This window comes from Dermacentor albipictus, chromosome 5, assembly GCF_038994185.2.
Source record: "Dermacentor albipictus isolate Rhodes 1998 colony chromosome 5, USDA_Dalb.pri_finalv2, whole genome shotgun sequence".
Taxonomy (NCBI): Eukaryota; Metazoa; Arthropoda; class Arachnida; order Ixodida; family Ixodidae; genus Dermacentor; species Dermacentor albipictus.
In genome coordinates this window covers 66820606-66964784 of record NC_091825.1, presented here as the reverse complement: position 1 = coordinate 66964784, position 144179 = coordinate 66820606, and the positions used below count along the sequence as shown (strand labels likewise).

The 144179-nt window shown below is 44.0% G+C and overlaps 1 pseudogene; it reads left to right on the top strand.

Moving 5' to 3' along the window:
* The first annotated feature begins 26734 nt into the window (after positions 1 to 26734).
* LOC135896411 (U2 spliceosomal RNA) lies at positions 26735 to 26905 on the top strand (annotated as a pseudogene).
* The last annotated feature ends 117274 nt before the right edge of the window (positions 26906 to 144179 follow it).

Sequence of the window (144179 nt, the reverse complement as noted above, 5' to 3'; positions counted from 1 at the left end):
GAAGGGTTCCAGTGAAGTGATCCAGTTCATGCCTGAGTGAGGATGCGAAGCTGGCAGAAGAAAAGTATGGAGGAAATATGGTGACGATTTGGCTCTAGAACACGCCAAGTAGGCGTGGACGACGTTTCCGTAGACCCCGCGCACTTAGCAGGATTGTTGGTCCAGTGTTCGTATTATTTCCACGTTAAACGTACCAAGCAAAAATCAAAGGTAACAATCAAACTGCAAAGTACCATTTATTGGTGTATATTCTGCTGCCCTTCCATCAACACTCTTTGTTCACGATTAAAATATCGATATCGGATCACCTACCGCAAAGTCTCAGTTCCTATGCCATACTGCTGCTGAGGTTTCGCGATATATTACTTGTGTTGCGGCAGTCATATTCCAATTGCTCGTAAAGTAAAAAAAAAGAAAACGTTAGTATACCACGCTTTCGTTGCAGGCTGAAAAAGTTTCCATTATTTTCCGCAGGCTCCTTTTCCAGGACACATCCCAATTAAGCGCTTTTATTTAGTATTCCTGTGTAATGGTAATTTTTATTGTCTTGATTTTCGCGAGCCTGTCCTCATCCACACTTATTAAGCAGCTATGTGCACCTGATGCCATTCATTTAATTTAGATTTTACGGGGCCCTCCTTTTGCCCATTCATAAAGCTATTGGCTGCACGTTGAATTCCAGCCACATGATAAATATCATCATCAGTGTTGATGGCCATTCCATTCGAGAAGCTACTAAGCTGGCGGCACGCTTCTTCTAATGAAAACTGTAATGGTTTCCTACCGAGACATTAAGCAGTGCCATAGGTAACGTCGGATGGGGACATCATGCAGGGTCCTTAGTTTGTTTCATGTAAAAGGAGCATGCCGGTGAAACCAAACCGCATTCTAAATCTATTGCATAGTTGTGGAGTGTAGCGCAGCTTTTCAGTCTTCATAACCATCGTAATGACGGTTATGATACCTTAAACTTGTATAAGCGTAAGCTCGACACCCAAGTAATGTGTGCAAGCGCCGACCAGGGTGATGTAATGTTTATTGCGTGTTGTGTGTCACTTCGAGCTGTACGCTTGCCAGATGCAGAACGTTGACGAATAATTCTGCAGATTTCATTTGTACCACTAACTAAATAAGAAAACACCACCACGTGTATCAATTTAGTCCGCCGCCTATCAAAGCTTTTACGAATACTGGCTCTATGTGAAGGCATTGAGCGGTGTGACAATAAAGACGACGTATTTTGAATACTGGAGAGTAACAGCTCTGCTGTGCACACCTACATCATGCGGCAACATGCAGACTGTCTTCGACCGAAAGTCTGCCATTTACTTAGCTGATTCCGGCACCTACTGCCAACAAGTACGAAGCCCCTGCGTAAGCTTTGCAAAAGGCTTCCGCTACTATTAGAATTGAAATTTTCAGCCCGAAGCCTCAATCTTTCATTACGACATGCATATACTTTTCTCCACAGTAGACCACATGAACAAGAGCCCACTCTGAAAACTAGATAGCTTGGACACTGACATAGACGGACATAAGCGCCAGCGGCTAGGAGATCACTGCTGCATTACTCCAGAAACACGGAATTATATAACACAATGTGAGTGTGTGACATTGTGCGTTGTGTGGAGTTCTGAGCCTGTGCCTGATGTTGTGTGTGACGGTGTCAAATCAGTACTATCTTACGAATAAATATTGTTAGAATAAATGGAATCGTACCCCCATAAAAAAAATGAAATTTGCCTTCAGAAGCAGATTGTACAACATCTACGTTAATACAGCTTCATTGGCAATGAAGATCACTGTGTCGCGCAAGGTGGCAAAGCTCATGCATCACCTTTCAGGAAGAAATGAAAAATATTTTCCTGGCTCTCGAAGAAATCGTCTGTAAGGCGAGACGTTTTGGAATGGGGAATGTGGAGAAACAGAACGGAGCACGTGCTCTGGGCATTTATCACGGCTAAGGTATACAGCTATTGTCATTGCCTGCTCTAAAGTCTCACTGCTTGCTTGGGAGTTTTAGACAGCGTCTGCACAAAAAGCTAATTTCAATATTACCGAGAAAACAGCATCACTTTGTTTTAAGCATGGCTCCTTACAAAGTGAAGGCTACTTTGTCATTTGCTTGTTGCTGTTATGACGCAAGACCTTGTTCGAAGAACGAGTTCAGATTTAAGCGGCGCCTTGGCGCCGCAGTGTTGTTACACGACCTCAGTAAATAGCTAATAACCCACGGCGCTCACTCTAGGGGGGACAAACCACAGGTTCTGGGCGACCGAACAACTGAAGATGTCAAAAAATATTGCGACAAAGCACCATCCACGACGGCCAAGCTCGTCAGTCGTAGCTGGCGCTCGTCACCATCACTTGAAAAACCTAGAACATTTTATTCAACTTTTAGTATAGTTCTTATCTATTAAGCCCGATTGCACGTGGTTATGAAAATGAAATGTTATTTTTAGATAAAAATTATATATTGGACTGCAGGAAAGACAGACGTGTTTTTTTTTTATCAGACAAGGTTTCAAAGAAGACACAATTGCCATCAGTAGAAATTCTTGTCAACTGAGGAGGTGCCAACGATTTCACTGCATGATACAAAAAAAAACTACAGATTTAGTACAGAAAACTTCCGCTATGGGGGGGGGGGGGTTGATATGCCTATGGTGGCACACTCTGAACGTAGAAAAAAACAAACGACTGTCTCTTTCGCTATTTCTCTGCACAAGTCCTTTTTCTTTAAACGAGCTTTTCAGCTCTACAATTTCTCGTGTCATTTGTTCTCAGTGCTGAGAGGGCAGCGATTCGGACGCTGACTCTGGTGGAGGCAAACGAGAATAAAGGCTTCTATAGATTCAATGGTACTCGCGAAATACACATGGCACATTAAACATCAAGTGTACAGCATGATTCCCAGAATGTCGTTTTAGACGCGCCAAAGAGCTCAGAAAACAAATGACCTCACTTCAAGGAATCAGACTAACAGATCACATTCGGCATTTATTTCACGCTCAACTGCATTTGCGAGCTATATATCGCTCTCACCAGCGGGCTGCGAAACATGCCGATGCAGCTCAAGAAAACACCGCATAAAGTCCTTGCGTTCAAACACGCAAACGGAAAAAGAGAACTATATGTATTTCTAAGTTCATCTAAAACTCCCAAGCAAGCAGGGACAATTTAGAGCAGGCAATGGCAATAGCTGTATACCTTAGCCGTGATAAATGCCCAGAGCACGTGCTCCGTTCTGTTCTTCCGCATTCCCCATTCCAAAACGTCTCGCCTTACTTTTTCCTGATATCCCAGGCACATTTTATTCCTTCGAAATGTTCAGGGTTGCTCAATGCGAGCTCTCTGCCCGCCTTTTTTGCTGAACTCATGCATGAATGAAATCTAGACTGGATCACAGTGCCACTGATTGAACAGTGTTACGGAGCAAACCTCGAAGATTTTTTCGTAGTCAAAATTCCGCACACAGCACACGCAGCAGTGTAAATGCGGAAGGTAAAGTTTCGAAATATGGTGTTTTCTAGCTCATGAAATGATTTTTTGTGCTCTCAACAAAAAAATGAGCCTATGGGAGTAATTTCCAGCAAATAAAAACATTCTGGTGCTGTCTTTTACTTTCTGGCGATGTAGATACTTAGTGTGCCAATGATATTGCGGATTGTTTCCAAAATATTATTAGAAACCTTTGCTTAATTTTTCAGCAGTGTTTCTGGCTTCTGTTCCTTTTTTCACCTGAAATTTTGATGCAGAAATATTTTTCATTGCTTCTTCCCCGTGACCCAGAGTAGGGTAGCCAACCTTAAGCACGTCCGGTTAACATCCCTGCATTACCTTTTTCATTCCTCCTCCCGGCTTGAAAATAGTTTATACAGGGAATCAATGGCACCGCGCAATTAAATAAAGACACTCTAAGTGCATTTATTCACTAGTGCGCTTTAGGTGATATATGCGATAGCACTTTATCTGAAAAGAAAGCTCTACGTCACAACAAAGAGCTAAAGGTACACGAAGGCAGTACGCTTATACGTACGCTAAGCTCTAAAGAGAGAATACTACAGCGCGCTACCAATGCACTCTATCACAGAGGTCTGCTACATTCCGCGTCGGTATGGCAAATCTCGCTGCAAATGCTCCAAGTTTGTTGTCGACAGTGTTGTGCAAGAATATATAAATACTTATTGGCGAAGAGTGTGCGCAATTAGGAGAAATTATGCTTCAACCTAATGTAGCTTCGATCAGCATGGCAGAACAAAGAGACCTAATTGCGGATAGAAAGGGGGTTATGAACCCACTAGCATGAAGTTAGAGCCCTGTCGAATTTATCATTTCGATGCATTTATGCTACCTAGACGCATAAGCTACAACACCACCAAAGAGGCACAGCGCATGCGATAAATATGAGAAATTAAGACGACACATGTAGTCAAGACAACTTCGTTTTCTGCAGCCTTCCAAGGAAAGCTGTTGAAAAGTTTTTAGATTAACGAAAGGCCTCGTAAGATGATTTGTGAGTACGTTGCTTGCTGCAATCTCATGCATGTAGTGAAATATCTTTATGTATAGTTACCGAAAGCAAATGAGACAGAGCATGACAAATACGTCCGAATAGCCGCATTGTTCGCGGCTGCCTATTGCACATTAGCAATCCCTGTGAGGTGTTTACTCTGCAGAGCTGTCACCATAGTGATGATGATGCTGGGCTATGTTGTGGCTCAAGGGCCTGATGCAGTCACTCAAAGCTGCAGACAATCGCACTACAATTCGTATGGAGACTATAACGCTAACGAGAGATGTACTACAGATAAGGAATACAAAGAAGGTAACGCAAGGACATTAAGCGGAAAAACGTCCAAATCGAATTATCGCATAGAATACGTGAAAGTGAGAATAGGAGAGAGAGAGAGAGACGGTCACCTGAACATACGCAGTGCACAATGAAAATGTATTGTGGTCAAATGCGACCACACATGAAAATTACGAGGGTCAGGACGAGCATACGTTGTTAATATGATGGAAAATAAGAGAAATATACTCAGCTTCACTTCGCGATTCATCGTACAATGTTTACCCAAACTCGCCATTGTGACTTACCGGCTAAGGGGTTGTGGTGCTAAGTGCGGCATCGCGGAATCGGATCCCGGCCGACATAGCCGCGTTTCAATCGGGGCGAACTGCAAGAACGCCGGTTTACCATGCATTGGATGCACATTAAAAAACGCCAGTTGGACAAACATAATATGGAGTCCTCCACTACGGCGTGCCTCGTAATCAGGTTGTGGTTTCGGCTCGTAAAACGGCCGCAATGATTAAATATTCAACCACAATTGCGGCAATGAAATCTCTGAGGATAGCGCATGTGTACCAGAAGCTCCGCACAAAATGACTCAAAATAAAGAAGCCTGTTTGCCTAAGTTGCTGATTTCCGTCTTTCGTGTACTAAAATTTACTGTACCCGCCGTGGTTGCTTAGTGGCTATTGTGTTGGGCTGCTAAGCACGAGGTTGCGGGATCAAATCCCGACCACGGCGGCCGCATGCGATGGGGGCGAAATACGAAAACACCCGTGTACTTAGATTCAGGTGCATGTTACAGAACACCAGCTGGTCGAAATCTATCGAGTCCTCCACTACGGCGTGCCTCATTATCAGGCAGTTTTTTTTTGCACGTAAAATACGATAATTTAATTTAACGTTACTCTTCTCTGTTTCTCACTATGGGAACAAATTTTGGTGTGTTTTTTAAGTTTCGTTTGACGTCTATGTTACAATATTGTATGAGGTGTTATTCTCGAAATTTCTATACCGTTCTGTTCAGATAATCTTATGACTGAACACAATGAGAGCGCAACTTGCGGGAGCAACGACTCGCATTTCATCATTAAAGAACCATACCTGCTGCTGAATGTATCAATCTAACTATTGCTTATCTTGCTCCGCCAGACATCTCTAGGAAGTACATAATCCCAGCTTACCCTTTATCAAGATTTCTAATCGAGTGCCAATCTAAAATTAGCGAATGAAAAGCTTGGCGTTTTATTTATTGCATTAGAAATGTATTTTGCTTTGCATCTTCAGAACTTGCCAGTACTTTTGCATGTGTATGTTGCTTCTATGCACTAAGGTAGGGCCGCCAAGCTATTCTAGGTGTTGGTACACGCTGATATATACGTAAACAATACGGGTGTCTATAAGTATGGGCAAGGCGCCTACCATCTTAGCCTATAGTAGTAGTTCAGGAGGAACTTTTAGAGAACTGTAGTTCCGTTTTTTCCGTTCTTTTTTGTGCGTGTGTTTTGATCAAGATCTAGCAATCTAGCCTATTATATGCATATGCCAAAAAGCGTATTTGCGGTTTGTCTGTTTATGACCCTGTTCGTTACAAACTTTCGATTTAATTGGACAAATAAAAGTGATGAGCCCAGCTTCTTTGTTTCAGGGAAGAAATGCTGACTGCTCTCATCCTTTCGTCAAGAAATTTTGCGAAATTTTTTACAGCCAGTACAAGCACTAGGGACCCGCACTAGTACCCGTACGCTCCGATATTGTGCCACTGACCGTCACCAGTTTAGTGAAGAAATCCCAGAGAGACCGGCATGCTTGGGGTCTATTTGTTTGCGAAAGTCGAAGAGAATAACGGCCGCCATTGTCAATCTTGTTACGGCCGACCTCCATCGCTGCACATCCGGGATTAGGATAAAATGAATACTTCAGGAGCTCTAGCTCCCGTTGAGAGTTCTTCTCAAAAGAGGAAGGCTGACACGATTAGTCTTTGAGACGGGGCATCCTAACTGGCTTGCGTGCTTTTATATACGGTAGTCCGGCCCCGCGACTAAAAGTGCCCTGCATTCTCTGGCATTCTTCTCTTCTACTTCTTCCCGTATGGATAGCAGCTTCAGATTTCACATACAGAAGACGCCCTCAACAACAAGCGGGGGCACAGAGATGGGTTGCTGGTGAGCAATCTTCGCGTCTTAGTATTCTGTAAAGAAGAATGAAACGTGAGTTAGATGCAACACAACATGGAACTGTCACCTTTCTTTCATTTGGTCTAGGAATATATGACTATCCCAAACCATTCTTACCCCCGTATTCAGCAATGCATCTTAACTTGAAGCCCACGCTTGATTTGATTTATATGACGCCTGTTGTGAACGCACCAAAGGAAACAGAGTGAGTGTCTTGGGCGCGTTCACACCGGGCGTCATGTGTATCAATTGAAGCATGGGCTTCAAGTTAAGATGCATTTCTGATTACGGGGGTTACCCGCCGTGGTTGCTCAGTGGCTATGGTGTTGGGCTGCTGAGCACGAGGTCGCGGGATCGAATCCCGGCCACGGCGGCCGCATTTCGATGGGGGCGAAATGCGAAAACACCCGTGTGCTTAGGTTTAGGTGCACGTTAAAGAACCCCAGGTGGTCAAAATTTCCGGAGTCCTCCACTACGGCGTGCCTCATAATCAGAAAGTGGTTTTGGCACGTAAAACCCCAAATATTATTATTATTACGGGGGTTAGTCATATTAAGCATCCACATAAAGCAGCATATGTTGGGTGCTTTCCACAAAGCTCCGAAGCTTTCTTCAGCAAGGTTGCAAGAGTGCTGAAACACAAACATGCAGAAACTGCTCTTCGAGTTGTCTTATTATGCATAAGCATTGTACCACTTGCTCATCTCCACGTAGCCCTGTGTCATTATCAATGTTATGAAACTTAGTACGACCGGTATAAATGACAGCGCTGCTGCAACACAAACTGCTGCAGATGGTGGCACACACTGAATTTGTGAGGCAAGGTGCAGGTGTAGTCATCAGGTGCGCTGATGACGTCCAGATCATTATAAGCAGGTATCATTCTTCAGCGCCTTGTCCATCAGCTTCGGCCCATTATGCACCGCGAGGACCATACCTTGAAATCGATCTGCGAAAAAGCCTGCGTACGACGTGTTCTGAGAGATTTGTGAGCACTGTGTTCTCGCTGCTTCGTTCGCGTGGAAGCGTCTTCTCTTCAAGTCTAGACCGCAGTGACTTCACTCCAAAGGGGGCTGTGTGATTATTATTGTTACGTGGAGTCAGACACAACAGGGAAACGTATTTCCAATATATCTACAAGGTGGGCGAGCCCTGATCACCCCCGAAATTATGTGGTATAACTACCTTCCCGGCTCCACCACTCTTCAAGCATATTCCTAAAGCGCTGCCAAATCAATCTTGAGACTTGACAGCTATTTGGCAGTCAACACCAGGCTGCTCTTACAGTACTAGTAGGGCCGAGCCGTGGAAGCGTTTGCTGACCTCTTTAAGGTAAACGATACTGAACTTAAGACGTGAAACATCGTGCCATTCTACCAGCTAAAAATGGCGGAATGTTTTCGCCTTTCTAATTATTTAGATCTTTGTTTCGAAATCTCAAGGTACTGCCGCTTAGAAAGGCCTCAGTCATGGGATCACGTTTTGCAGACATCCAAAAATTTCAAATTTTTAATAAAACCATGCCATTATCGTTCAAATCATAAGCAATATGAATGTGACCCATTATTTCGTCTGGTTTTTCCTTAATTGTGCAGCACTTCTCGTGTAAAATTGGCAAAGGGAAACAAGAGCCGCAAGGTCTTAATTAATTGAGTGATATACTAAGGGAGAGAGACGAGGCAACTACCAAAAAGGAATAAAAATAAAAAATTAGGAAGTTCTACCATTGTTTGTGAAAATAGTCAAGGATCAATATCTTTTATTTAACAGGGAAGTGGAAAAAACGACGCCGGAAGTGGGGAACAATTCCATGTGTTTTCAATGATGCGTCTACAGTTATCAGTCCAGCCGCCCGACGTAGGCATTTCTCTGCTCTGTTTATCTGGGTGTTTTTCAAACCTTCCGCGGTGGGCGCAGTACGCCTGGAACCGCAGCGTCCACGGGACAGGCGGCCGTTCATCGGTACGCATCTTCCCAAATAACAATCAGAGCCAGATTTGAACTTCGTACAGTAGTGAACGAGGGATCCAAAACAAGTATGACTGTTCCACAAACATAGCTTTCTCTGTAATTCTTGCAGAGATAATTCAAAAGACACTACTAGAAATCCTTATTTTACACTTTCACTTGTTTACTTGTTCTTTACAGCGTCGTTCTGCGTTTCTTTCCTACACAAGTCTGTGTTATGGGGTTCCTTGTGTGCCGAAATGAGAGGCGTATGTCACAGGCGTATCTGCGAGATACATATAATTTTATTTCTATTTTACGAGTTCACGCGCATTTATGGTGAACGGTGGGCATTACTGACATTTGTAATAGTAAAGATTTGAATGGAAAAGTCACCTTCCGCTGCCCCCCCCCCCCCCTCCCCGAAGAAAAAATCCTAGTCACGTGCGTGCTTAGAGTACCTTCACGAACGTTTTCATAGTGATGGCACAAAGTTTACTGTATACAAGTAAGCACAAAACCGTGAACAAAGTCATCTGGCATAGTATACAACAAGCATGATGTCAGCGCGCACAGGCAAACATAAACAAACCATACTCGATGACCACTGGCACTCGCTTTCAAAATTCTGGGGTGAAGAACTGCGGCAGTAGCAGAGAGCGAAGTGACCTTCGTGCTGTGCACCTCTAAATAGAAATGCAGCGGCGAGAACGCAGCACGCACAAAGGTATGGGCCACTATCGCACCTACTCAGCCTCCAGCGCAGATCGCTTTCAAGACACGGCCCGCGGGGCCCCGCACTACGCCGTGACTGCCGGAGTACAACGTCGCCCCCACTGCCTGCTTCCCCACCACTCGGGGCTTTTCACCTGGCGGAGGACGGCGCGTTTCCACGCTGCTTTCGTCCCTTGAGCGCGCGAGGTTGAGTCACCAATCACCGGCTCCCCTCGCGCGCTTTAACTCGCACCCGTAGCATGCGGCACGCGGCGACGGTGCTATCGCCCTCGAACTTTATACGTAACATCCCGTCGACGATGACGACGATGCCGTGAATGCGCCTGCAGTCGCCATATAATTGCTATCGCAATAATACTTCATCGTAGTCCATCCAAGTCTTTATTTTTTTCTTTTCAATGCATGTATCCTAATGATCAGCGTACAGTCCGCAATTCCGCATTTCTCGTATCATGCACAGTAGCGGAAATTGTGCAATTTATTGCACTCTCTACGTGCAAGCTAGCTACTTGAAGTGCAATTGCTCGTTTTCAGGCTGCCTGAAAATTGAAATTATCCTAACGACCTTACTCTGAAAGATGCAGATTAGAGTTGCATTGAAACCATCCTACAGTTTTACGACTCTTACGACAAAAGCTTTCTCTATAAACAAATGTCTTGTAATTCAACTGTTTCCCAGCATTTTCGAAATTGCCGGCAAGTTATCGGGGAATTATTGAAAGCTGCACCAGTGATCATCATGATCAGATTATTTTTATGCCCACTGCAGGACGAAGGCCTCTCCCAGAGATTTCCTATTACCCCTGTCTTGTGCTAGCCAATTCCATTCTACACTTGCCCAATTCCTAATTTCATCACCCCACCTAGTTTTTTGTAGTCCTTGAGTGCGCGTTCTTTCCCTTTCCACCCATTCTGTAACTCTAATGATCCAGAGGTTATCTGCCCAACACAGTACATGGCTTCCCAGCTCCATCTTATAGCGCAGGTCTTAGGCGCCCGTTCCTGTGTAGAGCGTCGGCCTGACTTCGGCGTCGCACCGCGGCGTAACCGAGCGAACGAACAGAGCGAAAATGAAAGCGAACGCGGAGCGCACCGATAGATGAAAAAAAAAAAGCGCGCGAGGAGGTAAGTAGAGCAATAGCGGAGCAGACACGGCCTGCGCATGCGTAGAGTTGCCGGTAGCCATGGTATCTACCGCCGCGTGGGCAATCGCATCTGCGCTTCCGAGTCGGGGCCAAGGTGGAGTGAAGTCGGGAGGGCTACGCTCGTCCGCGGCGTCGGCTGCGGAGGTCGGTCCGCGGTACCAGCGTGCGTGACGGGGATCACTGCTCCTGCGAGGGCAATGGCGAGCGGCTACGAGTAAGGCTTGATGTGACGCTCCCTTGGGTCTTGTTGCCGCGGACGCTGGTGGCAGTATTTCTCCGCAATGAAGGGCCCGCTTTCGTCGTTGGTGGAACGAAATCGTGAAATGAAAAGCATATATTGCCGAGCAGTATGGGCCGTGCGGTGACGCTGGCTTCAATATGGCGCCAGAGAAGCGCGTAGTCTGTATGGAAACACAGCGTGCTGCTCACAGCGTTCTCTTCCTAATATAAATCGTGTACCTATATATTCGCAATACAAAATATTAACATGCAAAATGAAAACGCATCGAGAGAAGCGCTCAAATTTCGTATTCTGGAGTGTCGTAATCGCCAGTGCATTTTTCCTCCTAATGTCAACTAGAACCTTGTCGAACCCCGTGTGCTCTCTGGTCCGCACCGCTTGTTTCAAGCCTCATGACGATTACGCCTAAAATTTCTTGTTCCCTAGCTTTTGTGCTAGTGAACTTGTTCTCTGATTTTTAGTTAACCTCCAAGTTTGTGCCCCATAAGCTAGCACCGTGAGAATGTAATGATTGGGCACATTTATTTTTGAACAATAGTAGCATGCTCGCAGTCAAGGTTTGGTAATACCTGCCGTATGTCCTCCAAATCATTTTTATTCTGCTGTAAAATTACTTCTCATGATCAGTATGCCCTGTGAGCAATTCACTTAGATAAACTTACTCCTGTACAGACTGTAGAGGCTATCGGGCGCTCCTCAGTTCTTGGTCCCTTGCAAGGCTGTTAAACACTACCTTTGTCATCGACAATAAGACTTCTTCCCTTCTCGTACACTTTCTCGCTTAAGGCCCCCAATATCTCGCCGCAATTCATCCCCATTGTTGCTGAGCAGGACAATGTCTTCTGCAAACTGAAAGTTGTTGAGACATTCACCGTTCATCCTTCTTACAAGGCCTTCCCAGTACAAGAGCTTAAGTACTTCTAAGGAAGCAGTGAATAGCATTGGAGAGATTGTGTCTGTTTCATCGCAAAAGAGCTCTTATTTTTTCGTTGTCATTCACAATTGGATAAATTTATGTTGTTGATGTTACTTCTATTCAGCGCGCCACACTGCTCCTGCATGTGGCTTGCTGTGTGTCACTTCTTCTTGTCATATTATAAGCCGCAGCGCGGGCTCTAGCGCACTCAGCCGGCTTGCTTTTTAGGAAAAGGCAATTTAGAAAAGGCTTTGCTTCTAAAAGCAGTAGCCACAGCAATGAAAAATAATACCAGTTTTCGGAACACGAACACCGTCAGGACAGGACGAATGGATCCCAAACTGCAGCAGACGCTGTAAATAATATTGCTCGGTTAGCATTAATATGCTCACAAGTAAAACACCCATTTCTGATTGTTTAATACCTTTTGTGACTTCCCATTTATTTATTAAAGTGCGGGTTGTTTATCTTTATTTCTACATGGATAATGGTTTGCCTGTGGACAAAAACGCATGCATAACAAAGGTGTAATGGGATACCTTTACATTTAGCAATGATTTAGCAAGCAACGACAGACCTGTCCATAGCACAAGATGACTATTGGACTATAGGGACTATTGACCTGTTCTCTCGTCTACGTATACCAGTTTGTATTAGGAAGTATTTAGCATGAATTCTGTCTCCGAAGTGGCTTTGTAAAAGAGTTTACTCTAACATTCTCTTACAGAAATTGACAGCAAGCGAAAATTAATAGGAAGCCAACCAAATAATTTTGTTGTATGTCTCAATATGTGGCTGGGTGTTTTGCACACCCTAACTTAGATCAAGGCTATACCTAACGTATAACGCAAGCTATGAATTTGTGTTTGTGCATAACATCTGTATAGAACACTTCGGTATGACATTATTTTACTATTATTAAATTATTATAAATTGCCCTGAGCATGGCTGCTTCTCACACGAGCAGCTGCAGCGTAGGGACTATGTAGTGTATGCACCCACATTTTTACTGTTTTTCCCGACTCCTTGAAATGATGTGCTACAAATGCGAACGCAGCCTTTTCAAAACATCGTCTATTGTCTGCTAACGCAAATTGTTCATTAGAGATATTTTCAATACAGTGAGTTCTCAAACATATAATTCTCTTTTGGGGAACTTTTCGTATATATTTCTCAAATCGTAGGCGTGATTACAATGAACGAAGCATCTAAACCTAGGACAACTACGCTGACGGCTAGCCTCGATTCAGCACAAGTCATTGTAAGCTTTCAACGTTGTCCGACAGCTGCAGTTGACTGCGAATGAGATGGAGACACGTGGCTACAGATATCTGCGTTTTCCTAATAATTTTGTTCTCGTACTTCTTTTGACGGAAGGGCCGTCAAAGCAGTTCATAAATGGAGGTTTCGCGAACATCCTCCCCGTCAAGCACAGCTTGTGGTGACACGCAGTCCGTGTTCGAGCAACGGCTTGAAATGCAAGCCGCTGGCTGACTGTCACGTGCGAATCCTTCTTGTCATGGATAACGTCATGTAGGTTGAGACGATGATTCCTAATAACGCTTTCTTCGACGCAGCTGGCCACGTTTTAAGTTTCTCTTGGATACATGTTATATGGAGTCCGGTAAAAGATTAAGCACCTCTCTAAAGGTTTAAAAGCGTGTGTGAGACAAGTGCAAGTAATGCGACTGTGAAATAGGTGCTTGAATAAAAAAAAACTGATAAGCCCAACGATGCGAAAGAAGCCGGAGTACAAATAGAATTTCGGAGGTTGGTAACGCTTTAAGAGAGATATATACTGTTGTTCGGTAACAGCCGTTGTCCTCTGTTAGACGAAACGATGCTATAGGTGTCGCCATGATATCCATGCATGTGGCAGTAGTGTTGCAATAATGCGGAACAAAAAAGTGATGTCTGAAGTTGGCGCACTCTTGCCCCACGTCTCGCTCTCTACCGCATACGCTTGAAATTTGCTTTTTCGTTGGTATTTTATCCTCAACTGCCTTCATTTATTTGCATTCTCTTAATGTCTTCCTTTTTGCCTACATGTGATTTCTTTATCATTCCTTTCTAATATGTTGTACATTTCTTTGTCTTTCAACCATCTTTCTATGTGTGTGTTTGTTACTTTCTAGCGCGACTTTTTTTTTCGCCTTTTCGTCATCTAAAAAGGCACTATTGCTTTTTCCGCGTAGTATTGGAGCTGCCTCACCGAAACATTCTGTTATGCAAGTTCTCAAATCTAGCACCCATACTTGATCGCAAAGGAATCGTTCGGTTTGGACTTCGCAAAATAACATGAGTCGCAGTACACGAGAAACAAATATCGCACGGACCGGTCCCTGAAACTTTCTTCCAGACGAGAAAGCGTCATTGCACATACGCGTTAGTTTCATTTTCTCAAGAAATCACCAATGCTAGGATTCCTACAAGGCACATCCTGATCCCTGACTGCTGCCTAATAAAGGCAGCAGTCAGGCATATCTATGTGGCTCTTACGTCTTATCACGGTCGCTCTAAAGACGAAATAAACATTTCGTCTCCTTTAAAGGGATACGGACACAAAAAATTGGTGGGTGGTTTTCTACGTCAGAACAAAAGTTGAACTGTTAAAAATAATGAATACAACAAGCTGCTTAGAAAAAAAGAACGAGAAACATCTTTCTTTTGCGATTTTCTGTTGCGCCTTGCCTCCAAGCGGCCGCCGGGAGAAGCTGAAACTTGACGTCATGACACCCCCGCGTGCCCGCGCGCGCGCGGCCAAGGTCAGCCACAGCCGGCGCAGTCTTTCCGGAGTGTCGGTCCCTTGCAGCGTTTGTTTATCGCCGTCGGCTATGTTCGCACGTGGTCTGTCTGAAACATTATCCCCGTCAGCGCTCCATGCAGATGGTGCATCTTACACGCGTGTTCGCACGGTCGTCGATCGGTATTGAAGCATTCTTCGTAGCGGAAGAAAATGCCCAGACATTACTGCGCCCACGGCTGTCATAACAGCATTATCGGTCGTGACACGCCGTCGCGCACGTTTCCCACAGACAAGAAGGTGCCTGAACTTTGCATACGTGCCTGTCAGCCACCACACCCAGCATGGAGACTTCTAAAAAATGACTTCATTTGCGTGGACCACTTCGTCAACAATGCTTATGCGACCAGCCCGGCTGTGCTCAAAAGACTTGGCATGCCACTCAAAAGGCTCTTGTTGAGGCAATACAATTCAAAGAGCGGGTGCTTAGTGATGCATTCGTAACTGTTAGCTGTGTTCGCCAACTTTTGTTGTTCTGGCAACAGACCCTCTCTCTTTCTGTATGCATGTAGCCGCAGCGGTGACCGCAGGAGAGCCTGTTGAAAGAAGGGAAATTACCCTTTCATTCTCGGTGCAAGAACAGATATTCTCGGCTTGCGACAGAAATTGTTTAGCCTGCGGATACATGTGTTTATCACAAAACAAAATAGTTATGTTGTGTACACGCTCGCTGCGTCTAATATTGAACGACAGCATACGAGCGCTCTTTTAATTGATCAAATATACAAAACACAGCCAGTGAATGAACGCCAGACAACAGCACACATGTGTAGTAATCTAAAATGCGTAGCATATTTATCTACATTGCCGTTTCACACGTTGCTTTTCAACCTCAAGCAAAAAAGTACGCATTTTCATAGGTCTCTGCATAATCATGCGTCGGGTTTCATGGCTTGGTTGTTCGCGCAGCATTTCCCTATTAAATGTCACAGCCAAAGACTTTCCTTTGTCTATGGCCACAGAATCTATGTAGCTAAGTGAGTGATCTGGTCGACGGGTCCCTAGCGCAGCCGCCCGTCTCAACGAGTTCAACCAGTAAATGGCTTCTAATGAATGTGAAAGTAGCCGTAAACACAGGGCTATGAAACGGCTGGAAAATTCTACACATGTCGTGCCTCGTCGCGTAAAAACGAAGTGTGCAGCGATCGAAAGCCGACAGCGTAGGTAAGCACAAAGCGACGAGCTACGCTACCCACGATTCAGCCGTAATAGCTCCCTTTCTGCCTCAACGCGGTCACGAAACTAGACATTTTGCACCCTACGTAACATAATTTTACGAACTGCTGCTGCTGCACTTCAAGGTTATAGAAAAAGAAATTACAATTTTGCTGGCCCGGACTGCCTGACCGGCACGTTCAAGACCGCTTGCTCTTCTTCGCCGCTTGACGCGGAAGGCTCGTAACCGTAAGCGGTTATATTTCTCGCTAAGTTGGAACGGTCCTCGTCTCCAGACGTGTACTCATCGCTGGTAGAGGCACCAGAACCCGAATCCATGCTCGCGATTGCGGCGGCGGCGCGCCTCGAATGACCGTGGCCGGCCGGCTGGCTATCCGACGGGGGTGTCGTGACGTCACGCCTTCCAACTCGCTTGGGCCGGGCGGCGTCGCGCGCGCTCACAAAAACGCCAAAAATAAAGCCATCCGCTGAAAAATGAGCGAAGTGACTATTTGTTTTCGGTGTACTCGCACACTGAGGACTCATTTCCTGTATTATCGTAAAATGTTCATATTTTGTGTCCGTATCCCTTTAACATTTGTAAAACGCGAGTGAATGACGACGCCACAAAATAAACTACCGAGAAAGCGTCATTCTATCCATCAGCCCCCCTAAACTGCAATAGATACAAAAGCAGTTCGACCTACAGTAAAAAGCAACCGTACAGATAGTTGGTAAAATAGAAAAAAAAATCAAGTACAGAAGAAACTCCAGAGTGAAATAGGCGAAGAAAACTCTGAACAATAAAAAGATAAACATAAGACATAAGGAAGCAAGTAAGAGGCAAACAACATAAGACGAACGAATTCACAGTGACCAAACCGAAAAAAGAAAACGGAAAATGGGAGGAAATGGACAGACAAAATGAAGAAACATGAGAAATTATCCTGTCGGAGCCTAATTACTCGGAAGCAGTACATGCAGGAAGTGAATGGCGGGCTTCTTTATCTTTTTCGTTTGGAACTGTTGTGCCACTAACCACAGTAGTTGTAGGTGCGCCTTAACTTGAAGTCCATGCTTAACTTGATCTAGATGACGCGCGGCATGAACGTCTAGAAGATGATAATTGTGTTTCCTTCGGAAAATTTGCAAGAGTAATCCAGATCAAGTCAAGCACGAGTTTCATGTTATGGCCTATTTCCGAATACGTGGCTAAATGTCCCTGATGATTTCTCCAGACCAGTGCTTGCCGTCTCATCTAATAGGACAAAACGGCCGCGGCCACAAAGAGGCCATTGTGGTCCACCTGTGGCGCATGCTGTGGCCTTAAACTTTGCAACCTCGTGCCAGTTCTCTCGTTACCGCTCAACTGTTTCATCAGCGATTTTGCTGTATGGGCTAGTTGATGATGCAGTATAGTAAAGTTATGGCACCAAGGGTAAAGCAGGACGTTTACAAGAAAAGGGACAAGCGCTTGACTTACAATTGAGACCTATTGGTTAGGCGAGGTTGGTTATACGAGGACTTACTATTGCAAACCCCGCGAACACGAAACTATGATTAAACGAACACGCGAGGCGGTTGCTGTGTTGTGCGTTCCCTTAGTTCTTGCCCCTGCACTAGCTGTATTTTGTAATATAATTCCCACCGATGCTTTGTACAATCAAGCCTTATTTGAAACTTTGCGCTTTATCCAGTCCTTTCTACGTCCTCGCTCAGATCCTTCGCGTTCTGATTTCATTATAGTAGTCTACCTCTTCGGTCTTTCTTTCTTAACGCACGCGTTATGCATCGTTCTCACAAGAATAACGATGACGTGTACTAGGCGACATTCAATTTGGTAGTGGATACGCAGCGTACAAGGAAAACCAGCCTTGAAGTATAAAGGCTGCTCACTGAGCTGCTCAAAAGAAAAAAAATATATACAGGTATCGCTGACCTGGCAATCTGTGAGACACACCGGTCCCTGTTTTTACCTTCGTCGAGAGAGACAGGCTATACCATAAACTTCACGGCGACCGCGAGGAACAATATCTTCAGTTGCTCGCTTCAAGGGCCCACAGAATGCGCTGTCGTCGCCCGAGTTATCCCTGACATATATTAGACGAAGACGTGATGAGTGACGCCAAGAAAGAAGTATTGCATCAACAATGACGAAAAAACTGTATCTTTCCCCACCTGTTCATCCCGGCTCATATTCCCGAAGAAAAGCACATGCTGTGCGACACGAGAAAGTGACACTTGTTCGTTGAGTTGAAGTCATCACTGATGTTTTCCACATTTTGCCTCTTTATATCAATGAATATAAAGTTGCTTATCTTGTACTAAAGCTGCAAGAGCCTATCCTTAACGTGACATCTCGCTTCGTGGAATGCTTGTGAAGTGCTTATGCGATTGCACTTGGAAGAAGAAACGGGCCGAGGCGACGCCTATTCAGGCGGATTTGCTTTTAAGGGACACGCATACCTCGTAAATAGTAGAAATATTCCTACTTCAATAAGTGGGGAATGCAATAGAATTTTTGAAGAATATAACGGGGCGATGCCTCGGGGCTACATTTTCTCAAAGGGGAATCGACACTGAATTGCGCTTCCGAAGTCGAATCGTTTGACGTCAGCCAAGTTTGTTCAGAAACGCAATAAAGGTTCTCGCGCTTTGAATAGGGCTCAATTTTCTGAGTCACAATTTCAGTTTGAAATACTTGATGGGCTGAAGCTAACACTAGGTAACGGTAGATTTGCTAGTCTCCCGATTGTGTTGGCATCGCAAACTGATCGAGAATGCTGCAGTATATTATCGGCAGATGTCCAGGTGCGGCCTAAATATGCGAGTTGCGCAGGTAGCGTGATTTCCATCGAGATTTGGAGTAAGCGGTGAGCCAGTCAGCATAAAGGATTTTGGGCAATACTGCGGGTCACATGCATATAGGTTGATTTTATGACGAACAGAACTTCCACGTCACATTTACCTTACAGTAACGTCCATTAATTAGTACCACAAGCGTTTCATTACCGCGCACCTATGTCGATGTGCAGGAGTGTTTACGCATTTTGCATAGGTCAAAATATGCCCGCTATGTTTAAACCCGAGACGTAAAGCTCAGCAGCGCAACACCATCTCTCCTATCACGTTATTTGGTCTTGCCTTACCTATATTATGGTTGCAGGATAGGCCGTCGCAAAAAGATAAGTCAAAAGTCGGTTTTACTGATTGTAAGCCTCCGGCAGGGTCAATGCATCGCGCACTGTTATTCTTTGTTTCTTTTCGTGTTATAGAAGACGGGCGAATATGATTCATAAATTTCCACCAAGCTGGCGTCAGTTTACACCACGATGCTTCAATAAGCAAGGTAACGCAGTGTACTACACGTCTCTGATTTACTTTTAGGATGATGGTTGTGAATTAGCGAGATATTTGTTTCAGCCCCACAGGCTTTCTCAGCTTTGTTGCCAAACAATGCGAAATGTGCGCGGCCATTGAGCTCGCTGCAGAATTTTAAACTTAAAATACCAGTGAAGACTTAGTGGATGTGGACCGCGCTGAGGTGCGATCCAACAGCCACGTTCGTTTAGCGATGCACGAACTTTTAGCGATGGACGATGCACGGCGCCGGTTCAGCATTGCAGACTGTTTTCGATAAGTGGTTGCCGTGATATGTAGTGAAACTACGTATTTCCTACTTTTGTGCATTTCTTTTAGTAATTACTGTTTGAACGGTGTATGTACAACCTGTTACTAGGAAACCCATGAATAAACTTGGCGAAGGACAATGTCAGGAAGTGATATAAGCGTCTCAAGTGTGACAGAGAAAGCTATCCTGGTGCTACGCATAAAGTCTAAATTTCCCGGTGGACTCGGCGGACACGCTCGTATGGATGAAGTAACAAGTTTTAAAAAGGGTCCCGCTTTATTATGTATGCTTCGGAGGAGCATATGTGCATTTTTTTCTCATTCCTCCTTTTTACTTGGAACACACCGTGATTGTTTAGTGGGTATGGTGTTGGGCTGCTAAGCACGAGGTCGCGCGATTGAATCCCGGCTACGGCGGCCGCATTTCGACGGCGGCGAAATGCCAAAACACCCGTGTGCTTAGATTGAGATGAACGCTAAGGAACCCAAGGAAGCCAAAATTTCCGGAGCCCCCCACTACGGCATGCCTCACAATCACATGGTCGTCTTGACACGTAAAGACCCATAATTTAATTAAAAATTTTACTTGGCCACTCATCATCATCATCAGCCTGATTACGCCCACTGCAGGGCAAAGGCCTCTCCCATACTTTTCCAACAACCCCAGTCATGTACAAATTGTGGCCATGTCGTCCCTCCAAGGTTCTTAATCTCATCCGCCCACCTAACTTTCTGCCACCCCCTGCTACGCTTCCCTTCCCTTTGAATCCAGTTCGATACCCTTAATGACCACCGGTTATCTTCCCTCCTCATTACATGTCCTGCCCATGCCCATTTCTTTCTCTTGATTTCAACTAAGATGTCATTAACTCGCGTTTGTTCCCTCACCCAATCTGCTCTTTTCTTACCCCTCAACATTACACCCATCATTCTTCTTTCCATAGCTCGTTGCGTCGTCGTCAACTTAAGTAGAACCTTTTCGTAAGCCTCCAGCTTTCTGCCCCCTAGGTGAGTACTGGTAAGACACAGCTATTATACACTTTTCTCTTGAGGGATAATGGCAACCTGCTGTTCATGATCTCAGAATGCCTGACAAATGCAACCCAGCCCATTCTTAATCTTCTGATTATTTCCGTATCATGATCCGGACGCGCCGTCACTACCTGCTCTAAGTAAATGCATTCCCTTACCACTTCCAGCGTCTCGCTACCTATTGTAAATTGCTGTTCTCTTCTGAGACTGTTAACCATTACTTTAGTTTTCTGCAGGTTAATTTTTAGACCTACTCTTCTGCTTGCCTCTCCAGGTCAGTAAGCATGCATTGCAATTGGTCCCCTGAGTTACTAAGCAAGGCAATATCATCAGCGAATCGCAAGTTGCTGAGGTATTCTCCATTAACGTTTATTCCCAATTCCTTGACCGCTATAACCCTCCAAACTCAGCTTCCCTGTTACTGACTGCTTCGTTCGCATGTATTTGCGTTTCGTTAACAAGCTCGTTTTACCTTTCCATTCATGAGAAGCATAATACGACAAAACATCGCATCAGCTGAGCGACACTGTCTGCGCACGTTGCTAGAATGTACATGGGTACCATGAATTTAAAAGTATAGAATTTCGCATACGTTCTGAGAGAAAAGGTATCGGCGCTGCCTATGGGCAGGCAGCTCAAGGAGAGCCTATGCAAGATACGAGTGTCAATACGAACAAACTTATATTTCATGCCGTTTTACTTTGAGAGCAGCAGAGGCAAGCGCACACTAAAACAGTTTCACATAGTTAAGCCTCTACATCTTGATAGTCTGCTGTTTCATCTGTGTGTGGCAAGTGCTAGTCAAGGATATGGCATGCAAAATACATGGTGACATTGTAGTGAAAATGAAGAAATGTGTAGTTGTAAAACGAGTAAACAGTCAGCATCTTTATTGGGAGAACTTACGAACCTAAATACAATTAAGAATAAAATCACTACGATGGCGGCGAGCATAGTCGCTGGTTATCAAAAATGACCTTCCGGAAACATTCCATGGTAATCACTGCTGCAGGCGTCAATTTACAAATGAAACCACTGATAGCGTTCTGCGCCGAATATCTTCAGAGAAGAAACTTTCGCAATATAATCGGTGGCAACATTGCCGGAGCAATAAATTGACAACAGTGATAATCCGGTGAACGCTGGTCACCACCATAAAGCAGGTGTGTATACTGGGGACAATATTGTTGGTATTGTTTTCTATATTCTTGCAAACACCATTCAAGAGCGTATAGCACAATTGTGCTGCTAAGAAGGCTGTTCTAACAAACACCCCGAGATCTCCAAGAAATTAGTTGCAGCTTCTTTTCGTAGTACTAACCAATTTTTTGTCTGAGTCGCCCATTCTCAGCCTAGGCATCTATGACACTTTAGTGGAAAGCGTAACGGCAGGAGTCCTTATTTATCAAGAGCAAAAGGCATGGGCTGATTGTGCGGGATTTTTCTGCACTATATGCATCTATATATGGAAGCATATCAGAGAGGAAAACTTCTTGAAATCTAAGTATACGCAGCTCAGCTTGTGTGAAATTTATCTAGAGGCAATATGTAGCCTCGGGAAATGAAGCTTTACGAACACGAAAAGCACAGCAGTATTTCTGAGCAGGAATTCGAACAAGTCTTCCAAGCATCGTGAAGAAAGGTCTGGCACTGAGAGGGAAAATGGCGGTAAAGATAGAAAACTTTCCACTGGGATCAAATCTCAAGAAGGCAATCATGGCGCATATTTTTTGCTCCGATCTCCTTGCGAGACAGCTTGACGTCTCATTTCGTGAAGTCATAGGATAACGAAATATGAGCTGTAAGGTTTTGACAAGATTTTCTTGAAGACAAAGACAGCCAGAATTTGAGTACAGAATAACGAAAAAAAAAGAGATAAAGTGCAAGTCACAAAACACGGTACTCGATTGAAGTGCATATTCGTTTTTCTGCCACTCTGATCTGCTGTGACGTTCTCTCCGGCAAGGACCAATTCCAATATCGAATGAGCATACGATTTATATTTTTGTTCAGCTCAAGTTTTGTTTCGTATTCGTGTTTGCAATGCTTGTTCAATTGAGTTCTCACTAAATACGCAAAGTTCAGCCTTCTTTTATGATTCCAGTAAGAATTCGATGCCAAAACGATCGATCGATTGGTTCGTAGAAATTCACCCCCACCGTCGGCGTCCGAGACGCACCGTCAGAGACGGTCTGCACAGGTGGCTTAATGGGTGACTTAGGTTCGAAAGACAAAGCCGCTGCAGTAACGAACGAACAACAACTTGTATTTACAGATAAAATTACAAAGTTCGGTTATAAGATTGCATAGTTTCAACAGTACATCGGTTACAAATAGCTACACTGGTTTGGACCACATAGGGCGACCCTATTTCGGCAGAGCCGATGGTGCTTAGCACCGAAGCCAGGTCCAGAACTCCCTTCGGAGCGCTGCGGCCGCATTTTCTAGACGCAACGCTCCGCCCACAATCTTTGCTGGCGAATTGCCGCCGGGTTGCGTCTCAACTGGACAATCCGTTCACCAATCACTACGTTCAGCAGAACTTGCGTGCGGGATTGGCCAGTCGAACAACCAAAAGTCAAAGATCATCTTTTTTTAGTGCAGTTCACAGTGCAGAATCCTCACCCGAAATACACAATATACAACAACGAAGGGGTGAGGGTCATGACAGCTGTACACATCGCAAGTTCCGAGCAACGGCTCTCGAGCACAGGCGGCGCAACAAGCACTGACCAACAAAATACATTCACAAAACCCAAAAGCCTGGGAACGTCGGGACCATGTTTTCCAGTGCTCGAACACGTGCGCGACGCGACCGGATTCCAAGAACCCGCAGGCCATGCGGCGCCATAAACGAGCAATTGTTTGCAAGCCAAACTGTCACAGAGGAGCCCGGGCTAATTGTCCACCCGCCGAGGTCGGCCTCGTGTCCGGGCCGTAAGCCGAAGAAGACGTTCCCACGGCGCCTCGGAACCGAGACAAAACCGCAGGCTCTTTTGCGGCTCAAAGAATCCCTACGCCGGTCAGCGCGCGGTGCAAAGCCATAAAAGGCAATGAGGCTGGCGCGCCTGCTTGAGGCCGCGCTATCTCCGTTGCCCGCAGCCAGACCCGAACCAAGCACTCTTCAAGGGCGCCGATGAGAGCACCGCGGAAGTCAGACGCGTCCGCCCGTTACGGCGTTTGACGCCCAGTCGGGGAGACCCCAGCTGGGAAGGAGTTTACCCCCGCCAGCCGGCCGCGCCCAAGGGAAACGCCTGTGGGGATTCCCAGGAAGCACAATGCGACGGGGGTCCGAAGCTCCCTTTTTTACTGTGATGCGCGACCGCTAGTGTGGCGCTGATGGTCTTCTCCGCTCCCCGAACTGTGCGGCAGCCCTGGGTGCCGACAGCGTGGTTACTCTGCTTGCTTGCAAGGCCCCGCTCTGGGTCAACCGTCGACAGCCATTACTCAAGTGTGGACAGAATCTCGTCAAGACGCATGCCCCCTGCCCAGATGGCCCGCGCCGTCCGTTTGGGTTTGTTTTGCAGCCGCCCGTAGCGGGGCTTACAATTCCCATAAAGCTTTATCATGCATGATATATATATATATATATATATATATATATATATATATATATACATAGGCAACTACCATCACGTTCAGTAGCAACATTTACCTAGCTTTCTGCCTCAGTGATTCACCAGTATGAAATCAGACGAGAACTCATTGTATTTACCCCTCAAGAAGTATTTGCTAGCAGTCGTCATGGTAAGCTTCGCGGTATACAGATGGTTTACAATATATATGTAAAGCCTTATACATACTGTACATACTTCGCTGAAAACATGAGGCAATAAAAACGTAGATCGAGTCATCTCTACACATTGAAGCTATAACCAAGCGTAATAAATGTGGCACCTCAAGGTAGCATTCGGTCAATAAGAATACCTGAGAACGCAAAACCTACAAACAAATGAGAAATACTACCAATTCTTACAATATTTCTTCAATGAGTATTCAAAGTAATGCAAAGTATGTTTAATATGATGGTCTTGTGAAAGTGTGCGACAATGTGAACAAAATGTGTGTGCCTCTGTGCATGTCTTCGCCAGTATGGGGGTGAAGGTCGCCCTAAAGCCATCCTTGAACTGCTTTTCCCTTCGCTTCCCATCCCATCTGTATGCGATAAAACAATAAAGAGTCAATCAATCAATCAATCATTAAACGTAATAGATCTGTAGTTAAAGCGAGCCTCTTGACTAAAATTGTAAATCAGACAAAACACAAAATGTGTATATTCCTAAAAAAAATCCTTAAGTGTGCGTGAGTCCTACAGTGACGGCAGTTGCCTATACATATCATTCATAATAAAACATTCTAGGAATCACAAAAGGAGGCTAACCTTTGCGTATTTAGTGAGAACTCATTTGAACAAGCATCGCAAAGAAAAATTGAACGTTGTGTTTGAATTGACTGCGCAAGGATTGCTTACAGAAATTGAAATGAATGTGTAGAGCCAAGCGCAAGGCATGAGGCCTGCCATGGCTACAAGAGTGTCAGCTATTTTCTTCAAGCAATATAGATGCGTTCTTCATGTCTGACTATTTTCTGTGGCGTCAAACATGCTTCAGTTCGGTCATAGAAACTCACATGCTAAAATGGTTGAGAAGGAAAACATGTTACATTATTATGGCTTATGTCATTGCAACCCTACTATCCCCGTGAATTCTTTGGTATCGTTCCCATGTCCCCTTCCCCCAGTGCAGGGTAGCAAACAGAACGTGCGTCTGGTTAACCCCCCTATCTTTCCTGTATTCTATTTATCTCTCTCTCTCTCTTGGTATCATTGTGCAGAGGAAAGAAGTCATTACTTCAACCTGTACGGGTCATGTGCTAACATGCCGCCGTTGGTAATGCGCGACGCATACCGTGATTTGAGCTACATTTAAGGTCTCGCATGGCGCTTATAGCGGTATATCCCGGCAGAGTAGTCGCATTTTGGACAGCTTGCTCAGCCATATTCGGTATGTTTCATTAAATTTAAACCTCTCCTTATCAGTAGTCATATGCCTACAAATCTGCAACGTTTTGCAGAAATTTCATGTTAGGTCGGTAACAGTGGCCCCTTAGTCACCACATCGAATCCAGAAATGGCCTGAATATATTTGAACAGCATGGCAAAGCTATGCCACTTAGCGCCATCTTCCATCGACCATGGCAGTGCGACTTTCATTAGGGTGTGAGCACGGTTTTAAATTTACATCGAAGGACCTGCAGACAAGTTGAGCATGTAGGGGTTTAAATGCTTGAATGATGTCTTGCGCGGCGTTGTGTCGTGGAAAGAAGCCATAACTCATGTATCTCTCGCGTGTTCAGATGGTTCCGTTGTGGCTCCACGTATGAAACAAGAAGAGCTAATTGAGCCTCTTGCGGAGAGTTTAGAGTGGTTTAGCTCAGCAGCACATTCATCTGTCTCTTGCCTACATATTTGTCATCGTCTATTTCTATATTGTACCCATACCTACTCCTTTAACGAGTCTAGTTTTATCGAACTTCCCTCCTTTTCTGTTGACCAATACTCTAAGCGTCTCCTGCTATCTCGATGGCTGGCTGGTTAATGATTCCACCCGCTGTTAATCCCAGTGCTTATGAAAGGTGGATATTGCCTACGCGCCTTGCAGGGTGGATATCCAGAATCTCATTAATATCTTGTCACAGAATGTAGGGTGCCGCCTCACAGACGCCTCTGGCACTATTCTAGCCAAATTACGTGCTGGCGTATTTGTCGGCGTATGCCCACCGCTGGTGTGTGATTATATCAGTACGAGGCCTGCGCACTTCCGGGAGTGATTGCGTGGCTGGATGCGTGGCTTTCAGATTACGAGTATAAAACGCTAGAGTAATGATAGTTTGATGAGCCCTGCTTCAGACTACAAAGAGCGACCTATAGCCATGAGGGCGAATAGGTTTTTAGATTTTATGATGAAAAAGGACACGAAATGATATCCAGTAATAAAAGGGCAGCAGGAAATAGCGTACGTTTTGCCCACTTGTTGTGTTGTTGTTGCTTCATAAGATTTAGATCGCCGTACATTTTGGTTAAATTATAAATATTTTTGAAGGAGTGCGCTGTTTTCACTCAAAAGGCCAGCACCGGGATATCAGGCAGTACATCCAGTTTTTCTGACAGGGATTTTTGCATTCAAAGTGTTGTATCTGTTCATATCACTTTAATAAGTGATAGGGATTCAATTTGGAACCAAGATATTGAACTTATTTTTGCAGGCTGGCGGCGTGCTTGTGGCCTTGCTTGCTGCGCTCTTGTAGCCTCTACCTTACGGGAATATGAGCCGTTGCATTATTACAGTTAAGCTGTATACCTCTACCGTCCAAGGAAATTTCCTTGTCATTGGTGAGGTATTGGTAGGTGAGTTCACCTCCCCCGCCCGACCCGCGGGGGAGGTGAAGCAGACGTTAAGCACTCCCCATAGTGAGCCGATCTCGACAATAGTGCGATGCCGTGTCGACCAGCGGTTCAGGCGGTAAGCACTCGCCGTACGTGGGCCGATCCCTAGGATTGTGCAATGCCGTGCCGATTCACGGCGGAGGTGAAGCAGGCATTAAGCACTCCCCATACGTGGACCGATCCCGAAGATAGTGCGAATGCTGCACCGACCCGCGGCGTTGGTGGTAAGCACTCTCCAACGTGGGCCGATCTCCAAGATAGCGCAATGCCGGGCCGATCCGCAGCGGAGGTGAAGCAGGCGTTAAGCACTCCCCATACGTGAGCCGATCCCGAAGATAGTGCAATGCCGGGCCGGTCTGTGGTGGAGACGGAGTTGGTAAGTACTCGCCATACCTGCGCCGATACCGAAGATAGTGCAATGCCGTGCCGGTCAACGGGGGAGGTGCAGCAGGCATTAAGCACTCCCCGTACGTGAGCCAATCCCGAAGATAGTGCAATGCCGGGCCGGTCTGCGGCGGAGGCGGTAAGTATTCGCCATACGTGCGCCGATACCGAAGATAGTGCGATGCCGGGCAGGTCAGCGGGGGAGGTGAAGCAGGCGTTAAGCACTCTCTATACGTGAGCCTATCCCGAAGATAGTGCAATGGCGGGCCGACCCGCGGCGGAGGTGGTAAGCACTCGCCATAAGGGGGCCAATCCCGAAGTTAGTGCAATGCCGTGCCAACCGGCGGCGGAGGTGAAGTAGGCGTTAAGTACCCTCCATACGGGAGCCGATCTCGAAGATAGTGCAATGCTGGGCCGACCCTTGGCTTAAGTGCAGTTTTCCATTAAGGGGCCAACGTACACAGCTTCGCTGTTCATCCTTCTTCACGGAGTGGGAGGGCACTGAGTGTTTTTGCTTGCTTAGGCGGTATGAGCGATTGCTGGTGACGATAAATGCATATCTTGAGCTTGTTCTTGAGTGAAACGTACGCTTTTTTGTACGTTGTATGCGTGATTCCAACTAATGTATGCTCAGTTCGCTTCACTTTTCTGAGTGCTTGGTGGCTCTGTATTACGAGGGGGATGAACCATTGCTGATATATTTTGTTCACGCACACGGAATATACATCAAACCCTAGCCATATACAGCTCCGCTGTAAAAAATAAACTACATTTGAGAGCGAACAAATTATTAGGTAGTGCACCATATGTACAAAAATTTACCGTTGTCATGGCGAGAAGAATGCAGAATAAATGACAAGGAGATGTTAAATTTAGCATTCCCCTGATGAATCGGCTAGATACATATCTTAGGTATACATAACTGGCTTCACGTAGCAAATAACTATCAATATATAAGAATTCTGCGACGCTGAATAAGAAGCTTCTACTCCTTATGACTGCAAGTGGCATGACAACGATGACAGGCAAAAGAAAATGGGTCTTTTCAGTTTGTTCTTCTTAAACGTACGCTATTTCGTAAGTTGTATGTGTGATTCCAATTATTGTATCCACTGTTTCCTTCACTTTTCTGAGGGCTTGTATTGTAAAATCAGTGCGCTGAGCCAGCGTATGTATTTTTGTTCTTTTATTAATCATTGGGTACCGTTGCTTAAAAGTTATTGCGCGACATAAAAAACGACACGGACGTGAAAGAAGACGACACACCAAGCGCAAACTTTCAACTAAGTTTATTGTGCCACTGCGTCATTTTATACATGGCATGCACGTAGATCGCGCATGCGCTTACACGGAAATGAAGTGCTAAATCATGTAACATGGTTACGTGTCGTGTGATGCCGCGTCCAGGTAACGTAATTCCTTTTCTGTGAGAGCTAGAGACGGGAAGCTGACACACGCATCACCAGGACAAACTGGGCGTTGCCTCAATGATCGGCTCCGTGAGCACAGTAACAATGTTAAAAACGGCTCTGGCGGTTTCTTGGCGATCCACTGTCGCGATCATGGGTGCAAACCTCTTGAGGATCAATGTACGTTTGTTTCCCGTGGCAGCACGCAGCTCATCCGTGAGATATCTGAAGCACAGATGATCGCAAAATTGGGTGATGCGTGTGTCAGCTTCCCTTCTCTAGCTCTCACAGAAAAGGAATTACGTTACTTGGACGCGGCATCACACGACACGTAACCATGTTACATGATTTCGCACTTCATTTCCGTGTAAGCGCATGCGCGATCTACGTGCATGCCATGTATAAAATGACGCAGTGGCACAATAAACTTAGTTGAAAGTTTGCGCTTGGTGTGTCGTCTTCTTTCACGTCCGTGTCGTTTTTTATGTCGCGCAATAACTTTTAAGCAATGGATTACGAACTTGCCCGGAATGCTGCTCTCATTGGATACCGCTTCGTGTTTCTGCTGCGCCATGTAAACGCGTTTGTTTCCGAGAATGAGCTTTTGCTTTTTTGTTTTGGTTGCTGATGCTGTTTGTTGCTCGCTGATACTGCTGGGTTTGTAAGGCTCTTCTTTTGTGTCTTCGTATTCTATGTTGTGTTCTTGTTTTATTTCTGCGTTTTGTCCACAAGCAAACTGTCAATACCGATGCGTGCGCTTATACTGGCAAAACAATTAACCGCTATGTGCAATGCGAAACCAAAAATAACGACTGAAACACATCACTGAATGCCGTTTTACGCACGTTGTAAGCTTTACAACTGTGCTTTCGCAAGTATGTACAAACTCCATTAGGAAGGAACTTACCTGGAATTCACGCACTCCTTCTTTCTGGAAATGTACTCATTAGGCGAGATCCCCCACGGTATACTGACACTATGCAAAAGCGGTAAAAAAATCTAACCTACAGCTCCATTCCCATTTCATCCAACTACCTAGCTCAATCATGGTTTTCCTATAGCAGTATTGTTCTTACCCTTAGTCTACATTTCCTTTTTAGTCTTTATCCTAATTGCCTGTATGTCAAGCATCTTTCACCACCCATTGAGACTCCCACGCACTGCGTAATGGAAGGGGGTGGGACCTAAATTAAATATACGGAAAAGCTGCCACAGTATGTTTTACCACCTTCTATAGAGGGAAAATGTGACAATGTGAAGTAAAACAATACTAGCATGAGTTAGAACTTATTAGTATGCATTATTATGAGTCCAGCTCCATTGCGCGACGAATACACTACGGTGAAAGGAGATAAGGGAGGAAGGAAAGGTAGGGAATTTGACCAGACTGAGCTCAGTTTGGTACTCTACACGTAGGGAGGGGATGGGGAAGGGATAGATAGAGGGAGCCGACTTTCACATGCACAAACTAAGTGCAGCGTGTCTCTACAGTCAGGCACTCAAGTCTGTTGCGTTCAGATACTGCTGAAGCACTCGAGTGTCTCTGTGGGCTGATGAGCTATAAGGCCAGGCTTCCAAGCCCTTTGCTTCTGTAAATGGCCTATCGTCCAGTTTGTTCAAGGCACTCTGGAGAGCCGGACGTTGATTGTCGAAGCAAGAACAGTGCCGCAGAAGATAATCAATGGCCTCCTCACACTTGCACTTAGCGCACATCGGTGAGTCCTCCATTCCAATATCATAGCTGTAAAAGTCAGTGAATGCTACTCGTACCCACCACCACCATATCAGTTTTGAGTGACGTAGTGAAAAGTTTGCTGGTACTTTCATTTCGAGGGATAGGTCGGAGCTGTATAAACGACAGTTAGAGTTCTGCGGTGTATGCCAGTAACTGAACGTGACGGAACGAGTGAAACGGCGAAGCTGTCGTGCATCGCCTGCTCTCGATAAAGGTATAAGGAGTATTGGTGCTCCAGGTTGGGCACGTCAGACAGCGTCATCGGCGAGGTGATTAGCACCGATTGAACAATGCCCCGATAGCCACTGAAAAATTATTTCATGTCCTCGTTCATAAGCGCAATGGCAAATTTCGGAGACCCAAGGGACACCCCCTGGTCGTAATTACCACGTCGTAAACATCGCAAATATTGGAGTGCTGCTTTCGAATCACAGTGTTGCCTGTTTTCTAGGCGTTCTTTTTCAACGTATTCCACAGCATCACGAAGAGCGACCAGCGTGGAGCCTGTACGTGTCGTGACGTGTGAAGTCTTAGGTTTAATGACGACCGTTTGAGAGTGTATAAAAATGGCGCCTGTCAAACTTTCCGAGACCAAATCGTCCGTCTAAACATGCATTCGGCTAGCGTAGGAACAATAGAAAAGCTCCAATGTAATCTGCATGAGAGCCTGGGTGGTCAGGCTAGCCTTATTTGCAATTCTTGGAAGAACGATGCACACAGGAAGCTTTTTCCAGCACCACAGAGGGTAGCGCGTTCTTGTTTCGGGCGAGTATCTCAATGCAAAGAGTGCTGGTTAGCCGCGATTTTTATTGAAAACGTTGCATTGGTTCTTTTCTCATGCAAGCGAGCGAGGAACTCTGATTATATGGCGGAAATGAGCCCGGAGTGCGTCCACAGCTATAGAAGTTGTTACTAGGTGGTCTCTCACGGAGGCAATTGTTGCTACGGCTGAAGCATGCCGACGTAGCCGGAGGTATGCTTGAAGGGCTTGGCCTTGAATGCTCTCTGGGACACAGATGTTAGTTCTTTTAACATCGTACAGCAGTACTGGCAAGTACACTACAAGCTTGAAAACGACCTCCTTCTTGAACATAAACAGTAGTGAAAAAATTCGCCCGGAAAGGCCTCTGAGAACTGTCTTAGTGTGCGTAAGCATTGTGTAATGTGGTCTTCTACACGCAGGCTCGTGTCATTATCAGTGTCATAAAACTTAATCCGTCCAGTATAAGCGACAGTACTACGGCTACACGAATTGGTGCGAATGGCGCCACAAGGAGCATTGATATCACGAGCAAAGTACTGCAGATGGCGGCCGCAGGTTCGCTGATGATGTTCCGATAATTCTGACCCGTTATCGATATTTAGCGCCTTATCTGTCGGCGTCGAACCATTATGAACCGTCATCAAGCGTTCACCGCAGGCGACTGTATATGACACGGCAGCGCGGACCGTATCTAGAAAACGACACCCGATGTAAATAGAGAGCGCCGAGTGCTGATAGCTTCGGGCGATGAGTTCTCGCCGCTTATTTAGCATTGGAAGCGCGCGGGCCGGCATATTGAAAGGGATCTGTGACACAGGCAGAGTGCCGCGTTTGGTGAGGGCTCCGTGAGCGCTGTGTTCTTGCCGCTTCGTTCGCGTTGAAGCAACGGGCAGAAGGAAGATAAATCGCTCATTTCTGCAGGGTTTATCTTGAAAGTGATCAGCTTACATGATGCCCGCAAGGACAGACGGTCAGTTCTCGCATTGTGAAAGTAAAAAAAAATGCGAACGCATTAAAAAAAATTCCGCGGATCCACGTGTCAGAAGGATGATGTGACTTTCAGGCGCGCACTAGTAGGGGGCTCCGGAGTACTTCTGACCACCTGGGCTTCCTCAGCTTGCAGTTATTGCTAGTACTAGAGTGTTTTTCATGAAGGACTTACCGAAATTTGACCACCATGGCCGGGATAGAATGCACGACATGGCGCTCGGCAGCGCACAGTCATAGGCTTTAGCATACTATAGTGGGAAATGCAAGGGAGATCTGAACATCTTTTTGGGTACAAATACTATTGGCTAATTTTTCAAGTTACGCTAGGATTGAATGAACTCAAACCGTGTACGAGGAACAGAAAATGTGCGCAATTTATTCACTGTTCTTCGTTCTATCAGGTGGTAAGAGTTACTGATCTCCGCGTTTTTTTAAGAAGAAAATATTGTGAAATGAAAGGCCGAAGTAACTCAAGGTTTATCGGTGCGTTGGTGACAGCGCAGACGCTCACTTCTGTGCTCGAGCGGCCGTTAATGCAAAATTTACTGGCCCTGATAAGCACGCATGTGCGTCAGAGCGCACACCACTCTGGTAAAAATTACCGCCCTCTGTGCAAACGCACTCGTTATCAATGCGCCACAACAGCAGCCCTTGTCTTCTCCTTCTTTTCAAGATAAATGGCACAAACCGACGACGCGAGAGGGAACTTCATTTTATCAGTTTTTGTCAAGTGTTCTAAACAATCCCTATATTTATTTAATCGTTTGCCTTATAAGGAAGAGAAGTCCTGCATATAAATCGTTAGTTTTTTTCTGTTTGAATGAATACTAGTCACTATTTATGTGCCTATATATAATTATAAAAATTGCGCGGAATTTTTCCTTCAAGAAAGAACTGCTCCAAGCGTTATAAGCGGTAACTTGAAAGTTCACGAAATCCCTGAGGCACGACAGTATAGACTTAGAAAAGCTATGGAATGAGTTCTGTGCATGTAAAGATTTCTACGAACTAGTTGGCAATAAATGAATTGTAGCGTTCCTAACTAGAACGGCAACAGAAATGACATCATCTAAGTGAGACGGGTGTCGTCCGCCATTTTATTCCAACTTCTTCCTTCTCACTTCTCCCCTAGCACCTTCCTTCGTCTTCTTTCATGCGTCCAGCGCAGACCGCTTCACTCTTCCGGATTTCTTTTAATTACACCTCCTGGGGTAATACTTGAATACGTTTCCAATAGCGGCGCACTCCGTTTGGCCCGAGGCTCCGGCGTACCAGACATTCTTCAATATTCCATGCTGGCATGCAGTCTTAATAACTTGAAATGGTCCACAATATTTTGAATTTGAGGGCACAGCTCCTTTCCTTACAAGGACATAGTCTCCAGGCTGTATGTCCGGTATCTCGCTACTGTGCCTTTTATCAAAGTTTCGCTTCATGCGGCGCCTGTAGATCTCCTGTTCTTTGACAGTTTTCCTTACTTCCGCAAGTTCGAGGTTCTCTAGGAGACCTAGCTCACGATCTGCAGGAAGTATGGGCGCTATACCTGAAGTTACAAAATGAGGGCTGCAGCCTAAACTCGTGGTGTATGATCTGTTGTGATGCTTCACAGCGGCCTCGAGACAGCACTTCCAGCCACCGGCAAAGTCTGGATACATCTTCAGATACTGTTTGATGTCTCGTATGGCACGTTGCGCTAGGCCGTTTGCTGCCGGGTGGTATGGAGAAGAATACTTTATCATGATGCCGTGCTCGTGGGCCCACTTTGATAATTTGGCACTCCGAAAAGCCGGCCCGTTGTCGCAGACGAGCGTCTTTGTGTGTTTAAAACACTCAGCTTTGAGGAGGTCTATTACGCTGTTTGCGTCTTCTTTGCCAGCTTTAGCCGCAATCGTCCGTGTGCACTCATCTATGGAGAGCAAGAAAGCTTGCGTTCGCTTGACTCCTTCCCCCTTCTTTTTGAGCTCCGCGAAGTCCAAATGAATTACTTCGAACGGGATGCTTGAATATTCAGGGTTTGTCATAACGTCTGTCGATTGCTTGAATTTAACTTTGTTCACCTGGCAGAGGTGGCATGTGCGGATGTAATGGCTGATGTCGTTTTTCATGCCCGGCCATGTGAATCTCATGAGCAATTTCTTATAAGTGCGCCAGAAGCCATCATGTCCACCCGATTCAGGGGTGTCGTGGTATAGATGAAGAATCCTTGGAATCATAGTTGGTGGTACGTGATACCTTCCATTGATAAACTGGAGCTCTTCTGTACCTTCCCATAGCTTAATATGATTGATTGTATCTGGATTATTGCTTGATTCCTGTACAAGTAATCTTGATAGTGCGTCAGCGTCAGTGAGGAGTGGGCCAGGACGGTGCGAAATTACGAAATCAAATTGTTGCAGATAGTTCACCCATCTAGCAATGCGGCCTCTTGGCTGGGCCATGCTCAGAAGTTGAGTCAATGCTTGATGGTCCGTGAAAAGTATGAATTTGGCACCTTCCAGGTAAGTACGAAAGTACTGCACAGCTTTTAAGACGGCCAGAGCTTCCTTTTCTGTGGTACAGTAATTGATTTCGGCGGGTTTCAGGGTATAGCTGTAGTACCCCACGACGTAGTGTTTGGTTTGATCAGCTTGTTTGGATGGCTTCTGGTATAGAACTGCACCGGTAGCATAATGTGATGCGTCCGTGTTCAGCACGAAAGGCAAGGAAAAATCCGGTATTCGCAAGATGGGGTCCGACGATATTAGTTTTACAAGCTCACGATAGACAGCTTCGCACTTCTCGTCCCAATGAAAAGGCACGTCTTTCTGAGTTAAACGTGTGAGGCACCTTGTTCTCAGTGCGTAGTCTTTGATAAACGCCCGGAAGTGTCCTGCAAGGCCAAGAAAAACGCGCAGGGAGTGCACATCATAAGGCTTTACCAGCTTGGAGATTCTCTCTACCGATTCTTGCTTGGTGCTTTTAGTCTGTCCATCAAACACCCTGCCAAGAAATACTACGGTATCTTGAAAGAACGCACTTTTCTTGAAGTTGACTTTGAGTTGGGCAAGACTGAGGGCATGAAGAACTTTTGAAAGATGACTACGGTGTTCGTCCTTTGTCTTTGAGGAGATGATGATGTCGTCGATGTACACATTGCGAAATGTGCCCAGGTAAGGTTTCAGAATGTCCGTCATAATCTTCTGAAACCACGCAGGGGAGTTTTTCCAACCAAATGGTAGGCGGTTGTACTCAAACAAGTCAAATGGGGTTATGAACGCGGTGTACTTCTTCGTTTCTTCACTTAGTGGAATCTGCCAAAAGCCCTTGCAGAGATCTATTCGTGAAAACCAATGGCAACCACCGGTTTCGTCAATGATGTCGTCGATTCTCGGCATTGGATAAGGTATCAATTCAGTTTGACGATTGAGAGCCCGGTAGTCTGTGCAGAGGCGGAATGTCCCGTCTTCTTTAGGTGCAATAGTGATAGGAGAAGCAAATGGGGATACAGAAGGCCGGATGATACCTGCGTCTAACATTTCTTGCAACTCCTTTTTCAGCCACACCTTTTTATCTCTGGACATATTATAGGGGGTTCTACGAACCACTGTTTTATCTGCGAGCTCGAAAGGAACGACATGGGATTTCATTGCTGGAGGGTAGCTTCCTATGCATATAAGCTCTGGGTACTTAGTCTTGATGTCTTCGTGGTGAAAAATTAGCCTTGATACACTAGGTTCTTCACCAGGGTCTTCTGTTCTTATCGTGTCTTCGGCCATTACCTTGTCATCCCAATAGAGGTTCATCTTAAGTTTTTTCATGTCTGGACGGGACAAAAGAAAATCGTAGGTGACATTGGGAATGGCCAATACGTCACTGGTAATAGCATTTCCTTGAAATTCAATAGCCAGGGTTACCCATTCGCTATGCATGGTCACTGACCCATCGTAGGCTTGGACACGCAATGTTCTACCAGCGTGCAGACGACTGGCATCCACTCGAGTCTTGTTGATAATAGATACCGAAGCTCCACTGTCAACGAGAGCCTTCACTTCAATGCCATCTACCTTAATGGGGGCGTACAATAAGCTTGACGACACCAAATATACTGTCTCACTGAAGCTCTTTTTCTGGGGCTTGTGATGCACGGTAGACAGATTATGTGGAAGTAGGTTGCCGTGAACTGCGGTAATTGGTTCTTCACCATCCTCACAGTCATGATTTACGCTTCCCAGAGATTTGTTTATGAAGCTGTGTTCACATTCAGTTGACGGCAACGACTCTAGATTGGAATCAAGTTGCTCTGTTCTACCATCTGGCTGTCTTCTCGATGTAATTCTTGGAACTGAGGTCTGTAGAAAGTTCAGAAGGTCATCAAACGTTCTTGGACCTTTGAGCTGGACATGACTACGGATCTCGATACACAACCCTTGCGTTATCAAAGCTACAACAGCAGAAGACGACAGCTTCGGTTCTGCAGAATACAACAGGCGACGCTTCTCAAGACAGTACTCAAGCAGAGAGCCACCTGTATAACTGAACCGCAGTGCCGCATCCCATCTTTCTACTGCGTTGCCTTCGAAAGCCCCTAAAAAGTTGCTTTTCCACAGTTCCCAACATGTTGTTCCATAATCCATGAGTTGCACGTCATACCATTTTCTGGCTATACCGCCCAAATAGCGGCGCATATGCAAAATCTTTGTGTCGTCGGAGTGCCACAGATTCTTGTCACAGGCGTACTCGAAAAAACACAGCCAGTAGTGTGCATTTTGCGATTTTCCTTCAAAAACATCTGGTTCAACAATACTTCGTGCTGACTGCTCTCGACTAAGCGCTTGGACAAAAGTTCTCATTATTTCGATCTGTTGTATAATGTTCCTTTGCAGTTCCATAACACTCAAGTCTAGGCTCACCTTCCCGGCAGGCGTTTCCTCTTTGAGGGTGCCACGTCGTATGGGTTCCAGAACGAGTTCGCTCAGTGTCTGCAGTTGTAGATTCACTGTCACCGATCCTGTTTGCACGAGGGCTTGGCGGCTGATTGCAGCTTGTTGCAGTACCACGTTGATCAGCGCGGTAGAACTAACTTCAAGAGGAAGGTCCGTCGCTGGCTCACCGTGCACTTGGTATCGGGTGAACACAACAGACTCTGATGACGCCTGGTCGACGAAAAACGTCACCCGCATCGCTGGTCTTCGAAAACTGTCGGCTGTGCCAAAATGTAGCGTTCCTAACTAGAACGGCAACAGAAATGACATCATCTAAGTGAGACGGGTGTCGTCCGCCATTTTATTCCAACTTCTTCCTTCTCACTTCTCCCCTAGCACCTTCCTTCGTCTTCTTTCATGCGTCCAGCGCAGACCGCTTCATGAATCACCATCGTTTTCATGTTATGAGCCGATGGGACAACCGCTCTTCGAGAAAGGCATCCGCAACGCAAAATTATTCCAATATATTTTCATTCTAATCTCCTGACGTGAAATTTACGTAACCGCCGACGCAAGCATCGGGCGGTCACCCACAGTGTTTTCTGAACAGACCAATCAAATGCTCCGCTCGTTCATAGGAGGTCACATTTGTTTGATTGAAAAACGAATATTATTGCCTGCACTGAGCGGCTTGTCTTATCTAATTGGCTTACAAGAAGCAAGGAGCATGCTCAAGTGGAGAGAGACTCGACAGGGCCGAGCCATTTCACTGAATATCGATAACCGGATGAAGAGGGTAGTGCCGGCGCCTGCGATTGGTCCGCTTTCTCTTACTTAGCATGCGGTGGCTCGTCGACAATCGCGGCGGCATGCAATGGAAGCTTAAGAACGACGCTAAAACTGATCCTCAGCAAAGAAGAGTCGGCAGAAAGAAGTCGTAAACGTGCCGAAAGTTCCAGAAAACGTTACAAGGCCACGCAAGAAGTTTTATTGCACGCAAATAAACCCATGCTCTCAGGCAGGCGCGAGTAGCCAGTGCCGGAGCGATCAGCGGCAGCCATCTTTTATTTCTTTCGGAACGGGGCAGCCTGCGGATAGTCCGAAGAAAACTCAGTTTTGTTCGGCATATTAATGCATTTTTAACGCGTCATTGACGCGTTAAAACTTACCGCGTCACTTTGACGCGGAAAGTTCTTGTGGTTTTGTGACGTCACGTGAGAGGCAGGTGAAGTGGGTGCAGCCCGAAAACTTTTGACCAATAGACGAGGGCTCATGGCAAAAAGGCGTCATATCAGATATAACTATTTTTGTATTGTTCGGTAAAATTATGCATAATCAGTGTATACACGTCATATCAAATGGGGAGCTATCGCGGTTTTCGTGACGTCGCGTGACAGACAAGTGAAATGAGGGTGGTCCAAAAAGTTTTCGTCCAATCGCGATGGGCTGATTGCAGAATTGGAATAGAAAAGTTTGGAATAGCCTTATGTTATAGCGACCCTACATGTTTGTATCCAGTTATTGAGCATAGCTTCCCCTTTGCACACACGAATGCATCACCTAAAATAAAAAGCAATGTTGAATATAATGGTACTTAAAATATGTCACCGCCACCTTCTGACACTTCCGGTCACACTCGGAGAGGCAGAAAAGGAGGCAGGAAAGTTCAATGAGAGCTAAGGCAGGATTGGATGGTTGGACTGTTGCTGCGGAATATATTATGTATTGTGTGCCTTAAACATAAAAATAATTGAAAGAGAAACAGGTATATTAAAGCCAACGTGAGCAGGTGTTTGTTTCGTCGCTGTTTTGGACAATTTGGATTTGTATCGAGCATAATTGCATTCTTTCGGCATTTTATGAATGGTGTGCACGCGAGATAGCCGATTTTGTCCCCCAACAGCAACTAACTCCTTAGTACAAGCGTTTAGTTTACATTTGACTGTGAAAAAAAAAAACCCACTGACCAATAAAAAGAAAATCATGATCGGTTGTGGTGCCGCATATTCTAAACTGTACTGAAGGTAAAAGACACGCATTTAAAGTACTTTTTGACAACTAGAATTATTCGGCGGCCAAAGAGGATGTTGTGCAGGGAACGGTACTTCTTATTTCTAGCACAACATAGCCTTGTCAATTTTGTCGTGCATTTAGTACTAGCATTTGAAAGCAATGACTCCTAGGCCGATGAAAAGTAAGTGAACTTTAGTCACTTCTTTGCGCATGCTCACAGCGCTTTAATTTGAAACTCAGCCACCTTAGCCGAGCGCCTTCAGCTGCCGAAATAGTTTATGCATGCTACTTGGAACATTTGCAACAAAGACAATAGCCACCAGAAGCATTCTTTGCATAATAAACGATCAATATGAATGGCCCCCTTACACAGGCATGGGAACATGAACATGTTCTTGCGTTAGTGAGATATCCTAGTGACAATGAGCATTTCGAATCACATCTCTCCCGGAAAGCCTGACCTTTACCCTCAGCTGTGAAGGATACTGTGAAGGAGTCTGAAAAAGAAGAGAAGGTAAGCGCGATTGTGTCGGCAGCGGAGTGAGGGCAATGACGACAGTGCAACAGTGCTAGGACAAGTTCCAGTATATCTGTGTTACCGAAGGGGTGATGAGATACGCATTAAACATTTTCCGTACCCGATCTATATTGTAATTATTGGATCCCGAAAAGTCATTCCACACGACCCAAGCATATTCGAGTTGAGGAAGACACGTAGTTATGTACAACATTTGGAACGGTGTAGCAGAGCACATAAATTCCCTTGGTAGTCTGCAAACAAAGCTACGAGAGCACTTACCCTTCATTGCAGCGCCTTTTGTATGAGTGGAAAAGTGTAAGTTTCTATAAAGAAGTACACGGAGATCATTGATCTCCCAGAACATACACAACGGGACAGAATCTACAGAAAAAGACAAGATATGCTTGCTCTTTTGCGTGTAAAAGTCATGACTTTGGTCTTAGCAGCATTCAAGGTAGTGTTATTATCTTCGCAACAATTAGAAAAAGGAAGCAGGTTGGACTACAGGGTGCGGCCGTCATCAGGAGCATGAATTTTCTTTTAGAATTTCTTATAAAATAATATCGCCTATAATATTGAGGTACCTTATCTTCAGCTCTAGATTTGCATAAAATTAAAACATTCGAACAATGCACACAATTATCCATGCCAAACATTTTCTACAAGCTCTCTAAAAACTCCTGCCCTAATTGTGCTTTAACTTCCCTCGTGTTTTTGCATTACTTTCCTTCATTTAATCAATACTAGTGCTTTCATTTAATAGTGAATTCAACAGCGATTGCACATAATGTCGTCGGCAATTTTTACACGTATCCTGTGTATACACTGCGCATAAAATACCGCTCATTTTGTCTTATTGAAATCATATTTGTGTTTTTTTTTAGTTCTTATAAGTCGTACTTTATTACTGTCATGTGTAGATAACAAAAAATATCGCAACGGTTTCACTGGGAATACTCATTGGTGTAATGAACTCATTTTTGCTCATTTCTTTGGTCCATGATCCGTGAAAGCTAATTTTAGTAAAATAAATGAATGATCGGCTTGTCTGCGCTCCTAGCTTCCACGAATCAAAATAGCATATCGTTACATAATATCTGATTTTGGATTCTCCTAGTTTGTGCTACACAAGTTTTCCTAGTTTAACATCACTTATATTTATGTGGTATAGTTGCGCACTGTACTTCGTATGTTCTTGGAAACATGAACAACATGGTTACTTCAAAACAGTATACCTTTACATACGATTCCTTAGTAAGCTCTAGTGGAACGTTCAAATGTGTCACAAAAAATGAAATCCCGGCCACGGGGGCCGCATTTTGATGGGGGCGAAATGCGAAAACACCCGTGCACTTAGATTTAGGTGCACGTTAAAGAACCCCAGGTGGTCGAAATTACCGGAGTCCTCCACTACGGCGTGCCTCATAATCAGAAAGTGGTTTAGGTGCGTAAAACCCCATAATTTATAAAAAGACGATCAATGTACTTACTGTCATACGAAATCAATGGCTTATGAGTGTCTATTTTATTGTGTATTACAGAAAGACCCAATGTTTGTTTGGGGCTTGTTGATCACTACACAAATTTCAACAAACCACCGCATTACTTTACATATTCACTATGAAGGTCAGTCACTGCTTGTTCATTACTACATATCATAATTACCAATTCCGTGTCATGGGAAACATTTTAGATCTTACATTTTAACTTTGTGCAAGTAAATCATTCATGTATAAGTTAAACAGAAACGGTCCCAAGGTTGAAACTCTCGGCCAATTCAGTTTGGTAAAAGTTAGGTCGTTATACTATCTGTACATTTTCCCTGTTTCTTCACGGTTCGTAATGTAGGTTCACAGTAATGCGGCGAATGGGTCCTCTAAGTGATGTGATTTCTTGTTTAATTTGGAGGACACCTAACCTAGCCTCTTAAATGCTCGCGTCAAATCAAGAAACAGCATAAATGCTCTTTTGTTTCGATCAAAAGTTTTCTTTGTTTGGGCGCTAAACTACTCCAATAACGTTGTCATGCTGTGGCCGTTTCGAAATACATAGTGAGTTTTTCATAGCAGGAAATCTATTAACCTGTATTTCTAAAATTTTCAAATGAGCGGAAATAGTGAGATCAACCTATTACTGTTATATCCATCTTTATTTTGATTTTTACACTATCGATATCTTCAGTTTCTTGGGTATGAGACCGCTAGTAAGTATAACAATAATTAACACCAGTGCAACTTCTTTCAGTTTAACAAGGTTATACAAAAACATATCCTGACCTAATGTTACCAATACGTCTGCTTTGCTGCTTGTAATTTGCAGTATCCTAAAGGAACCATTTCAGTTATAGGTGGCAAGAAAGCTGAGTGCAGTGATGAAGTAGCTTCGGTCCTATGATCTGTGCTCTCTTCTACCCCTTATCTGGTGTTCTATAGAATTAACAAAATGACTTCAACTTATGAACTAAATGTCCAGCCCCTAAATTCGCTCTTGAAGCCTGGTATAATTGTGTGCTAAATTGAAAGTTTTTTTTTTCTGCCCATCATATTCTCTTTACACCTGGCAAGTATTTTGCATTTCTTTTTCAGTCAGACAATATATTTGGGAAATAACATATTCAAAAATTGCCACTAATGATGGGTTTCTTGTTCTTCACATTCCTGTGCAGGGTACCTAGTTCTAGAAAACCAATAAACTTGTTTCCAGGGGGTCTCTACGTAGAACATATAAAGCAGATATCGGAATTCGCGTCCACTGCTGCCATAGCCGATTCTCAACTAATATTATAATCCAAGCTCGCCGACATATAGTTTTTATGTACGAACATCAATATACCTCCTACTTATCACCGTTCTCTGCAGAAATTTAATTTCTATTAATATTAAATATTGTAGAGACAGCATTCGGAACTTTCTAGAGTAGTTTGGCTTATCGCTTCTTCCCACTAAACAAAAAAAAGAAAAAAACAACTTTGGACAACAAGGTGGTCTTCATCTGACCTCTCCAAGGTCTGCCTCAGACTGTAATTACGGAAGCATGTGGCATGTGGCTGTCTAGGACTTTTTTGTTCTTGGTCAACGCATATTGGTTACTGTTATCGCTAACAGTTGTCCCAGTCATGGAAAACAGTTTCCTCATTCGCTGGGTAAAGCTTGTATTGATGGAAATTCATTCTGCACTTAACTGTGCTCTTTTTCGAACCCAGGAATGCTCCATAACTTTGTTCGAAAACCTTACAATTATAGCAGGGGTGTTTCCCTCGCGCAGTCTTACTTGGTGAACTGCTTTTATTTGTCGTTTTTCCTAAAATGGTGACCTTTGCCTTTCGGCCAGATCCTTTAGCACACTAAAGAGGCCCTCGTTTTGCTATTGAGGTAGGCCAACCATATTTCTCTATGTTTTGCGTCTTGAGTACTGTCATGTCAAATGTCTGTTGTAGCTCATATATGACCTTATCTTCTCTTGTATGAAAGCCTTCATAGTATCAGTTCGGTTCCGTAGTTATCCCCCTATCCTACCATGAGTTTTTAGCCTGCGTAGTTGTTTGTAATGTTTGTCGTCTTTTTAGTTTCCTCTGTGAGCTTTAAAAGGGAGTTTCAGCGAACACTTTCAAAACTATATAGAGGTTGCCCGTGGCAGATATCACAATTCTAGTTTACGAGATGGTGTGCTAGAAGAGGCGGACATTACTTGTGCCAGAATTCGTAATGCGAAATTGGCTAATTAACACGATTCAGTAATTATAATCTTGACTAATTACCACATTACCCACGTTGCAATTTACCACTTCTAACCATGGAGTTCACTAGGCGGATCCGCTTGCAGCGAATTTTCAGGACGACACCAGCTTCGGGATAATAATTTTCTAACTTTGCGGAGAAGTGCATTGTCGTTCTAGTTAATTTGTTACCAAGCGTCTTTTTATCTATTTAAGCACACATGTAACAAAGGGGGGGGGGGGGGAGCGTGCAGGCTGTTTTGTTGGAGCAAATAAATCATTCTAATATGTTTTTATAATTTTCCGTAAAGTATAACCTGTAGCGTAAGATTTAAAGCGCTGCGAATTTTGAATGAATATCTTGGGCCACCTGCGTAGAGGCAAATTTTATAAAAATCCATTGTAAGCAAAGTGGCTTTTCTTCATTATATTTTTTCAATACTATAATTTTACTAGCTAAGTCAATAGCACTTCTCATGTTTGCAGAAGCCACGTACATATAGGTTATTGTATTTGCAGTACCAGCAAGTACGCACTATGCCCATGTAGGCGAATTACTGCTTCCTGCAGGTTCCGTTCTCTCGCCGTTCCAAGTTGAGAGGGCCATTATTTTCAGTGCCGGAAGGGTTTCTAGAGTTTTCTAACCCTTCAAAAATAACCTGAAGCACTATCACAGCGAACTGATGTCGCCGAGAACTACGGCGACACATTCGCCGCGGTTTACTGCACAAACTTAAAAAACATTCATAAGTTTTGGAGTCAAAACCACCATATGATTATAACGCACGCAGTAGCAGGTCAATTTCGACCACCAAAGCTCATAACGTACGCTTAAATCCAAGTACACAAGCAAATTTACATGTATCCGCAGTTGGAATGTGGCCGCTGTAGCTGGGCATTGAGCGCTCACCTTCATGCTTAGCAGAGAAGGCTACAGTAACTTAGCGACTAAGCAACCACCACCGATAGTTGCGCAATCTCAATCTAGCTGAATGCGATTGTGCACTGGCAGAGCCTCTTAATTAGATACGAATCACAAATTCTTGCGAACACGCCACGTGCTACTACTTTCAGCGCTACAGCGCAGAAACAACAATTGAAAATGGATGAGAGTGTAACACATTCATATTTCCCACGCTTATTGTGGTGGGAGGTCGAGTTCATCTATGTATGAGAGTAAATATTATTGCTGGTGGATGTCAAGGGAAGTTTTTGGTAACAACACAATAAAAGCCAGGTTAATATACTTTAAGAAAGAGTATAGTTACCTATTTATGGATGAGGGTTCCCAGACAGGTCTCTTGCATAATACACAAATATATCTTAAAATGTGAAAACAAAAAGCAAATGGGAAAACGGGCGAAGCAGCATAGTGCAAGAATCATTATTTTTTCTATACCACAACAGTGCAGAAACAACTCAGCAGGCAAGCTGACAGCTAAATGTGCAAATATCATACCGCATGCTGTGTTGAAGTGCTAAAGCACGTGGTAGGAGACAACACATAAATGAAAGCTCTATACTAAAATCTGTGAAGTTTTAAGTAAGTTTTGTCATAGCCCAGCGAGGTTTTGTAGCTCTTCATTATAGCTTTAAAGGAACAGGCACTCACTGCCATAGTGAACTTGACACTAGACTAAATGTTATACAGTATGCGAGCAATGTGTGAAATAAATCAGTCATTTTTTTTTCAGCAGAACTCAGAATAACATACATTTTCACTAGGCCTAATTAGGCAGCATACCGAAGGTAACAGGGTTTGCGTCAGATACGCAGCGCTCATTTGCCTGCGGTATCTGATACAGGATCACGCCCGGCGGCAGAACAGAAAGTTGAATCATCTACGTTATTAAGCGCACTGGCACATCAATTCTTGGTATGTATTTTAGGAAGCGTGCAGCTCCTTCTTTATTCAAATATAAGTGCTGTTGTGTATGTATGCATTACTAAGGCGCACGTTGCAGTGTTAGAAATTGTGTTGCAACTCCCCACCCCTCTCAGTTTTCTAAAGTTGCCTTGCATCTTTGCGGCTTTATAAGGATTCGTATACCTTCCAATGCACGTCAAGTTCACTCACGAACCACTAGCGCCAAGCCTTTTCCCTTGACTAGGAGTTGAAATTTTTGCTACTTTTGCTTTCAAATAAAGCAAACTCTCCCAGATAACGTGAACGGGAAAGAGGAATCATGACTGGAAATATTTTAAGCAGTGATGGCGACACGCACCTGATGAAGCTTCGAAGCTTGGCCAGGCGCGTGAAAATTCAACCCACATTTTGAACACAGCTAGATCAATGCCACGGTGTGGGACCTGCCAATGCGATAAACTTCACTGATTACAGTTAAGGCAAAGCTTGATGAATTTCTTAAGGAAAACAATGTATGCCAGATATACTGTGTGCCGCTTTTATCATGTCTTACTTTCCGGATATGAGTTAATGAGTTCCTTTTGCAAGTGCTTGCTGTACATGTTTGAGGCGAAAGAGATCCATTCCTTAGTTTCTGAGAAAAAAGAATGTTCATTGTTCAGGGGTGTACCTTTGACGGTTTTGAGACAAATGCGCGGAAGAATTGTTGTATGCTCTTTTTTGTTAGACTCCTTACGCGTATAGTGGAGGTCTCGGAAGTCGTGCTCTAAGAAAGATAAACTTCTGATAATGGCATAGTTACATGCCTTGAGTGCACTAGTACTTGCTGAACACATAAAAAAACAAGAAGAAATGGTTGGTAGTAAAACTACGTCATACATATAAATTTCCTCAATTTCTTCAAATCAAATCAACTAGTCAACGCGTGCAGCGGTGTATCCCCAGGGCACGTACTGAGACGTGCGCTTCGCTACCCAAAGGAACCCGTAACCGCAAACTAGAACAAGCTCTTATGGTTCGTGTTGCAGTGTCTTAATGTGTGAAGAGCCATTCGCACAGCACGTGATGCGTAAAAACACCCGACATGATATGTGACCTAGCTTCTGACGTCATGCATCTGGTAGCCTTTTGTTCCAATCAACCCAAACGCGGCACATGCATACAACCGGCAGCTGTGATCCATCATACTTCATCACAATCAGTACCGCTATATAAGCTAAGGTAAGAAACTAACTGCACTCTACCTTCATCTTTTTCTTGTCATGAAGAATAATATCGTTAGACCTAAACTAAGATCACTTCTAATAAAGCTCGATTCCCGAGTTCTTGTGTAAGAAGACAAAAAAAAACAATTGATTGCATGGAATATTTCCGGCTACCAAGAATGCGATAAATGATGCTTGTGGAAGTTTATGAAATATATTAATGGTTAAGGTTTACAAAGTGTGGGCAGTTATCCGGCTCATTACCATCTGACACGAGCTTCCAAGTTCGCCAAGGAAGAACATTTGCATTTCTTCCTCAGGGGAAAGTAGTTTTCAGGAGTCCAAGAAGAGCCGCAGGAGGAAAAAGATAAACCCGAATGATTTATATGGCGAGATCGCTCGAGGCGTTAGTCTGGCGAGACGAACGCGAGAACGCAGTGGAACCCGTCTGGTAAAAAATATTTCAAGAAACAGGATGAGCCATTATCGCTAATACCTACCAACGTTAGCCACGGATTGCGCTATTTCTTTGCGAGGAACGTCTGGTAATATATGTACAGTAGATTTGACGTGGGAACACAAAATATTCAAGGCTCTATTTCCTTTTTATACCCTGGTATTTAACGTTCTGTTTTCTCTGTGTGCTTTATTTGCATTCAAGGGGAATTACTTTTTCCTGAATGTCTCCTTACGTCATCAATTTTTCCAATTTTTCCCGTGATGTGCAAAACAAACGGGCATTACCTATATAATTATTATACGGAATTGTGATTAGTGGTGAGGACTATAACAATGTACAAAGCACGGGAACGTGGGTCTTAAGCTACGGCGAAGGAAAAATGACAATGGCAGGAGATTGTCATGGTGTGAAATATTGGACGGATTACATTCTTTTCCGGCCGTGCGCAAACGTATGATACATTAATAAATGTACGATGTTCTTTCACATAAATGCTGAATTCAGCACTCGTCATTCACCCTTTTAGTTTTCTAGCGTCACTGGGCTTAGCTTGATAAAAGTGCTAAAAGCGAGTCCCACGCGGTATGCACAATTCTGCAAATCGCCTCTGTGTTCTCAAATATGAAGATACCCGGTGTAATGCTAACAATTAAATAAAAGAAAACATTTGCACGCTGTAGTGCATGGCCACAACAGTAAATCAGCCAATGAGGGGGTGCTACATCTCTTGGCACAAACAAACTCTTATATGATAACTGCGTGCTGGTGATGAATATGGTTTCCGTGTTATAGCACACACTCACAACGGGGTATCTGCCAAGAAGCTTGTCCGCTGGTTCATTATGATGATAATTTCCTCCTGTGGCACATACCCACAAAAGGGGATCGGCCAAGAAGTGGGTTCCTGTATTGATAATTATAACTATTCTTATTGAAAGGCACTCGCCCAAGGAGCGGGTGATACAGCGACAAGAGCACACAACGCTAGAACGGTTGAGAAATTGCTGGCGCATATTGTGCGAGCGCCATCTATTTATTTCTGAAGATCACAATGGGTCGACTGTCAATTCCACATTAGAGCACACACCCATGACGGAGGAACGGCCAAGAGGTGTGTCTGCTTGTTGATTGTTATCATTATGATTGCCTTACTATGACCCATACCAACAACACAGAAGCGATCATGAAGAAACGGCAAATTAAACATAATTGAGAAGAAATGAAGAAATACGAGTCATTGAAGGATCTGTCACGTCGCGTAGCATGGTTACATCAGATCCCATGCGCGTGGCGATTTCCTGTGAGCCAAATGCACAGGAACAAAATGTGATAATTTATAGCACTTTAATAACAGCTTCACGAAAACTTCACTTAACTTTGGTTCCGACATATGCATTGGATCTGCGTATTTCATTTTCTGAAGAGTATCACCTAGGTATCTCAGAATAATGTGACTAATGACCACCTTCCAGTTGCAGTTTACCGGGCATGTTATGGTGGACAAGAACTAAAGTATTTAATGCCAACTTCGATAAATTCTTGCTCAAACGCGATCTGTTTTACACACGTTAGGTGAACGAGTATGTTTAAATGTGCCATGCAAATGCACTAACCTTATTTTTCGGTGTGAGATTGTTCCGATACGTTTGCATTTTGGTTGACTTTTGTGTGCTTTATTACGATGAATTATTTCTTATGTGGAATTCATTTCGTGCTTGTATAGCTATGTAGATTATATATGCATATGCTACTGCAGTTGACCTAGAGCGTGTCTTATTTAGAAAATGAAAAACCCCATATTTTGTGTGTGCTATCTCAGGCTTCAGTCATGTATGAATGACAAGGCTTATGGAGTAGTCAAGGCCTAAGACCTGGACAGGGCTGAGGGTGTAGCCACGCGGGCGACTCTCTTGCTTTAGCTTTGTCATTCCAGTCCTTGTCACTCCTTTGTCAGCTCCAGTCCTGTGGAGTCTTACTCATTCAACCATTCAACACAGTGCGAATTTTCTCTATATCTATAAAGATTGTCTCTTATTTCGTTTTTCCTGCTCTGTTGCCCTTGGTGTATGGGTTTGTCATGTGAGTGCATATATAAAGAAAAAGAAGTAGTCCCATTCACCCTGTTAAACACAATATATTCCTCACTCGTTCCTTCGCGGGTGTCTTCGCCATATTTCTATTAGGGGTTCATACTTTTTTCTGTGTGACCAGAGTAAAAACCTGAATAAAGCAGATTGCAATAACGCAGAGGAGCAGTGAACAACGAACGCAGAAAGGAAGTTGTTTCCTCGTACAGCAAATATCTACCGTTTTTGACATAACGCCATTAACGATTTAAACATTTGATTCAAGCGGTGCTGTGTGAGCGTTTCAATAAGAGTTTTGGTCCTCAGACTAAATGCGCACTCTTTACAAGCAGCCGAGTCAGTCTCTTAAAAGACATCGGAATAATTTATTATCGAACATACCTTTTCAGCGGCGTATCGTATAGTATCAGTGTTTCTATTTTTGGTCCGTCCGCTCATTGTTGTCAAGATGAACAATGCAGGCTCGTTACTGTTATTGTTAAGCATGCCAACGCATGCTAGTTGGAATTCACACTACACCAAAAGTTTCCGTTAGCAGAACAGTCGACGTGTGATGGCAGTGCACAATAGTCCGCAGGCCTCCGCAATAACAATCATGGGACAGCTTCGCTCCTATATACATCTAACACCCTTAAAACTTTTGTTGCCTTACGTTATTTGCTAATTAATCTTGAGATGCAACCTTTATTAAGCGACTGCGAGCCATTACAGCAGCGCATTATATATTGCGTCTAAGGCTATAGCCTTTAAAGGTTTTCTACATGACGCAACACAATGCTAAAGATGGCATCTGGGTATTGTAAGAAAATAAAAGTGAGGCGATGTGTTTAGTCCGCCATTTTATTGAACTTTCTCTTCTTCTCTTTCGGCACTCCCAGTCTCGGTCGTCGTCTGTATCTTCACGGAAGTTCCGCTTTAGGCACTTAACAATCTCCGCGGCTTTTATTTTCGCCCTTCCTGACGTAATATGGAATCAGGTTGCCGATGGCGCTGGATTCAATCTTCTCCCCTAACCTTCGTAATATATGGCCTTCAGAACGCCAGCTTGCCTCACTGTTTATGTCACCATGTAGCGGCGGGTAAATGAAGACTTCGAGTAGTCTGTAGAGTCCTTTGAGCAAAAGGTCTAAGCGCCCTGGTTCGATGTCTTGAATTTTATACCGATGCTTGGAGTCGTAACATTTCTTCATTGATAGCATGTACTGATGCTGTTGTTCTTTTGTCTTGGCCCATTGCTGTAGAATTACCTTGCCTACTATTCCTAGGAGACGATCCGCCGGGAGCCATGGGCTGGTTCCACAGGAAGAAAAATGAGATGTGTAACCAAGGCCAATCATGTAGTAGTGGTTGTGATGCTGGACAGCAGCTTCCAGAGCGCATTTCCATCCGCCAGGGAAGTTCGCATATAATGTTGCGTATATCTTCAAATAGCGGATCAATAGATTGGCCAAAGCGTTACCCTCAGGATGGTATGGTGTAGTGAACCGCAGGGTGATCCCCTTTTCCTTAGCCGAAGCTCTTAGGCTTTCGCTTCAGAGTGGTGGACCGTTGTAAGTGCCAATAACTTCAGAATTCTTAAACGTTTCCCGTTGCATAACTGAAATGACAGCGTTGGAGTCTTCGTTTCCTGGTTTCGCAGCTGCCATTCGCGTACGTCGGCCAATAGCAACCAGAAAAGCTTACGTCTTACGTACTCCTTGCCTTTTCATGTTACGCTTGGCAAAGTCTAGGTGCATGACTTCACATGGCACATTGGAGTACGCAGATATGGTCATTTCTTTTTTTTAGCCCATTCAAGGGGAGTACGGTAGCGCGAATAAAAGACGCGACAAAAGAAGACAACAGTACCTATGTGTCTTCTTTTGTCCCGTCATTTAATCGCGCTACCGTACTCCCCTTGAAGATGCATTACCAACAAGCCCACATCGCAACCCGCGTGAACTTTAGCCTATATTTTGCTTTTCTTGCTTGACAATTATGAGAAGTATTTACGTAAAAGTGTACATTATTCTTTATATTTTACCTCGTCAACTGCTGCGGCACCTTCATATATGTTCTCCAAAAGCCGTCGTGCTCTCCCGAGTGGGGACTGTCGTGATAAAGCTTCAAAATCTTCTGGCCCCTTGTTTCTAGCTCGTACATCGAAATTTCCCTCTCTCAATACAATCTCTTCTGTGTCTTCCCAAATACTTGCGACATGCTGATTTTCAGTTATTTCGGTCTCCAGAATTTGCAAGCTTGATAAAGCGTCTGCGTCGGGTTGCTTCTTTCCAGGATGGTGCACGACGTCGAAGGCGAATTGCTGGATTTCGCTGACCCAGAGGAATCCTTCCCTTCGCATTTGTAATGTTCAGCAAATAAGTTAAAGCTTGGTCATCCTTAAACAAGTTGAGGTGCTGACCTTCGAAGTAAGGGCCAAATTACTGCAATGCCATGATCACGGCCAATACCTGTTTTTCCGTGGTACTGTAGTTTCTTTATAATTTGCTGAAGGTGTATGAGTAATATTCAATTATATTAAGCTGGCGTTCAGTTGGTTTACTGGCATCTCGTTGATGAAGGATTGCGCCGGTTCCATGGAGGAATGCCTCAGTACACAACTCGAAAGGCTTATTGAAATCTGGGAGTAATAAAACAAGATGCGACGATATTGCCTTCCCTAAGTTCTTGATAGATGTCTTCCCATTCCTTACTGCAAATGAACGGGGCGCCTTTTTTGGTTCGTTGCTGTGAAAGATTTTGCTTTCATGGCAAAGTCCTTGACGAAGGCCCTGAAATGTCCAGTTAGACCAAGGAAAACTTTCAAATAGTACAAGTAACGAGGTATCGTTCAAGTTTTATTCCTCCGCACTGACTCTGCCTTTGCACTTTTGTATGACCATGAAATGTTCGTCCTAGAAAAACCACTGATCCCGTGAGAAACTATCTTTCTCATATTTATCTTCAACTTTGCATTTGTCAAAGCATTCAAACCTTGCGGTAAATGCAGCTCATTCTCGTCTTTTGTTCGAGAGTAGACATTAGTGTCTTCGACGCACACATTGCAGCATCTACGAATCAGAGGTTCCAACACGATGTTCATGATTTTCTGGAACCATGCCCCTGAAATTTTCCAGCCAAATGGGACCCTGCTATAAATAACAAATGGGGTCACAAAAGCGGCGTATTTTTTGTACTCTCCTAGGAGTGGTATCTGCCAATACCCTTTACAAAGGTCAATTCTTGAAAACGACTATATCCCCCTGTTTCATTAATAATGTCATCAATGCGGGGCACAGGAAACGGGAACAGGTCTGCTTGTTTATTAATCATACGATAATTAGTACAAAGGCTGAGCGTTCTATCTTCCTTTGGCACTGTTGTGATGGGTATGCCTAAGTTGATGGTCTTATAAACCCCACTGCAAGCATCTGCTGCAATTCCTTCTTCGACCACACCTTTTTCTCGTGTGATAGACTGTAAGGTTTCGTGCGGACAACAGATGTGTCATTTGATATAAATGACACTTCAATAAACGACGTTGCCGGAGGGCAAAGCCCAATGCATACCAGTTCTGAGTAAGTACTGGGAACATACTCTGACGTTTTCAGAACTCGGAGATTTGCGCTTGTTCCACTGTTAGCGGCATCTTGCGCGTGATCGATAATCAACTTGTACTGCAAGAGATTTTGAAGCTCAAAAGCTTCATACCTGGTATTCACATTATGACCATGAACTCGACGTCATTCATTACTATTGCTTCAATTGGGATTGTTACACATTTAAATTCAACTCTAATTGTTACCCAATTCTCTATGAGCCTTGCTTTTCCATCATAACCACGCACTTCAACAATTTTTTTTCCGGATCTCACTTCTCGCTATCAAAGGTGAGTTTATCAAGCTCACGGATCGGCCTGTATCTACAAGGACATCTACCTCCTTTCTGTTCGATAGCTGTTTGGCTGTCTGTTTGATGTGTTTGATGTTGATATGTTTGGCTGTTTGGATGCGATAGCTGTTTGGCTGTCCGATGGCGATGCTTCCACGCTGACTACCGCATGATGTGGTTTTTACAACAATGTCTTTTAGACAGTAAAGAATGCCTGCTGCAGTCTTGATCTTCCGAACATGAAATTGCATTTGACGCTCTTTACTCATACCAAGCAAAAGAAGAGGCACGACTGATTTTTATGGTAAATTGGGATCGGCGAGTTGAAGTGGTCTCCTTTTTCAATATATTATTCATGCAGACTAGCACTCGTGTGCTTATATACAATTACCTTATCCCACGTTTGTGGTACATTTAAGAAAGAACAGGGCTCGAGGCTCTTCTGCCATTCAGTCCACTCGTTACTGATGTGTTTCACAAGCCCATTGTCCTACCACTTCCTTGAAGTGCTATGCAGAAAGAAGCGTAAGTTAAATATCTTGTCTTCGACAGTCAACGATTGGTTCTGCATACAAGCGTACTCGTAAATGTCCAGCCACGAAGTTGGAAGTGCTCATGTCCCATAGAACATGTCTAGTTTTATGGTGTCGCCTCACCGGTAGTTCTGTCGCTGCATCGCTTGTGCTATAGCAGACATAAGCTGTTTTTTTATTTTACAACTGCTCGCGTTGAGTCTGGATGAGCTGTATAATTACCGCGCGGAAATCTGGTTGATAATCTATAGCATCTTTTAGGTGAACTGGTTGGAAGAACTTTACAACCAGTTTTAATTTAAGTTTTATGTTTCCAGTACTCTTTGATGTTGACAGAAATCGGCACGGTACCTTGCTCAAGGAGTCGGGCAACAGTTGTACCGGACTTGGTCGTGACTCAGGTAAGGATCCCCGTTGTGCTGGCTCCAGGTTCCAAGCTGACTAGCTCTTCACCGTCGATCTGGTAACTCGGTACGCATCCGCGTCCATCATGGTGTCCGGCGGTTCGAATCTGGACCCACATTAGGTTCAGGTTGTGACGGTTGCGCCAAAAATGTTTGGAAGTAAAAGTGAGACGGTCTGTTTAGTCCGCCATTTTAATTAATTTTCTCTTCTCTTTCCTCACATGCAGTCTCGGTCGTCGCCTTTCTTATCTTCACCAAGGTTCCATCTCAGGCACTTCACAAGTATTATGGCGATAAATTTCGTTTCCTAATGTTTTGCGCTTACCTGCACCACACTACATAACACAGCTGCTGCATTTTTCGGATCAAGATAAATTTCCAATATTGTTTCTGAATAACCAACTGGATTCATTTTTGTATGAGCCACTCACGTTCTAGGGAACTTTGAAAGGAAAAGGTAAAAAAAGAAGCTAACCCTATGGGGCAGGTATGAAGAGCCCCAATGCTGGACAAACGTTTTCCTTTGTAGCGGACATACTGTGCTGCTTTAGACTATGAGACTCGAGGCGGCATTGCAGTATTTATTTTGTGTTGTTTCCACAGTTACACCCTCCAAAAAAGTCTAGGATATTATACCCTGAAGCACGCATGGTTGCGCAGTAAATTCATCGGCGTGGGTTTTAAAAGCCACTAGAAAAACCTCAGGTAAAATATTTTCAGCAAGCTTTAGGGCATGCTTGTGTTTATCCTTTTGACTAGAATATTTGGGTGAGATAATTAAAAAAGAGACAAGTGCGCAGACCTGCACATTAGCACAGCCGCGTTTTCGTACGCTCATATAATTTTAAATGGTTTTGGAGCCCCACCACAAGGCTCTGTAAAAAATAAACACTCATCCTTCTCTCTGCCGACAGGCCATGTTATGCAGTTGTTAAGATTTTAGAGCAGCTTTCTTTATCTTTCTTTTCCAACACCGAAAAGCATAAATTAAAGACTGAAGAATATGTTCTTCTGTGTGATCAGCCTGTTCGAGATCGCGGACCCCAGCGTTATCTGTGCTCGAATGAATAGCCCGAGAATGATAAATGAGCCTGCTAGTATTCTCTCTGTCGGACGCGAGTCAGTTATAATGGCCATCAAGCTGAACAAAACCACCATATCATTACTTGTTAATTTTATGATACTTCTCGAGAGCGACCTTAATGGTAAACGATAGCGCTGCTTTACGTCTGGAGAGACTGGGGTCATAATCCATTTTCCGATGGGTGGCCCGTTGATATTCATTATTAGAAGGCGCTCGTGCGTAGGCTGTTGAATGAGTGATATTTCATTTGTGGCAGAGGTTTTATGCCTTGGAGCACCGCTGTAATTATGAGAGAATTAGACTGGGTAACGTTTGGTTATCCCAAAATAGGCGCCATTTTGAAGACTTCTAAAGAAATTGCCGTGCATTAAGATGTGACCGCAGCCAAATTTGACATTTAGACCACTGCCCTTAAGGCACTGGCAAAAAGTTTAAGCAATATTTTTTTTTAATTATTCTTTTGAAGCTCGTGTCATTAGCGCCGAAATATGCCCACCTCAATTACGGTGGCCTTTGCATACTTTGCGCGTTTGCAGATCGCTAAATTTTTATTAATCTATATTTTAAAAGAGGCACCCTGTATATTAAATCTGCAGCAACGTGACAAATGATTTCATTCGGCTTACCCCACCACTTCTCATTAATATGTTTCGCACCAGCGCGCGCGTATTTTCGCTGTTGGTTGCGACATTACGGTTTCCTTAAAATACATTCTACAAATGCGCAAATTCTGTACATGGTGGGTGAGCAGCCATGGTGGCGTACGTAGTGACTTTGGCGTTGTGCTGCTAAGCGCGAGGGAGCGGGATCAAATCCCGGCCTGATTTTGTTGGAGGCGAAATGCAAAAGACACCGTACAGCCGGTGTGGGTAAGGAACGACATATACACGATCGAAATTATTCCGGAGTCACCCACAACAGCATGTCTTCGTGATCATATTGTGGTTTTAGCACGTAAAACCTAATACTATTGTGAGCTATGTACCGGGGCTATGTGGTGTGAATACAGTACGACGGCGGTGCTTGTTCAGTAGGCAGTTTCTCTAGGCTAGTGGTCTGGCTACACGCAGCAATGACGTTCTGAGCAGTTTCGCTCGCAGGCAGCACATGCAAAATATCATAACGTTCTTTCGTTTGCAACTGCACTGGGTGCTTTTTTCACGTTAACAATTTGTATGCGAAGCATATTACTAGAGCTCCACCCAGCTCCTCAGGCGCGGCGGTGTTGCCTTTAATACCACGTGACACCGTGACGTCACGACAGAGGAGAAATGGGGCTCCAACTCGCGCCGTCGCTCGCGGCGTCGCGGCGGTATATAAGCAGCTGCGCTTGCCTCTGCTAGACACTCACGAGGTGAAATGCCTCCTGGAGACAGAGCTGCTCGTTGGAATGAGAAGCGAAGGTTGCGGCGTGCTACAGAGACTGTTTCTAAGTGGCTTTGCTACGGCGCAGCGACTACGCGCCCCGCATCGGACGCGGTGAGCGTCGAGCAACGCAGCGTTCGGTGCGACAGTTTCTTCTGCAGATATTCTGCAGAAGAAACTGTGGTTAAGGTATGGCAGCTGAAAGAAGCCGATGTATTCTTCAATACATACGGCTCGAGCCACCCATACCCCAAGCATACATGACGGGAACGAGCGCGCGCGGCCGCCGAGCGAGCCAGAGCGAGCGGCGTCCTGGCCGTGACGTCACTCGCGAGAGGGCGCTACTCCTAATTCTCGCCGCTAATAGCCGTCATCTTATGGTCCCGCTATCGAAGGCGCATCCGCATCTAGTACGCGAAATATTAGAGAGTCTCCCGAGATGCGGAGTGCGTTTGGCTACAAAAAAGAAAAAAAAAAGCTATTAAGCTAATTGGACGCATAGTCAACGCGGCACTCAGTTGGCTCGGTGGCAGAGCGAAAACAGCGCTCTGCTTTCCACTGCTGACATGAGCGTTGCGCGCGCTCGCACTATTACACTCTAGGGTTTCTGTTGAGCTGCGTGTATGCTTTCTTGCGAGTAGTGGGCCTAAACATCGAGGTAATCTTAGCTAATATTTTACTAGGGGCTGACCAAAGCTTTGACTTCGGTCTTGATCTCGTTCGCCATCAAGCGGGGACGTCTCCGACACCATCGGCAACGCTCCTTAGTATTGTGAAACATGTGGTAGCTGCCAGGTCTCTGTTCCTTCAGCCAAGCACAGTTCCATTGCTTTTTGCGTCGTGTCACCACGTTACATCCGCTTACTGTTAAAATATTCGTGCGAGCACGTCTGGTTTGTACGAGCGACTTTGACTCTAGTACTGTCCTTGTAGTTCTCTGTACCCCTGTCTCTCCCTTCTCTCTCTTCCCCTCATCCCTTCTTCCAGCGAAGGGTAGCCAACCGGACTCTCGACTGGTTAACATCACTGCCTCCATCATATCTTTCTCTCTCTTTCTCTTTCTCTCTCTCTCTGTGCGTGTGTATGTGTGTATGTTATGTGTCTTTTGTCCTTCGAATTTTTTTTTAAAGAAGAAGCCTAGAACATACACCCCGCTTATGTGGCTCGACAAGTAATTTTCTGGCCAGGCGGACATATTTTGCAAGTGTAGCATTCATTAGGAAATAAACTAGTTACATTATTACTATCTTACTTACAAACTTAACAGCTCATGTATGTATTGGAATGTTTAAAGACGTTGTCATAAAAGTGTAGATGCGTGTGGATGAATTTTAAACTGGTCACGCAACTGATATACCTCGCATCAAATTGTTTTGTCAACTTTGCTGATTATGCACATGGCAACACGAAGCATGGCTCGACGTCCAGAGTTTCTGTGACGAAGAACAGTCGCGTAAAATGAAGCTGCTATCCAACTTCCCTCTTCCCATGTGTTTATGCCGATTTTTCGTTTTGCGCAGCTTTGTTTGGACATTTTAACAGCAACAGGTATGAGGCTGGCAGTTTTATATTGCCGTATAGTCAATTTTCTCTTTTACGGCATCCTTCTACGTCCCAGGGGTATGTCACTGTGAGCCAAGCTTTTAAGTTTTGCCTCTGTGGTGGGGCCAATACAACAGTAGTTGTATATTTTGTATTTTGATCTCCATGCCAGTCCTGAAACAAAAAATGCGCAGCACTAGACTTTTATGACGACACCCTTCAACTTTTCAATATAAACATGTGCCGTAATGTTTCTAGCTAGACGGTCAGTAATTGAAAATACTTTAATGAGTGAATAAATCCCTCTATTTGATATTTTTAAACGCAACCGGCATGGGCCAAGAATTCATCTGTAGTCACGTAATCAGAGTAGTTGTTGTAGGCTTTACAGTTAATACACGTCACAAAAAATTCAAAGCCCTTCCTCTATGTGAAGATGGAACGCCAGCGAAGCAGTATTGCTCAATAGATATACTAAGTTCCATATGGTGATTCTGCTATATTGGTTGAACAAAGGCCGAAGCACATAACTGGGTTGTGTTTCGTCTATTTTGATTTCTTTATTTTTTGTGTTTCTGTTTGATCACTCCAATTTTTTAATATTCATTTTTATTATGTTTTCGTTTTGATTTTCTTGTTTAATTTACAGATATGTACCGGCGTTTGGACACGCATCGCCGTAGACTGGTCATCGCCATAACCCACAGGGGTATGTGCCGTTGAGCTTGGACCCTTTCTGCGCCATCACCAGGATCGGCCCACATAATGATAAAGTTTTGGTCAAGATCTCTGGCGCATTTCTTTCCAGATCATAGAAATAGACAGTTTTGCTCCAAAAAAAATTAAAAATTGAGCTTTTGCGTTCCAGAATCATGCACAATGATGTAAGCCGCCCAGCCGTAGTTGGGCACACTGAAATAATTTTGACCTCGTGTGGTTATTTAGTATGCGCGTAAACATAGCTACATGGACGTCTTTTTTTTTCTTTTGAATTTCGCCCTCTGACCGCATAACGCACCAGGGAATTCAAATGAAAAAAATAAAAGAACGCCGTTTGAGAAAGTCAAAGCCCTTGGCCACCTAACTGGAGGAGAATGTCGAAGTGCCATGAGCCTATATTGTGCCTGAATAAAGCGCCAAGTTCCGCTAGTCAGCTTAGTTTTGCGGATGTTCTCAAACAGACTGAACAGAAGAAAAATTTAACTGTTTTGCGTGCGCTTAGCTGATCCTAGAGCTTAAAATATTCGCATATACGACGACGCGGGTCTGTGAGTGTTGCAGTGTGCCGCATTTTATCCTTCACTGTGATAGCGTGCGCACATCATTACCTGCTGTGATGGTGTATTCTTGCCCACTCTCTTTCTCTCCCTCATTCTCTTCCACTTTCTGCTTTTATTTCTACATCAATTCCCCAAAACGCTCGTGTATAGGAGGAGACCTAATTTCTCATGAACCTCCTTACCTCACTTTTCCTCATTTCTCTCTCCATCTATATCTCTTTTAGTCGCCGTGAGAGAAAAGAAGAAGTCAGAGATAACGGCATCGAATAAACGTCTCACGGAAGATTGATGTTAGAAATACGTGCATCGAGCACAGAAGTCAAATATTTACAAAAAAAGGAAATACGCCTCGGTTGCCATACATGCAGGAGCCATGTTTCGACCGCCCAAACCACTGATAAGCTCGTCTACTCGGGATTCTTGCTGCTTTTATTTAATCTTAAGGTCATTTATTTAGTCAGTGTCCATTTTTATTACAATACTCAACATGATCACTCTTGACCAGACAAGTGTTCGTCAAGCCCTAGTTTTCACAATGGGTTATGATGTTAGGCTGCTGAGCACGAGGTCGCGGGATCAAATCCCGGCCACGGCGGCTGCATTTCGATGAGGGAGAAATGCGAAAACGCCCGTGTGCTTAGATTTAGATACACGTTAAAGAACCCCACGTGTTCGAAATTTCCGGTGTCCTCCACTACGTCGTGTCTCGTAATCAGGAAGTGGTGTTGGCGCATAAAACCCCATAATATTTTTGAAGTTTTTCACAATGGGTGCATGTTTGTTTAGTCTTCTTTACAAATTCTTTCTTTTGTATCTAGTAATACCGAGTAGGGACATTCGGTCCTCAGAGAGAAAAAAAGAAGAAGAGCCTGCTGACAGAAAGAAATTATCACCGCTTCTCAGCGCAATAGGTTTCTCATTGGGGGACTAGTTCCAGCTAAATAGTAACATCGATATTTGGCATTATTGGGCAAATGCTTGAAGTGCAAAATAACTTTTTACTTTTAAAATAAGCTTTAGCATTCAAAGAACGTTCCCAATGAGTTCAAGCTTCGTGTTACGAGTTGTTCACTTAGAAAACTAGAGTTATTTTACGCGGTATACTACCGCGGTTCTCCACGTTTCAGTGCTTAGCGCATCAGTATATATGAAGTTTTCTGATGCGACGGCACAAATTTCTAGCTATCGCGTCACAGCTGTAGCAATTATGCTCGCATAGCATAGCACGCACACCTCCTCTCGTGTAGGCGTGTGCTTACACCAGTATAAGCACACGCTTACATTTTGCCAGTGCAAGCGTGTCGTCTGCATTCCTGTTTCTATTTTTTCCGTTTGTTGTTTCCCAGATGGCGAAGTAGCTTCTTTTTTAGGCCTCCCGTTTATTTTCCATAGTTATCGACCAGATCTTATAATCTAGGAAAACTAGCAACCGCCACTGTGATGGTGATGTCTACGAAGAATGTTCAGGCCAGCAATATCTTGCTTGCATCCTGTATCCTGTTTGTCGTAGTTTTCGGCATATAAGCAGCGTATGTTTCCGCCCGCGCACACGTACCAAGTAAAAGGAAACGAAACAATGACGCTTGCAAGCTTGCTACAGGCTTTTATGCGCGAGCTGACTATGGAAGGACAGTCATTTCGTTTAGCACTATGCATTTCTTTTGCCTGTGTTAGTGAATACCAAACGTACGTTTTTTTTCAGAACCAGTTATGTCTAGTTCTTTATTTTATGGTTCTAGGCCCGGTTTATGTTCTATACATGGTCCAAGATACAAATTAGTGAATATAGGTTCACGTTCAGTCCCATCGAAAATTGCGGTTCTTGTGAAATTTCGCTTGAGGTTTCCTCTCAAACTCGTTGAATGAAATGCGCCGGTTCTTGTTCACATATGAAGAAAATTGCCCAAGGTTATCATGTAGGGAAAAAAAAAATTGGCTGAAGGCTTAGCTTGGTTAAGCCTGGAAGATTGCGAAAGCCAAGCGCCGTCGCTTGGCCGCAGCAGATCATTCCAGCCTCGCCTTGTACACATCATCCGACATAGCGGAAGGCAGCGCGCCGACCACTGCGAGGAGCCGAGCTATAGCCCCATTTATCCTCCTAGCATGACGTCACACCAGCGAGCGCCCTCTCTCGGTAGCGCCGCAGCAGCGGCGCGGAAGGCTTCGCCTCCACCATCGATGCCGCGAGCTGGGGCGCCGTCTCTCGGTCTGGCGTGACCTCACATGGTCACGTGACGCGCAGCTATGTAAGGAGGCGCCACGACCACCGATGGGCCGAAAATGCGAGCAGTATTGCTTTCGCAATACAAACATTTAGGTATAGAGCACTGCAATTATTGCCGTGTCGTAACAAAACCCAAGAATAAAGTGGACGGGAATCCACATTAAAGAAGAAACGAACATGTAAAATAAATAAGCGTATACACATGAGAATGTGCTGATCAGTGCAGCAAACGAACACTCACAATTTATTACTTTCACAGAGTAATGGCCTAGAAATGCACCGATGCGCTTCATACGTGTACCGCAATATATATATATATATATATATATATATATATATATATATATATATATATATATATATATATATATATATATATATGTACTGATACGAAGAACTTTATTGAAAGGATCATGAGAAGCGCCGCCCCCACGTATCAAAATACAGTACACATACATGGCATTATCTTTTTAAACACGGAGGTCGGGGCTCACTTTTATAAGCCTTACTTTGGCTCGCGTAAGCAGATTTTCGCATACAACGCACGAACCAGCCGAGTGATCATCAGAACTTCTAAAAAAAAAAAAACGTTGTATAGGCGGAATGGTACGGCTGCCGTGCTGCAGTTTAGGTTACCTTCTACCGGGCAGCAAAGTTCAAACATGCTAAGCGCAGACACGCAAAAACTTGAGATGCATCGTAAATCAAATCTCAAATACCAAGGCATATTTCTCTCTTGACTCAGCACTAAATCTGATTTCAGGAATCGCTCTCAAGGGGCGGAGCGCGCCTGTTGCGAGAAGATTGACTCCATTCCAACTGGCACGCCCACAATTCAGTCAGTTCCGAGCGAGACAATCAAACGGCCCCCCTGGTGCTATAGCGAACATGCGTTTCTCGGCAGAAAGGCGGCAGCATATGCCAGAACGCAAATAGCACAAAGGAAGCGCAATGTCTTCACATGCAATTCAGTCTGACTAAAACTGGTCTGCTTCAGATGTCGTAGTCTAATAGGAATTCGAACATCATGCACTCGCAAAAAACGTATATAGGCTGTTTGAAGCATAGAAAGCGCATCAGACACGCGACAACCTATACGCCCATGATGTCGTACAATCAGAAAGACAACTGCACTCACCGCTGCATGGAAACAAGGCAATCACATGACGCAAGCACTGTGCGAAATAACAGGAACTTTACTCCGAGAAACCGTTCAGCTTTGAAAGAGGAAAAATGCCTATGTAGGAGCGGAGGAGTCAAGCGCCCGCCCCGTTTATTGCTGAGGGCCGACCAGATATGGCGTCAATGAAGTGGAGAGAGCCTACATGAAAGTTACTTTTCTTTTTCTCCGCAGGAATATCTGGTGTACATCGCAAATGTGAGTTTGGCTAGGCTTTTTTTCTTCTTTTTTACAATAATTGTTATATATAGCAGATGAGCAAAAAAAGAACCTATTTTTTTCAGGCCCTCACAGGCTATATCGGTAAAGAATTTTAATTATCGCTCAGTTATAGTAATTGCACTGAAAAACGTCACGTTTCTGTCTGCTCCAGATGATAACCATCAGCGGCTGCTTTGCAAGTGCGTCTATACGAGAATATACCTGTTGAGACTGCCACATAAATAGATGGAGAAAAAGAAACTAGCTTGAGACAGGAAACAGTAGTTTAATGCTTGACCAAGCAGACGTATGTATGAATAAAATATACAGATGGGAACAATATGCACAAAAGCGTACAGTTATTTCGGTAACCATTGGAGGAATGTCGAACTATTCACGAAAGAACTACTTGGGTTTTGCGGGCTAGAGCATGCTTCGGTAGAAACAAGAAGTGTGACTGAACCCGCCGTGGTGACGAACGAAAAATTCCTTTGGATTGCGAGTGCGCAATGGGGGCGCAAATGTGCTGAAGCATGCGGAAGCGCATGCAAATCTAAAGCGGTCCCAGAAAGCCTAATTCATCGTTTACAAGAACACTCTGAAGTGAGGGAAGCTCCCTCGATGTTCACATCCTACGTACTGCGGAAAAGAATGCTATGCGAAGTATCTGGCAGGTACCTGGCTATCCTGCATTGTTTGGGTTTCCACAAAACGACTCCAGGTCCACCAACGTGTTCCGGTAAATTAAGTACTTGTGTATGTAAAGGGGGGGGGGGGGGGGGGCAGAGGAGCGAGCATGCGTGTCTGTGACGACAGCCACATGATGAGAACCACGTTGCAGGCGAATGTATAACTGAAATACCCTAATTTCTGCGCCTGCCATTCGACTTAAGCATACGGCATGGCGTTCCTTGAATTCTTCATATTGGATAAGCGTAAGGGAGACAGACGGGGAGTTTGACGTCATCTGTCACAGCCTGTTACAGAATCGTACGTATATATGGCTTTTTCGTGTGGTGCGTGTTAGACCAATGGCATTGGTGCTTTGACAACGACCTCATAAAACTTAACTCTGGCGATCACGAAGTCTGTAAAACAGTTTCTACGCGCTGTGAGCTGCTACGGGCCAGTGCCAGGCAAACAGGGCTGGTGTTGGAGGTACTGCCGTCTAACCCGGCTGCTCAAATCACGAAGTCTTGTCGCGCTAAATTGCCAATCTTCTTTTCAAATGGCTGTGCGTCACTGGTAAAACACACTATGTAATTGGCTATGTTACGGTCGCTCCAGAACTCCCTGCTCATTGATAACACCTAACCGGTATCTAATCAGGTACGCACGTATGCACCAGAGCAAGCTGCATCCAAAGTTAAGTACAACCAACCCATACATAGTAGAGTAGTGGCGCGCATTGCCATTAATCCAGTGCCTATGTCTCTTGTGTCTAATATGGCTTTTTCCATAACACCACTCGGCTGCACGTCCTTCCCCACGTCTTAGCCCGACTGTCACTCTGTCGAGCGTCCACTGAATAAACACAGACTGGGAACACGTTCTCGACCGCCATCCACGCAGCAGACCGCAGGAGCACTGTTGCACTTTTTTGATGACGTCTGAGCTCTGCGACCGCCTTTGATTGCACAGTGAGCGTTGCTACGCATGCCCAGGCATCAGGTGTTCTTCATGTCCTTCTAACTTTCTTTTCTTTACTGGCCACTTCCGCCATCCCCGGGTATTGGGTATAAAATCAGGCGGAAGCTGGTTAAGCTCGCCGTTTTTTTTTTTCTCCCACTCTGTCGACGACGTTTTGCGTCATCTCCAGACTGGTGTTCGTTGTCCCTAATCAATACATGAAGGAGTAAAGTACTGCGCAAAATAAATAAAGAGGGGTGACACCAGACACAGGAAGCAGCTTTTTCCTGCCTCTCTTTCCGCCTTTCTTTATTTGCTTTGCCCAGTACGTTACTCGTTCACTGTACACCAAGAAGACTGGAACAAAGTGCCTCTGGATCGATACATATGTCAGTGCTGCAGACCACGTGATATCATTATATCTAGTAGTGCGATGAAATGTGAATTGCGTCAATAGTTAAATACGTCGCATACGGAAGATCCAACAAACTGTTCTACACTTAGAACCCTCCGTCACCGCCAAAAGAACGAACGTGCATCGATGAACTTCCCCCAGCAGCACAAATTTAACGCTGCTGTACTTGCATCTTTATACGAGAGGCGAGCTATATCCGTCGTCTCGTGGCTCTGCTCTGTTCAATCGTAAGAACTGTACTCCTTTAAAAAGAGCGCTACACGACCGATGTCACGTCTGCTATCATTTTCTGAATGCGCCTTATGTTTCAGGTTTCATTTCCTTCCCCATCGCAATGGCTCTTTTGACGTATTGTCGGCAGCCTGAAGTAATCTAAATGCGCACGAACGATGACACAAGGAAACAGTCGAGACAGCCTTGAGGGAAATGGTGCAAGGAAAGCAGCTGCCATTTGCGGAGGACATTTTATCCACCACGACAAAACTGTGAAAGAGGAGACGCTTTTCAATCATAGTGATTGCCGTTTCACAAACATCGGAGGCTTGTTTTCTTTGAATAGACGACGGTTCATTTGTGCGAAGGGACTTCGAAGAAAACTCCCGCTTGTGCATCCTATTTTCTGCACTAATGCATTACGCATCACTCTTTGTTTCTCTTTTTTTGTGCGGGTACAAAATTTTTTGGCCACAAAATAAAAAAAATAAGTTGCTGATATAGTGTTGGAATGTCTTCTGATGTATCAAAAACCGTTTGAGAAAAATAGACGCTATGTTTCACCAAAAATTATTTTTCTCTCCACAGTATATAGGAAGACACGGGAAATTTGTGGAGGAACAATTAGGATTGATGTGTGTTAGGTTGCTCTTTGCTCCCGCACCGAGAACGACTATATGGCAGCGTGCAAAAACTTTCCCCTTGCCTCTCCCCTCTCATTCATGAACGATATAAACAGACCAACCTCTCCCGTTGCCTTTCCCCGTCCATGCTGGGCCCTGTACCAATCTAACAACAATAGCTACCACGATCCCCTTTTCTCTGCTCCCCACATGTTTCAGTAGAACGCAAAGCTACGCCAAGCAAATCTACAGGAGAACTTGAAAGTTTCATTTAAGCTATAGATAGGAACCTAATTTTGCCAATGTTTTCAAGCTGCTATTCAGAACATTCCTGACATGAATTAGAAGCGAAAAAAATTATTTCAGGTGGAGAGGTTACTGAGTAAGTTAGCGCAGTATTCGGAATGACAGCAACCGGTGCAACTTTAATGGGTGCCAAGTTGCTTTGCTCTTACATAAAAGCTCTAGCGTGTTCAGTCATGACCTTTGGCCTATGCGCCGTCAGTGTGGTCTAGCCGTTGCGTATATCACGCGTCTCCCTGAACCCCAGCGGCAGCACACAAAGCCGCCTGCTAGCCAAACATCTTCAAGCGGTCATTAGGCTATTGATTTTTAAGCGCATCGCCTCATAATCATCATCAGCCTGGTTACGTCCACAGCAGGGCAAAAGAGTCTCCCTTACTTCTCCAACTACCCCGGTCACGTACTAATTGTGGCCCTGTCGTCCCTGCAAACTTCTTAATCTCATCCGCCCACCTAACTTTCTGCCGCCCCCGCTACGCTTCACTTCCCTTGGAATCCAGTCCGTAACCCTTAATGACCATCGGTTATCTTCCCTCCTCATTACATGTCCTGCCCATGCCGATTTGTCTTTAATGATTTGAACTAAGATGTCATTAACTCGCGTTTGTTCCCTCAACCAATCTGCTCTTTTCTTATTTAACGTTACACCCATCATTCTTTCAACGCCATTAATTTTTAAGGACATCGTCTCAGGTGTAGTTATATGCTGATCGGTGAAGTATTACATCATTAAAGTCCACAGGAATCAAACAGCGAAAATGGAATGTTTGTAATACATTTACAGTGCCAAAGTGGTTCAAACACCGGAACACCTGTACTTCATGATGCTTGAGTGGCATACTGGAGCTCAGGGTCCAAGGCAAAATATTAAAATAAAGCAGGTAGCCGGTGATTCTTTGTCACATCTCTTTGTCTCCCCTTTTTGCCATCAAGTGAACGAAAAGTAAGGTATGTTAGAATTTCCTGCCAGTATAACGAAGCGTAGGCTCTTCTTTAGCCTCTTATGATTTCATTTCCTTAGAACTATCCAATGTGTGCTATAGTTATATTGTACATGTCATGTCAGCTTTGGATGAAGGACCTAATGGAAGTGGTGGCCGATACTTTATTGTTCACTTGTTATTTGACACTACCGGCTATAAATGAGCTATATTTATTTTATGAATGCTGCCCATCCGAAGTGCAAGCAAAGAAGGCATAAAACTTGACTTTAAATAAAATGTATTTAGAGGCAAGTAAATGTATTTATTTATACCCAAGAGATGTGATATAGTCTGCAGGCTAAAGCGTTCGAATGAGTCAATCCTTTATAAATGCGGAGTTAGAGAGTGCTGAGGGTTGTGTGTAGTATGCCTGGCTAAAAGAGGTATCACGTAAGCTGGAGAGTTGAAGGATTGGTTTGTGTTTCTTTGTTGTAGAAATTCAAGGAGCATTGTCCCTTTGTACATTAAGGAAGGAAAGAATATCAGTTCACAGGTTCTTGTAAAATGAACATTTTGAATGTTTATTATATATTGATTTCATCTGTTCTGACCTTGGTCCGTTGCAATGACCAGGAAGTTGACACTCCTGATCCTTCTAATCTTTATTCGTCTCCGATGTTTCCTATTTTTGTTGATTCTGATGGCAACGCGAACATGGCTGATTTGTTAAGATTATCGTCATCCTGTGGGACCAATCACATCAACTCATCATTCCTAAATTAACAAAAGTTTACACCCCCTCTTTCCGGAAAAAAGTTTTCAGCAACCCTTGGACAACGGCGCTTTGCTCCAGCAATGGAAAACCGGGAAACTGGTTCCGATATATAAATCGGGTAACAGATTTTTCACACTAATCTACAGGCCCATTTCCCTAACTAGGATTCCCTGCAAAATAATGGCGCACATATTACACTCGCATCACATTGACTTTCTTGGAAGTAATGCCTTTTTCACATCCTCACACCACAGCTTCCTACGCTCGTTTTCCTGCGAAACGCAACTCCTTCTCATTTCTGGGCCTCGACTAGAATATGCTAACAACGTTGTCGTGGGCAGTTTTACTGGTTACTGCTACAGGCTGCTCGGGCATGAACGTTTTCGGAGATCCCGTGGTCCATTTTATTCTGTCCGCGACTCTACGTACATACACAGGCAGTTGGGAGGTCAGCAGAATACCCACATAAAGTTATTTGCCCATCTAAAGTGTGTTTACATATTTAAAAATAAAAAAAAACGGTCAAAATGACCAATATTGGCGATCCCCCCTGTTTGTGGGGCGCCAGCTTCCCCTTTGAAGGCGCCGCGGTGCGAACGCAGCGGTAGACCGGGTCCTTTTTCTGAACGAGTGCGTGCACACAAACAGCGTCGGTATCGTCACGTAGTAGTCACAGCAAAGACCACAGTAGCAATACTGTGAATGGCGAAACTAAGTTTTAACGGCCGAACCTGCGCCCACTAGAATAGGCTGCACTTAAAGCACGACAGCAGCGGCGAAAACAGCTCGTCGATAGTCGAAATCTGATCAGCGGGTCAAGCGCATCAGCTTTTAAACATGAACCATCGAACATTCCAGAGTGATCGCTGCCTGCATGTCTTCCGAAAAGTTTTACATCATTCGCGTCACCCATACGTGCAATCAGATTACTCAAGGTTCCGGGCGACAGACAGCTGATAGAACGATCGACAACATTCGAGAAACTTCCGATGCATGCGGGCGCGTCCCGCCCTGAGCAATAACATTTGTTTGACGGTGAAAAGCGGTCACCCGAAAAGGATAAACGAGTACACGTGTCAGTATGCAGTCCAGATGTCTGGGCGACAGCGAAGGCGCCCCTGAAGTGTGTCAGTTAGACAATAAGACGCGCAACTCGACTCCAGAAGATGCCGCACAGGAAAATGAGCCTTAGTACATACCGTAATACATTCCTTCAACCAGGTCGCGCGAGCTCAGAGATCGGTTCTTTCGCTAGCTCCAACCTACATTTGCCCCTTCAACGATATTATTCGTATGAACCAGTAATGAGATAAACAGAGGGATAAACTGCATATGCCAATGTACATACCTGTCACAAGGGGAGGGAGGGAAAGAGATAAGTAGAAGGCGGGGAGGATAACCAGAATAAAGACCGGTTGGCTACCCTACACCGTGGGAACGGGAAAGGGGGGAAACAAAGATAACAGGGAGAGAGAGGAGGGAAGGAAAGAAGGAAATTGCGGTGAGTTCGCTGACGTCTGTGGCCTTACAGAAATTGCAATAATAGTCACATATGGTCGCACAAGCCCGTCGTCTTTAAGAAGCACAAAATGCACAAAATGTCACAAAATGCAGCCCTAATCCAGGCTTCATGGAGCTGTCCATTGCATTTTACCGACGGAAATTGGAAAATCCGCATTGCCCTGCTGGGATGGTCAGGGGACGTGCAGCCGTAAACGAGACACGACATTGGCATCGCGGCAAATTTCGATGGCAATAAGGTTCGAAAGGAGTTCCGTGCGTGCGGCAGTGAGAATGGCAAGGCTGACAAGTGAGTGAAACAACTTTATTGGAGCTCCGGCGAGGACGCAAATGCGTCCCGCACCCGGCTAGTCCCACGTCGGGACTTGCAAGTCTAGCCCACCGGCCCGGTCACAGGCACGCCGGAGAGCCAGGATTCGCATGTATAGAGCGGGGCTACGCAAACGTGAGTGCCACTACTCTTTGCTGAGCTTGGAGAATCTCGACCCGCACTCCCGGAGCGTGTGTGTAAGAGTGGAGGCCTGCCCGCTGGTCTGACAGGTGTCGTCGCGATATACGTCGGGGTAAACCGCGTAGAACTGCAAGACAAAAATACGTGCCTGTCTGTAATAGCAAGAGAAATGGCCGCGCCATATTACACTGACAAGTGCAGCGCCTGCCACCTCCGTACTCCAGTCACTCGGAGGAGAGAATGATGCTTCAGTCCTCAGCCGCTAGGGCACTGCGCATGCGCAGTTCGGAGTCCCAGAAGGCGGATTCTCGGGTCAGTAGAAACTATACAATAACGCAAAAAAAACTTTAAAAGTTATGCGTAAGCACCCGATCTTGTCACCCGTTAAAATGGCACTCGTTGCTTTAATTTTCAATATTGCTCTTATTTAGACATCCCCTATGCGCCTCAATTAATTTTATTCATTTCGTATTCGTGTTTCGCATCTTCTGAAAAGCAGTCACAAAAGAATGCCAACTGAAGTTCCTGTAGCATCAATGAAACTATCCAATTCTCCAGACAATGTTTTACTGAGCAAGGACGAGTGCCTGTGAACGTTGACTGTTCTTACAGTTTACTTTGTGGATATATATTATGAGGCAATGTGCTCCGCAGTCTTAACAGCCTTTTTAGGTTAGAAAAGGCGACAAATTTTCTTTTACTTTGAGAAGTTCAGTCGCAACTAACAGGCTTCCTTAATCGCCATCGTGGCGTAGTGACTTTGGCAATGCATTGCTGCGCCAGACTGCGCGGGATAAAATCCCAGCCGTCCCTACCACGCCGGCCGTGGCGGACGCTTTTTGATACAGGTGAAATGAAATAACGGCCTTGTATCGCCCATTGCGTGCACATAAAAGAACCCCAGATGGTTAAACATTATCCAAGGTCCTTCGCTACAGCATGCCTCATTGGCATGTCGCAGTTTTCTCACAAGTGCGGATAGGAGGAGTCCGATAGTTAAGCCCTCGTTGATTTTTATATCTTAACAAAGAGGTGCCATTTCAGAGGCTTATGCCAAATAGGCAGTTTTTTTCTCCTTGCTTCTCGTATTTTTGCCAAAAAAGAATTTGTTGAATGCGTTTTCCTTGATTCCTGATCCCATTCCATATAGCGTAAGTACTTAATTTTTCAAAAATTGATTCTCCTTATGCACATTCATTCCATCCATATTCCGCGTAGTAATTTTTCTCTGATGCAGTGTATCACACTAAACTGCTTAATCATCGATCATAGTCGACAGTTGAAGTATTAGACTTAAGGCTCTCTATGGCCCACGACGCCTTTGTCCCAATTATTCTTATGATAGCTTCATCATCGGTGAGCTTTTAGGCTGCTTTCAGTAGCAAGTTAGACAATTTTTTCCTGTGGTCTCACGATATATTGTTTGTTCGTTCTTTATGACGAGGCTGGGGGGCTTGATTTTAAACCACGGAGGTCGAATTCCGTTGCTTGCTGAACACGAAAGCACCCGTGTACTATGCTATCTGCTGCACATTAAAGAACGTCGTGTGACTCAAATAAACAGGAGGCCCTCAACTACGGCGTCGGCCATGACCCATTGAGTAGTTGTGCGGCGTTAAACCACAACGTTTAGTTTTTATTGCAAGAATGTTCTTCTACTGCACGTCCCCACGACACAGCCTTTGAACAGCAGAGAAGCGCACATTGAGCGAACGCCCCGAAGGAACGTAATTACAGACTTTCCAAGCAGAGCGAGGAAAGCTTAATGGCAGTAGTGCGTTCCTCGTGCAATCACAGATTCAGCAAATGTCCAGTGGGTGTGCCGATGCCATTTGCAAGCAGTGCTAGGAACGATTACTGGTGGAACTGTCTTCCGGATTGAAGTCATCACAGGCCGTCTTTTTCCAAGCCATTACCGTTAGACAATTGTTCTAGGGCGGTATTGTCTACACAAATTCTTTTGAGGAACTATTGGTTCCGTGGACGAAGAGGAATGAACAAAGTTGGCAGTGCAATCTTTAAAGACTGTATTGCTACAATGGGCACATTTATACAAATGAGGTCGAAGTATGTCAAATGCAGCCTTGGTTTTAGTAGTGGACACTAAAATGCACGACTCCAACCGACAAATTTGGCTAATTACTGGTAGGACAACATTAGTTGCAGAGCAATCGACTGCTCAAGTTTAGTTGGTTGAATACCCAAAGTGTCTGAATTGTACGCTTGACTAAGTTTACCGGATGTTAGCCATAGCAGCAAAACAGGGGTTTGCCCACTAGAAATCTGGAACACCAATTTAGGGCCTTTTCTCCTGGCCAGTATACAACCTCTTGTAAAGCCATCTTACGATTCGAGAGGCACACTGGATAAGTGAATTGGAATGAGAGACATATCGCTTATGTATAATGTGAAACATCTAATTTGTAAATATTCTGAAAGTAACACCTATGTTATGGTAAATCAATACTTTATTTATTTTTATTACAATTTTCCGCTGCATTTGGAGACGTAGTAAATCTGTGAATACTCGAACATTATATCAAAGTCATTGCTGTTTATCACACTTATCGCGGAGGCACTGAGGAACGGCCAGTTTTGCATATTTTCGGTGAAACAGCTTTTTCGTTTGTCAGAATTAAATCACAGCAAAATAAAACTCATTCTAGCTTTTCCGCTTTTGATCCTCATTCTGACAGGTGCTTGCCTGCACGTGCATCACTTAAAAAAGTTTTTGTTCAAATGTGCGTTTGGAGCCTTCCGGATACAAATCTCACTGTATCCGTAGACTGTTATTTTAAAATCAGGGAAAGCGCTGGCTTGGCTGATGCTTTCCGAAGCTGCACTTCGACGCAGGTGGGGGCATTGTTGACAGCTGAACACGTATGGAAGAACGCAAAACGCAATCTTAAATACTTGTCAGTGTCTAGAAGCACATCATGGCAGCCTAATTGAGGGTGATGTCTCAGATTCGCGAGCGAAATGATCTCTCGCATGAACATTCACGGCATCAAAAGACTTTGCTCCTTGCCACCCTCGCATACATGGTTTATCAGAAAGAAAAATAGGGCAAACACATGGGACAAGGAAGAGAGATAGAGAGGCCCTCTTTTGCTTGTCCAGTTAGATTGTTTTTCTTCATTTCTTTTACAGCAAAGCTGTTCGCCTTTAGTAAGGCGGGATTTTCGTCGGCTCGTGCTCACACAGAAACACTACCGCCATCTAGCGGCCGCTATCACTCAGACCAACCTGAAACGGCAGCTGAAGAAAGGCTTTGTCCTTGAGTTTCCGCGTCACAGAGTTATGTTTTCTCGCATATTCGATTTACCACTCGGAGCTATCATGGCTGTTACTTGTTTGTAAGTCGTACCCTACAACCTTTCTGACGCCATTTACCTAAAATAACTAGATTAATTACATAGGGCACTAGCCCCAGGAAGAGGGCCTAGAAGATTGAGAATGTATGCTGCACTTACGCAGACGTGCGTGTGCGCGTAACGTAGGTCGCTGGTGCTGCTTGTCTGGCGTCCTCTAAGGTAAGTTGGGTTCGTGGCACTTGTCCAAAGTCGATAGTGCTTGTCTAACGTCGGCAACAGCTTCATTGTACACCCACTTTAACCGGACAGAATGGGGATGGTACCTTTTTTTCTCTACGCTGTGCTTTAGGTCGTGGATTGTGATAGTGTAAGTGAACACCGCCTTTGTAGCTTTCAGCTTGGGTCTCCATATGGGGCAGCGCATTGCAAAGGCGTAGGTAAGTCATAGCAATTACTTGCTCCGTGATTTGGGTCACTGAGTATGGGGCCATTGAGTGTGCGGCTAGCGAAGGGGCAATCCTCATCGTTCGCACGCACCGGTGCGCCACACCTGTTGTCTCGAAGGCCACGTCGCGGGACGGGTGTCTGAGCGTTCGCACGAGGTAGTGCACCATGCATATCGGAGGCCGCGAGCGGACTTCACATTTAGAGAGCTAGATGACACCGAATTTCCTTAGGGAAGCGCGAAAGAGGTACGCCCCCTGAACATTCCTCATACATGCCTCGTTTCGACGATGGCAATACGTTGTGTCGCCGTGTTTACTCAGTGCCAAACGCATTACCCTCTAATGTCATGAAATTGGTTTTGCCGGATTTTGTATAATGTTTGTTATTGCATGTGTCATCGGCGAATTATTAATCTTCAAAACAACGAAAGGGAGAACTTATACATTACTTAAGCTGCACGAGGGGCCTGTATATTAGGGCAAGGTTGTCAATAGAAGCCATTGATAAACTACAGATGTCTATTTATCAAAATGAAGAGGAACAAGTAGGAAATATAACGCAGATCTTGAGGTAGAGGTACCCTATATGCGCGCTGGTTCATGAACAACTTTCACTAAATTATTCTTAAGCATTATGTCAAAAACGGCACTTACATGAGTGACGTCACTCAATGGGTGTGAAAACCTTCCCACTACAAACCACATAAATTGAAATCAGTAATCAAAGCAACTTCATAATTCTGGTAAATAAATGTATGATGCTAATTTTAATGATCAACCAAGAATATAGTCACGTGATCTATACAGTTCATATGAAATTAAGCTATGATCCCGCAATGCCACATTACAGAAAAGCTAATTCAAATTAAATTATGGGGTTTTACGTGCCAAAACCACTTTCTGGTGAGGCATGCCGCAGTGGAGGACACCAGAAATTTCGACCACCTGGCGTTCTTTAACGTGACCTAAATCTAAGTACACGGGTGTTCTCGCATTTCTCCCCCATCGAAATGCGGCCGCTATGGCCGGGATTCAATCCCACGACCTCTTGCGAAAGCTCAATCAAGTGGTGGTGTATCCAAGCAAAACAGCATCGAACAGCATCAGGGCGGCTATACGTTGATGGTATGTCTTTATGGAACACCGTATATGACAGAAGGAAAAGGCCCTCGACGTTCACTGCATCATCCAAACATGGCTCAAATATTTTTTAAAAGACATTACTGTTGACTGCTTTATTAATAACACTTCAGCACTGAAATTAGGCAAGCGAAGTTGCTTTTCATTAGGATGCCTAGGGCATCAAGTTTTGGATTTCTTAGTGGAGGACACCTTGTAGTTCGCTGTTTTCAGGCGCTGATTTAACATGTTAATTGAAATGTAGGTTTCCTTATTCTATGGTAAATTAATGTTTGAGGGCTTCTTTTTATAGATATTTGTCGCCTTCTGCACTGTCCTACAGAATGTTTTTGTTTTTTAACGTAGATTGCGAGTAATCATTCTAAAATTAAATATGGGAGCCATGTGGGAGCCTATATTTAAGTATTTGTCGTTCCCATCTAAAAAGTTACAGATGACTAGAGGCAGCTTTCTTATTTGTTTTCCGAGTTGGCAAATGCGTCCAATATAATCACATTTACCTCGAGCTTTTCCTCAAAAATATCCCCGACAATCTTTTTTATCTCCAGCCCTGCTTCTTCAGGAAATTCAGGAATTCCATGGATGGTTATGTTTGGGAACGTGGCTATGATCCTCAAGATGTGTAACCTCTCTTGTTTGGAATACCATCACGTGCTCTAGAGATTTCCGAGAGGTCTGCCTTTTATTATAGCTACCGTAGGTTTTTGGCTGTTTAGAGTTCAAATTTTGCTGTGGTAAGCTTGAAGTCAAGCATCTGCGGTCATGAATTGACATCCCCGCAAAAGTAGCAATTTATAGGCAGCAAAGCGGCCACTTACCACCACAATATATATATATATATATATATATATATATATATATATATATATATATATATATATATATATATATATATATATATATATATATATATATATATATTGTGGTGTGTGTGTCTGCAGCTCAAATACATATACAGAAATTTATTACTTTCCCCAATTTAGGAAACATTCATAGTGCGTAAGTGGGTGCGGTACGTTCTTTTTTGTTTATTTCTTCTTCCTGCCGCCTTAGAGGGCCAAAACCGGATTGAAATAGAGGTCTTAAAGATTGACACTGACTTCGCCTGAGACTTTCGTAGCTAACAAAGGTCTCATTGCCGACGTTTCCCACATCGCACCGTTGACATATAATTGAACGCTACACGAAGCCATCGCTGCAAGCACTGCTAAGTGTAATGGAATAAATACCTCATAATATTGCTTTACCAGAGAGAGAGAGAAATAGAAGAGAGGAAAGCAGGGAGGTTAAGCAGACGCACGTCCGGGTTGCTTTACCAGAGAAAAGGAATAAGTATACCCTCCGTATTTACAAACGCATCTCGGCTTGACCCTCAACTGAAAATGCTCGTTGAAGGCGGTTTTTCATTTCTCAAATTGCCCTCCGCTTGAAGCGCACCTTGAATAAAGGAGAGGTCGAGTGTTTGACTCGAATATCTCAAGGTAGCCCCGCAGCTACCTTGAATCGCTCCCCTCAACTGAAGTTAGTGCGTAAACATGGCTGCGTTGTGATCTCTCGCTCGCCTCGTCAGCTTTTTCGGATGGACGCCAGTTGCCTCGGCAGCTTTTTTTTACTTAACGATGCTGCTCATTTTCAAGGGCTTCGTTTTCGGGACCGGTGCAACCCCCTGGAGCTATTTGGCAACGGAATTATTCCACTGCTCCGCCGAGACAGATCGGCCGTCCAGTCAAGAAGTCTGCGAGCTAGTGCAGGACCATCGTCTTACTCCATGCATGACCTGCATGCAGGTGTTCTTTGTGAGAGTGCTACAAAGGGACTGTCGGTGCCAGTGCATTCACGTGTTTCTCGTGGCTGATCGTACAAAGCCGCATGTGTTCAAGAGCGATGAGATACATAACTGTGGCGGACTTTGAACATGTGAAAAGAAAACAACTACGAATATTCCTGTCATTAGGGCCTGTATTGCCTGTGTGCGTGTATTGCTTGCGCGAGCACCGGCAGTCGCCCTGTCCGCGCCGTTTGTTCTCGGGTAGATCGTCACTGACTAATCCAAGGACAGCGAAGCACACCGCAGGAAAGCGAGCGTCTATATATAAACGAGCAGGTGCGCTCACTTTCATTTTTTTGCAACTCTCCTTAATTTTATGCAGGTGGTTGCTCTAGGAAAAATGAGAAATGTACTATAATTTTGCATGAACCGTGTGCAGCTGGTGTAATGTAAAGTCATAAGCAAAAATTACGTGATCCTTGCTTCAAAACGTTCAGTTTAGTTAGCTTATCCTCCCTATGAAGCTCCCAACCCAACGAGAAAGTCACCAACCATGAAATAGCATTCAGAACAACACCTGCATGTATGCACAGGTGAATTTCATGTTTTGTTTGAATAAAAGAGACAGAATAACAATACCACCGAGCAGAGTTTTTGTATATCATATTATTTTTGATTGCGATAAGAAAAGCTGTAGCAGTGCAGTATCAGCTCCTAATACAGATATTGCTAGCAAGTCGTAGCACATATATCTCACATATCATTGTTGCGAACATTCCAGCTTTCTAGAGGGTCCATTATGTAAGTGCGAGATCACTGTATGTCGGTCTGGCTCCGTAAGCGGCATACCAGGTGAAAAATGTTTCTTTGCAAATAAAAATAAATAAAAACCATATCAGCTCAATAATGAAAAAAAATTTGCTCTATAACAGAAAGCTCCTAAGCGAATGTTACTAGTACGACATGGAAACTAAAGAAAACGAATACAGTACCTAAGCTAGTTTTAATGGGCCTTTTTAACTTCATTGTATGTTTATTACTAACCGATTCCCGTATGCACGAACCAGGTTGCCCGCACAATCACGAAGAGCAACTGCCTTTTCAACTGTGCTGTGTGTGATGCGCTTGCAATGGTATACATGTGAAGGAGAGCTCCAGTTATTGTGTCCTGCCGCACTAGAATAGTTGTCACACTATCGTCACCTTTCTTACATCCAACCAGCTCAAAAATCACCACTAAAAGCAGTTTGACTGCATTCATTTGCCTTCATAGGCACGTTGTAGCTGAATTCATTGCATTTTTTCAGCTAGGATTCGATTCTGAATGCATATTCATTAAAACAGGATCTACCCCTTAATAAATTCTGGTCAATGCAAGAGCCAGTTTCTTTCTAAAAAAAATGAAAATGTATTTTTGTGTAGGATGTGCCCCAACAAACTTGAACCCAGACTCTGCTTTTTTTTCGTATAGTCGCTATAGAGCGGGCGGGTAATTTCGCGCGCTGTTGGTCCTAATTTGCTCCGGCATCTCGCAAACCCCGCCGCTTCTTCTACCTGGATAGGACTGCCTTTTGTTCGCACGTCTCCCACAGCTGCTACCCGGCGCCGCCGCGTCCGCAACGGCATACGATGGTGATCTTGGCTTCACTTTCTTTTAAGTACTTCATGTCTTGTACTTCTCCAGCCACCATAAACGGTGCCATAACCGACATCTGCCTATAGCATCCCGGATTAAACGCCCCAAGTATCGCTCACAAAGTTACTCCTACAGAAGGAAACACGTTGCGAAAACTAAAACGGAATTTTAGTTTACATATATATATATATATATATATATATATATATATATATATAGAGAGAGAGAGAGAGAGAGAGAGAGACAGAGAGAGAGAGAGCAGCAGATGGTGGTTCTCCTCCGGCAGTTATCAGCGGCGTTTGGTCCTCGAAGAGGCTGGACGTTTGTCGAGTGAGCAGCTGAACACAAGTGTGCAACGTGGTGAACATGGTTTAATTCATGGTCGCGGGACCTCAACGAGGTTTGACGCAGTGTGACCACACTTTTCTAGCATTTCTCACAGCCCTCGCGTTTACTTTGCGCAGCTCGCATAAGATCAAACTTCGCTGCCAAATCTTTCTTGAATTTCGTCGACAATTAATTGAATGTTGTTAGTAAGAAACTAAAAAAATTATGAAACTGGATTGCTGCTCGGATTTACGCCTGCATAGCATACTAGGCTAAAACGTGTGTTATTCTGGCCAGAGCAATGAGCTGAGCAATGAATATTTTACTTGTCATACTGCCCTAGACAAATGTTGAACTTCAGTGTGCACAAAAAGATTCTTATTTAATTAATTCTGGTTTTATGGCACAAAAGCACAATATGTATGGCTGTGTGAATAATAATTTTTGAGACCGAATCAAATACAAATTAAATAGGGCCAGAATCTAATGCAAAAGAACATTAAATATTTTTTCCAATAGTCATAGAGTAATGAAGGGCCATTATAACAATTAATAAATAAAGATGTTGACATCTCAGTAAACTTAAGGTTAGCAAGTTTGTGTCATTGCACAGTACGTTATGAAGGGTTGTTCATTAAAAGCAGAAAGGGAGCATCGGAAACAAACAGGTAGTTTCTTTGCATTCACAGGGCTTTTCAGAGGATGCGAATGACCGCTGTATAGGCTGGAAAGTATGGCTGCCTACGTCAGGTAGCCTGCATCCACTAGTGTAGTTCTCTTTCATTATGTCCATAGTGTACCCGCCTGGGTGAAAATTACCTTTCTTTTGGTGGAATCTTAAGTTTTCTTTGTCGCACGTGACATTTCGAAAAATAGAAACAGTTCTGCAAGAACATTCTCATTTACAAATAGTAACTATTTTATTCGAAGACCGAATGGAGTAATAAACTATGCGGCTTGTTATTCGACAGTTTCGAATATTGGCACACCCTTACAAAAACACAATGACAATAGCAGAGTTAACCAACAATTGCTGACATGTTAACTCTGTCTGCGTCATTCTTCTTTTACGGCCGCTGCAGTTCCACAATAAATAATTACCAACTCACCAAGCTTTCAACTCCATAGCCCTAGTCCATGGTCACTTTGAACGGAAATGTGCAATGTCCTGCCGACAAATACTGAGAGCGCTCAATAGCTAGGCAGAGAGGCATAGGCAAATAGGCGCACACGAGGGGAGATGTCATCCTATCGTTGATCACTGTGCTTTATATACGATTTGCGCACCTCACCCCCGACCTCCCACCCTACTATGCTTTATAGTAACCTTTTGTCCGTGGCGTACACTTATAGCCAGCTTTTGTGCTACTGATGGGCATTTGTACAAACCATTTTCGCAAACAGTGATCCATACAATAGTCCCTATACGCTGCGACAAAAATATATATGTCTCATACATGCCGTAGAAAGAATGTGTGGTAGCTCTTGGTTCGTGCAAGATGAGAGTGTTGGTAGGGCAACTAACACAAATACCGTTCAAAAAATTACCGACGATTACGTTACTTCCTAATGCGAAATTTGAGCGCAGCAAATAAGCTGTTTCACCTTTTCGATAGATTGAGGCAAAGAAATCGAGCAACACATGTATGCGCTATCACAGAATTTTTTTTTTAATTTTCACACGTATTCCTTTAACAAAGACTCCACTAACAGTTCTTGACAGTCATGAAGGAAGCTTAGTGGTCGGAGAAATAGACTGATATATGTTCGACTTGGTACACCATTGCTTGATTCTCAAAGACGAGATCTATACAAGTGCCTCGCGAGGTTGTCACAGCCGTGGGACGCGTTACGAGCGAGAGGAACGGGATGTTCTGCCGCATAAGTGTTAGGAAATTGCTGTCTGTCTTTATGTCAACATTAGAGTCCCCCACTACTAACATCGGTGTGGATCGATGGACGGTTAATGCGAGTTGCAGGAAGTGCACGACGTCTTTCGTGAGTGCGGTAGCGGACTCACGAAAGCGGTATCAGTCGGTCGCTGCTAGCGCTGGGGGGATGAAAGGGGGGCGGAGCTGGTTGCGAGGCCGACGACGACGCGAAACCCAGGAACGGACGCCAAAGAGCCATTTGTGTAGCCAGCCCTCCTCCACAGTCTCTCCTCCTCCCTTCCATCATCCTCCCTCGCCCGGAGAGCCGACAGCGCGCATGCGCGGCGGCGGCGGAGCAGATTCGTCGGCGAGCTGGTTACGAGGCCGACGCCAACAACGCCGACGACGACGCCGACGCGAAACCCAGGAACGGACGCCAAAGAGCTGCGCTCTAAAACACAAAAATTGCGATGTTCAGGAACTGTAAACGTGCCTATCTTCTGGGGGAATTGTCGAGTGAGGAGGTTTTCAAAGCGTGTTTGGAAGCGCGTTTCTACACTGCCATGTCACCACACACGCCTCTTGAACAATGAATAGACGAGATAACGAGGCTTTAACGTGCTTCTGTAAACGGGGGTGTAGCCTCAGATGCCCATAAAGATGGTCATTGGGGTCATTGATATATAGAATTCTAGAATGAGCACGCTTGAGAAAAAAGGCATATATACTTCCTAATTTTTCAGCTGCGGCATGGCCTTCGTCAGAGTAACGTATCTGACGAAGGTTCTATCACGGTTGATGACGTCCAATGTTTCGCGTCTGACGACGGCTCTAACAGCAGTTTGAAATCTCACGATGTTGGAAGGAAGCAAGGAAAGAAAAAAGCAGAAGGTAGGGAGGTTAACTATAATAACGTCCTCTTGGCTACCCTACACCAGGGGAATGGGAAAGGGGAAAACAAAGATGACAGGGAGAGAGAGGAAGGAAGGTTGAGATTCAACATTGTTAACATCTCAACATTGTTAACACATTAGCAAGTAAATACGCATGTTTCAAAAGTATGTTCCTATTTTGTAAAATACAGGTGCACCAGACGCACATGACATTTTGTTTTAAATTATATATGTACATACATGTATACTGAATGTATAGTTCGCTATCAGGCTTGTTTCTTGAGGACACATAACTACGACGCCTGGAAAACACGCGAAGGTCGCGCGTGCAACCATTTTCCATGCAATTTCTCAAAACTTGCCAGATGTGTAAGGCATCACCTTGCCCCAATCACTGGATTCAGACGCCTTGCCACGTACTTATGCAAGAAAAGTGCATCCTCGCAGGTGGTCCACGGTGATGACTAATTTATGACTGCGTTCCCCGTAGGATATACTGACGCAGAGCTGTTCTGAAATTTTAGGTGGAAGAATAGATGCACTTGAGAGATCGTCATCATAGGCGTTAATTTGGTTTAAATTGTGTCTAGCCTCTGCGAAGCAATGTTTGTATAAAAGTCTAAGCAAGAAATTATTTCACCGGGAGAAACATTAACGAGAACACTTTATGTGACAAGCATGCCTTGTTCATTACGTCAGTTTCATAGAATGATGGAAGCACCCTTCGCTATAGTCTCTGGAAACCGCGTTCTATGTCTCTAGTTCTATACATACAAGCCGCCATTTTTTTGCTTGTCACCCATGGTAAATCTTTCAATTCAAAACACAGATGTCCGGCCCCATGTGCATCTTGTCCCCTTTGGATGAGCACTCGCACTTCCGGCAGCAACGAGCTATATTTGCATTGGGGTTACATTGTTGACCATGGCCCTAAGAGGAATCGGAGAGATGGCTCTACCAGTAATCGCTATTGCGTTACGTACGCACCACTGCAGACTGATATACAAGACTTCGAGGAGGGTCTACCTTACGCTACACGGCTGCCTCTCGAGCTTGCAATTGAGCGGCCCACCAATTTTCGCAGGAGTGGCCGCATTTCGATGAGCACTTTTTCTGTCGATGCTGAGGTCACGGATGGTGTGTAACAGGAAGCGAGCGCTACATTGATTTTTCAGTGTGTTTTCACTTTTGCGGGACAGTCACCACGTCTGGCCGAGAAAACGGTGGAAAAGGAGTCTGCCAATCTGATGCCGTCAATCTCCCAATGGGTGGGTGCCTTTCCAAGCGTCTGGAACTTCCGTAGTTGCCGAGTACATGACCGGGAAGAAGGCCCTTGCACCTAACTTACCAGCAGGTATCCGGCCGCAGCACCCGTTTGCCTCCTGCAGGAGCGGCGAATACTATACTGTTTCACCAAAGGTGTGCTCATTTACCATGCTTTTATGGCACGTGAACTACTTTGAGGTGATGAACATTAACCCGGGATCTTCAAAGAAGATGTCCTTCAAACCCAACTTTGTACTTTGGACACCTTGCACTCGACGATTTACCAATCATTAATTTCTGTTCTTTAACCTCGAACTATACAGCCCTTATAATCACAATCAACAAAATTGTAATTTACTTCCTCTTCGGTAAAGGAAACTATGCACATTTTATTCGTAGTAAAGACACAGGACGTAGCCAATACTGCTGTAGCCGCATGCGTATCCATTTACATGTGCCCCCAAATTAGGTAACAAAGCTATAGAAAATGACGGCGCAAATGCTGTATAACACCTATTTTGTGTCCTTTTGAACCTTGAACTTCTTAGTCCCCTGTGTGAGCGTTGTGCTGCTTGTTCAGATAGATCTTCGAAAGAGGCGGATATTATTAGCGTGTCAAATAATCGTCCTTGTAAGTAATTAGAATTATTTACTCAATAACGGTGTTAACATTAACTGAAGAACGCATCAAACTTCCAAATCTAAAGCCGGAAAGTGCAGAACTAATGCCTTCTTAATAAAAATCCTGAGATTAACCGAACTTCCGAGATATCTGCCCCAAAAAGCTGCTAAAAATGAATTCCAGATGCATTTATTGACGTTGTCCAGAACCGCAAGAGGAAGGGAGGCTTTTCAGGAACTTTAATATTGAACGGAATTGCATTTGTAGTAATTTTTAAATACTGTGATGTTAGGTGTGTTCTTTCTTCCCCCATTGCTTTTGCAGGCAAGGCGCACCGCCGAGCCTCGAGCCACCGGCGCTCCAATATCCCGTGCTACCTTGTGGCTGCTGCTGACGATGAAGGTGCATTCCTGAGGAGGTCCACTGTGAACTGCTGCAGAAAAGTTCTCTCTATTTCCAGAGTAAGTTTTTTGTTTACTATTTACTTTTTAGCTACCATTTTAGGAGAGTGAACTCCTAAACTTCTTGCCGGACGTCCTAAGTTTATTTATTTATTTATTTATTTGTACATACTGCAGCCCCTATATGGGGCTACCGCAAAAGTGGGTTAGACAAAGAAAATCATACAAAAACCAAGTAAACAATAAGATTAAAAATTCACAAGAAATTCACAAGTTAGTGACCATAAATAAAAAAAACGACATGGAACAGAACCTCCTTATTATTTTTTTATAATTTTTTCACTGTTACAACACGCAATTGTAGCTAGTTGGCAATAACCTTCTAAAGGAGAGCATAGGGTAGTGGGTTCAACTTCCTTCACAGTGGACGCAATGAGGCAAGCACACAGCGCAAAACTCTAGTGCACGTGGATTTTAGAGCAGGATAAGAAGCCCCTCGCATGGCAACGGCACTGGACTGCCGCCTCCATCCCACCGACCACACACAAGACACTCTTGTAGGATATATCATGCGAGCATCAATACAGGCCTGGTGCGCACCTAACTGCTGTGCCCAAAATTGTGCCAGAAGCTGGACACACATGTAGGCATTTTGCTGACCTGACCTGGTACCGTAAGCGTATCTGTCTGAAGTTGCCGCCATACCAGCGGCGTTAAACTCATGTATGCGCTCCATTCAAATTGTGCATTATCCCGAGCTTATCATGGCACACATACCCCAAGCAAGCGATTCACGGCATGCGTCGTATAGACCGCTTCAGATCTCTATCATATGCCATCCACCATCTGGTACGAAATGATCGCCTTCCGATTCGTGTCCACTTGGTCCCACGTCCCGCTCTACCTGACCATTAAGAGGCAGATTTGGCCACTCGTTCATACACCATTTCTCACACATTACCGCAGTTTCCCGAAGATGCCTGCAAACAACTGCTACGCCAAAAGGAGAGTCTCTGGCGTACCACGCGAGTACTCATGTTTCTGTATGTTTTCGAATTCCCATGGTGGGCTCACTCGACGAGAGCAGCTGGCGCTTCGAAGATTCGAAGAAGTGCGCTCTCATATCCGCAGCAACCATCCACTGGCCACAACAGTAGTCCACTACGTAGTGATCCTTGCGCCAATTCTGTACCACCTCTGTCGATACAGTGACCGTGACATACTGGCTGTGGTCGTGCCCAAGGTTACAGCAAGCGCGTATAACACACCTCACAGCAGCCGGTATGGTCCGGGCCACCTTCCCGACATGCGAAGTTAGATATCTGGGCCGCTTTCTGTTCCTGGCATCATTTTATGCGCGAAGCAAACTTGTTTGCAAACGTGTGACGTGATATTTCGTAGCTTTTATAAATCCTATTTTGTCTAAAGAGCAACCTTCCGATGAAAAAAAAAAAGAAAACCTAGTGTTCAAACTGAATTCAAAGCTATATATTAAATCGTCTGAGACGGATGTAGTCTTTTTAAGATTGCCGACACTTGTTTTGCCCCAGCACCGCCTTTCAGCAGATGTTAAGAAGTGTAAAAAATATCTGTACGGCGTTCGTGCGCACTCATTCAAAGCGCATCGCGACAAAATGCAAATAAAAGACTGATTTCGTATCTACGAACCTTGACAAAATAAAAGCGCCGTCAGCTTGAAAATATCCTGCAGGTATTACATTAAGCAAAACAATCAAAACAGCCGTTATTCACAAGTAACAAATGTATTTGCATGAAAGGAAAAGCTTACGAAAGCGCACCCACTAAAGTAATAAAGTTCTAGAAGCCCTCGTATAGAACGAACATAAGTATATTACCAAGAATGTTAATAATGTAGGGCGCCAAAAGGCAATGGTGCAATCCACGACCTTCTTTTCAAGCATTTCGACAGGTGGCTCTACAGCATAGCGCAAATTTATACAGCAAAACGAACTTTTGTTTACAGCAAATCGGGACTCAAATATTGGCATCACCATTTTCATGACACTTCGTGGTATCGAGCTTTTAATGTGTGGTGAATAAAACAGCCACTAAAATCTTTGCCTAATGGGGCACTGAACGTTAAAGCATTGACATTGCTTACAACAGCAAAATAACTCTCGGCGGACATATTCCTTATATGTTCTATTAACATTGTCTGGAATTCAGCTTCACGTAAGGCCACCGACAGCAAGAGATTTGTACATATCTCAGGCACGTACTTCTCGACAGGGCATCACCTTTCAAGGAGCCCTATCACTTCAAAACGCTTTAGTCTACTGAGATTAAGTTTCCAGTTTCTATAGTATGTAGGTTACTGTGACAAATTTAAACAAGACCATTTCACACGATTTCTTACCATCCGTAACGCTTCTTTGCCGTGACGTGATTTCAGCCAATAACCTGCGGGTGAAGGCACGCGGGCTCAGGCGCTAGTACAGGTCACAAGGTCATTTATGCATTAGCGCAGCGTCATTGGAGCATACAGAAAAAAACTGCATTTGATCTCTTGTTGTAACATATATTTGCGTTCTTTTAATTGTTCCTTCTTTTCACCACTGTAAATGATATCTTCGAGTTAAAATGGATGTGGGAGGCACACTTTCCTGTGGGAAAAGGCGACGTAGCTCTACGATGGAATGAAGAGCTCAAGTAGCGGATATCTAAAAGAACTTTAGAAGGAAGCAAGTAAGGAGGAAAGGTAAATTCTCCGTTGGAAAGATGACGAACAAAGTGTGCTTTCCAGGTGTGGCGTGTTTGAGGAAGTTGGACATGTCTGGATCATAGCAGTTTCAGTAGGATGACCATATTCCTCACTGGATATAAGGGGCCTGTAGGTAAATGTAGCATCACGACAATAATTTAGCTATGAACACCAGCAAGTATTTGATCAGCGCAGAGACATTGGTTCTTAGCATAATTGTGTGTCCTTCTCTTCCCCAATTATTCACCTCCATTTTCTTCTATATGGAGTGATTTAAAAATTCCCAGTGGCACTTCTGTAGAGTAAATATGGTCAGGATACTTTTTAGCATTTTTGTCGTGTGTGATGTTAATAAACTATACCGCACATAACCGGCTCAAAGGTTGAACAAATCTAAAGACAGCCCTGCACTCAAAATGAAAAAAGTAGCCACAATAACTTTAATGAATTTTGATATCAGCATTTGTTATTTCCCTTTTTTTCTGCTTGAATATGTTTCCTCTTCTAGTGAGTCGTCGTGTCGAGAACGCAGCTAAAGGGAGCAATGACATAATGTTTTTGAGCCCTCCTTTCTTTTTGACTAAATGATGGTCCTGTACCGCTTAATCCAGCAATACATGTGGGCAAGCCCCAGAGTACCCTAAGCTGTTTGATATAATAGCTTTTCTGATGTTCATCTTCTTCGTTTTAGTTGTGCTCGCGTTTTTATACCTGCAGGAACCGTCATAACCTTACTATGCCACAATTCACCCAGGAAACCACCCTTCCTAAGTTCCTCTATATAGAGAAATTCATTGAGCTTATGACTAAGTATACACCCTAAGCCTTCTGAAAAGTAGCTCTCATGTCAGAAGAAACCGGCAATCGTGCTTTCGTCGGGTCAGCGCAATACGCCTGGCGCCTGCTTTAGACGAGAGAGGAAGCGCCTCCTGATGATCACTCCTGTCAAAGGAATGTTGCGTAAGATGCAAAATCAAGGCGAGTCAGAAAAGCTTGTGCACTTCTTGAACATCGCTGCATTAACGAAGATCGTATTGGGTGCACGCAACTCTTCAAGACTCTCAGTGCGCGCTGCTCAGTGCAGAGATAGAGAACCGCTGTTCTCTCTTTTCTCCCTCTGTGATCAGGAAACTCTTTCTGCCATGCAGGCCACGTTTCAGGAAATCGACGTGCGGCTGTGTGTTCCGTGTCAGATTTCATCAGTTGTTTCTTATTGTTTTTATGAGAAAAATAGGGAAGTTTGGATGTTCCTTGGGGATGTTCCAAAGGAATGTAAAGAACCGTATGATATTTTTTTCCATTATTGATGAGCGGCTCGAAAAGCACATATTCATGGAGATCAATAGTTTCTGCCGCATTTCTTTATACTAAGAAGCGTTTATCTCTATACTTGTTTCGCAAATTTGTCCAGATTATTCTTTTTTGTCATGTGAGGCGTTACGAACCCTTGGATTTTACGAAAGCAGCTTTAGTTACCTGCACTTTTCACGTGCAGTAATTTTAGACATTTCCTCTTCGAGAATATGTTGCACATCGCTAGATAACTCAGTGAAACTCACTCAATGGGTTACATTTTAAAAGATTGCACGTCAATGTGGTGGCCGAATTTCAATACGTTAGATAGTTAGACGTTCGACGTTAGATAGACGCGAGATAGTACTTCATTATAGTGTCAAGCGCACTAGTCTCACTTTACTGCTGCTTTATACGAGTGCTGTTGTTAGAATCAGAACACTCGTATAACGCAGCACTAAAGACCAGCTAAGTGAACTAAGTGCATTTGTTATCAGAAAGAACTATCTGTTATCAAAAGGGCAATGTTCTAAATTCCTGGATGTACGTTTACATAGGATGTCCATGTTTGTTTCTTCCATCACGCATATCTCCACTTGATTCATGCTAAACCAAGAGAAGGACTTCAGCAGCACCTTTGAATTCTTCGATTCGGCGTCCTCATAGCAAATATTTCTTCTTCTGTTACTGAACGGATTCCGACTAATATCTTTTCAGTTCTTATTTATTGACCTATTCACGCTGCAGAACAGATAGGTAGGCGCTCAGAGCTGCCATTGCAACAGCGCCTGGAAGCTACACAGAGATGGCCACATGGTACACGTTGTAAAAATGGCGGTGACGAGCAACGGATTGCAAACAGAAGCTATGCGCAGTGGTGTTTGCAGTACACTCGACGCTTCCTTCTTCTTTCAGGCCAATCACCAGCAGCGGATGAAAGCACCTCTTACTGTACTTCATCGAATATCATCAACTTTCCGTCAAAACTACGCCACCTCCCAAGGTTTCCCCATATGATTTCAGAATGTTTGTTTCCATTTACCACGCCTTTTACCATGCACGAGCTCGACGCTGCGATATCTTCTTCCCGCCGATCAACTTGTCCAGGACCAGACGGAATTACGTACTCCGCGATTTGTCATCTTGGAGTAGAAGCTCGAGAAATTCTCTTGGCGCTCTACAACTCTACGTGGGACACATCAACTGTGCCTAATCACTGGAAGTGCAGTCGTCTTGTGGCTTTGCTAAAACCTGGGAAATGCCCGCAGGATCTCTCACATTATCGGCCAATAGCCTTGGCAAGCTGTGTCGGTAAAGTGATGGAGCGAATGGTACTGAGCAGACTGGAATGGCTACTCGAGAAACGTGGTGGACTTCCTGATTTCATCAATGGATTCAGAAGAGGCCGATCATCCATTGACGGTGTGATCGACCTAGTATCTTCTGTTCAACAGGAAAAGAGACGCCGTCGTCTGGTATGCGCAATATTTCTGGACATCAAAAGTGCCTAAGACAACGTCTTCCACCATTCGATTCTTCAGGCGCTTGAGGATATTGGTGTTGGTGGCCGGATGTATGCGTTGCTGCAGAGTTACCTCAGTGGCCGCACCATTTTCATGTCCACTTCGGATGGCGAGACTGATAGACATGAAGTTCGCAGGGGTGTTCCGCAGGGGGGTGTCCTTAGCCCAGTACTGTTCAATATGATACTGGTGGGCCTTGCAGACGAGCTACCTGAAACAGCGCGTATCAGTACGTACGCGGATGATATCTGTATTTGGTCATCTGGGGTCACACGTCCACAAGTGCGTGCAAGGCTTCAACGTGCGGTTACCATAACGGCGAAGTACTTGCGCCGTAGAGGCCTGCAACTCTCAGCAACTAAGTGTGCAGTCATGGCATTTACGCGCAAATCGATGTCAAATTATCCAATCGTTGTCGAAGAAACGGCGCTCCCTTTAGTCACCCACCACAGATTTCTTGGCGTGATAATAGACCGCAGTCTTTCTTGGACCAAACATGTTACTGCGCTTAGGGCTAAACTGACCAACTTCATACACGTTCTTCGCGTAATATCAGGACTGAGATGGGGCCCCTCTGAGCGAAGTTTGCTCCAAGTGTACCAGGCACTTTTTGTGGGCTACATACGCTACAGCATGCCTGTGTTATCTAACATGGGGTCATCTTGTATACGCACGCTGGAGAGCCTTCAGGCTCAAGCACTACGGATATGTCTTGGCTTGCCACGCTGCACGTCAACTAAGGGCACAATAGCGGAAGCACGGGCTTTTCCTATCGACATATACAGGTCTTGTGAACCTGTGCGAACCTATCTTCGCCTGCTAACCAGACACTCACGCCATCCACTGTCAACGCTTCCAAGCATCAACCTTGACTGTGCTAAAGCTATTGCATATGTCACGCAAGCATTGTACCTGCAAGATTCCAGGTAACCGACATCCCCGCGACACCTCCATGGACATTGCCAAGACCACTAGTGAGGCTTCAGATACCCGGAATTAGGAAGAAATCTCACGTTTCCTCCATTGGCTTGAAGCAGCTCACCCTGTCCCATATATTTACTTTATATAGTGGGACTGTAGAAGTATATACCGATGGTTCGGTCACGCCATCTGCCACAACGGCCGCATTTGTCATCCCACAACTTGGAATTACTCAACGATTTCGATTAGACCACAAATCGACATCTACGGCAGCGGAACTCGCGGGAATACGGGAGGCTGTCCGTTTTATGAGAACGCAGACACCCCATAAATGGACAATATTGTGCGATGCCAAATCAGCGCTACAGGCGCTAAAATACTTTTTAAACAAAGGACCATACTATCTGCTCGTGCTGGAAATCGTCGAACTTTATCACAGTGCAGAGTTAAGTGGCCACGTGATCACCTTTCAATGGGTGTTTAGCCATTGTGGTATTTTTGGTAATGAACTCGCTGACAGGGAGGCGCTGTGTTGTCGCTCACGTGGTTCATATTTGAGCAAGAGGCAGCAGAAAGGGGAATTCGCTCACTGCTGCTGGTGTTTGGCTGTGCGCGCATGAAAACATACTTATCAACTTGGTTAATGAGGAAATCTTAATAGCAGTTTGCGCAGCTCATGAAAGGAGTAACCTAACTAAGTATAGCTATATCATATTCTGTGAAAGAGCCACTTTTTAGTCTTTTACTCCACTATTCAGATTCCGTGGTTAATACTTTGCTTACGCATACTTGATAGCAGCCTGACAACATGCGGTAGGATTACGAATGAATAAAAATGCATGCATTGAGTATAATACTTACACAGTCTCGAAAAAAAAAATAACCGACCATTACGATGCTCTCTAATGCGACATTTGAGCGCAGCTCTATACGTGCTTTCCTTTCGCAATATATTGGCTGGCTCAGACACTCTCTCTCGCGCGGCACGTCGCAAACGGAGTGAAGTGTGCCGCGACTGCGTCGGTAAGCGGGAGATAGCGAGAGGCAGCGTGCGGGTTACGCGTGGGCGCGATTCACAGCAGCCGCAGCAGACAGACTTCCGCTCATGGGGCGCTTTGTTTCAATACAGAAGACGCGAGCTACCCTAGCGCCGTCTCGTAGCCACCGACGCCGCAAAGCCCGTCTTACAGGGCACTATGCTTTCCTTGTCACCCTCGCACCATATCCTGCTCCTCAGCATTCGTCCTTGCCCTCACTTCACCAGCGTCGTATTTCGTACACCGCCTCGCTCCGCCTTTGTTTTCGTCCTTGGCTGTGCCCGTTCGCTCGGTTACAAGGGACAGTGCCGGTTCTCGCCGCAGGAACGGGCGCCTAAGAGCTGTGCTCTAAAAGTTTAAAGCATTTCATTCGTTATGATCATCATCATGCCACGCAGTATGATGAAGGCTTATTTTTGCAAAATATACAGTTGCCTTTATTCTGCTTCATCCAAATACAAGCTAGGCCTGGAAATTTACTTATAGCCATTCTCTGTGTGATGGTATTCATGAATTACTAAAAGGCATTTAGGTTATTAAAGACAGAAGCAGTTGCAAGAATATTCATTGTGAATGAGTTAAGAAAAACATACTATAATATCTGATGAAACGACAAGGATTTTGCAAATGGAATAATATTCTATAAGACGGGAAATTATTACTTTTAAACTGTCAAGAAATATTTAACATGCTGAGAACATGCAAATACCATTACTATGCGAGAACAATGTGCACTAGTGTACGAAGGCGATTGGCATGCATGGTGTTCACGGACGTTGGTTCCGTCGCGATGGCAATTTATCATTACATTGTATTGGTTGCTACTGTTTAAATAGAAAAATATAACAGACAATATTTTTCTTGTCTGCTATTTTTACTAAATTTGCCGAAAGACTTCCGATAGTGTAACTTCGCTTGCGTGGTAGCTGCGTGTATCAAGCGACCTACAAGAAAAATGAAGATGACGGAAAAGGCACTCAAGGCTTAACGGCGCTATTGTTTGGATCGGTGGATCAGTTTTTTTTAAATTCTGGGGTTTTCCCAACCAAACCCACGATCTGCTTCTTAGGTCCACCATATTGAGGGATTCCCGAACAATTTTGACCGTTTGGCGGTTCTTTATTGTGCAAATAAATGTAAGTACACAAGCTTTCATGACAGCTTTCTTAAAAGAGTGCTATGGATTGGGACAAAAAAGTACAGTAACGACAAGATAGGTGGATAGAGAACAGAATAAGCACCGGTCCTGTAGTTTATGTGCTTTTCGTTCTCGTCCATAGCGCCGTTTTAGGAGCGTGGTCAAGATGAACCAACTTGCCGCTATTGGAATGCGGCCACTGCGGCTGGGATCACACCAATGAGCTCAATCGCAGCCGTGCAATGACATAGGCACTGTGCTACCAGGTCGGCTAGAGGATCAGTATTACCACTCGGCGGCGGCAGAGAATTAGCAGCAGTGTTGACGTCGCGGGCGTGTTTTCTTGTTTTCATGGCCGAATTTCGATGTGGTGGGAAGACAAACACATCAGTGTGCATAAAAAAAACACAGATGGCCAAATAATTATAGAGGCATACCCTTTACGGCGCCTTTCATAGCTTGATAGTTTCATTACTAAGGCCTGTGAGTTGTTCTTGAACAACTGACCTAATGAAAGAATGAATCAATGAATTACTCACTGTGTCGCTTTAGGATGGTTAACCACACAACTTACCCACGCTATTGAAAACAGTTACAACCAGCACTTCATACAGAATTCCTGGAAACAGATTGCGCACCAGTTTACACATATCTTTCTAAAATAAATGAGCAATTTATGAAATCATCAAGCGCATCGTTCACAACGCAATAATTTGAGTTACATGCCGGTATTCTTAAAGAGTAGCATGCTTGGAATAACCACTTGCAATTGCACTGAGAAGTAATTTCCCTGAAAGCTATGAACACCTATTTATCGACAAGTATTCATTGACCAGTGTAACAAGAGACGCTAGTAGCAAAACACAAAAACACTGATTTTGCTCAAGGTGACTGTAATGCGACTAGCTCTTATATGCGAAGGAGGGTGAGCAAATATACTTCCGATTGAGGTCACTATACCGGGAGCCATTGGTGTTCGTCGAGTGGTCATTAGGCGAGTTGATCGATCGGAGAGCACCGCGCTAATGTTTCAGCCATCAACGCTTGGGTTCTTCACTATGGCCGGCCTCGGGCACTACTTCCCAGCTCAGCGCACACAAGTCTGCAGTAGGCGCAGTGTGGGGCGCATTTTTCCCGCTCGAGACTGATGTACACTCATGAGCCTGTAATGTCTAGTTTATTGCATGCGCTATACGCTGATTTCATACCCCTAAATTAGGATTTCGGCACACGAAACCTAACGAGTAGTCTATATCATAGCGTTTCTGATGTACTTCAGCTAGCTTTCATTCGGGAGTAGTTCATCAGACCAATTAATAAATAATTGAAAAATAAGTAAAGCATTTATAGGTCCTACGAGATATCGCTGTTTTTTTTTTCGTACAGATATACTCTACATTACCCGTGTTTGGGGTGAGGATGTTTTATTTTCGTAAAGTTCAAATGTAGGCGGTACAGGCTTAATTTTATTCCCATAAGTTTAACTGAGCATAAAACTATTCCAAGCATACTCCATCTAAAGGTGGCACCCATACGGAGCGACATTAGTATGTGCCGCTCAATGAAGAAGGTCAAGAAACCCAGCAAAAGTGATACATTATACACTCGTGTAAAGACCATATTTTTTTTTTGAGATTGGTGGATTCATCGGGCACTTTTCATTGAGGGACGTCCCTTGTATTGCGCCTCTCGCTGTCCGAGAACATTGTGCATAAATGCCAATGGCAAGCTCAAGCCATGCACCATCTCATCTATGTATATATGTCAAGATGAATGTAAGGTACAATGGCTACAATTCCAGTGCATGTGGCTTCGCAGAACAGTAAATAATATAGGAACGTGCCACAAATTAACCTCTCCAACACTTTGCGAACACTTGCGCGCAGAATCTCTACGTCGCACGTTTGTCCCTTCGCCGCGCTCGAGGTTACTTTTTTCCACTTCTATCCAAACAAGGGCATGTTTAGAGTAACTATAGTTGTTGGTTAACACTTTGGCGTATAACAGTGAGAATTCGGGCAGGTTGATACGCTGAACAAAAAAGGCAATTTTAGAAGCCTCTAAGGCTTGTGGGCCAGCCATCGTCAGAGTACCGTAACACATGACCAGTAACACAAAGACACAAAGACACACACACACGCACATCTTTCTCTCTCTCTCTCTCTCTCTCTCTCTATATATATATATATATATATATATATATATATATATGCTTAGAGCAATATTGTATTTTTATTATGTAAACGTGTGAAACGAGCTCTGTTATTGGCCTTTCCATGTCATCACTCCATGTAAGAACTATGCTATATCTCCTATATCTCCTTCCCTTATTTAGGGCCAGTAACCATAGCATAGTTCGAACGGAGACTTCGCACATGGCGGCATTTATGGAGGTCCCAACAAAACTGATGCAGTTATGCGTAACTTGAGCTTCGAAGCAAACGCTAGTGGAAATACTTTGCTTACATTCACTGTTCTTATCTCACATAGTTAAAGACCTAATTTGAATTTCACTTCGATAATTGGAGCCTATACAGGAATTGCTTAACTTTCTGGAGAAAAAATCCACGTGCGGAAGCATACACAGGTCTTCTTTCGTTCTTTTATTTACCAAAAGCCAAAATTCTTGAACTATACCGATATAGATGTCAAATAGGAGTATTACTTCAAGGCACATAGCGGCAATAATTATTTAGTGAGAACTTATCCCTACGTTCGATTTGTTTTTCTAGCAAGGCAGCATTCATAATGTTAAGGCCTTCTTCGAAAGACTAAGCAGCTTGGTGCACCTCTTGGATGAAGATCCGCATCGACCCTAAATTTGAAGACATCTTTCCTTCGCCAAAGAATGGCGAAGCGGGCGAATTTCAATATAACGAAACATCGGAGCGATCGTTTTCTTTTCTCGAGAGATGGAGAGCGAAAGGCGTGATCAGGAAATCGAAACTGGCATGCTCTACGACCATTCTTCCAGCAGAAATAACAGAAAAAGGTCCCACTGCCGTATTCTTCTAGGCTTCCACACAACGGGACATGGCCACCGAACTCATTTCCCTCGAGTGCTTTCTTGATGCCCCACGTCATCTTCCCTCGCATTGAATGCGTAAGCACGAGGGGCACTTCTATAGAAATGACGCCGTCAAACCGCGATGTCATTTGAGGCCCACATTTCGTTGGTCCTCCTTCCCCACCCCCGCCCCTCCGAACGTTTGTGAATTTTGTGTTTTGTTCTGCTTTCAGTAAATAGCTTACCACTTCATCGCCGAACGTTGCATGGGATACTTCCTTGATATTGCACAAATACTACGTGATTCGCGTCTTTTGACGTCGAAGTGCTGTTATGTGGTCACACTTGTGAAGCCTAAAGCCACTCATTTTCTTTTCCTTCAGCACTCTTAGCAGTTTGTTTTTATTGCATTTTATGATGTAATTTCGTTTGTTTCTCTTGCATATGTTCATTATCTCGATTACAAAGTTATTAAGTGCATCAATCAAGGTTCATTTGCATATTTAGGCACATTCTTGTCTTTGCTACGCACGAGGAATTTGCCGTGTTCTGAGCCATCATTGATTACGTAAGAAATAAACTTCAGTTTCACTCCAGTTAGTAGAAACGGTTGCAAGAACCGATGTGGGCTAACTACCAACAAAAGAGCCATAGCTATCCGCTCCCGCCAATAAGGATACGACTAAGTGAACAGCAGACAAAACCGTTTGTGCACATTGCTACAAGGTATTTTCTGCCTTGTCCTAAACATATGCTCTAATGAAGAAAACTCGCCATATATTTGTTTCATATATGTGAGAACCAGCAAAAAGCAATAAATGAACAGGTGATAGAAAGCGTGCAGTAAATGGCGGATAAGAAAAGCAAAAGTATACTAGAGAGCTTCTTTTTTTACTTTTTAGAGCATACACGGTGTAATGGTATTACCGGAAGAGGACTGATGTTTTCTCTAGCAGTTATGTTTCTACACAGGCCTCCGGCGACGGGTTTACGTCAGTTACAAGGCATTTGTCGCGATATAAAAGAGATATAAATGCTTGTCAATTGGCACACTTTCTTACATGAGTTTATTATTCATGACACGAGCAATATTGCTTTGCACACAAAGGAAATATCCTTTACCTATGGCGCATAGCATTCGTATCTTTGCAGCGTAATGTAGTAGTCCTGTAAAAACAAACAAAAAATACACTTCTAGTTAGCTCGCCGCGTGCACGTCGAGCTGCGAGAAATACGCCCACTCTACTGTCATTTCTAACGTCGCCGTCAAACAAGGGCCAGAACTCCTCTGTCGCAGCATGAAAGCAATGAGGTCGAGCTGCTTTCAAAGCAAACAATTTTGTTTTCAGCTGAGTGGACTTGTGTGATGACGGGCTGACCTGTTAGCATAAGAAAGGCGCTAAAGAAGGAACATTAGTGGTACATAGAATAGGCATAATTTGACGCACAGCCTAAACGTCTGACCCATATCGCATATTCAGTGCAAAAAAATCCAATGATTCTGATCACTGCAAACGGTAGGAACGCGGACGACGAAGTCAATAGAATAACATCTGCAATCCCTGCGTGAGGAAGATAGAGTAAGCAGAAACATAAACGCTTGTGCTAATGAATATAAATGTTTGTGTTGATAAATGCACACGGCGGGTGTCTGTGCTTGACATTTATGACGAGAGTTTAATGGCCTCAATCGTGATGGCGAATCGCAAGGGCAAGAGGATGGTCCATGAAGAGTTTGTTGAAGGGTCGTACCATGGATGACGTTTCACATTAATGTAGTTGGCACTCGATGCTTCGAGTTTGGATCCATCAAGTGTATCTGAGCACAACGCCCCCACACACTGTGCTAGACTCTGACTGGGAAAAAATGCTTTTTTTTACAGATCAATTCGTGCTTGTCAGCGCAAAACTCGGACTGCGGTAGACGCCGTAGTGGAGTTCTACAAAGCATTTTGACCGCTAGTACTTTCTTAGCTTGCATATAAAAATTGGGGCACACACGCGTCGTCTTTTATTTCTTTAATTTCACGCCAAACCATATTGGCCGCTGTTGCAGGAAACTGAACTTGTGACGACGCGTTTAGGTGGAGAACGCTGTAGTCACTTAGCGCAAGCGGTGTTTGTTTAAAAAAAAAGGTTTCTTTTTAAACCCTTGCCGACTTTGCTGCCGAGTGGTTGACACGCAGGGCAGCATTACCACTTTTGTAACCCTTGCAACTGTCCGGGCTGCTGGCATTGTTTTCTATGGAGCTGCTGAATGATAAAACAAACGATACGTAAATATCCTCACCGACAAGAGCACAATTACTTCAATAAAGCAAGCCTTTACATGCTTAATTTACCAGGGCTTGTGGTTTGGCACATCTGCTTGCTTTGTGTTTCGCTGAGTAAAGTACACTTTCATGTTGCACAGTCTCCCGGATATGTCCACCCTAGCCGGCACGGCGACCCTTGAAGTAGTGTCATTGCAACGGTAGCCAGTCCGCAAGACAGTGTAATGCATGGTCACGTCTTCTCGTGGCGGAGCTCAGCAAGTCTTCCTGTCTTAAGAGGCAGGCGATTGCTATGGTGCAAAGCAATGTGTAAAATATAATCATTTGCTCTATATTTACTTCAACGCCGCACGAAAGCTTCTCTTCTCAGATTCTAACACGTCAGTTACACTTTCATTTTTTTTTTGCAGTTTCGTTAAGACATGCTTACTCGTCATTTCAGCAGAACTTAACGCGTTCATAATCCATATGCAAGGCGAGCATATTTCTGTATAGTGTAGAAAAGGGGATGGCGTGCAAACTTATTTGCTTAGTACCTCATAGGTGCCATTTTAGAGTTCCTACATGAAATCGAATTAGAAAATTTCTTCGAGAATATGCTTCAAGCAAGCAGGTTGAGTAAGTGGCACCACGTTTTCTCGGAAGCCATTCTAGTCATTGGAAGTATGCAAGAAAAAGAAACAATAGATAAACGTAGACTTCAACGATTACTTAGGCTCAGAACTTATTTACTGCCCCAGCAGCATTCTCCCACAGAGCCCACCATGTTATCGCTGTTGTTGTCCAGTGAACATGTGACTTATACATGGGATTATTATGACTACATGTGAACATGTGACTATTATGAGGACTTGGCCAAGAAGCCAGCAGTTTATTCGAAGCTCTGATAAGACTAAATTTCCAAGACCGCCATAGAATAAATGCTACTGAAAGGCGAAATCAGATGTTAAAGTGAGATGAAGAAGTGCATAAACTAAAAATTGTAACTACTGTTTTATTTTCGCTTGCTTGCTTCGTCATCAGATAATGCGCTGCGGGGAACTGTTCAAGGAACCAGTGGTTATTGGGCCCTTAGTTGGAGACACAGGTGGGGGTCTGTTAAACGTTTGATCTTCAGCCGCAACTTGAAAAAAAAAAGGTGCTTATATCATTATTTGCATATTTGTTAATTTTGTAATGTTAGCCAATGAAAAGTATCGAATAAATATAATGACATGTGACTATCTCCTTTGCGGTGTACACAAGCCCCTTTCTCTATGGCATATATGATATGTTGTGGTAATTTAAATACGTACATGAATGTAATTTAGTACCTTCAGATTGTGCACGTAAAAGCCGACAAGCATTATTTAGTTTAGATTTATAGCTTTAAGAAACCATTTCTCCGCTGCTGCTTTTACTGCTTTTTACTGCGTGAATATATTTGATTAAGCTAATCCTGCGTCATCAAACTTATTTTGGTTTCTTCTGAGCGTTATACTAGTGAGGCTGCGTTGTGATCAGCCTAATAAATTTCGATAACTTGTGTAAACTAGTGATATTTTCTTTCTCCCTTAATCATCAAGGCAATTTCCAATCACTTCACCTGGATGGGGTTACGGTTGCGAGCTACTGCGATGACATTTAAATATTAGGTTTTCCATTAACATTTGGTAATTTTCTTATGTATATGAATGTCTGGGTCACTAGCTGATGAGAACAATATGAACTACCATCCTGGCCCCATGGTGATTATACAGGGGGGGGGGGGGTAATCTTGCATTTCGGGCTCGAACAGTCATTTTGAAGGCCTCGCCTGGAAAAGCAAGACCCTACAGTTGATGTCACGAGTAAAATGAGACTGGGTCACCAACGATATTTTAGCGGTTTTCTTTTTTTAGCGGTTCCTAGCTGGGCTGGGAACTTAATGCCGTCGAATTCGGTTAGCTACTCCGTATACTTTTTTGTGGACCTGTTCGCGGCGGCGTTGCTGTTGTCGTTGAGGCCGCCGAGGCTGTCTGCACTGTCATCCGCCTAGTGCTACGAGCTTCATGGATACCTTATTGAAAGTATGGGCCAAGTTCGATGCTGATCACCACGATTGTCGTGTAGACATTTTTTGTGCTGCTGACACTGTTTTCACAGCGGTTACAGCGAAGAATTGCACACCAGCAGACCGGCGTGTTGTCAAGGACAGTTTCTGTGCGATGCGCATAATGTAATCCTCCTCCACTGCAGTGTTTCTTCTTTGCCGTTCGAAGTGCACAAGTCCCAAAACTCTCAGAGACGCTGCAAAGTTTTTGGGCGATGACCCGGTGGCTTGTGCATCTGACTTGCAAATGCACACAGCTCCAGTAAGGCCCGATCCAATCTCAGTAGCGGCTGTTTTCGATAAGTTTTCTTTTTGTTAGGCATGCGGCTATGGTGAAGCTGGGATTGACGAGGCGACCTGACGATGACAAAAAGCTGCTAAGTGTTGTTGATGACTGCAAATCTCTTCTTCAGGGTAAAGAAAGAGGCGGACGGACGGGACCGACAAGGTGAAGAGAATTTCGAGAACCTAACTTCTATAACAGTATACGAGAACGAATGAGGCCTCAAGTGTGGGGAGCAGGATGGATCATAAAGTTAGCAAGCTCCTACATGCAAAGCATATGAAAGGGAAAAAGCTACTTGATGTTTCTGGATTCTGACCCGCAATCAGTTCAGAAGTTCAGGGCAGAACAAGATATTTAAAAAGAAATTTATGACAGAAACCATCTCCGGACAACTGTCAACGACAATGTGATTAGTGCTGAAGCAAAGTAGGAACACACCTTATGACCACTGCCGTAATACGCTAATTAAGAGGCTTGTAATACAACATGCCTGGTTCCTTTTTTTCGCCGCACTGCTCCATCTAGTCTGCATATTTGTGACGCTGTGACAAAGCGTTTGCTGAAGGTATGCGATTCCGGCTCATTTCTGCCTAGCACCAGACTTATTATGTTAATGTTTCTTTTTTTTTGTTTGCTTTGAACCACAGCTTGTTTGTCAACCAACTTTGTCAACCAACTTTATCAACCACAAAACTTGTTTCGGAAAATAAAGAATTCGAATTTGAATTTGAATTTGAAGAGTGCCGTGTACCCCGTGACCCTACTTTCTGACCCATGCTGGCATCAGAGAGGTTCGTTCAACACTGGCACATACCCACTGTCACATTCCTGGTGACTCAAGTTGACGTGAATGAGCTTCATTGAAAAGCGGCGGATACTCAGTGGCACATACGTAGGATCCTAGTTGATCCAATGGTTCGTTTCTAACGCGATTCCCTCTGCACAGCAGCTCGATTCTCTACCCTACGCACTAGCCTTATTAGGCGTGAAAGATGTTAAAATGTGAAACGAATGAAAATGTGAAAGACGCGAGCAGACGGCCAGGCACAGAGAAAGACAGGCAGACGCACCAAAAACTGTGCACTCAATGAGTGTTAGTCGCATTAAGAGAGAATTCGGAATAATAAACCCTACTGTGCAGTTCTCAATGGATGCAATAGCTGCAGATAAGAAAATGTAATGGGTATCCCAATATTGCTCATTCATATTGCAGTTTGTACGTGTACTAATGTTACAGTCGCTAAGCAATTTAGTGTAGGACCTGCAAAATGGAAGTGGTGGGGCAAGTAGCTAAGGAAGCGTAGAGCTTCGCCAGTGTTCTGAGTAATGTGTACCTACCAAATGAGGTTGTACAATACAGCACTGCGAAGCATAGCGCATACTAAAACGACCTACGACACCTTGAGGTTACAATTCAAATGAAAAGTTTCACGGAGCCCGCGCCTTGCACAGGATCCTCCGTGCAATTTACAGGGCCGAAAGTGAGTCTAACTTCTTGCAGGTGTATTGAATGCACCAACATGTTATTCTGAAAAAGCAGCCTCGCTACAAATAAATGTTCACTGAACACCCCATTCAACCTTGACTGTTGCCTCCAATCGAACGTTGCAATTGATACAAATATGTTCAGGAGAAATAATGTGTCAGCAGAAAAAGCTAAATGAGGTCGATGGTCGCGTCTACACGTATTTTCTGGCAGTGAAATTAACTTTTTTCCAACTATGTGGCCACGTACTTTAAAGCCTATTATCGTATTAAAGTGCAGTTAAAAAATATATCAGGTAAAAGAAAATCCATCAGTTGAAGCAATAAGATGTCTGCCTTTTCGAAAGTAAGGCCATTCTACACTCGGTATCCGTGTTGGTGGTAACTTATGCAAAAATCGGCGCACCAGAATGAAGTAACTGCTGTTCTATATACGTAGCAAGAAGAATATTGCTTGAGCGCATGATGGACTTACCCAAAAACATTGCCCGCTTTCTTTTGCCTTAGCAATGCTAGGAACTTATATTGTACCTATGAGTTGTTTTAGCGAAGTCGGTACTAAACATAATATCGCCAATAAATAAAGAAACGAAATCGGCGGAAGATCTCTGAAACTGTAAACGACGTTAAAAAAAGTTTTTACTTCGGATATCTTATTGTTCTCGCTGCCCGTGTATGTGTAGGCCATGAGGCAAGCGCTTATGTCGGTAAAGAGTAGGTACCAAGCAAGAGCGCGGATTTTGAGTTTAATGCAACTACATTAATGAGTGTAGCTGCACACTGTAATTGTCAAGCAAGACTGTTAACGGAAATATCAAAATAATTTAGTAATGTCAAAAACACTCAATAATTACGTGTTCTCGAAATACGATACATACAGGATAGTTGTGGCCGGCCTCGATGTATGTGGAGCTATGACTGCACCAGACGCACACACCCGATGTCACAACATTCGTTGTCAATACTGATAATTTTTTTGTATGGTCAGCAACAAAATGTATCATTTCTTTTACAACCTCCTCGTTTTTAATGGAGACGAACCCCCCAAAATATACAAGTTTTTTAACCTGTCCAACCAAAGTTACGCCATGGTCATAAATGGGCCAAATGGGCCTGTCGGGAACTTACAACTCTAACCATATTTTCAAAACTGTTAGCCCTTCATACTATTGCCGAGTTTAAACCTGGTGTTGTAGCCCTAAAATGGTAATTCGTATTGAAAAGGACTTACTGACGGTAGATTCGGGTTTGATATCAAGTTTATTTATTTTATTTATTTATTTATTTATTTATTTAAAAATATTCCAGGCCCTATTCGGGCCCAAGCAGGAGTGGGTACATACAACAACGTAAATTATAACTGCCAATTAGCAATTAAGAACACAACAAAACATTAACATACAACAGTGCAATACGTAAACAAAATAACAGTGAAAATGCGTAACGCAAAAGAAACGGCTTTCATTGCGGCAATTTAGAGGTCAAAGAAAAGGTTATTTGAAAGCTGAACGAATGATTCTGTTGTATTAGCCTTAACTACTTCTTCGGGTAATTTATTACATAGTGAAATTGCATGGGGAAAGAGAGAATGTTGATGGATGTTAAGGTTACTAAATGGTTGCTTCATTGTTTTGTTGTGGTTTGTACGAGCAGAGCGCATGGGGGGCTCAGGTAAATAACATTCACGCGCTATTTTGTAGTGACCATGGTACAGCTAATATAAAAATTTCATGCGAGATACAATTCTTCGATGAGCTTGTTTTTTCAAGTTCGCCTTGTCGCGAAGAACGGACACGCTAGAAAGACGCGAGTATGTGGAGCATATAAACCGCAAAGCTAAATTTTGCACTCTTTCTATTTTCTTGAATAAATATTTTTGATGAGGGCTCCCGATCAAATCGGGATATTCTAATTTTGGTCTGACAAGAGCTTTGTATGCTTTTAACTTAACGGTCGATGAAGTACGGCGCCTATTCCGTTTCAAAAATGCCAGCTTTCTTAGCGCGTTGCTGCAAATGATTTCTATATAGGGTTCCCAACTTAAATTGCTTGTGAGTGTAACACCTAAATACTTCACTCGCTGGGTTTTATGTATATAAGAATTATTATTAGTATAAGCAAAATCTAAGGGTTCTTTCTTGCTGGTAAATGTAATAGCTGCCGTCTTCAAAGTGTTTAGCTTCAGTCCCCATGTTTCACACCATACGCTAACAGAGTGCAACGCATCATTAAATCTTACTTGGTCGGAGAGATGATTTACATTACTGCGTACATAGACAATCGTACGCAAACAACCGGATCTTCACAGGCGATTGAACAGATAAATAGATGTCATTGATATAAACTAAGAACAACAAGGGACCGAGAACTGACCCCTGTGGCACCCCTGAGTGCACTTCCAGTTTACCAGAAACGCAGTCTTTAACAGCAACGTATTGTTTTCTTGAGGATAAATAAGATTCTATTCAACGGAAGATATTGCGTTCAATGCCCATTGAGAGCAGTTTAGTTGCTAAATCGGCATGCGGAACTACATCGAACGCTTAGGAAAAGGCCAAAAACACTGCATAGATTTGACCCCTCATATTCAGTGAATTCATAAAATCGTCTGTTATCTCAGCTGTGTTATTGTGGATAAACCAGCCCTAAATCCATGTTGATTTGCATGAAGTAAATGATTATTCTCTGAATGTGTTATAATCGCTTTAAATAAAATGTGCTCTAGCAGTTTACACGTTGTGGATGTTAAGGAAATTGGTCTGTAATTATTTAGTTCTAAAGGGGATCCAGATTTGTGAATCGGAACTATCCTTGCAAAGCGCCATTCATCTGGTATAACACAGGATTCTAACGATGTTTTATATATTACATATAAGTACTCTGCTACCCAGATTGCGTATCTGTTGAGGAAAACATTAGATTTTTGTCCGGACCTGACAATTTTTTTTTATGTCTAGGTTACGCAAACGACTAAGGATGCCGTTTTTGTTGAAATCTACTTCGGGCATCGGATTACGAAGCGTGTAAGGTTGCAAGTGCGCGTGCGATGCGTTTATGGTAAACACCGATTAAAAAAAGGCGTTAAATTCATTAGCAATGGTCAAAGGATCGTCAATGCTTGTGCCATATGTTCTGATTTCTGTGATGCCGCTTTTATCTTTAGATAAATATTGCCAGAATTTTCTTGGTTGCTCCGACATGAAAGAAGTCCATGTGGAAGAAAACAACTGATCTCTTGCAGCGCGCACTTTATCTTTGAAAGTGCGTACTAGACTTGCAAGTTGTTTCCTGTCACCACGTTTTCGAGAGCATTTTATTTTGCGTTTCAGATGTATCAGATTACGATCCATCCACGGGTACTCCCTGTTGATGCGCTTTTTCTTTAAAGGCACGCATGTGCTTTCACAGTGCATGACTGTCTTTAAACTTTGACCACAGCACATTAACGTCATTTGTCTCATTAAAGGAAGGGAATAAAGATTCCATACAACTAATAATTCCGTCATCATCAGCATGCATATAGTCAGCTGCATCAGCTGCATGTATTGCGGCAGTGCTTTTTTTTAGAAGAGATACTACATTTATAGTGGCCGAACACAAGCGTATTCTTCCAGACTTGACAATGAAGAAGTTTCATCAGAAGCGTATCATGCCAAAAATAGAGCAAGTGGGGCCATCTGTAAATGGGGAGTTTTAGAATTGGGCCCGAATGCCTTACAGCCCCAGGAAGATAGCTGGCCACACGTGAGCATACGTAGCTCGCAAGGCATGCAGCCTTGGGTCTTTGTGTTAGACTCACCCCAAGGACCCTAAACTTGAAAAATAGTGTGGGTTCCCAAGCCGCCTTGTGGCAACGAGTAGTCGCGAGATACGCAGAAGAGACATACCAACTGCAGCCATGCAGAGTTCGGATCGCTCAGTCAAGCTTTCATGCCCGGTGGTGTTTCAGTTCAACTTAAGCGGCCCCTCACCAGGTCTGGCCATCTTGAGCTGACAAGCGCAGAGCATACAATGCGCACCAACGATCGTGGTTGCAAAGAATTACATCGCTACGCGCCGCGGAAAGCGCGGAAATTTCAATCTTAACGACGTTTCCCTCTTCACTCGAGGCGTATCCGCCCGGAGAAGGACAGTGACGTAGTCGGGCTCCTTCGCCCACGTAATCGTGTCCGCAGTGTGACGTCGCTCGTAGTGGCACATGACCTCAAGGATTATTCAAGGCAACATCTGTTATCTGTGCGATCCGTTGCTCCAATTGACAAATTGAAGTTTAGAGAAATAATAAAACACACGCACAGAACGTCTGCGTGATTTTTGTTTACCTGCGCGCTGAAGCAAGAGAGATAGACTTCCGCTTCGTCTGCTTGTTCCCTCGGTCGTGCGGTCACGTGCATAGGTACCGAAACTATGCCTTTTTCTACCGTGTTCCAGCGCTTGATCACGCTCTGCGATCCGCTTATTCTGCCTCAGTATTCGCGTAGCACTGAATTATACCGCTAGTCATGTTTCCTTATGCACAGCGCGCAAATTCGTGCGCTGCGCAAACGAGACAACAGCTCGCGCGCGGCGCGATCAGCGGAAATACGTAGCGCAGCAAAAAAAAAAGCGAGGAGAAAAAAATATCAAGGCGGGGCCTGTAACGTATACGTCACGCGATTCTCGAGGTCTGGCATGGGAGAACGCAGGGAAGGAATTTCGCCTCCGAAGGCAAGACGGGGCGAGTGGAGAAAGTGTCTTGCTTGGCAGTGGAGCCCGCCTTCTGAAATCATGGATTCGTGGCAGTAAAATATTTCTATCTCGGCTAATAATGAGCTGATTGGAATTTTTTTTTTGCTGCAGAACGCTTCCCAGAGGACACGTAACAACTTCCAGCGTATAACTAAAATTTGCTAAGGTGCCTGGTGAGGGGCCATGTTAAATCGACATACGACAGTTGCTTGCGCAGCAAACTTGTTGTCTTGCGGGCGAGTTTCAGCTTATTTATAGGCAAGAGACGCAGTGCAACGCAAGAAGACGCTTGCTGAGGTAGGGTCAGCATACTACTACCCCTCCGCGCTCCTGTGTCTTAGAAAGGGTAGAAATAAGCCGTACGATTAATAACCTAGGGCCCTATAACGTAAAACTATTCCAATATGTTCTTATTCCAATCTTTTGCCGTCAAATTTGCGTAACCACCGACGCAAGCACCGGGCGGTCACCCACAGCGTTGTCTGAACAGACCAATCAAATGCTCTCCTCGTTCATAAGACGTCACTTTTGTTTGCTTGAAAACCGAATAACATTACCTGCACTGAGCAGCCTGTCGTTTCTATTAGGCTGACAAGAGGCGAAGAGAATGCTCAAGTGGAGACGGATTCGATGGGGCAGAGCCAGTGCACTGAAAATCGATAACCGGATGAAGAGGGTGTTGCCGGCGTCTGCGATTGGTCCACTTTCCTTACTTAGCTTGCAGTGGCTAGTCGAAAATAGCGGCGGCACGCAACGAAAGCTTAAGAATGACGCTAAAACGGATCCTCAGCAAAGAATAGTTGGGCGAATTAGATCGTAAACGTACCGAAAGTGCTCGAAAACGTTACGCGGCCACGCAGGAAGTTTTATTATATGCAAATAAACCTATTCTCTCCGGCAGGTGTGAGTAGCCAGCGCCTGATCAAACGGCGGCAGCCATTTTTTATTCCTTTTGGAACGGGGCAGCCTGCGGCTATTCAGAAGAAAATTCAGTTTTGTTCGGCATATTAATGCATCTTTATTGCGTACACGTCACTTGGACGCGGTGCATTTTCTCGGTTTTGTGACGTCACGGGACAGGCAGGTGAAGTGGGTGCAGCCCGAAAACTGTTTACCTATATCCGGAGGCTAATGGCGAAAAGGCGTCGAATCAAAACTAAATGTTTTGAAATTTTCGTCAAATCATGCATCGTCAGTGCGTACACATCATATCAGATGGCAGGTATCACGGTTTTCGTGACTTCGGTAGTGGTCCAAAAATGTTTTTGACCAATCGCGGAGGGCAGATAGCAGAAATGGAATAGAAAAGTTTGGAATAGCTTTACGTTATAGCACCCCTAGTCATTATGTTTATGGCAAACATTATTCCAAACCGTATTTCCTGTTAAAAAATGAATTTTTCAACGTTTCTCTTGTAAAAAGACTCCTGTTCTTGGTTTCGCGTTCAAGCTTTTTGTACTTTTACCACTGTGACGCCCCGACCACGCAACCCGTATGGAACCTACATGCAGGCGCTTGGATGTAGGCTCCCCAGCAACGCAACGCTGCTCTTGTCCTATTTCTAAAGGTCCGATGCTGCTCCGAACCCAAGCGCAAACAACACTACTCGGCTTGAGGCCCCATAGTCTTGGATTCGGAATTCTAAAACTCTGTAATGCAGTAGCAGGCTAAGTAGAGCGAAATGTCGGATTGAAATGTGTGGCTATTCTAATCTTTCTAAGTCAAAACTGGTCGCAGTTTTGACGGTATTTTGACAGTATCCATCCGCCTACCTCTTGGTGCTCTCATGGTCGTTTCGCTAAATTCGTACCCTCCCGGCGCACTCCTTCGCTTAACATCAATTCCGACAGAACATAGAATCTGCCGGCTTTTTTTTTTTAAGCAACGTTCTGCGCGTAATTAATTCTGCGCCGCTGACGCGGGAACGGCGTTCCTCGAGAACTAACGATAAGAAGCTTGCTGTACGCCACCCTGGAATGCGATAAATCCATGGCAGGCGGGCGTTCTTTGAATAGGAGTTAACGGTTCGTTGGGTATGCGAAGAGGTCCGTTATGCCGTACTTTTTTCGAGGAGTCATCTTGCCAAGATAAATTATGGCGACCCCATTTGATACCGACGTTCTCGCTTGCCCAATTTCTCGTTGCTGAAATGGGAGGGACGGTGCTCTAGCTCTGTGGTTTGTTGGCTTCAGTGGCCTTGTGGTGGCAGAATCTATTGGAGTTGAGTGACGAGTAGTGTGCCGCCTTGCAGCAGACGTTCTATGCGAAACAAACAAAAGGGTGCGTTTTTATATGACAAAACAGTATTCAGTATTAGGTAATAAAGAAGACAGCGCTTCTGAACAGCGTCGAATGATATTTTTCCTATGATGGTACCTCAGTGACAATGGCACTCTGATACTGACTAACTGTGTTCAGGTTTTGATGTCGTACCCTGATGTTGATGAAATAGAAAAACATTGGCAGTTAATGCGAAATTGTCTTCATGTAGGTCGTTCCCTTGGTGCTACTTGCTGGTCAGATGCTGGTCAGATTTTTTAACAATAACATTCTTAGGCCAGTGTCAGTTAGCCCTTCCTTGAAGGTAGCTTTCCACGACTGTAGGTAAGTGGTCAGAACTCGGTTTGCTTTGTCCATCCTTCCATTCATTCCGTGGCGCTCTCGACGAAATTGACTGCACAATTTATAATGCGTTTTCCTTGATACAACTTTCAAGTGCGAAAACTGTAACAAGAGACGATGAAGTTTTAGTGCTAGAAATTTGTTCATGGATTACGAAATGGCCGGATTTCTGACATCGCTTCTCACGTGTTTTCTAAGCCTAACATTATTTCCCACATTTTATTAACATTGCACATTTATTTGTTTAGTGCAGTTCTTTAATTAAATATTACTTGAGAAAGCTGTCTGTTGCATCTGGCGTCTACCGAGAAGTTTCAGGTATTTTGTGATATTCAACAAAACTACGAGAAAAAGATGAGCTGGAACTCACTCCACCTTGTCGCGCAAAGACAAACAGTTGAGCTGTCTTGATGACAAGAATAAAGGTAAGCTGATGATTATGGTAAAGCAAATAGGAAGCTAAAATAAGTGTTAAACTTAGCAGAGGGACAAGGAATTTCACTAGAAATAAATACTGAGTCTGCTGCACCAGGTTTCATTACTGGTTGCATAGGTTGCGTGCCACATGGCTCACAAATTTTATGGCTCCTTCACAAGGCTATGTCGAACGCTACCTGCACGAGCACCTTATAGTATCATCGATGGACCTAGCCCCGCTGTATATCTAGCACAAAGCTTTGACCTGGGTCAAAAGCGAGCTGATCAGATTTCGCGACGGTATATGTGCTCAGTCAGACAAAGTTTTACATTTTAGTCTGTTGCTGTAAGTTCTCCTACCAAAGACCTAAACCGATTACGCCCATTTCAAGTGCATTTTTTCGTACTCCAACACCACCCGCCCCTCCACACGAACGTTCCGCCTGTATATTTGTCACCTGCCTTTTTGGTTATCTTTTCGCTTATGAAGCCTGGAATCTTAGTTCGGCTCCGATTCATTCCGGCGCTTCACTGCGGACATCCTTTATAGAGAAAGGAGAGAAATCTGTTTCTCGCTGTGGCTTCATCCTCCCCAGTCGTCTTTTGTCCGACGCCTTGCCGTCTCCATTCCCCTGTCTAAAAGAACATCACCGAAGAAAGGGAGCAGGAATGTACCGCTCGTGAAAAGAATGCCTGACATGAGCACTCTGTCAAAAGGAAATCCACTGCAGCGAAGGAGTCGACGCCCTGTTGTATGCTTCACATTTTTATTGGAGCTACTGAGTCAAGAACGCGGTTCGTGACTTCGAGCGGATCATTCATTTCCTTCTTGATCTTCCATTGTGTCATAGCATTGTTATAGGAGGACAATGGTCCGGTCTGTAGAACATCACGACTCGTAACATAGAAGCCAGACGTTCCGATTGGCTCTTTAGGTAAAACATGTTGTTTTATGACACTTTCAGATAGATAAAAAATAACCACATTGTATGAAAAGAAATCGTTTTGCTGTCTCAAGTGCAACGAGGAAAATTGGTCACCTCAAATATGACATTCCAGAAATTTTCACTGACATCTTTGCTTTATGTTGCGGCGTTGGAAGAATCTCTTGGACATCTGCGGTTATTGAACCCTCACTGCAGTTGATCAAATAGCTAATGGCGATACATCTTACGACAAGTATCCTCCTCGAAACCAGTAGGCCAGAAAAAGTGAAAGTTAACAACGTGCGGCATTGCAGAGTACACTATTCTTGCTGATGATAGGTTGTACAAGTGGGTGTCCGTTTTATACGCTCTGCTCTGCTGAGCTTCACTGGTTCTTCGTATGGGTCCAGCAATATTGCATAAGGGACGTGGTGTTACTAAGAATGCGTTATTTAAATCAAAAAGGTACGCAAGTCGTTGCTGCTTAGTCCTAGTACTTCTTCCATAAAAAGCAACCAAGACAGCAAAACGCCACGGAAGAACAGAATCTCGAATGACACTTTCACGCGTACTTATTTGTTGCAAGAAAACAAATGAAATCAGGAATACGGCTTCTAAAAAGAAAAAAATATAGAAAGTCGATCACTCTAGAGAATGAGACATAAATTTCTCCTATCTCTCATGTCCACCTCTTGCGCCTGAACGACGTCTGGAACAGCCCCATAAGAGGAAATAAATTGGGTGGAAGCATATGTGTCGGCGAACTACACATTCGCGTCGCTGTGATGGTCGTTTGTTCGTCTGCAATTTCCGCTTCCGAGGTTTCTGTTTCTTCTTGTACCGTTTCGGTATTTCCGGCTCCTGACTGTTCTCTTTTTCCACACTTGCAGCTCTATGCAGCAAGGACGTCGCTTCCCCTTAAAAGAAGAAGCTGGGACTACATGAGTAGCGTTTTGCATAAGTTGACAGGTGAGTCAGGGAGGAGCGTGGAGGAGGGTAGGTTCGCAATACTCAATATGGTCGGTGACAACGTGTATGGAAGGCATATAATATCTGTTATTTTGGAATTTGTATCACACCTATATGTTCAAAATCGCATCACTTCGTTCACGCAATCTTCATATCCAGATTATCTTTCGACGGTGAGTCCAGATTAACAGCGTTCGTCATCTACCATGAGCTAGCGATCCTTCACCTCTTTCCTATATTTATGGCACTCCAAACATCCACCTTAAATCAAGACGCCATCATGCGTATCCGAAACCACCGGTCATCGACTTCACGCAGGCCTCTCCGCATAGTCGTTCAAGTGCCTTCCAGGAATCGTTATTTTTGGTCTTGCAAATAAGGACTAGAACGGCACCTCCTTTGCGTTGTCGCCGGTGTCACGTGCCAAAGGAAAATTTTAAGAACTATTGCCGCTATGTTGTAATAACTCCTGTATTCTTTACTGATATATTTTACCCTTCCATTCTGTATTACCCCGCTTGGGTTCTTTAAAGTCGCAAAGTGAACTAAAGACTGCATCAGATGCATACATAATGTCGAGTCAGGCCTCGTAGTTTTATGAACACTGTACATAACGCATGACTACAAAATATATTCGTCATTTATTTCTTTGATTTTAAGTATGGGAATAAAAAAAGACTTCACCCTGAGCCATGCGGAAACGGAACTTGTATGGGTCCACAAAGAAAATGCACTGAAATTCAAATTATGAGAAACGAACAATAAGCAAATCAGTGGAGAACGATATGGTTGCGACACCATGGCCCGAATTCGTAGCGGGCTCACAACTAAGGCCGTTAACTTTTTTTATGGGGGGGGGGGGGATAACCTACAGAGCGTTTACGCTTCTAGATATTACTATGCCGTCAGTGCAGGAGGGCAATAATCTATGAAATCTGTATTGATAAAACACATTAGCCTCATATTCAATAGTCCCATTTGAGCTTATGCAGGTCTCATATAAACACGCGTACATTTCCGAATATTAAATCGGGCATGTCACCCGATATCCCAATATACAGTATACATGGTGTCCCAGCCATCATGTACGACGTTTTTTTTTTTTAAAGTAGATGCCAATCTACGCGGACATAACCAAGTGCGCGTTGTGCACAGATGAGTACTGTAGCCGTGGTAGTTTGTTCTCTTGATCCCGCTCAATTTCATAAATAACTGTCATTAGCTATTTAATAGCATCTGTGAAGGCCGTGTTGCCAATGAAGAACTTCTAGAAAATTGAAAGAAACTTAATGCTGGCATGTTTACAGCAAGGTATATCTTGCCTGTTTATTTTTTTTCCCCGTCTGATACGGGAAACCTGCGAAAAATGAAAAAAATATCACGTTAGTTACCATCTCCATCATCAAAAAGCAGCGCTGTCCAACGAGCTCCCAAGCACTTATTGGCATAGATGGCGCTTTATCTGGCGTTCCCCGACCGTGAAAGGGCGGCGCATTGGTGTAGAAAATGGAAGACAGAACTGGTGGTTGATGCGTCGTGGAAAGAGTACGCTATCTAACTCCTGTTGAGCGTGACCATTTGCACATATGTCCATATATCATATTGAGATAACCCAATGTGAAATATGGACTCCGTATATGATACATGCGGACATGCGTGTTTTTATACGGGACCCCCATACGTTAATTTGTTCATTTACGATATGCCTGCAAGTGCTACTGTGCTGTGCAGTGGCAGTATGCGGCGACATTGACCGACTGTGATTGTATGTTTACGCTCCTTTCTTTCTTTGTCTCTACTTTGTTATCACTTTACCTCCCCCTCCCCCCCTACCCACCGTAGGGTAGCAAACCGGATCTTTCCCTCTGGTTAACCTCCCTGCATTTCCGCTTTCCTTTGTATCTCTCTCTCAAGGACATGCCAGATGTATGGGAAGAAACATGTACTGTTATTTGGTATTTCTATATGTTCATATAAAGAATAACGTGAACATATATCTGATTAATTTGATAAACGCGAATGTACGGGATTTTGTATTGGATCCTTTTTTGTTCATATCAGATTATTATATTCGGGCCTGTATATTCTGTTCACAGGAGGGGATTGCATGCTTTTCGCTTGTTTCTGGCGACATCAGTTATAGACCCTCGGGGCGCATTCTCCGCGTCGTAGTTGACGTTGTCATGCATTCCCTATAGGCAGCATATGCGTGGCACGCGCGTTGATGGCTTTAAGGAACTAGGAATGCGTTTCGCTGCAAACACGACGAAGCAAAATTGTGGCACAGTGAACGCTAAGTTGAATCGCCTCGTTGGCGGATCCAGAACAGCGTTCTACCTTCCGCTGCTGGCATGAGCGTCGTTCGCACGCACGCTGTACCACATCTCTCAGTATTTCCTTGTAGCATTGGAGAAGCTGCAGTGCTCTTTAGCCAACCGTAAGGCTGAATGGCCCTCAAGATGTGTTCATCCGTCCCGCGTCGTCTGCACAGCATCTGCTTGTCACCGTTTCAATACATACTCCATGGGTGACGGAACGAAGGTTTTGGTGTCGCAACCACAGGCTGTGTCTCCTTGAATGATGCAATGGGGCTGAATTTGATTCATCTGTACGCTCTGTCAGTGGTTCATCGCAGTCTGTTTAGCCATTTTTAATGTGAGTGAACGCCCAGACAAATTTTCACAGGCACTGCGTTGTCTGAACAGCGGCTGTGTTGCGTTTGTTCGCCACGGTCATCACGTACAATACTAGAGCGGAGTGGTAAATTACGCTGTGGTGCCATCTGCTAAAATGGAAATCAAACCTCTTTTGCTGCTCGGCGATGCCTCTGTAATCTTAGCAGCGTCGAAACAAACAGCCTATCTCAATAATAACGACAACACGTATGGAATGCGTTGTTAAAAAAAATTATAGGGTTCTACATGCCAAAACCACTTTCTGATTATGAGGCTCGCCGTAGTGGAGGACTCCAGAAATTTAGACTACCTAGGGTTCTTTAACGTGCACCTAAATCCAAGTACACGGGTGTTTTTGCATTTTGACCCATCAAAATGGGGCCGCCGTGGCCGGACTGAATGCGTTGTCCTCAGCGCGAGACGAAACTAAGCGGTGGATTTTATTATTTCTTTGTTGCAGTCAGAGTGGAGAGCGAATAACAAGCATGAAATAAGATACAAGCTGGCGTTCTTGGCTGCATGGGGTGCTCCTATGTCGCGGCGTAAACATGGTTAAGACAGCTATTGAAGTTAACCGTGGTAACCGCCACAGTAATTTGCGGTATACGACGTGCATGCTCAAAGGGCCTAACATCATGCTTATCGCTGTACCCTACCATGTGGTAAGGAAAAATAAGCCTCTATAATCGCGCCAGTAATCAGATAATTAAACCCAGAACTATATCCGGCTGCGCAGAGATATTGCCTGTGCACACGTCGCACCTTCGACAGTGGTGCAAATCACTTATGAAATAGAGTATAGAAGTACACCAATGATCCTGCTGAGATGGCCTGTGTATTTACTGGTCTGAGCGGAACAGGCAATAAACGTGGAGCTAACGTTATTTAATATTTCACTAGGCCCGCAACAAGCGTCAATGGTCTACCATTGGTCTCGTGTACTATCGAGCTGCGACGCCTGTCGGACCACTCTTCACCACGCCGGCGTTAAGGAGCGGGTGGTTGCTGCCAGGGTGCTATTCCCTCTGCATTGTAGCAAATGCCATATGTGCGGTGCCGCAACAACGTTTCGTACCCGCATGTAGTTCGCAATCCGTTAGAGCAGTTGAAGCGTCGCGCTAAACCTTGCCACCACTGTGAATGACGCGTCCTTTCTTCGAAACTGCCAGTTTCTTTTTTGTTTCACCCGTTCATTGGAATACAATTTTTTTCTTATTATTTATTTGGGAGTTGTTTTGGTTTAATGACGCCGCCATAAAATATGTTCCTATGGCCCTATCGGGCAGACACAGCGCTACTGCGTTTAAGCTGCTCTTCATTGTTGAGGTTCCCACCCTCCGGCACACATCCCAGCACATGCACATTCCTCTCGTCCAGATGGTAGCGTACGACCTTATCCTTGTGTATGCGTAGCACATAGTTTAGAATCAATAAGTGCTTACCACTCAATAGGCAGCTCTGAAGACGGGGTAACAATGATACAATTGATCAGCGATGATGCTGTAGGCAGTAGGTTCTTGCGAACGAGGCGTAGAAGGCGACACCTACGCCCGGAGAGTGTTCCCAAGTGCCACTTCGTGTAGCAAGTTCAAGTTCAATGTTATTGAACAGTGGTGTCAGCTTTGCACGGAAGTATATTAATTATAGGTAATACGCAGGGAGCCTAAATATCACTAAATGCCTTTAGCGTGTTATATGTTCTTTGTAGGTTTAGTATAGCACGATTATTCTTGTCTAGTGGTGTGGCACAAGCTCACATAACTAGCTCTCGCTGTAACACAGAGACTGCAATATAAACACAGTGGACACAATGAGCCACTACATGCCTTTTTAGTGATGAGTCAATTTGAAGAACACATTAGGGGCCTCTCAGATGTTTTAGACAAAGCCATTATAATAATTTCATAAAGGTGTAACTTCTATTTTTTTCATGGTGGCTTTGATTCGCTCCTTTTCAAATTTCTTTTTTTACCACCACATTCTCAATTTTGGTAATATTAGAAAATAAGGTGATATCGTTCGCACTCAGAAGTATTTGCCGCGCCCTAAGCTACATCACCGTTATTGTTTGCCATACACTGGATAAACTCGAGTATACTTACGTATTTCGATTGCTATACTATATGCATTGTCAGTGCCCTTCATTTTGATCAAGTCGCCGAGGTGTGCACACATATATTTACAGACGCGAAGCCCAAGATCGCTTTCATCGCTCTTCCAGCGTACCTCTTCCCTACGTTCTTGACCGGGCAATAGCAAGACGTTCTCGAGCGCTTCCTTCCTCCAGGCCCCTATTGCGCGTCTACGGCTAGCCGCAATCAGCCATCCCACGCAGTATTGATCGCGTCGAGACCGGTGAGGTCGCCGCCGGGCGCAAACTGCTATGCACGCTCCCTACGTGGTGTGCGCTTTTTGAGCACGAAGACATTCCCTGGAGTGCGAGCCAAACAATGTGCCGGCGCTCCTTTCCCCCTTCATATTGCATGGTGAGCGCCTAAGTGCATCGCACACAGCCAGTGGTCCCTCGTAAACCCTTCGTTCTTGCAGAAAGCTAAGTTCCATAACTCGCTATTCAGTCCCTCCGGTTACGTTGTTGACTGACTTGCTTGTATTGCTGGAAATCAAGCAGTGTCTTTGCTGAGACATTAAGTGCCCATACTCCCAGAATCTTCTTTCGGTTAGTGGAAAGGGACGACCTTTTATCGTTGCTGTTTATGTGACTGTTACACTGACGGCACCATTTGCGGCTGCTCTAAAGGTGGCGACCATCTTTGTCTGATTAGGTGAGCGAATATACTACGGAAGGACGGCGGCTGCTATTTCGTTAGCCGACGAGTGGACGAAGCTTCTGAGCCTCGTATTGGCACAGCTGGCCGTCATTCTACTCTTCGTCAAAACCGTCGCTTTCTTTTTTAATGAAATGAATATTAGGAGAGGTTGGGGCCTTTATGGTGGCACCGGCTACTCCTTGTCGCTTAGCAAAGGAAACAAATTTGCGTAAAAGGGGAGAATAGCGACACAAAATATGGCACTCAGTAGAACATTGGACGAATCAAAAATGTACAGTCCAACAGTACATGAATCGCAAAGTTCTGTGCATTAGTTCACTCCACGTACGCATATATAAATTCAGATATTTTGAACATCGAAAACACACAACACATGTAATACACTGCAAGTACAGAACAAAATTCTGCATATTACGTAGAAGTTTCAATCAGCACATAAACCAATTATAAACCACGAACAACTTTTATGTTACTCATTTAGCGTATTCGGATCATCTGATACTCAATATTGTCCCAATATGTTGGTGTCCTCCAAAACCTTTTCAGAGCAAGAAACGCTCTTTTTTGAAGGCCCGCTGTTGGCCATGGGCCAAGTATCTTTTTTAGACTGAATGGTGTTCTGTCTGTCTTCTGCACGAAAAACTAACGCTAGAATGTCACGACGCGTAACAGACTTGTGAGCGCTGTCGGATTACAATCAATTGCAAAAAAGAAAATAAAAAACACGCTGGAAAAGAAAAGTAAAGCTGCTGCGAAGGAATATGTGACAAAGCGGATATATATATATATATATATATATATATATATATATATATATATATATATATATATATATATATATATATATATATATATATATATATATTATACTTATCGCTGCTGCATATCAGCGAAAGATTTCAGCACTTCTCTTACTTATATCAAAGCTTTCACGAGACGTGCAGTCATTGCTATAGGCCAATGGCTGCACTCTCATTGACATTAATTTAGCCTTTCTTTAATTCAGATGGTAAGTACAAGTAATCCCCCTATATTGTCCTTGGCGTCTTTGTTGGCTTTTCATGATAAAAGTCAAACAGGAAAGACATGGCTCTGGTATCATTTGTGTTTTCTCCTGTCTCTAGACATGTCAAGGTTTAAAATTAGTAAGCAAACTTTGCTTTCAAGTTCGTCGACAACAGATTGTGCAAATATCTCCAACAGTACAATACAGTCTAGCTACCGCGAGAGCTACGCGGCAAATGTCCACGCAAACTGTGCACTGCGAAAAAGAGAGTAGTGGTAAGGGAAAGGAAACGAGTTGAATCTATCTTGTTACCGTGCCAATGCAAATCGATAACTTTCATCGACATTTTTTCTACGCGTTGTTACACATTTCTATTGGAATTGTTCTGCTAGCAACATTATGCAACCTCTGAAATGGCGAGTTCTGTCTGATTGGGGATTCTGGAAAAATGAAACTTCGACTGGAAGTATCGTGAGTACAAGCCTTCAGTGCGACTGGAAGTATCGTGAATACAAGCCTTCAGTGCTCCCACTTCTTGAAAAGTAAAGGCGCAATATATGTACTTTAGTCGACTCGGCCACATAATCTTTTAATGACAGCAGCAGTTACGACACACACACCCAAGCACCCACGCATACACACGTGCACACACCCACACACATGCGCGCACACACACACGCACGCACACGCACATCTCTAACAGTACATGTTCTTCTTTATCGCATTGTCTTACACGCCCTAATATCAAGTGAACTATAGCACAATTATATCTAGATCAATCACCACACGCCCAGGTGATTACCGTTTGCAATTCTGCAACAGCCGTGCCTTTGGGCAAGTCCAATGAACGCGTTTGTTTGCTCTCGCTGTCTGCGTGTTATTTATTTACCGTACGGGAGCACCAAGTTTAAAAAGAACAAGCACGCTCCTTCTCTGCCGGTTGCAATACTTAAAACTATGCATACGACGAGAAGAAATGGCATGGGGTAAGTAATCAACAATCGTGAAAATATCTGAGACATGACGTCAGTGATTGCACGTTATGCTCCACTGTTTGATATCTAATCTGGGGCGCACAGACATGACACTGGCCACGCCTTGCCAAGTTACAGTAAACATACTATTTTGTCTTTTAAACAAAAGTACCATTATATATAGCAAGCTGCACCCTATGACGTTTGCAGTATCCTAATGCGGCTAGTTCGACGTCGAATGTATATTGTTACGCGCGAAGAAGACCGTTCATCACCCTTACGGATGAAAGGGACCGTTTACTTGAGGTCATGAAGGTGAGCGCTAGGGTGGCCAGGTGGGTGATCAACTTAGCGTCGTCCTCTTCCTCTTTTCCCGCCCTGGACCGCAAGCACCTTCACCGGCCTTCATTTTCCTCACGTGTAACATTCCTCTCGTCGCAGACGAAGCCCACCGGGCGACTCAATCCATTTCTCTTGAAGTGAACAATTTCAGGCGGGCGACATGGACCACTTCGGTCTCGGCAGCTCTTCTACCACTCGCCGTCAAGCGAGCTATGGTATAGGTGACTTCTGTGAGTCTGTTCATGATAACAAACGGCCCATCGTAGGTGGCCAAAAGCTTTTGGCGTAATCCGCGTTTTCGTTTTGGAGTCCAGAGCACGAATAAATCACCAGGGCGATAGGTTACCGGGTGGTGTCGAATGTTGTAGCGCGCTTTTGATCTGTTCTGCGATGCCAAAGCGCGCAAAGGAGCAATATGACGAGCTCTTTCCGCAAGGCCGAGAGTCTCAGTGACAGTGGGCTTTTCGTGAGTACAAAAAAGGGAAAACAGTGTCGATTGTGTACCGGGGTGGCCGTGCGTATAGCAGGATAAAAGAGCTGTAGCCGGTACCCTCGTGCTTGGCGGTGTTGAACGCGTACGAGATAAAAGGTAGTACGTCATCCTAGTTCTTGTGGTCGGATGAAAGATACATGAATGGCATGTTTACAATTGTTCGTTTGGTGCGCTCCCTAAACCCGTTCGTTTGTGGATGGTAAGGTGTCGAGTGACACAAGTGCGATTCACACAAACGAAGCCGCTCCTCTACGACATCCGCTGTGAATTGTCTTTCACGGTCGCTGATGATCAAGCGAGGCGGACAATGTCGCAGGATGACATATTGCAGCAGGAATGCTGAAACGTCAGTGGCCGCCGTCTCGCAGTAGTGTGTGAGGTAGTCGATGAAAACAACTATCCAACAATTTCCCTTGACTGTCTCTGGAAAAGGGCCCACGAAGCCAATTCCCACTTGGAAAGGCATGCTTGGAAGCGGGATCGGCTGCAGGAGACCAGCTGGAGCTGTAGATGGCTGTTCGTGGCGCATCCACTGCATGCAGCTGGCCACATGCGCCTCAACAGACTGTCGCATTCCAGGCCAATAAAAGCGTTCCTGAATCCAGTAGAGCGTCCTAGCTTAACCCAACTGGCCAGACGTCGGGTCGTCATGCATAGCACTTAGAATCGCTATGCGAAGGCTTTCTGGTACCACTAGAAGCAAGCGTGCGCCAGTGCTGGAAAAGTTCTTATACAGGAGTTCATCACGTACACAGAAACGGTTTGCTGTCGTCGAGGTGGTCGTATAGCGGTGAAGAGCGCATTAATTTAGCGTCTTGTCGCTGTTCGGCTTTGAAACAGTCAATGTGTGGAAAACGGGGCGATACTGAAGCCACGAGGTGATCGAAGTCGTGGGCGTCACAGTCCGTAGTGCTAAGTGGCATAGGCGAGAGACAGTCCGCATCAGCGTGTTGTCGACCGCTCTTATAAGAGACGGTGAAGTTGTATTCTTGCAGTCGGAGCACCCGGTGCGCAAGGTGGCCACAAGGGTCATGATTCACAAGCCAAGACAATGAGTGGTGGTCGGTGACAACTGTAATGGGGCGTCCATACAGGTAATAACGACACCGTTGAACTGCAAATATTATCGCGAGACATTCTTGTTCCGTGACAGTGTAATTCTGCTCGGGCCTACTTAATGAGAGACTTGCTCACTCGTTTGTAGTGGACGAGCCACTCGTCGGCATCTTCCCGCGCTTTGCCTCCGAAGGTGGGTGGAACTCGGTAGTATGGCAGTGGACTGCTGGGCGTGGAGTGGCTCCTTCGGAGTGGCTCCTTCTTCTGGCATGTCGAAGATGGTCACGGCTGATGGCGGGAGGCCGGCAAGTCGACGGCTTCTGTGAAACTGCAGCAGTGACGGTTCCGTTGTTGTGAGCGCTACCCCGCAATTCCACCACTTTGTTCCGCGCGAAGAAGACCGTTTATCACCCTTACGCATGAAGGGGACCGTTTACTCTAGGTCGCGAAGGTTAGCGCAAGAGTGGCCAGCTGGTTGATCAACTCAGCATCGTCCTCTTCCTCTTTTCCCGCTCCAGGACCGCGAGCACGTTCACCGGTCTTCGTTTTCCTCACGCGTAACGATATGTTGGACGTTGCAAGTTGGAAAATTGCTGCGTTTTTATCAGCGAAAGAAATGGATACAGCCGTCTCTTAACCGTGATGTTTTGCCCCGTAATTCATTTGATCAATGTGCTTCTGACTACAATCGTACGGTACTTTTCGAACAAATACAAGATGTTAACTTACATCATGCTTGGAAATTTTACGGTACAACACCACCTTTTTTGGGGGTTTCATTCATACAGACACTAAACTTTACAAAGTGCGAGGTGGTGTGCTTCAGCCGAAAATGTGTAAATTCTAAATATTCGTATCATCTTAATAACACTATGCTTTCTCACACTTCATCATATAAGTACCTTGGTGTTGTTCTTACAGAGAATCTTTCATGGGCCCCACACATCACTTCAACATGCGCCAAAGCATCACGTTCTCTGGGCTATATACGACGCAATCTGCGAAATGCCCCGCCAAACATTCGAAAACTCGCTTTCCAAACATTCATTTTGCCACAGTTAGAATTCGCCTCCCCAATTTGGTCCCCTCATCAAAATTACCTAATAAATATGACGGAAAGCATACAAAACAGAGCAGCCCGGTTCATATCGCGTAACTACAGCATAAACTCGAGCATTACACAAATTAAACTAGACTTACTGTTGCCGCCATTAGATATCCGCCGTAACATCGCTCTTCTGTGCTTATTTCACAAATATATTTACACTAATAAACGAACCCGGTTGCAACTACAAATACCGCACTCTTTTTCACGCAGATTACATAATCAGTTCAGTTTCATGCGCATATACGGTAAAACAAATGCATTTAATTCATCGGCACTACCACGTGCCATCCGTCTCTGGAATGACCTCCCTGATACCATAGCCTCCATATCTAATCCCGACACGTTCCGCTCTCAGTTACTCATGCTTTTCCCATTTAATACCGTTCACGAGTGACCAATCTAGTGTATGTTATCGTGCATTTTTGCCATGTTGTACATCATTTTCATAAACGGTATTCCTTTGCTCTGTTAACAGTAACAAGTGTTCGTGTGCCTTCAGATATTGCTTTGTATTCCTAGTGCCTTCAATATTGTGTAACATGGTAATCTTTTTATAGCTTTGTTCCTATTAGAAATTTGTACTTTTTATACCTTTTACTGTTTAATGTGCCCCCCTTACTTTATGCCCTTCCATAGGGCCTGTAAGGTTCTTTTGAATAAATAAATAAATAATAGATTTTTGAGCACCTGTGCTTCCCTATGGTGCACACAACCCTAAGATCCTTTGCACATTTCGTCCTCGTTTAAATGCGGCCATCGCCTCCTAGACCGAATCGGTGATCTCGAGCTTAACAGCGCAATGCCACAATCACTAAGTTACCGCGACGGGTCCAAAGAAAGTCTTTAAGCAGACGCCAGTGTACTCCTTACAGTGCGCTGATGTCTCTTGCGGCATGCTAAAGGAATGTGAATATACTCAAGCGGCAGGTCGCAGAAAGTCTCGTGCTCGCATTTCGATATGTCGAGCACCCACAATGGCCAAGAGTAAGGAGTGAATCACGCCTCTGCTTGTTTGACCAGCAGGCAGCCGGAACCACCTGTGTATGACCTCCTAACCCTCGGCGTTAGGCAGCAGATTCATCCACCATATGCCGGGGTTGATTTTAGGGGCAATGTCAAATGCCACCACATTGTATAATTCTCTATTTTGTCGGCTTTAATTCGCTTCTATAGGGCTCCCGAGGCTCCTATTATTGGCCAAAACACCAACATGGCGGTATTCGAGAAACTGCCGGAACTTGGCGATAACTAGAACGGCAGCCGATATCTGACAGGCTCTGCACAACTCCTTGGGATTAGGTGGTGAACCGCGCCTGAAAAATTTATATTCGTATTGGTAGAATGACACAAGCACTCAAAACTAATACAGACAGTACACTAGGTGTTCTATCAATGGGCAGTCCGTGGAATACGACACAGATGGTCTGTCAATCTTGCAGGTCCTGGTTTTCCTGAATATTCTCGGAGAATATTGGCAGCTAACACCTGATAGGTGACATGGCAAGCACATGCATTCATTAGCATACACGCATGAAAGTGAGACATTAGACGCAGAGTATCATTATTCTTCTAATAAATTGTTACGATGTAAAAGTTTGTCATTCTAAGCATTCATAATGAAAGACGTACACGGCAGGCAAATGCTTTACTTTTTTTTATCGCATCGTAAGCCTGCTTCGCACTTGTCTGCTAACCTAAAAATTAGTATATAATGCCATACAGAGTATTCTGAATAATCTTCACAAATATGCATCTCGGTAGTATGATGGTTTTTTCTGTGTGTTCTAAGGGGCGTAAAACCAAATATGTAGCAGGAAAAGAGAATTTAGCAAGGCACTTATTCCGCTGCTCTGCTTGCTCACCTGATCTAGCAGGCGCCTTTCATTTTGTAATAGGTGCTGTTCTAAAAAACTAATGCAGCAGTAATAGTGCTTTTTTGCAGACAACTGCATTGTTTGTAAGCAATTTCACCAAATCGTCATCACTTTGGCACATGTCTTATCAAGCTGCACTCCGGCATGCATTAGAATGGGAGAATTCAAAAGGTTTCTACATTGCTTCTGTTAAGTGATCCAGTTTTATTTCATAAATCTTAGTTTTACTTCGCCATCACTAATGCACCGGCTTCCTATGTGCTTTATTTTTCTGCCTTAAGTAAGGCCGAAACTTCAAGACATAAGATACTACTTGTGCTTACTTCAGAGTGGAAGCTGAGGTCACCCTTTTAGTTAAACTAACCGCACTTCCTATGCAAGGTTTGCAAAATGCGAATGCTTTCTGTACACGTAGAAGAAAAGGCAGAAAAAGTTTTGGTAGAATGTCACAAGTTCAGAAAGAGTGCTTCCAAAGTGCTTCTACCGCAAATGACTTCAGTAGTTGCCCTGGCGCACGTTTTCGCGGTGCTAATTTGCATACTTGAGTACCGATTGACTGGTCCTGCCTGTGGAATATTTCCACGAGCTAATGACTGTGCGCGAGTGTCAAAAGAACATGAGAGAGGCAGTTTTTGGTGGTCGCCGGAGGAGATAATAAGGGGAGGGCTTCACGGTACCAAACAGTGCTTGTTTTAATGGCACCCAGTTATTGTCTGTGCTTCGCAGAGCAGAAAAATTTGAACTGCTGCTTATATAGGGCTCTGTTAAAATAAAAAAGAAGGCATTTTTGGCGTAAAAGATGATAACTACATGCAGGCAATTTCACTCAGATGTTATTGTCAAATGGAAAGTAATTGCAGCATACTCTACTCTAATATTGCCGCCATGTACGTCAGTGAATACACACGGTGATGTCGCTAGCCAACAACCACCTCTTCCTCACCAAAGTGGTGACGCCGGCTAAACAAACTATCGAAACCATCGTCATGATTATCCGTAGACATCTTCACTTATGCATCCGCACTGAAAAAATTAAATTGCACTAATATAGTTTAGTGTAGGTGTAGTTATCACATCTCACTGGTATACAAGTGTTGTAATCAAAACTATATTTCATGAATGCATACGGAGTATGCCTCTACCGTTAATTTCCGCACGAAGAATAATAAATGTTCTTGTGTTAGGTCCCAATCGTGTTGCAAGATTTAACCATTGGTCATATTTTATAAGTGACGTATGACTAAAAGCACGGGCTGACTTCCCATCTCTTTGTTTTTGCAGCCTCATGAATACCCTGATTTTGTTCCCCAAGGTCTTGTATTAAATCCACCGTGCACTTTACATCTCAGTTCCATCGCGCATACATACCAGTATTAGGCATCCTTTTCAGGTTGTTGGCCTACGTGTCCATAAGGTGGTATATTTATAATATTTTTTATGGCGCCCTTCCCTCACTGAAGTGACGCTCAGAAGCGTGTCGCATCTATGTGTCGCCCAAAGCTATTTCTGAATTTAAATATTCACCTGCCTTCTCGAACATTTATATTGTAGCTATATTTACATGCACAAGCAGTGGGCGTGTTACACTACATTTACATTAAACGAGAAGAAAGGGGGCTAACGGAGCGGTCCGATTTTATTAGTCATATCATAAGAAGCCAACAACACTGACAGCAAGGACAGGGACGTTCCCCAAGAACGCTTCCCACATGCGGTAAGTTGTTTCTTCAACCACTTTAATTTCCTATAATTTATCATTTCTTTATTTAAATTAATACTCACAAGTAATTTACCCTATGTCGTCCTTGGCGACGGTGCTTGTTGGCTTTTATGATATGGCTATATTTACATTGGTTTTTAATTTGGTGACACATGTATTGATCAAGCATATTTACCAATGCATCCGTATACGATATGGAACATATGCAACACATGTAATATAAGGTTCCCATATGCGACAAGAGCCTTGCACACTTTGAGTAGACTAATCAGCTGCCATTACGGTCTTCCGTGTCTTCCTTCTCCTCTTGTCCGTCTTTGTCGTCCTTGTTATCTGTTCATCCAGTCTCACTACATTCTCTCGAGTTTACGTTATGATCTCTCCTGGTATTGTATTTAAGAATGTTAGCTGTCGACGCCTCTTCTGTTTTTCCACGGGTTTCTTGATAATACACGGTATTTAGAATCCATTTGTGCTTTGCTGTTTTCAGTACTGAATATCGGCCTACAAAGGGGCACTTCTACTGCAGCCCTTTTTGATCCCATATGGTTCCTATATGCTTTATTGGTTCCTATATGCTTTATTTCGTTTATTTTAGTACTTGTCGCTGACTGCCGAGTACAGCCCGACAAGCCTCCATGGCTTGGGCTGACCGGTTTTTTGAATGTGTACTATTTTCATGAAATAAAGGATATTATTATTATTATTATTATTATTATCCAGCACCATGTCTCCTGGTTCAATATCGGGCACCGTGGACTAGTGACGTTTGTCGAAGTTCATTCTCGTTGCATTACGATACTTTACTGTCTAGTTCATATCCAGTGGCTCGTAGCAAGGCGTTCAATTTTCAACTATATCGATTTCTTTGTCTGCAGATAACCAAGAGGGTTTCTGGAAAGTGGCGAAATAAGGGCTATATCCGGATGCTGCAGTGTGAGATTGAATATGGTGACGAACAGCTGCTTCCGGAGCGTACTTCCACCCGCCTTTGAAGTTGGGGTACAGAGCTAGGAATGTCTTCAAGTCCCCGACCACCCTTTCCGCAAGAGCATTCGCTTCTCGGTGATAGGGTGCTGGAAAACGCAGTTCTACGCCTCTTGCTTTGGCACAAGAGGGATATTTTTTGATTCAAAATGCCGGTCCTTTGTCCACAACAATGATCCTAACATTGGAGGAGATATCCCTCTCCAGAAAAAAGAGTTACCAGGTTCCCCCCTTCCCCGTCAGCTTTAGCAGCCACTAATCGTCTACACTCGTTCACTGCAACTAGGAATGCTTGCGTCTTTTTGACACCCTCGTCTTTCTTTTTGATTTCAGAAAAACCAAGGTATGTTATTTCGAAGAGTAAATTCAAGTTGTCCGGCATGACCCTATTGTTTACACGTGGCCTGAACTTGACCTTGCAAAGTGGCAGTTGTCCTTTCCAAGCGAAACTCTGCGTTAGAATACTAGAAGGTTTAGGAAATCCATCATGGCCTCTAGACTCTGAACTTTCGTGGTAGAGTTGCAGTATGGTCGGTATCGCTGTTTACGACACTTCTAAATTTCCGTTTTGTATCATCATTACTTGCGTTCCTTCCCACAATTTCCTCATATTCCCCTCTTCATGGGTAATCTTTCTTGGTACATGAAGACTAGATTGAAAATCTGCTTCTTGGTGCTTTTGTCCGGGGCGATGCGCTACCTCCAAAGTGTACTGCTTTACTTCACTCGCCCATCTTGCTACTCTACCTTTTGGCTGCGTGAGATGCAAGAGGTGAGTCAGGACTCGATTTTTGTGAACAATTTGAAGCTTCCTCTTTAGCTTCTGAAGTACTTGAGGGCCACAACTAGAGCCAATGCTTCCTTTTACGTCAAATTATGGTTTAAATCGGCCTTCGTAAATGTGAAAACAAAATATCCTATCTCTTCTAGTTTTTTCGCAACAGGCTTGTTGACATGTCTTTGATAAAGAATGGCTCTTTTGCCATAATTAGAGGCGTCAGTGCACAGTTAAAATGGCAGGTTAATGTCTCGGAGCATCAGGACAATGTCTGAAGAAATAATGTGAACAAGCTCTTCGTAACACTACTAGCCGTCTTCAGAACACACAAATGGGGTCTCTTTTTGGGTAATGGCAGTGAGTCCTTGTTGCATAATCCTTCATGAAGGCCCGAAAATGTCTAGCAAGGCCTAAGAACACTCCAAGAGCGTGCAAGGCAAGCGGCTTTGGAAGACTCTTTATTTGATGAACACTCTGTGTTTTGGTACTTGTCTTCCCATCGAATATTCTGTCGAGAAAAACAACCCTCTGGTAGAAGATTGCCCTCTTTCGGACGTTGACCTTAAGCTGTGCCCTGCTCAATGAACCTAGAACGCTTCATAGATGACTAATGTGGTCATCTCTTGCTCTTCAATAGACGAGTATGTCGTCGAGATACACATTACAAAATTTGGCAATAAATGCTCTAAGTACATAGTTCATAATTTTTTTAGAACCATGCACCTGAGTCTTTCCACAAGAATGACAGCCGGTTATATTCGTCGATGTCGAAGGGTGTAATCAAACCGGTAAACATCTTGGTGTCCCCTTTTAGTGGAATCTGCCAATAACCTTTACATGTGATTATTTTAGAAAACCACTGACACCCACTAGTCTCGTCAATTATTTTGTCAATTCGTGGCATCGGGAAAAGGAACAAGTCTGTTTGTCGGTTGATAGGCCGGTAATATATGCACAAGCAATAGGATCTGTCTTCTTTCGGCGCTCTGTTCATGGGTAATGCAAACGGAGAGGTCGAAGGTCTGATGATACCAGAATCCGAATTCCTTGTAGCTACTCTTTAAGCCACACTTCCTTCTCATGGCTTAGCCCATACGCTTTTTTTCTCACAAACCTGTTGTCGCTAAGTTTAAAAAGGCACTTCGGTTGCTGTCATTGCGGAAGGATAAGTACCCGCACACAATAGTTTCGGAAATTTTAAGGAAACCTCAGTAATTATTTAAAATAAATTATGGGATTTTACGTGCCAAATCACTTTCTGATTATGAGGCATGCTGTATTGGAGGACATCGTAAATTTTGACCACCTGGGGTTCTTTAATGGGCACATCTATCTATGTACAGGGTGTTTTCGCATTTCGCTCACATCAGAATGCGGCGGCCGTGGCCGGGATTTGATCACACGACCTCGTGCTCAGCAGCCCAACATCATAGGAACTGAGCAACCACGGCGGGTAACCAAACATAATCGGAACTTCTGAATAAATGAGGTTGGGATTCTCTTTGGTGATAACATGAGAAGCCAACAAAAACTGTCACCAAGGACAACAAAGGGGAAGTACTTGTGCCTTATAAATGAAATAAAGAAACGATAAATTATTGAAAGTTAAAGTGGATGAAAAAACAACTTGCCGCAGATGGGAGCCGAACCCACCACCTTCGCATTTCGCGTGCGATGCTCTACCAATTGAGCTACGGTGGTGCCGTTTCAAAACCACTGTCTTGGATGTTTATGTGTCCTAGTAGAAATTTGGAAGTGTTAGCCAGCGCCACCACTCACAGACCTTGGCGGCAGACGTGGAACGTCCTTTTTGCCGCAGGCGTTACGAGAACGTGATCTTTTTGGGGGAAGGCAACAGATCAATAAACCCACATATGCTACCTGAAGGCATCAATGTTGCTGGATTCGAGACCCTCGTTATGTAATAAACGACAAGAAAGGGGGGTTAACCGAGGGGCCCGATTTTTATTAGTCATATCATGAGAAGCCAACAAACACTGACACCAAGGACAACATAGGGGAAATTACTTGTGCTTACTAAATGAAATAAAGAAACGATAAATTACTGGAAATCGAAGTGGTTGAAAAACAACTTGCCGCAAGTGGGAACAGAACCCACAGACTCCATATTTCACGTGCGATGCTATACACCCTAAGAACAGTTTGCACCCTTGGCGTGCCCCTTCTGCCACACAACGATAATCGTCATCTGCCTTGCTGCGTTTCCTTTTTTCAACGCTGCGAGCCCGAAACTTTCCAGTAACGAACGGCACGCGCGATATCAGCATAGAAAAGTTTACACCCTTTGGAGTGCCCCTTCTGATAACGCGCGTGCCGTTCGTTCCCGGAAGTTCCGCGCTCGCAGCGTTAAAGAAAGGAAACGCAGCAATGCAGATGACGATTATCATTGTGTGGCAGAAGGGGCAAGCCAAAGGGTCTAAATTGTTCTTAGGGTGTACCAATTGAGCATCGGCGTTGTCCCTGGGCGTAACCGAGCGAACGAGCACAGCGAAAGTGTGAGCGCAGCATCAGAAGAAAAGCGTAGTGCCGTACAAGACTTGCGACGGCTGCTACGAGATGGCGCCAGAGGAGCGCGTCATCATCTGTTCACCACTGGCATGCGGCGAGCCCGTCGCACGTTCAAAATCGTGCTGCCCAGTTTGTATGGTGAAAATATGACAAACATCTCAGCGTTTCTCATATTAAATCACCTCTTGGGCTTACCCCGTTAGCAGTTTGAGAGATAATTGTTCGAGTCAGCCTATTCAACAAGTTATATTTCAACTTTTCTCATCTGCATGGCACACTGATATTTTAGCCCTCTCGAACTTCTCGTCGCCTATTGCATTCAAAAAGCACTACACATTTTCATAGTACAACGCTTGCATTCAGTAACTCGTTGCTTGCTACATCCATTGAAGAATGGAAGAGTCCTCCCGTAGGTGCTCTTCTCGAGTGGGATCCAGTCTGAATTTAGGGAGTCTTCAACAGCACTTCTTCATTTTGCAATTCTTGTCAAGCACTGTTTGATTATTGTTCACACGTTCTCCGGTTTCTTCCTGGTACTGTTGTTATAGACTTGTACATTTCCGTATATAAAGAATGTAATATAGTTATTTTTCGTGCAGCCTTTGTATGTCAGTATCTGGTTGACTGTTAATATGTTAGTTACTGCCAATCAATGCTTCCGTTTTACATATATTTCTTGTTTCTCCCTCCGTTTGCTCTTTGTCGTTTATGTATTGATAGTTTGTGTTCGCTTTAATTTCCCACTACTGCAATTACTATACCCAATATTACTGATACAAGTGTCATGCTTTGTTGTTGTCCCTCATATTTATTGGTTTCGACAATGATTGCCGTTATGTTAATTACTGTATTCGTGCTATGAAATGTACGTCTTGTTATTTCTCGTCCTTCCTCTTTTGTAAATCTCTGCAAGAGGTACTTCAGGTAGCATAAATCATGATTTCCCTCTTTACTTAATAATCTTTAACGTACTAAAGTGAAATCAAACCAGAATGAGCAGAAGGTAACTTGAGAAAATATATAATACTATAGTTCACACTTGCACTTCGCCTCCATGCCACTCCTTTTTTGGTGCATGGTTATTATTTCGTTTGGAAGTATAGTCGGTGGCACATCGTAGTGATATTATTACAAAACATAATATACTCGTATGGCGCTCACTCCTTCAATAACAGAGCGCTCAATCGAGCAAGAGCGTGAAGCTCTCTGGTTACCATAATACTACCTAATAGTCCGTTCCGTTGCAATGTTCATCGCTTCATTGCTACCTTTATGTAGCGAACGTTGCTGCTCAGAAACAGTGTCTGAGCGTGGTGTTTAAGGATTACTGTAACTGTCCGACCTTGTCGGTCGAATATCTATTGCAATGCCGTACTGCCTGGTCCATATATATGAGCACAGCAGTCTAATTTCAGCTGAACTTCAAGGCAAGGCCACTAAGTATTGTTGTCGGAAATGAAGAATGTTGGGCAAGTTCGCACGTATATGGCGGTTGTAAATGGTCACAAAATTAAAGTGATTAGAGAGTACACAGTACGAGGGCCCAAGTACATTTAAGCAACAGATTTATTGCCCTTAGAAGCTAAATAAGCCGTATAACGTGCATGAACTTCACAGATGAAATACCCATGCACAACTCTTTAAAAATCTGAAAGATAAATTTAAAGCTTTAAAAAGAATATGTCGTGCTGGTCAAATTCATCGCGCGTGCAGAAAGATCCATCCTGGTATCCTTGTTCCTATTTTATTTCGGCAAAGGGGGCCATTGAATTCTTTCATCCGAAATTTACTTTGTAAAAATTTCTTACGCCATGTGGTAAGTGGAAATTCAGGTAGACATATTTTCAAACTACCAGCGACAAGTTAATGGATACAAGTTTTGGTAACCATTGCGAAAACGTCGAGTGAAAACAGCATAGGCAGAAAATTAGGACGCTCGCAAAAACAACGCTTTGCAAGAACAGGCTAGAAGTTGTGCCATATCTTCAATACGTATAGTACAATCTGAAAATGTAGGCCAAGATAATGGCGTGTGTATTGTTTTATCGATGCCCTGTGAAATTATTTGCCACTGGACTCGGATTTCGGCGTAGGGAAAGTTGACCACATGTGAGCGCAACCTTCTGCCAGGCTTTTGTTTTGTACGCTGTGTGTGTTGTCGATTTACCTTCTCAATCACACGGGAATAAATATACCGGGAAGGTAGGTAAATGTAACGTTAGGGCATGAGAGCATAAGTTAGGCCTAAGAAATAAAACACTTGCTCGCCTCTGACACCTGCGAGGAGCGATCGTGAAACATTCTGCTTGGTGTATGTGCTTTCTTTTTAATTGTGAAATTGTTGTGGCACGTGAATGGCTAGAGGCATATTTCTCTTTCATATATGGTAACACGCGTCTCAGTGAAGCTTCTGCTTTGCATAGGAAAGATGAATTTGATATGATCGATGAACTTTCTGATTCCATTTGGTGGATGCCTATGTTCACTGTCCGTCTCTCTGATAATATGGCGGAACGTTTCTTTCTATTTCTTGACGTGCTGGTAGGAGGAAAACAGGAGTTGTGAGTGCCTCTCCCATGTTCATCCACATCCGTTGTAATTTACGCGCTAATTTTCTGCTTCTGAATGAAAATCTGGAATGCTCGCAATTTGCATAATCAAGGCCCGAGTTTGCCGGGTTAGAGTTCATGGAAGTCCTGTAAATAAAAATTATTCCATACACGTTTCTCTATTTCCGAAGCAAGTTTTTCTTATCTCACAAAATTACGACTGGATACGCTCAGCCTTAGCGCAAAAATTGCCTCATTCCACCTTCTTCTACAGGACGAGAAACACTCGAAGCAGCAAAAAGACATGACACCTCTCTAGAACGAAAAATCCTGATCATTATTGGCCTTTAGGATTCATGACAGCCTCCCCTAACGGCCAAGCTGGTAAAAGTGAATGCGCAGCACCAACGCTTCTCTCCCCTTCGACCCTCATCTAACTTCGTCCACGAAATACGGCCTTTCTTTCTGTCTATTAATTTCCTGTGATTAGATTTCACGACTAAGGCTATCACTTCCATCCGTTTCTTGGACGAAAGCAGTCGCCCGGCTATATCCGCTTGAGCGCTGCAAATGCTTCCGGTGCTTATTTCCGCAGACAAATTGCATTCGCGCTCCAGCTTTTTGGACTTCGAAACTCTCATGGGCATAGCAGGCATGATATCGCATCTCGTATGCCGCATGTGCTTACTGTACTGGTATCAGAGCCTATAGCGAAGTGAACCTCTAATGCAGTCGAAACACAACTGGAACTAAGGGTTTCATGAAGGTTATTTCTATATAAACGCAAAAATGTTTATTGACAGCTTGATAGAACCATGTGCTATATGCTGTACTATAGAGATTTGTGCAACGTCAAGCCTAGTTAAAAAAAAAGTAGCTTCAACCATTTGGAAATTGTATTACATTTTACTGCTAAAAAGCTAGGACAGCGAAGGTGAAGCGAAGAACAGTACATGCTGTATATTGCTAAATTATGGGCGTCCAATTTTTCTGCAGCCATAACAATGACATAAAAACGCTAAATAACGGTGAAAACCATTACAGAAGTTCGCGGAGTGGCATTGACCACGTTGCCGGATTTCGAACATTTTAGCTTATAAATAATGTCCCAAATTATACTGAAATACAGCACAGCGTCGGCAAAGCAGCAACCTGGATAAAACGGCGCCGATGCTTCAAAACGTGCGTCCTCAGTCTCAGCTCTTTTCACAGCGCTGGTATTTCGCAGTGCGTACATAGCAGTCATAACTACTTTCTCAGTTCCGGCTCATGACAATAACGTCAATACATAACCAATGCCTTCTCCGCCTTCAGTTAAGACAAACATTCACCACTGCCAGTGTACGATTTACGTTTAAACAGATTTATAAGCATAGTCTTCACACCCTGTGCTCTAAATGGTGCAGATATGTTCTTATGTTTATCGACGTTTCGCCTTCCTAATTTGTGGTGACAAGAGGTGCATGTAACCTTAAGGCAGTACCCGCTGCGGTATAACTGAGCGCCTATGGCCTTCCGCTGCTGAGGAAGAGGTCTCAGGTTCGATTGCTAGTCGTGTTAGACTGATTTGACGGCGGCTTAATGCAAATAAAAAAGAAATAAAATGTTCGCGTGCTTAGATTTAGGTGCACGTCGAAGAGCCGGATAGTGCCCAACAAACTGTCGAGCATTGTTCTCACATAACGTTGACAGACAGGACTGATCAATTCCTGGGAACATAATGGTGGCGTAAATATTCACTCAGGTGGAGCACTTGCAGGCCAAGTTGCCAGGTTAATCCAACCTATAACAACTTCACGAGGCTCACCGCAATATGTGGTCAAAACTATACCTATAAAACGCAATGATTAATTTTAGTTGTTTTAGTCATCCACCTTAGCATCTCCTATAACCCCAGAGCAGATGTGCGACGCTAAATGGTCTCAGTCAAGGACTATTATGACAATGCATACTCACTCCGGTGTACCTGTTGCCAAGTACAGACTCTCTAATGTAGCATCGGACTCTGCCATCAAAGCCATGCTGCGACAAATATTCGATGCCCCGCAGCTGATACTGTCCCATTTAAATACGCCAGTGGCGCTAACTGTGGCAAAACATATGAAAACCATAGACAGTCTCCTACCTACACTGCAGTAACTTCTACCTCTGCCCGCGAAGATGATTGTGCTCTGCTGTGAAGTGTACACGTACGCACTGCACAGAAAGAGTATGCTGTGCAGCCCTCATCATATACAGTATACCACCACCATCCTTGCTATTCCCGTCCTATCTCTCTTATTCCCACAAACCCCTTCCTAGCGGGGAATACCAGTCTAGAGCCCCTTTACTCAGGCCGATCTCTCCACCTTTCTGCCTTTAAATAGTGTCTATGTCTCTATCTAATATGACAGCACAGGTATACGATATACCTTTGATATACTGAAAGATTGTAGGTGTTGACAAGATATATTCAGCTGATTCAGCTCTCTCTTCTGCGAAGTATGGGTTTTCTTAAAAACGAAACTTCCCTGCAACAAAAAATTCGGAACAGTTGGTCTTGAAATGAAAGGCGAACCACACCACATTAGACTGTCAACCACTACATCATGCTTTATACGCTGCGTTCACCGTATCTTATTTCTTGGTCGTTCGTTGTCTTATCCTGCGATTTTCGTGTCACAGAAGTGTTACCTTTACAAGAACCTTATTTTGAGCTTGTTGGCCGGTCATATTTAAAAAAAATTTATAGCACCAACTAAGGAGGAAAAAGAGCACAGAAAGAAGATGGGCGCTAAATCCTTTTCTTGTGTTCTTTGCTCTAGTCTAGATTGCGCCACTTTTTGAATGTTGGTATATAAAGTGCGACAGAAGTAAGGAGCGCGAAACGTCGTTGGCCCGGTCCATCTCTTATCCCTTTTCCTTACGCAGTTGTCAACCGCAATGTCATTGTGAACTGCAACGTCACCATGCGGCGAATAGAATATAAGATTTTCCTCCATGGCCACGACAGTGGATATAACTCATGCCTCCACAATAATTTGCTGGAACCGGACACGCAAACCGATACGCCATCACGTAGGCTAGGGAATTCGCAATTTCACTGGGTGTTTTAGAGCCACGCAGACCCTGGGAGCGGTGACGTCCGCACATATATTTCGTATGCCACAGTAGGCAAAATAATAGCGTAGCAGGAAGACACTGCTGGTAATACAAGAAACGCTGCACTTTAGAAGATGGCGGTGTCCGCTTTGAGAGTCTGCTCCTGTAGCAGTAAATACTTCCAGAGGCGCAGAACCTGTGAACATTGCTTTTTTTTGTGAGCGGAAAAAACTCTATATACATGCTTGCTTGGTTAAATTATAATCGCGGCCCCTACGTATGTCAGAATCATTGCATTTGGGATATGGTATAGCTTTACTGAATCTCAAGCGACGCCTTATTCGTGATTTGCAGCCGAAGTGCGCCATGTTAACAAAACAGCGACACTTTGGGCCTTCGTAGAAGTTTCCCGTGAATGTGCAAGGTAAGAATTGCCATCCACATGAGTTGTAGCGCTAAAAAAAGAAAACTGGTTGGGTCTTACATAAATGAAGCTTCGGAGTTGAAGAAGAATTACTCCTAATCCATGATTCGAATGCGGGGCTAACGCCTTTCTAGGGTTGTCAATCAGCAGATCACCGAAAGACGCAAATTATTCAACAATCGAGGAACCGGGAAATTGAATATTGCAAAAAATTTCTGCGGAGGTCCTCAAAGTGGACGAAAGTACATGAAAGGAAAAAAATTCACCCACACGCATTCCAGCATAAAGTTACGAAGGAAACCGATACGGGTTTCTCATAAATCTCGAAGGATTTTTATTTTAGGTTCGTGCTACAATTCTGGTGGATTACGACATTTCCTTTCCATGTGATTGCTCCCCCCTGGCACGCGTCCGCAGAATTTTTTTGCCATGTCCCATGTACAATGCGCGTACACATTATTTTTGTTGGTAAAGAAAGTGAAAATAACTTCCATATGATATCGCGGCAATTTCTTCAGTCTTTTTTTGTAGCTCTCGACATGACGCATAGAAAACTAATGCCCATTATTCAAAACAAATTATGAAAGTTGAAAGCCGAAATCAGAATTTAAGTTTGCAGATGATGCATTTTATCTAAGTTCTACATAGACTAATAAACTAATGGTTATTGTGAAATCATAAGTATGTGTTCTTTTTTTTGGGGTACGTTGGCTGAAGTAGAAATTAGTCCTCGGTGACTGAATTATTTTTTAGAACGTGGTACTCTTCCGAGGCTCATTGTTTGGATTCTGGCATCACTTGGAGGTTCACTTGCAGGGGCGCCTAAAATATGGTAGCTGGCCTGCGCTGTAGCAACCCCCCGCACGAAGCTGACTAAGCGGCCCTACTGAGAGTTGCTTTTCGGTGAGGAGATGAGGTCATGATGTGGAAATAAACGATAAACAGGTCACTATTATATACTTGCACAACTCGCTTCAGACACGGGTACAAACTCCTTAAGCACTTTAAATGTCTGACCTCACTACATGCCTGAGCGCACACCAATGAACCAAATGTCTCCGTTTTACAGCTCTTTTCCTCTACTTAAGTAGACGAAAGGATCTGACGACCGTGGTTCGACCAACACCACCCGTGGTCGCACCACCTAGCCACCTAGCTGGACTACACCTCTGATGTCCAACCTTTTAATCCGTGTACGAAGCAATGACGAGGCAATCTCCAAACGGGTCCACGTTGTTTCCACGGAACTCATCGACGCTGGCTTACTCTTCTCCATGACAGTATGCTCGTCAGGGTCGTGAGACTGGCATTTGCGATCGTTATCGCTTCCGCGGAGAGGAGCAGTTGTTGTCGCCTCGAAGGGAACATCTTTGTTCGTCCATAAAAGTTGGGGTCTGGTCCCGTCACCATCTAGGCGGGTGCTGGGGAAGAGGTTGTCTCGTGGGAAATAACCAAAAATGCGCTTTCACGCTTTGGTATCCAATAGCGGTGACCAATTTGATTTGACTATACTTTATTCTAATTCCAAGGAAAACATAACCGAAGCCAAATTATCGGCTTAGACAGTATGCGAATGACGAAACATGTGTGTTCTGGAACAGTGACCACAGTGAGCACTTCTGCATGCAACTATTCATGAAGCCAAGTTTTCTAACATGGTATTGGCGACGTGGCCTGCAATTAAATAAAACGTATTGACATAAGTGGTAAAGAAATGAAATAGTGATGCATATTTGAAGGGTAACTATGTTTTAATCTTTGCAAGAATCGAGAACTCATTCATCGAACTAAACATTTTATCATATGAACATTATCAATGTCAGCCCAAGATTATGATAGCCAAATAAGCCCCATGAATAATGTGGCCGAGACAGGAAAGGCGCGGGCACAGGCGAAGATGATAACTGTTTCCTATCGCCTCTCGGCTGGTGAAGTCAACGTATGACAGCGCGGTGTGCCATGCAGTTGTTGCTCTTGATTTCAACAAAACTTACAGTGCTTGAAAATCAGTGGTCACTTTATTTGCGTAGCCAAGGTAAGGACCATGCCCGCTCGTCTAGTCACCATTACGCACGCGCACTGCCCTCCGGCTTCTCCGCTCGCGCCATCATCTCGGCATGGCAGCTGCCGCCGTCGTTAGAGGCAGCGCGGTAGCGTGTAACGACAGCGGCGGCGGGTTCTTCGCCAGCCGACAGGGGAAGGGGTACAAACTATCATCTTTGCCAGCGCCTCAGCCCCGTTGTCAGACTAAACGCCGCACGCAATAGCCGTGTCATATAAGGGAAGAGCTTCGCACCGATCCTAATTCTCCTTATTGCGTAATCATGCGAACGACAGTTAAAATTTCGAGTCGGATATCTCGGAGCAAAGACACGCTAGAATTCTTCCAAATTATACTGTGTGGAAATACGACTGTCTTTTACCTTTGAATGTACACATAGCCACTTACTGCATTAAACAAAAAGTTAATAATTCATGTTTAGTTAATTTGGCTGCTGGCAGATATAATTAACATGCCACTTTGTATCCCCCTGGCCACATAATTTATTTGCGCAGGTGGTCTTCTCGTGCCTCCCTGTGCCTAATTTTAAGAAAACTATAAAGCTTAATTTTGAACACCCTTTACATCAGCTCCAGTCACCTGTACGTACATCTTGTTTCTTACAATAATAACCAGCAAGGCAGTGCTAGCAGAACCTGTTAAAAGACTCAATTTGATATGCGCGTATTATTATCACCAAGATTTGAGCGCAGTGACTTCGTTGTACGGATTCGCCTAACAGTGCATGCGTCTACCTCCACCGCGCATTCTATCAACTACGCTACAGCGATCTACATAGTTGGCGAAATTTCCAACAAACCTTTGCCTCTTGTGGTCGACGTGGATGCCCGCAAAGCTCTTCGATACATTATCGCATTACAAAAACCGCATTAGGGCGTATTTTTCTAGACTCTTGTCGCAACATTTTCCATTTCTTCCGCCCTCCCTCTCCACTTCCCTGTTTCTTGCTGCCCTCTTGAAAGATGCGCAGGAGCTACAACGCTATATATATATATATATATATATATATATATATATATATATATATATATATATATATATATATATATATATATATATATATATATATATATATATATATATATATATATGTTTCTTTTTTTTCAGGGAGAACACTGCGCAGTGTCATCGAGATGAAAGGTTACTGTGTGACCAGTCTGCAACGAACAGTACCTGTTCAAACAGAAACATCGGGATTAGAACAAAAAAGCCTCGATCATGAACTTTCTGAATAGTTTGCTGGAGAGGGTCGTTATGTAGATACAGTTTGTGTTTACATACATTATCAATGTTGTGCTGTGCACGGAATTGCTTGGCTTGCATTTGATCTTTCTGTACCGACACTCACCCACGAAATTCGGTCTATAGATGGGGAGTTTAATTTTCCGCGGAACATGTTTAGTCGGCTCTTTACTTAAATATATTCTAACCACCAAAAATTGTTTAACCATGTATTAAAAAAGTTACATACAGCCGAGCTGAACTACCAGCCAGTCATGCTGTTCTTAACGTGCACTCCACGTTTACAACGTTATCACAAGCAAACTTTCAAAAAAGCTTTGCAGCCAATGGCTAGTGAAACGCACGAGCCCCAGATGCCACTATTTCTTGAGTTAACCGAATATCACCAGAGTGGATCCAGAAAATTGATATACCTCTTTATTGGAATGGTCTTAGAATGTATCTTGATGGGGATGACTAACCGCGTATCACAATTCACTCTAAATCAGCAGAGCCTTTCGTGGCGTCGCAACAAGACAGATTGTCATGCTGAAAAGAAACCGTTGCGCCCCCATTTTTAAACCTACCAGGGATTTCATTTTCTTTCCCGCTGGCAACTAGAGCCAGTCGCTGCAGCAAGAGCCTATCCAGCTTTTAGGCCTCCATGCCCATACGTCATTTTCGGGCATATATGTTTAAATGAGTTATGAGTGTGTACCATGCCTGGGGTCTGCGGCATTCTGCCTGTCTTATGGCACTGTTTGCCTGTGGTTTACCAGATGTGCCTATTTGTATCGCAATGAAACGAACAAGAGCAGGCATGCTATGCAATGCGTGGCACGCGCTTTGTTGAGTTCAGTACGGCGATAACTTGTTTAACAAACGGTTGACAATGTAGGCAAAGCAAAATATACGGTCTTGGCAACGGGGTCTTTTTAAACACGCCACACAATGTCATAGCGGCGTAATATTCAATGCTACTTTGAATAAAAAAATAAAACACCGATAATTACCTTACAAGTATTGAGCAATCTTATGTGTGCAGTGCCACCCACTCAAAACCTCTTTTTAAACAAAGTCATGTTGCCTCGCGATGGTTGTCTCCACAGCCAAATACTTGGCAACGCCGAACGATGAAAGAGGACGCCATAGCATTATGTATATATTCAAATACTTTTTCCGAAAGCGCAAAATTTATCGCTGCATGGTTTTCAGGCATCTTCAGAAATACAAAAACATATCCTAGAGTTATTTACATCACATTACCGTTTTTATTTCATGTTTACCAAGATAGGATTTGTTATATTTTATTTTTATTTCTATAAACCGCAATAAATACGGCAGAAATGTTCATGCCCCTCACGTGTAACGGTGAGGGGCATGAACCTTCCTGAACCACCTGTTTTGAGGCATTCGCCTTAGAACAGACAGCTACATGGGCAACAGTTGCGCTCAAACGCAGGAAACCACAATTGTTAGGCCTGCTTTGGCCGGCTTTGATAGCCGATCAAGAGTTTGCATTGGCCAAAATTATGTAGTGGCAACGGTGCATCTCATCACCACGGATATTATCTTGTTACAACGTAGATCGCTGTCTTGACTGGTAGTGGGCGCACCGGCATTTTCCAATAACCAACCTATATGGGGCCAAAACAAAACGAAAAATGCTCATGTGAATAGGTACCAGAACATTTCAGTTCACTAGTTCTCGGTCAACATGGCGGCTTGGCTGTTTAAGGGCACTCAATAACAATAGCTATGTGGGCGAGTTCATCTAGGTCCATGGTGCAAAATTTCGGCAGCGCGTAGCAGTGAAGTGCGGAAAAAAAGAACAAGAACGGACGGAGGAAGAAGGATTGCAACACGAGCGCTTCCGTTGTAATCTTGCAATCCTTCTTCCTTCCTTCGTCTTTTTCTTTCTTTTTTTTTGCGCGCTTCAGTTCTTCGCGCTGCCGAAATTCCGCACCATGTTTAAGGGCACATCCAATTCTGATTGGGATGGCATGCGAAGACACTCGTGCACCATGCATTCGGTGCACGCTTGAGAACCCCACGTTGCCTAAATTACCCAACAGCCCTGAAACACAGCTTCACTTTTATCACGCTGTGCTGCATATACTCCCGGACAACTTTCTGCGGCTACGAAGGGAAAGCTATGGGGGCGGAGCTCCTGCACACATGTTACCGCTCCAAGTGGTCCACCTGCATTTGACAGTGCCTTTGGTGGCTCAGAGCAGACGCTGAGTCGGCGCTGCTTCCACGTATACAGGGCGGTTTCGCATTGGACTAGACGAGGAACGGAAAAGCCACAAAATAAGTAAGCTTTTACATTCAGTGTTGTGTTTTGTCTTGTTTAATTGTTGCTAATAAGGTGTGTATGATTCCTATTCCCCAGCCTCAACTAACGTGGATGAAAAGGCGGGAGTCTTTTCAGAAGCGCTCTGACTTGCCCGCGCTCTGCCCCCATAGTCCTCCCTTCATAGCCACAACAAGTTGTCCGCCAATACGATGTAGTCCAACCCCTGAAATTTAGATACACACGCAGAAGCGCTGCATTCCAATTCCCAAAAAAGCTGGCGCCTTTTGAACATTGAATCAGAGCCTCCAAAAATGTGTAGGAAATATGAACAGTTATATCCCCTTTAACAAACGTACTGGTTGCCTGCGAAAGGTCTCTAGAAATTTAATAAACACCGTACAAAAAAAAATATGGGTATTTGGCCCTGAGGTAGAATTAATCGGGCAACATAATAATTATTAGGTGAGGTATTTTAGTAGGTCTAATTAATCTTTCTGTTAAAAATTGGATTTAATTATTCCGAATAAAATGTGTGCTTTTGAACTTTCAAGCAGGAAAGTTGTGAATGAGAACAACAGGAAATTCAGGGTCCTCCGACAACGTCAAGAGCAACAATGTCCTCCATAAGATTGTTTAGGATCTCCTTTCAGGCCAAGGTCAAGCACAATCTGGCAGATTATTACTTAATTGCCTGAAGCCACAGCGTTCTACAGACGTGTATTGTTATTCTCAAAAGACATTGGCTAATGACATGCATGCGACACACGTTTTCTCGCTGATGTATTAACAAATGAAGAGGCTTAAGCAGTTTTAACACGCATTGCAGTAAGTCAATATGGAAATATCAAAATTACTTTGTGCTGTGCGTAAATGTCTTCGGTTGCATGTTCACAGGGTTGCATGTTCTATTTCGGGCTGGTCATGTTAAAGCACACATTATCTTATGCACGCTTTCAAAATTATTCCACACCACTCCGCTATGGCATTCCAAAACGTAATTTTGACAGTGTGGTTCAAGATCCTATTGATCTATCAAACCAGGAAACTCGGTAATTTATAAAGTGAAAATTCTCTTACATCTCTATTTGTCAGAATTTTGTGAACCAGTGTTTTTAATCTTGCTCGTTCAACCTATTGTGTGTATGTGAAACTGGCATCAAACATTGTAATGGCTACTTGTTTTTCCCCATGGAAACCACACAAACAAGAAATCAAGCCCGCTCGAAAAAAAAAGAAATATCGCAGTATTTATTCTAAAATGTAAACAAACCTTAAAACTCGACTGCTTACAGTTCTTAAAAAGTGTTCGTCGAAACTCGATTTGGCTGAGAATGCAGGCATCTTTTTTTTTTAGGAAACTAGAATAACTACGTCTTGGCATTGGCGAAGATTAAGCATAGTAACAGTGGCGGGACCAAACTACCGAAGCAAGCGCAAGTCACACAATCCTTCAGCAGCGTAGCGCCGGCCTGCACCCACGCTTTACGTCGGTGTGCCGTCTCTCCACCGGTGTCACAAAGGGGATACGGGTATTGTTGCGCTGGAAGCGATACAGCTTGCTCCCAATTTGTGCTGCTTGCCCTCTACGTAAGCGCTTATCTCGTTAGCTCGTCGCGGTCTCGGGGACACTAATGAGGGCGTTCACCACGTTTTCGCCGCGACAGGTTGTTATCATCCTCAAAAAAACAGGGAGCAATCTATCGTTTTGTAAGCAGCTACGCCGGCTCAACGCTATAATAATACTGGCATCACATTTTTACTTGAATCACATCGATTTATCTTTACAACCGGGCCAAACACTTGATTTGCGGTAGTTGAGCAATAATGCGGGAGAGCTTGCATGTAGTCCTGTAACATAATTTGCTTTTTCGGCGCACTGAGGCGTGATCAGCGGCCTCTGCCAGCGCACTTCAGAGGATAGAAGTTAAAGCCACGCCGTTTCATGCATGCCCATAAAGTGTTTAGGTCACAAATGTTTCAGAATAATATAACTTTGCTTTATGAAACAATATAAAAGCACCGACATCCCTTGCGAGCATAAATGAAGCAGCTAGCAGCGCAAGCAAGAAATAACACCAGCACGCAAATGTGACAAATGAAGTTGATCGAGGTAAGGTAAATATTGCCAATAGTTTTCAATGCTGTGTACAGTGGCGGAACAATTGAGTTATAATTTGGGCATACCGGAATTGCTCCAGTTGGCGCAGTCAGTCAGGAGCTCTTGTGATTGTGGGGCCTGATGTTTCATAAATACAAATGCACTGTGAAAGCAATGCTATGATAGTGATGAGTCAGGAATTACGGGTAAATGTTTATCTAAAAGCTCTATTGGAAGCTTACGGAATCAACTGTTAATCAGTTGTTGATTTTTTTCGCATCGCAGTTAAACCTAGACACGCCTTTCGTTTCCTTCAACATCACCCAATTACGCGCTGGTAAAGACAGAACAACGACTGTCACCTATATGGTATAAGGACTTTGGTGTTTGTACTCAATTTCTCGCGTCATGTAGTTTTAATCTTCATTCCCAACTCTTTAGCCGCTGGCAATATATGTAAAATAGAATTCATTCTTAAGAGGAAGCTTTAGCTTGGGTGCTCCTATCTAAATACATCTAAAAAGAGAATTCGTTTTTCTCGGCAACCACTGCACCAATTTTTAAGAGGTTTGCTGCATTAAAAACAACTTAAAAATATAGCTACTGTTTGTTTCGAATTTTTGAGTTCATACAGTTTTTGAGAACATAACCAAACCGATCTTTCGATACTCTACGTATTAAGACGCACTTACACCCTCCCGTTTTCTTTTAAAGAACCTGTACGTATTGGCCGCATGGTATGATGGCCGTTTATTAAAGACAAGAAGAGAGGGGATATGATATTAAAGTGGAAACAGTGTTGAAGTCACTAACATTTCAATCGAATCGCGTGTTTTGTGCCACCATCAACAAACTGGGCCTCAAAACTAGTCGCAAAGTATACGCAAGTGCGTGACGCCAACTCCAGTGCGAGTCTCACCTTCAAGGCGTTTCGTTAAGTGTGCACACGCCCTGCCTTAATTTTCCGCGAGTGCCGATCGCGCTGAAGATCAGCATAGTTATGTGGCACATATTCAACTAACGCGATATTTGTGCCAGGAAAACGTCCTTGAATAATGGTGCTGTGCCCTATATAGTGACAACCAATGCTTCTGTCAGCACCATCATCGCGCATCACCCCAAATAGTCAAGCCGAGTAGCTACAAGGATTTTCAATTCTCAACATTTCTTTCTCCATTCTTTAATCTTCATTTGCTTTCGCATGTTTGGAATTCAGTTATACATAAGAAAGAAAAATGAAAAAAAAAACATCGCGAATTTATCATTTCAGGCTGCCCGCGTTATTCCCTCGGTTTCGCGCAAACAGGACTGAACAGTTAAACCGGGTAGGACACGTGTCTTTCAGACGGGTAAAACGTAGCCGTAAATCCTCGCATCGAACAGTGTATTCCGCGCTTGCACATACT